Here is a 132,329-nt window from a genome sequence, read left to right on the forward strand (position 1 = left end):
TTATCCTTTCATCATTAATCATCATAATCTGATTCAGAGCTATTCTGCCATTCTTCCTTAAAAGACATTTAGCTGAAAGAATGAAAGACAGACAGAAAGAAAAGCACTGGTTTGGCATTACAGCTAATTTCCAATCTTGATTTTAACAGTTAGCATCTGTTAGCACCACGGTAAACCTTCCCATCAAAGCATCTCAAAGAAACTGAAAAAAAGGGTTAAAACTCTTCAAACATAATGTCAGATATAATACATTTTCTAATTTTAAAAAAGTTTACTAATATAAGAGATTTGATAATGCTAATGCTAACGCTAATGCTAATACAATACAAACATGAAAATTTCATTTTTTAAGAGAGTTTTTTTTTCATAGATGAGTTTTTTTAAGATGTTTCAAATATTATGCTTCAATCTCTCCTATGAACACCCAGCAGAGATATATATGTATTGAAGGTTACTGAACAGCCTACTAATAGGCTGTTAGGGCTAGAGGAAAAGGAAGAAGGAAGAAAAAAGTAGAAGTTATGGCAGTCTGGTCTGATGTTTGGATATATTTTGTGTTTAATAGAAACAGTATGGATGGGGGAAAAAAGAGGTCACTGAAATAACGTATGGGAGGAAAGCGGCTTTTACATTTTTTACAGCTTTATTGCTGATCTTAGATCAGCTTCCTCAAACAAATTATTAAAACTCGCCAATATTTCAAACAAATGCATTACTGATCTCAAACCTGGGTGGGAAACAACATGCTGCATACAGTCCTTTGGTCCTTCGGGGCTTTGTCATAAAAACTAATGGCGCCCCTCTACCTTTTTTAGAGCATCTGTATTCAGTTTCCAATCATCTCATTAACTCACAGAGACATGAGTCACGTCCAGTCAGAAATAATACGATCCCGAAGGCCTGTCGTTAGCAGGTCGCTTTCATTGGGCTGATGATATGATTAAGAATATGATGATGCACTGGCAGCATATGGGACTGGGAAGGGTGGAATGTATGTGTGTGTTCGTTTTTGTATCTTTTCAGGACTTAATACTAAAAGAGCAAAATAACTGTAATATCCCTGATGCCACATGCATAATATCTTCTCTAACAATTATTTAAGTGTCCCCTACTGGCCTCAGTGCCAGGTTTTTCAGGTAAGGGCCTTAACGAGGAAGGCTGTCCAGTGTGTGCCTGTTCTAATAAAAGAAGCAGTGTTTTCGGTGACTTCTTTGATGTCTTCACTACATTACTTATACTTTGAATTAGCACTCTTCATTAACATTGTGATTGATGTTTGAACAGAACTCAACTCTGATATTGTTGCCTGTAGGTGACTGCATTTCTTTTTTTTTTACCATTTGGAACCAATCAAGCACTCTACATCCAAACACGGTATAAAAACAAACATGTACATCTGTGTGTATGTGTGTGTGTGGGGGGAGGGGGGGGTTAGTGGGGGATATAAACTGTGGTAAACAGACAAGTACTTGTGATGAAGGCCATGGCTGTAGATGTAACAAAGAGGGCATGCAACATGCAACATGATTAATTTGTTGTGCCTGGCACCATCTCTCTCTCTCGCTCTCTCTCACTCTCTCTCTCACACACACACACACACACACTCAAACCTTTCACATATTATTATAAATATACTTACAATTTCGCAAATACACAGGCACATCTTCCTATCTTACAGGTGCATACACACACTACGTGTCCAAAAGTATCTAAACACTCCTTTTAATGAGTGACATGGTTGACACATTCATTCATTCATTGTCTGTAACCGCTTATCCAGTTCAGGGTCGCGGTGGGTCCGGAGTCTACCCGGAATCACTGGGCGCAGGGCAGGGACACACACTGGAGGGGGCGCCAGTCCTTCACAAGGTGACCCACACTCACTCACACCTATGGACACTTTTTTGAGTCACCAATCCACCTAGCAATGTGTGTTTTATGACCATGGGAGGGAACCCGGAGAACACACCAAACTCCTCACAGTCACCCGGAACAGGTCCCTGGAGCTGTGTGACAACGACACTACCTGCTGTGCCACCGTGCTGCATTGTTGACACAGCTTCACAGTATAATCTTCATACAAAATAACTTCCAATAGAATGGCACAACAGAGGACATTAATTCCATGCAGTAGAGCAGTGGAATTGTGTTCTTTTGAGTTATGACGCATCACCCAACACATCTGGGATGAGCTGGAGTGCTGTTTGTGGTCCAGAACTAATCACCCAACAAGTCAGTAATGCTCTTGGGGCTGTCATCAATCCCCAAAGCCATCTAAAAGAGTAGACATTGTTAATGTAGAAAAGCAGGTGTGGGTGTGTGTGTTATTGGTGGTGATGGGAGTAGTCACACTATTGGTTACTGACCTACATTTCAGATGATTTTTTCTTTTCGGACAAATTTTGGACGTGTCTTCTCCAGTTGATCAGCTGTAATAATTTGTGAAGCTGCTTCTGGTTCTTGTTCATCTCCATTAGTCACTGACTATTGTGTCCAATTACATGATTAGCTTATGAAAACCCTGAAAGCTGCTCAGCACGGACACCTATCACATCCCCAACAGATGGCCATAACACAAACAGGCCCATTCATCTCCGAGCCAGTGGTGGGGAACAAACAGAGGTATTTTTTTACTCAGTGTAGCAGCTTGCTGTTGACTCTTTGCTTTTTCTCTGCCTTTTTTCCCTGTGGAGAGGCAGCTGCTCACCGAGCCTTTCACAAAATCAACTCCAATGAAAGACATCTTGTTCTCATTAATTCTCCAGCAGTGAAAAGCTCTTGTTGGTAGAAGATTAAAATTAGATGCCGGCATGAGAGCTCAAAAAAAGGCCCCAGCGTGGGCTTTTTTATCCTTAAAACGGAGTTAAGAACTAAACAAAGTGCATTCTGCACACATACCTTTGTTCATATACGGCTTAAATGAAAATAAATAAAAATAAAAACAAACAAATAACCACTTTGTATACAGGAGTGAATATAGCAATACGGAAGTTGCGAGCTTGCAGAGCAGACCATAAATGTGAGAGAGTGATAAATAGCACACCTTGTAGTGCAATTCCTAAACATATATGTGAGTTACAAGCCAGTACCGTGAGCTGCAGTTCATTGAAAGGTTTGATAGGCAATGCTCCATAACTTCTGCCCAAGTTAGTGATAGTGATAGGAACCAGATGTTAGAGGAAGTGTTTGATACCTCTAAAGGCTACATCAGAGAAAGTTATTATATAAATTAGTATCATGGTTGTACATGCAAGATGTTGTAGGGCAAATATAGTGTCATAAAATGTTTTAGAGAACCCAGGGAGTTTCTTTAAAATAAGCCATTTTATATCAACCAATCTGACTGTGTTGAGTTTGTTTACATATCAGTGATTGGATTACACAGAGATTTTGACAAATGTATGGAACTCCCTTTATTCACGAGTGTCCCTCAAGAGTGTCAAGAGTGACCAGACGTCCTCTTTTACCCGGACATGTCCTCTTTTTTAGACTTAAAAAAATGTCCGGGCGGAATTTCACAAACGTCCGGGATTTTGTTTTTCTAGAGCTTACATAGAACTTCGAGAAGCGTTTCGTTCACAAAGTAGTCCCGCCCTCCCCTACTCCGATTGGTTCGCTTTAGTGAGAAGGGGGCGTGGTGAAGTAGCCTAAAATCTTCTGATTGGACGGTCTGACTGTAGAGCTACCGTTATTGGTCGATAACCTTCTCTGTAAGCATTTAATTGGTCAGCCCCCCCCCTCCTTTAATAAGGTGAATGTAAGCAATTTTACATTCATCTTATTAAAAATACCAAAAATGAAAACTTTAACAGTGATTTTAACATGTCCTGTTCTTCCCAATACATAAGAATGTCTGAAACTTTCTCCCATTATTTTCTGATAAATAAATGTGATGTTTATACATTACATGCCCAAACATGTATATTGACACAGATATCCTACATCTGAAAGTAAGTGTATTAATTGGTACTTTTTTGAGGCCTGTTGGTGTTGTAATGTTGATTCTGGATCATAAACATCTGCAACTCGTCCCAAACTTAAATCCAATTAAACACAAATACACTGTTCGACAGTTCAGTTCTTCTTAGCCCTCCTGTTGACACTTAGCATTTGACGTTGAGCATTCTGGGTCCTCAAGGGTTCCCTTTAAAGTAGGCCTTGCTGGATTCAGTCATTACAAACAGTGATATAACAACTTGGAAATGTTAAAATGAAGTAAGTATTTTTCTAACACAATATAACGTGAAATTGAGGTTAATAAATACTATGTCCTGGAACCATTACACTTTGGTCTTACTTTGTACACTGCTTGGTCATATTGATTAACAGAAAGTTTGGGTAATTAATGCGCAGTTGGCTCTAAGGTGTGTTTGTGCCATCTAGTGTTCAAACTGAAGAAGAGCAGCTTTCTCCTTGTTCACAAATGTTTTCTTACTTCTTCCTCTACACAGCAACGTTTAGACAGGGGAAAACAAGGTCAGGTGTGTTAGAGCAAAATACAGCACATTTTTGGTAATATACATGTCCTTTCTGGTCATTTGAATTTTAATTCATCTGTGCATTTTTAAAAAGTTGCATGAAGGATGTAAAAATGTTTAATTACTGATGAAAAATATGTGCAGATTCAGTCTCAAAATTCAGATTCAAACAATAAGATTTTAAAAGAAACCAATCCCGTCAACTTTAAGGGCAGGTTTTTTGAGTTGCAACCGAAAAGTAGAGTGGTAGAAGGAGTGGGTTAATTCCATATTCATAGATCTGTGCATACGTAATGAAGGTGAAGGTGTAGCTCTGCCGGCATCTTACGTTCGCGTGACGCTGGCACATGCCAGTGACATCGGCAACTTACGTACGGGTGACAGTGGCATCTATTTTTTTTTTTTTTTTTTTTTTAGTGACAGTGGCATATGCCTCTGTTTTGCGCAAATGCCGATGACATTGACATCCGTTTTATGACACTGACATATACTCCACTTCATTGTTGAACATCTGCCAGTAAGTTTAGCTAGCATTTGGATGTTTAAACTAGCTATATATTTAACTACTCAGTAAACAAGGAACGTCCCTGGACGTTCAAAATAGGTCTAAAAGTAGTCTGTCCGTCAAACACATATTTTAAACGTCAATGGACGTCCAAAATCCATCTTAATAAGTTAGTTAAGTGGTGACCAATCGATAACGTCAGTGGACGTCCAAAACGCGTTTTATACAAGTAATTTATTTCGGGACCAATTAATAACGTCAATGGACGTCCAAAATACGTCTAATACTTTCAATGTCTGTGCTTGGTCGTCTTTTCAACGTTCACTTTCAACCTTAAGAGAACGTTGATGGCAGTCATTACGTTTTTTCAACGTCGAATCAACGGCTAATTGTTTACTGGGTAGCACACGTATGCTACTAGCATGTAAACAGACCAAACAAGTGACATGCTACAAACATAGTCCTGTCACTGTGTTCATGGACAAGTGAACTACAAGTTCTTCCCAGTAAGGGGTATACGACACTCCTCAAACTCACCACTTTCAAGATGTCCACATACCACAATGCTGCCAAGCAACATTACTACTGGACTACTAGATTAATTAAAATGTCTTTATGGCACGTGAAGCTCTAATAGCCTTGTACAACACTGCATGTCAGATTCTTGAAAGCTGACGTTTCAACCAAGACAATGTATGACTTTCTGATGAAGGCTCATAATATGTGCTGACATCCAATTCTACTGACATATAATCCAGATTTTCCCTAAATTTCTCCTTTACTATAAAGCCCATGTGTTTATTTAATGACTTCTTTTTAAGTCTTTAACTTGTCCACAAAAACATGGCACTGTGAAAAGATCTGACAGAAAAAAGAATTCAACATTATGTAATTACTACTGAACAGTTAGTTTAGCTGTACAAGTCATCAAAAGTCTACAAAAACAACAGATCATAAACAGCACATCATTTTTTAAGTTTTTAATCTCAATAATAAGACAATCATACTGATCACAAAGGAACATTTTGGCCATTAGTATTTCCTCAGCATTTATCAAAATAAATATACCATTATTAACATAGAAATTCAGATTAGAAACAGACTGCTTACTATTGCTAGCATCTTTAAAAAAAACAGAATACTTGAGATGTTTTTTTAGAGATGTGGTCCTGGGTGCACTCATCACACTTTCTACAGAATGGACAAGTACTGTGAGCCTGGATGTCATGAAACAGACCATCGAGTGTTTCAAATGTGTGTCCTAAAAAGCAAAATAAATACAGGATAGCATTGAGGTATTAATGTTAACATGTCAGAGACTTGCAGCACCAGAACGCAGGCACACTAAACCTTATAGTATAGCCCTCTGCCACTTTTAATAGCATTCCTCTACAGCATTCTATTGTATATTAGCAGTATAAAATGTATTTCCCATATATTACTGATAACCAGTGAACATGATACTACACGGCATTTAACATTACCTGTATAAAATAAAATAAATAATAATGGTAGCTACACCACTATTTGTACTCATTTAATACGTAATAGTACAACACACCTACCGTGCAATGTCCCCATATTGTTTTCTCGTTCTTCTTGAGAAAGACCTTTGGCCCCTAGATGATGCCAGTGTTCAATTTTCTGATTAGGCCTAGCAGGGTTGCTACCTCAATTTAAATTCGAAAATTTTAAAAAGTAATGTTTCATTTAATACACTGTCATATTAGATTTTCACTCTATACACACACACATTTATATATATTTATATATTACTGCCTCTCATGTTATCGCACGGCAGCATTGTGGTATGTCGACGTCTTAAAAGTGGTGGTTTTGAGGAGCGTCGCATACCCCTAACTGTGAAGAACTTTTAGTTCAATTGTCCATGAACACAGTGACAGTGGACTGTGTGCGAATAAGGGATGCTATGTTTGTAGCATGTCACATGTTTGGTCCGTTTACATGCTAGTAGCATACGTGCGCTAGTTAAATATATAGCTAGTTTAAACATCCAAATGCTAGCTAAACTTAGTCTACTGGCAGATGTTCAACAATGAAGTGGAGTATATGTCAGTGTCATAAAACGGATGTCAATGTCATCGGCATTTGCGCAAAACAGAGGCATATGCCACTGTCAAAAAAAAAAAATCGATGCCATTGGCACATGCCACTGTCAAAAAAAAAAAAATCGATGCCATTGGCACATGCCACTGTCAAAAAAAAAATCGATGCCATTGGCACATGCCACTGTCACCAAAAAAAAAATCGATGCCATTGGCACATGCCACTGTCAAAAAAAAAATCGATGCCATTGGCACATGCCACTGTCACCAAAAAAAAAAAAAAATAGATGCCACTGTCACCCGTACGTAAGGTGCGGATGTTACTGGCATGTGCCAGTGTCACGCGAACGTAAGATGCCGATGCCTTTCCATGTTAATACCGCTACTGGAGGCATATAAACAATCTTTATATGAACACTAGGTAAGACTTGGGTTTTTGTTCCTGGGGCTCCCCCTAGTGTGGTTCGTTTTTTAGGAGTGAACTGAAAACAGTGTGGAGGGGGGAAGGAATTGTGTGGTTTTATACCCTCCTCCAAAGGTTTCACAGTGCAGTTTCTCCAGCGCTGAGCACAATTACAGAGGCTCTATTTTTCCTATTACAGCTCAGTGAAGCGTCATAATTACTTTGAAGCTGTAATTTAAATGGGGCGGCACGGTGGTGTCGTAGTCAATCAAGCTCCAGGGACCTGGAGGTTGTGGGTTCGATTCCCGCTCCGGGTGACTGTCTGTGAGGAGTGTGGTGTGTTCTCCCCGTGTCCGCGTGGGTTTCCTCCGGGTGTTCCGGTTTCATCCCACGATCCAAAAACACACGTTGCTAGGTAGATTGCTAACTCTAAAATGTCCATAGGTGTAATTCAATGTGTGTGTCGCCCTGCAAAGGACCTGCACCCACTCCAGGATGTGTTGCCGGGTAGGCTCCGGCCCCACCGTGACCCTAAATTGGGTTAACGGTTACAGACAATGATATGATGTAATTTTAAGATAGAAATATCGTATATATTGTAGTTTTTTTCGCCATTAACGTTCATTATTTCTACCTAAGTTTGCTTTCACTTAGAGAACCTTCGAAACAAGATCAATACACTTTCCTAGGAGGACTTTTGCTGAGTGTGCATCCATTTGGGACACTGCATCTGTAACTACTTCGAAATCGCGAAATATGGAACAGACATCGAGTTTGTCCCTTGTCAGCTGCCGTCCCCGACACCCTTTCCCCTCTCTCCTTTTTCCTCTCATTCGTTTTAACTTTTACTAAGTTTACGGATATGAAAATCGGTGTTTTCGCCTAGTTCTTGCGGTGCTTCTTTTTCGGCGGCACGTCCTGAAAGAGAGTCGGGAGAAATGTTCACCAGTACCGGCTCCAGAGGGCTGTGTGAGTCGCCTTGTGTCTGCCATTCATTCCTCAGCGTTATCCAGTCTGTCCTCAACAACGAGCAATTTACAGAGCTGACGTTCCTCAGAAATAACTCGGGGCCACATTTAACCCTCATTTTAGACATTTGCCAGATTATTATGGCCTCGTCTGTCCTTTCTGCTGCTCCAGGCTTGAACACACCTGTCTTATTTTCACCTGCCGTCTTGTTTTGTTGTGTCACCTTTATGCTTGTCTTTACCCAGCGTGGGGGCTTTATGCCATACCCGTGACACTGGGCACTGTAACCTTGGGCTCATGTACAGCTGCTCCACAGCATCCCATTTAATTTCGTTTTACACACTGGAGTTTAATATCTGTGGTCAGAGTGGGTGAATCAAAGCAGCTGAATTAACTCATTATAAGAATTCGCTATAGTATACGTATCTATAGGTTTTATTAATAAAAACAGTAATTTCTCTTATGCCTTGATGACATCATCAACCTTGTCCACTACTACACAGCCCCGTGCTGTGAGGTTTTATACCCCTCTAGCCAACTCTTAGCACTGGACATCCTAAGCAGGCTCATGTGTGGCTGCTTCAAAATGATGTACTTATAATGTTTTTTGTGGAGATTATTAAAGCTGTCTGATGGATGCCCACTAAAGAAGCTGAATTTAGTCTGATCACAGACAGTGAAGGAGATTACTGTGTAGCACCTCATCAGGAATTGCAGCCATCTTCTCTATCTCTGTCTTACAGATAAAGCTCCTCTGTCCAAAGGTCTGCTGCTACTTCCTGGTGCTCTCACCATGCTGCTGATCCTGGGCCTGCCTCAGTACCAAAAGTTGTTTGTTTACAGCCTTCAGGCTGTGAAGCAGCATAAACAGGTTAGAGTTCGGATTTCACATCAGAACCCATATTACAAAGGCTGTCCACTTGGTGGATGGTAACCCCGACAGGCAGTTAATCCCACAAGACCAAGGGGGTATTCCATAAAGGAGGGTTTCACAGTTAGCCACCAATGGGTATCACCCTCAGCCCTGTTCCTATTGGACAGGCTTGACTTTGGGCTTAAGTTCACTGGCTAACTGTGGAATCGCCCCCAAGCACCTATTAATTTGAATCCGGAAACAATCCTCAAATTTAAAAGCTATGTAGAATAAAAAAAAAAAGAAAGCGTAGCATTTGACTTAAAGGGGACATATTCTACCATTTTCAGTGAAAAAGTTGTGGAGTCTTTATTTGAACATCAGTGATAAACTTTGGTCAAAATACCACAAGAATCAAACATAACAGCAGCATTATCCCCCTTTTTAGAATACCCCCTGTTTTTGATATTTTTCATCAGTATTCTTACTACTCTCCTCTTGTCGTGTTTGTTTTGCTCTGTTTAACCTGATCTTTGCTCGTAAAAATGTGGCCATGCGCTGAAAATATTTTATTACAATGTCCCTTATAAGTAGCTCGTGTGCAGCTGCTCCGGAGCATCACATTAACCTAATGTTTATTCTGGTAAATGTGCAATGTGCAGTTTCAGGGTGCAAACACACACACAGCAGGTAAAACGAAAGTAAGATACTCTCAGACACCACAATGCACAATTTGTTTTGCTTTAATCCATTGTGAATATGCTTTAAGTACAAGAAGATAATAAATTATCGGTTATTATCGGTATCGGCTAGTCCATGGTGCTAATTATTGGTTATCGTATCGGCCCAAAAAATAAAAAATCGGTGCATCCCTCAGTGCATACATAATATTTTTCAAAATATTACACTGTCCCTGCTCACAAACCACCTTAAGACATTACAAACACTGAAAGCCTGATACAAGAACTTTTGGAATGTCTAGTGTGTCCTAATAACTGGGTTGAGTTACACCGGGGTCATGGTTTAGTTTTACCTGTTTTCTAACTTGGTTGATTGGTAGATGATAAAATGTTTGTAATTTCCCCCAGTTACCAAAGCTAATTCTTAACTGAAATGTCACAAAAGTCTGGATGTTCACATCACGATTGCACCACAGCATACATTCAGTTACAAAACTTCTCTCTAGCACTCGGGTTGCATCTGCCCACAGATCTGCTTATTCATTGAATTGGGGCACACTGCTACTGGCGATGTACATCTTGACTTGAGTTCTGAGCTTAGCAAGTTAAACTCATAAATAGGCTGTTCATGATTATTAGCCTTAAATGTAAAAAAGGAAATGAATTGCAGATTTTCACTGGAATAAAATTACTAGAATACATATGATACGTCAGTTAGAATACAAAATCTACGAACTCCAGATTTGTACTAGGTTCAAATAATTGCAGTTATTAGTGTAACACTGTGGAAGAAAACACAAAGTGCAGGTCCTTGTCTGATTAAAGTCACTCATCAGTTACCATAAGGCTGTAAAAATGATTAACATCGCAGATTCATACTAGATTCAAATCAATGCTGCTATTATTGTTACACCGTAAAAAGAAAATTGCCCATTCCATAGCTTCCAACTGAAGGAAAACCAAATATATCTCAAAGAGGTCTCAATTCTCTTTCCCTCTGTGATATCTGAGCAGTACACATGTTTACGAGAGTGGTTTTATTTGTTTATTTATTTATTTTTAAAGAAAATGATCACTATCAGAAGATTTAGGAGTGACAGTTTGTTTTTATATTACAATGGAAGTTTACAGTAATGCCATTTTCAAATTTTAAGAGCAGGAGTTTTTTTACAGGCTGAAATGTTGTAAGATTTTAAATTTAACCCGATAGCATAGAGTTTGTGAACTGACAGAAGTGTTAGACAGATCATTAGCACTCAAACGTCAACATTACAACACAAACAAACAAAAAAGCAGGCCTTGCTTTTAACTTACAGAAGTTAATTTTAGCTTATTTTTTAGTAGAAGTATTGGTGTGAAAATCTGCTGTTGGATATTTTCTCTACACCATTCAGCCCCTAAATGTATTCTACAGATTGCTGCTGTTTTTTTTTTTTAACCTCTGTAGTATTTGGTCAAAATTGGCAACAAATCACAACATCAGGGAGAAGATTGAACAGTGTGTATGTGTACATTGTAGGTGTGGAGGTTGGTGAGTGGGAGACTGACCTGTTTGGACGTGAAGGACACTTTCTGTAGCAGTTTGCTCATCTACAACTTTCGTATATTTGAGAGGAGGTTTGGAAGTCGTAAATTTGCAGTAAGTCATTCCACATTGTCTTTTTTGTTTTATTTTCACAATTAAATTAGATGTAAAATAACTATATGGTACTGTTCTTTTGGCAGCATTCTTTCATTCATGTTTGTAACCTATTAATACATTTATACATGTCAGTCCTTCCTGTTTGGAACCTGGGTTCTCTCTGGATTACTAGACTTCATTTTGGCAGAGGCCCTTCACTACTGCTTCGAACTTCCGGTGGATGTGCTGCCAGCTGGACTGTGAGTAACTTTGCAGATATTTGTCTGCTGCCTTGGGTGGATGACATTAACTTTAGCTAGGAGTGCTATTTTAACATTAATGTGAACATGTATATATAGTGGAACCTCTACCTACGAACCTGGTCCGTTCCATGACCCGGTTCGTAAGTAGAAACGTTTGTTTCTCGAGTCAGTTTTCCCCATTTAAAATAATGGAAAAGCAATTAATGTGTTCCAGCCCCCACCCCGAAAGTCACCCTTTTTGCACTGATATATGTTTACAAAACTCTCAAATTAGTAAAAAAAAAAAAAAATACATGTAGCGCTACTAAAAATAAAAAAGAAATACAGTGGTAACAGTAATAAAAAAGTTTTAAGTGGTTACACATCGCTGCCTTGAAGACGTGACGACTGGCTGGAGCAGTAACACAGGCACTGGCTGTATGACGGGGGGTGGAATAACGGAGAGTAGGCGGGTGAATGTGGGGAGACAAAGCATAGATACGGCTTAACTTAGCACGAATTTCGATGTCTGCTATTTACACTAATGCTTAATTGCTAAAGCTACAATTTGCTAATCTCAAAAGCTCACTCAAGTCTGGGCGCGCTGGGAGACTCGCCTGTTGGGGTCGGTGGCCATTTCCAGCCGCCGGCTCGGCGGAGGCTCGGGTTCGATTCTAGAGTCATGGTTCGTTGGTGGAGGCAAAAAATATTCAAATGCCCGGTTCGTACCTTGGAAAGTTCGTTAGTATAGGCGTTCGTTAGTAGAGGTTCCACTGTATATATATATTTTTAAAAGCACTTGTCTATTACAAGTGCACATTAATATTGGGATCTGGAGGTCCTACCAACCCACACCAGCTGTGAAACAACAACCCAGTAAGTTCTAAGTGTCCTGCCTAAATCTGAAGGCATGGACCTAAATGAGTGCTGTATTTTAGTAGAGTGCAGACACATTTAGAGTTGCTTCATCTTTACACGATCCAGTAGTAACGGATACTCAAATAGTTATTTTAGTATTCGAATACTGGCATCTAAATAGTTAACCATGTACTTGGGTGTCCATACACATTCCTAGAACAAAGCAGGTAGTATATCATTAAGACACCAGGGAACCACACCTACATAATTCTCACAGAGTTTCTCCAGATAAAATCATTACACTTTGAAGCCGAATGATGATCTCACTGAGAGTTTCTCAACTTCCTCTCTATCATATCCTTCTCATATTCAGAGTTTTGATGGTCTCAGTCTGTTCAAGACATTCTTGTGCAATATTTCACTTGGCCTTTGCCAGCCATATTATGTGCTAATATACATTGACAACAGCAACAGTTTTTGTTTATTTATATATTATTATTTTTACTTTTTATAGTAAAACTGTGAGTAGATTCAGGAGGATTAAATTCCCATGGGGGTGCAGGTGTAATTGTATTATATCAGAGGAGCTCCTCTGTGTTTTAATGTATGGATCGCCCATGTTGTGTTTCTCCCTCCTTCCCTGAGAAAATTAGAGACCAGTTATAATCGTATAATTTGTTTAATATACATTAACAATTATTTCCTAATCAGTGATGATAATAGATTTTTACATATTTATATATAAAAAAATGTATTTAGATTTATGAATCATATGAATCTGTGGCTATCTGTGGCTACCTGTGGCTAGAGTTAAGCAGGTCATCATAAGTTATATTTGACCATGCTGTTATTGCATCTTAGCTCCAGCAAACACAACAGACAAAGGGGACAGGAAGTCTCACCCAAAAATCGAGGCAAATGCAATTCTTTAAAAAAAAAAAAAACTTATTTATGGCTATAAACTAATAACTACGTTTTTTAATGTTTTGCAATGTGTAGTATATGTTTTCAAACAGATGGCCAACCTAAAGTGTGTCAATGACTTAGTATAGTCATAGCAATGGTAGTAATAGGGTGTATAAGTTATGACTGGGCACCCACATAGTTGTTGCCATTTCTACTATTGATCAGTTAAAATCTTAAAAAACAAAATCTGTATTTTTTGCATTAAATTATTCTTCATCTTGGTGATTGGACACATCCTATACATAACTTTCAGTAGACAAATATTCAGTATTTTACAAAAACTCTTTTTTGTTTATTAAGCCACAAGGCTAATGTTGGTAATGTTCTTTCTACCTGATATCTTTTTTTTTTAAGTAGCAAGCGAATGCTAACATCCACATAAAATTTAACCTCACAATGGCCTATGTGTTTGTCTATTATGTAGGACTGTCCCAAATACCATTTTTAGGCCTTCTGAGCTCTGGGATACTCTGTGAATATTTGAATATTCAGGGAGTGGAGTGGTGTATATTGTTGTTGTTAACAAAATCTGCTTTAATATCCGTCTTGCTCACTACCTATTCTTGCTAACCTGTTAACTAGCTTGCTAACTAAGGGCACAAAGCATACACAATTTAACCAGTTTGAGCAGAGGTGCTCTAATTTCAGGAACAAAGCTGACAATATAAACTATGGCTTCACCTCGCTTTGTTGTAAGTGTGTTGTTTCAGCATGTTGGGCTTTTTTATATGACTGAGTTTAGGCTTCATTTGCACAAAGACTTTTATGTTGATGAGCCCGAATACGGGTGAAGTTGGGAGAGCACAGTTTTTACTGCTGGAGCCTGAATGTGGGTTGCATTTATTGACAACCATTCATTCATTCAATCATTGTCTGTAAGCGCTTATCCAGTTCAGGGTCGAGGTGGGTCCTTCACAGAGCGACACACACACTCACACATTAACTCACACACACCTATGGACAGTTTTGAGTCGGCAATCCACCTACCAACGTGTGTTTTTGGACCGTGGGAGGAAACTCATTGAGAAACACATTTATCCGTAAAAGTGATTATCCGAATTTCAAAATTAGAATCTGAATACATACCCAATGGTAAAATATCTGAGTTCCTGAATACTTGGGGCCAGCCATATTGTTCAGAAAATCAGTGTTCAGTGCCTGCTTTTAACAGTGCTGGCTGTACTGCATCTCCCCCTAAAGGCTTCAGCATACTTCTCGCGGAGACAACGTTGCCTAGGTTAAGCGAAAAAATCTGATGTAATTTAGGAAAAAACGAACAACCACATAGATCATGGGGGGGCTTTGTCCATCATGCCGTATACACTGAAGGTGGGTGAACTCCATGGTATAAACACCACGCGACAAAGCTTTTCATTGGTCAGTACAAAAGAGTCGTGTCACAACACAATTATGGACGACTTTGAGGAGAATTTCTCAGAGCATCTGCAGTAGAGGAGAGTATGCGACAGGCAAAAACAAAACAGCAGAAAGTATGCGACCTTGCCAACATTGCGAAGGCACTCTCAGTTCGCCCAGCCCTCGTGAATTTCATTTGCAGACAATTATGCTAAGGCCTTAAGGCCACAGGGTGTACATGAATAAACCAGAGCTTTGTGGAAGTGTTCTACTTTGGGATGTAAAGCTGACAAAATGAACTGTATCTTTGTCATACTTCATTGAAAGTAGGTTTTAGACTTAATTCAAGACTTTTATATTGACAAGGCTGAACACACGTGAAGTGGTGGGTTGTCTTTATTGCCACATTTATCCAAAAATAAAAAAAAATATTTGAATCTCGGAATTATAAACTGAATTCCCACCGATTGAATATCTGAATAGCCGAATATTCGGGGCCAGCCCTACTATAAAGTCAGGTAAAATCCATTTTTTTATCCTGATTTTTCTCTGTTCTTGCTATTGTGTATAGTTCAATTTCAGTGTTGTAGCAGGCTAAGCGCTCTGGGTGTCAATCAGCTACATACATGGAGGTTATGTCATTGTTTTACTGGTTTGATATGTTAAGTGTAAGGTTGATGTCTTATAAAGGTTAAAGCTCTAGTTCAGTGGTTAGAGTCCTACTCAGTCCTTGTTTTCGTTTTTCATTTCTTGAGTTCAAAGTTGATGTTGCTGTTTTGTCTTGACATTGCATCATCACAATACTTTTTCAGGAAACACTTTTGTCACAGTTTACACACACACACACACACACACACACACACACACACACACACACATATATATATATATGTGGCATGACACTGTATCACTGTTTCAAACTGCCAAGTCTACGTTGGCAATTTGTATCTTGAAATGTAGAACACACGAAACAAGTGTTGACCACAAAGTCAAACAGTAGAGCTACTTTCCAAATTTTATTGTCATGTTTCTGTTTATAGTTCATTTACAGTTTGTGACCATTTTGAAAAAGGTAGAGCCTTTTTTGGAGTTAATCTAGCTATTTTAAAAAACATAACACTTAAAGCTAGTCTTGATTTTATCACTATTCACAGTCTGCTCCAAGATCTACCAAACTGCTAAACCACAGTGGGGTTTATATAGTATAGAGAATCAGTAGCTTGTGAGAGCTGTATTTGTATTAACTCTTTACACTCACGGCCACTGTAGTTTTTAAATGTTTCACATATATTCTAGCATTTTATGTTTTTCTGTCCTACAATAAACTTTTTTTCCACCCCTCTATCACACAATTTTAAATAGTTTTGGTAGACCATTGATTTAAAACAAAGCTCTAAAATTTCAGTTTGTGATAATGACCCGTTTAATCACATGTTTTTCAAAGACTAAAAGCTCAGCTATGTGTTTACTGATGTTTTCTCACACTTCAGATTAGAATACAATGTTTTGTCCATGCTAACCCACTCTACTACAGATCCTTAGTTCACTTTATCATTCTTTTCTTCTTGAGATGAATGTTTTGGAATTTTTTTATGAGAGACTGGGGTCTGTACAATGTTACCAATGTAAACTTTGACAAAACCATGTATCCCTAAGTTTGACCATGCTTCATGGTAATTCTTTTAGGTGTTAAATACTGATTTGTTGTGCCCCAATTCATAGCCCTACAACTTCTCACTCTTCTTGTCGTTCTGGGACTAATAATCTGCCAGTAACTCCTACTGTTTTCAACTCATGGCTTAATACCCTCACCCATTAGATTTTTTTTGCAATTCATCACCACTCCCAGTGGGGTTCAGGGGAATGTTGTTGCTGTGATGGCGAGTCTTTTTGCGGGAATGATGCAAATGATTATCGTGTATGCCAGAACTTTCCGGTGATGTCCGTCCAACACTTGAAAACGAAGTGCTGACCTGCCGCTTTAGGATCTTTAGCACCTTCTTCTTGTAGCCCTTGCAAGCGAAGAAGTAGACAAAGGGATCCAGGCAAGAGTTGAGATTCATCAAACACACAGTGATGTGCAGGGAAATCTGGAAAGCATGAAGCTCCTCACAGTCGGGAGTGTAGACAAGCTTCCGTATCATGTATTGCAACAAGTCCAGATGGTACGGACTAAAGCACACTACGAACACCAGCACCACTCCGGCAATCACTCCTCTGGCCTTGCGAGTCCTTCCAGAACGTTCTGTCAAGTGGTTAGACTTAGCAGCTGAATGCAGTGTGAGGGAAAGGAATGTGTAGCAAACAAGAATAGTTCCCAATGGAATACCATAGCCCAGAGCCACTGCACCAATAAGTATGTATGGCAGGCCTTTTACATTCTCAAAGTTTGGATACTCCATGCAGGTGATTAAACCATCACTTTCCTTATTGGTCATAGGCATGCCCAGTAGTGGTAGTGTCTGTGCCAACACCACCAGCCACACGATCATGCAAATGTACTTCACATTCTGCACTTTCCTCAATTTGCTCAGCCTCGCTTGGAGCACCACAGCCATAAAGCGGTCCACAGCCAGGCAAGTCATGAAATTAACCCCAGCATAGCAGTTCAGGTAGAAAAGAAGTGCTGTTAGCTTGCACATAGTTTCTCCCAGGAGCCAGTTGAAACCCAGGCTGTAGTAGATTGCCCTCAGTGGAAGCGCTAGACAGAAGAGCAGGTCGGACACTGCCAGGTTAGCGGAATATAGTGTGGTGGAGTTGAGTTTGGTCAAGTTACAACGGATCACATGCAGGGCCAGAGCATTTCCCAGAAGGCCTAGCAAGCAGATGAAAGAGTAGATCAGGGCCATCAGCACCTGGGCCACTGGACGGTGGTCGTACAAGTTGGTGCAATTCAGTCCTGTGATAGTTGTTGAGGTATTGTTAATATCCTGTTCAGACATTGTCACTCGATGAGTCTGGGGGAGGAAAAAGACATGGTAATTGTTGTTATAAGATTATTAATATAATTTTTTAAGCATAATAATACTAATATAATATTACTTTTAGTCAGATTCTTATATACTGGACAGTGTGTGTACCAGTGCAACACACACTAACAGAACAAAATCACATCACTTTCATTTCAGCAATGAGAATCATTCACCACTTAAATCATACCTGTTCGGTAGTGGTCCTTTGGGGGGCATATGCAGGTTCTGACCACTGAGGAACAGTTTGGAAGGGGGCAATGAAATTCAACAAACAGATGGACTACCTTCTTTGATTGTAAAACTACTGAGTGCACTTGTATGGTCAGTGGAACTGATAAAACTGGCAATGAGAGTTGATTCAGTAAGTAATTTTCTAATGTTTTGGCTGATTGATTGATGTACACGCTCATTAGGCATTGTGATGAAAAGAAATGAATTCAGGTTGACTAGCATAGAAACAGTGTTGTGCTGTTATGTTTTACAGCATATAACTCTAAGATCACTGAGACAAATCCTGCAGCTAGACATACAAACATAATGAAATAAAGAAAAAAAATGTAATTTTGGAATGACTGTAAACTAGGGCGGAATGATTTGGGTGGGCGAGTGGGTATATACCTAATATGTAAATTTCCGACCAATATTTCAACTGCTACTTACATAGAAATTATTCTATGAGGTAAGGTCCAATTCTGTTTTTAAAACTAAAACCACCGAGTGATTCCGGCTTTCGTTTTTAACACAGTGAAGTAATTCAATTAAGAAAATAGCTGATTTTACTGATTAATAGTTTTAAAAAGGAAATACTGAGCAGAATTAAAATTTGTTTATGCTATTTTAATTTCTACATTAGAAATAAAAACATGGTAATCTCTAGTGGGGTCATATTTCCCACCCATTTCACTTGTAAACTCAGAAAAAGATTCCCTACAGGTAGGATTATGATCTTACTATTGTGCTATTAATACACTTCAATAAGAAGAATGGAGCATACTTTTTGTAAACATATTTTTATTCAATTAAAAAAGACATTAATTCAGAAAGCCTAAGACGCGGAACATGTAATCAGTGTAATTTAAAATTATAATAGACAAAGTAACAGATCCCTTTCTTCTATAAAGATCCCGAACACAAAGCCTCAGTGAAGTCACTGGTCTTGTACACACACATAAAAAACCGCAATGTGGATGGCATTCAGTAGCAGATTGTTTTTACAAAGACTCTTTGATAAATACACAGGATAATAGCTGGCCAGCATTTAGACTATCATTTGAAATTTAAAAAATCACAAATGAATGGAAGTAAATGTTTACAAATAAAGACTATGGCTTGGTTTCTTTAATTTAATTATTCTGGTTGTTTTCCATTTACTTGCAGAAGTGCAGTGCAATAAATTCAAAAGTTTTCAGCTGATCATTATAGGTACAGTTTGATATAACGTCTTAATTATTTAAACTCCAAAGGTTAAAAATAATATATAAAAATTAGTTTCAAAATTTAACACAGTACCCTTTTGTAAATGTACAGTTTTAAAAAATGAAATGAGAACCAAATTCATCTAATCACACTCTAGATTTAGTCATTTACTCACCAGAAGGCTTAGATGCAATGAATTTAATGTCGTGAAACACTGGTCTCTCTTCAGCACACAACCCTCTCTCTTGTGTGTGCCCTCTTTCACTCGCACACTCTTGCGTCTGTTTTTTTTCTTCTCTCTTGCTTTCTCTGATTCTCTCTCTTATTGCGTGGCTGTAGCTCTCATCACAACTAATCTTTTTCTTTTTTCAAATGCAGAAGTGTGAAACTGTCACTGTCATCGCTGCAGCACTTCCTTTTCTCTTTTTCGCTTTTTTTTTTCTCATCCTCCTCCATTCTATTGTCATGAGACTTAATGGAGAAGTGAAACTCAGTCTTCAGACTCTGACATTATATTGAACTTTTTTTCTTCATTTATTCCTGTTGAATTGTTTTGGCTAAGGTGTAAGCGATCCAGATCAGCACTCGTAAATGTCAATTGAATCCGTAAATAGGGGAAATTTATAGTGATGTTTAAAATTTGTATGTTTAAAAGTGTTATTTATAAGTGCGTAAGTGGAAATTTGATTAATATCAGGATTAGTAATTCACCTCCCCCTTTTGGTTCCTCTTTGTGGTTATTTTTCTTCCCTGGAAAATAAATGCAACAATTTCAAAAAGGTTATAATATAAAGTTTTGGAAATTTTACAACTCTGAGTAGTATCTGATAATATCCATGTCTTACAAAAGTCAGTAGCCATCTTTTTTGGAAAGTACCATCACTAATCATCTTACTGCAACCTATCAGAATCAAGTGGGCAGGCAAGTAGAAGCTTATGGTGTTTATACCCCTACGCTCTCTTCCTTTTTATAAACTGCAGGTTTGTAACTATAGTGCTTATTGGACCCTGGTGTTTGATAGCTGAGGCATCACCAGGGATCAAACCAGAGGTCTCTTGTTGATCATCTCCTCTTCCTTCCTTAGCATTTCATGTATTGTACCAGTTCCTACACATTCAGTAACTCCCTCAAGTAAATATTCTCTCAGTTCTCAGAGATCTTCAGGTATTGTGACTTTTAGCTGTTTTTGCCATATCACCTACTCATATGTTAACACTTGATTTCCTCCCACTTCACCACATGAGATTTCCTACAAGGTTTTTTGTGGCACAAGAATAATTTCAGATTTGTTTGCACAATATAAACAACCATATTGCCATTCAGCTCATTTTCTCTGGGCCATTTGATGAGATACACAAGCCACACTTTAAACAGTCCTACATCAGATTAAAAATAAATACACTAAAATGTTAAATTTACCAAACCGGCAGATATTATTGACCACCTAAACCGCTGTCATCCAGACGTCGTCTTCTGGCATCGTTTCGCAAGTTAAATTTATATTAGCCGACAGACCTGGTCTGTACTCTATGACAAAAACAGCCAGCCAGGCTTCCTCTTCCATCCAGTTGCAGCATTTGTACAGGATCAGTCACACACTGTTATGTGTTTTATAGGTTGTGATAGTCATTTCTGAAAATATTAACCTTTTTTGTTTATCCCCTTTTCTTAAGTATCCATTCTATTACATTATTGAATGTAAATATGGCTGGGGTCAGTTGAGGCATCCCCCTGTCAATTTCAGTGTCATTTTGTGTCCGCTCCTTTCAGAATGAGTATTATTTTAAGAATTTTAATTACAGTTTAAGTTAAAGTATTTGAACAGTAATCATGATGTGCGTGTGGTTTAACACCACTGTCCAAGGCCAGTTTACCCAGTTTAGGCAGGATCACCATGCTGTACTTGTTAAAGTCACAGGGCAAGGCTTCAAAACTACATATGCTTACTTGTCTGTGGTGGATAATAGCATCAGCTGTATCGTACAAATTTTGAAGAAAATTATTCACAGTATTATTGACCTCTCTGCCCACAAATGAACTATTTTGCAAACCCCAAAAACATACAAACAAGGAAAAAATCTATACACACACACACAATAATACATTTAAGTCAGGGTTTATTGGCTAATTGGAACTTTAAAATGTTGCACTATTCACTTGTGCTGTAGGAAACTGAAAGTGTTCAAGCTTATGGTTCATGGGATACTTCAAAAACATTAAAATGTACATGATTTTCCACTTAACCCAAATAGTCACTCACACAAAACCTGTTTTGAGTGCCAATTTTGATTAATTCAATTCAGTTTTAGAGCTAGAATTGGTTAACAGCAAACACTGTAGGTCAGTATTCACCCAAGTGGCTTTAGGGGGTGCCTGTAATGTAGGGACATGTTGCTGACATGTTGCTGTTTGGCCCTGAATGATTCTAATCAGTGCTGAGGAAAAAGGTTATTCTGACTTATTACAAAACAGCTACAGAGTGAAGATTTGTTGACGTCATAGTTTCATAGTGCAGCTCACGTAAATGAGATTTTTCATTTCTTCAAGCTGTTCTTTAAAGTTGACTTAATCGGAAAAACAAAGTGGGATATATAATAGTTTACAACTATCCCTTCCATGTCTCTCAAATACAGTTGTATTTTTTTATTTATATATATATATTTTTTTTTTGATTGGAGGAAGTATTCTGCTTACAGTTATACTGACTTTCGGTGATTTTGTTCTCAGATTAAAATGAGCTTCTAGTCCTTGTTTCAGTCAGGCTGTGAAAGGAGGGGGGTTTTTTAACATGGAATTGAAAATAGGCTGCTGACTTAAATGGCTATTAACACAAATGGAAAAAAATAATCAGTGTAATGGGGATGGGGGCACCATGTGACGTGAAAAACCTGAATGACCCCAGCAGACGTTAGACCTGAGCCACTCACCCCAATCTACAACTGCTTTCAGGTTCCCTTTTCAGTGTCTATGTGTGTGTGTGAGTGCAAGACAGGTTGAGAGTGGTACACATCTGTGTTGCTGTCGCTTTGCTTGCCCTCTCTGAGGTGTGTGTGGGTGTGTGTGTGTGCGCGCACGCATGAGACAGAGAGAGAGATTGAGTGCCAGAGTGTGGACCAAAATCTCTTTACACACTCACATTTATGTCCCAGTAACATAAATCATTCTATTATATGGTCAAGTCATGTATAAGGGTGACGTTTAACTGTAAGGTTAGCATTAGGGTAATAGGTATAATTGTTTGTGTGTTTGTGTAGGGGAGTAGGCTCATGGCTTTCACACTTTGTAGACCAAGTGTGCGGAGGAAGGACAAATATGTTTCTGAAGGTTAAAAAAAGGCTGATTCCATTCTGAGCGGTATAGGTGTGGCTGCGCTTCTCATATTGAGGTTTTCTTCTTCTTTTTTGTTTTTTTTTTTGGGGGGGGGGGTGTAAGTTCTGACTGCCCAGTGTTTCTTATTAATAATTAATATCAAAAGAAAGTGGCCAAAATTGACACAAAATACCATAACATTGCAAATACATAAATACATTGGCCATACCCCCATCAACCGTAATATTAAAATTTGATCCTTGTTCCTACAGACAATTTTATCAGCTCCACAGACCTCACAGGTGCATTATGAACTTCAACAATTACAGAATGTAATCCATCTGTGCCACTGTATACATTCAGTGACGAAGACCTCAAAAAGACTACCGCAGAGCAGGAATGATTTAGATTGTGCTACAGTGACATGATAGTAGTGAGTTAGTGTGTGTTGAGCTGGTCAAGTGGATCAGACACAGTAGTGCTGCTGAAGTTTTTAAACAGTGTGTCCACTCACTGTCCACTCTGTTAGATACACATACCTTGTTGGTCCACATTATAGATGTGAATTCAGCGACAGCAGCTCATCTGTTCCTGCACAGGACACTGCCAGCTGGATGTTGTTGGTTAGCAGACTATTCTCAGTCCAGCAATGACTCTGAGGGGTTTAATAACTTCAGCAGCACTACTGTGTCTGATCTATTTGTTCAAGCACAACACACACGAACACACCACTACTACATCAGTGTCACTGCAAGTCTTAAAATGATTCATCATTGAATAACACCTGCTCTCTGGTGGTCCTGTGGGGCTCTAGACCATTGAGGAACAGGGTAAAAAAATAAAGCTTACAATGTCTGCAGAGCGACAGGTGGACTACAGTCTATTATTGTAGCTATAAATAGTGCATAATGGCCACACAGTACAGGTTATATGATTTCAGAACATATGTCTGAACTATTACATGAAGAGATTTGACAGACAGGAGAACATGAAGCTCCATTCTGGATCCAGTTCTATAAATAAATAAATAAAAAAGTTTGAATTTGGAGCATTTATTGATTTTATATATCCTTGAAAACATAAAAGAAGAAGAAAAAAACTAAATATCTGTCTTTTTCTCTTTCTTTCTCTCTTTTTTTTCAGGTTGGGTCCAGTCTTTGCCCTCTTTGTGCCTTTCTTTTATACTATTCCTCGTGTTCAGGTCACCCAGCTGCTGGGCTATATCTCCATCACCAACAAATCCCTTGTCTACATTGTAGGCCTGCAGGTGAGCTGAAGGTGGAATTTGAGGGGCAAATGTTACATGTAGCTTTGTTACATTGCTTTGTGTGTACATTTGTTTTAGCATTTCTACGTATTAAGGAACCAAAACACATTAATAATGGTGCTCTTAATTATTTATTATTATTATTATTATTATTTAAACTCGTTTGCATTTAACGTATATATGATATAAATTTAAGTATTGTACATTACTCTAAAGGTAGCTGCTGTTACATTTACCACACACCACCTTTCATTATCTCTCAGCATTTGTTTTATATTTCTTTATCCACCTTGAAGAAGTTTGCTGAATGTGATTAAACCTCATGGAGACCTTTATGCACAAGTGTTTATAGATTCTTAATGGTTCCTTTTTGTGACACTAACGAGAAGTACAAACTTCTAATTTGACACGGGTGTCTGCATTTGAAAACCAACAAACATCACACAATAGTCCTGCACTTGCTCAGTATAGAGATCTTATAGAGTTTTGGTTGATTTCACCTTTACACTTTGCTCAGACTTAACACATCCTGCATATGTGCATACCCTGATATGTGTCAAACATCAAAACAGTTGCAAATTTGCAGTGATATAATGTTTGTTATATTATACGTCAGTTATTTTGGCCTGAAGACTAATCCGTCATTATTCATTTGGAGTCTTACCAATTAATTACATTAAAGTTTATCAGTAATGAATCATTAAAGTGTTCTTGACTCTGTACAACATTTCACATTTAATTAGCTGCCTACATTCACACATTTTATTGATTTATTTATTTTTTTTATTATATCTACTTAACATCTAACAGAAAAATACAGGTTTAGACCTATTTGACGCGCCTCTTTTCTTGATACGTTATTTTCCAGCAACTGATCTTTTTTGTCATGTCTGTGCTGCGAATACACAAATCACTTTCTGGAAGAAAATACAATGTTAAAAAAAAAACCCACACTTATCTGTTTATCTCTCTCACAGTTGCTCACCTCTAGTGCGTACATGTGGGTCCTTGCTCTTGGCGGAGTGGTAAGTTTGAAAAAATAAAACTTCTGTGAAATATCTTTAGCTGCTCACAACAAAAATGTTTTACAAAAAAAAAACCCCTCTGAGTAAGCTGCTTTGCTCATCTGAAATCCCTGTTCAGATTTTAACTTCATCCTACATTTAATTATGAGGTATGTTGGGTTTTTGAACATCCGCCCTAAAACATACCAAGCTTTGATGTCTGCAATTATTTTTTTTGATCTGTTGATAGTTTGATTACCTTCTGTCAGAGCAACTCAACCCATCACCCCTTTGACAGCAGTTCTAACCATCAATTCTTTGATTACATTACCATGGTACCCTTTGTTGTTGTGTTGTAGATGTCTGGGCTGCTCTACTATAACAATGTGTTAGCGGTTCAGCGGTACCTTCAGGTTCCCCAGTGGTTAGCTTATTGTGGCTCTTTGGTCCTGGAGCCTTTGTTCTCAGGCACAGAGCCAAGGGCTGAGTCTCCTCTTGGCATGGGGGCCACGTTGGATATTCAGAGGCAACAGCGCATGGACATGATGGACCAGCAGCTCCTACTCTCTCAGTTGGCTCAGTTGAGGAGGAATGCACAGCATCAACAACAGGTGAGGCCTGATGAAGTGTGCACTGGGATATTTGTACTGAATGTTGTAACACCACAAATGAAAGCTAGTAGGATAATGGTACCGTGGCACTATTGGGATAATCCAACATAGTCTTTGCTATTTGTTTCTTTTAAAATACACCATTCAAAATCATAGCATTCACTCACCAGTCCGTATATGAAAAGAAAGCAGCATTGAATTAACTATAGGTGTGATGTTACAAACATGAATGCATGCACGTACTCCCACCAATTCAAACTACAGTCTGTAACAGAGGTAGCGTTTAGGATATGGGGGGGAAGGAAGCAAATGGATTTGACAGGATGCAGAGGTCTAAAAGGTGTCTGAAATTTTGTATGTTTCCACCCTCTACTTTTAGAATGAGGCACCATACAAGGCAGCTCATCAGAACAGTAGTAATGTACATATCATTCTAATAAGCACAAAACAAGCTTATCAAGTCCAGTGCATAAAATGGGGTTTTAAAATGTGAAATAATTGTATTAGCCATGTTTTTTGGATTTAAAGACACAAGCAGCTAGTGTTGCTATTAGACAAATTCTAGAGTAAACCACAAAAGGAAGTCAGCTCGCCCACTAATGTACATGTTCACTTTTCAAAATGGAAGGTAAAGTGACTCATTCAAGAACTATGCAGAACTATGATTCTGAACCTCATAGTTCATGGTTGGATTAACAGTTGAGTGTCATAGAGATTTGTATAATTTGAAACTAATCTCATATGTTTAAATTGGATCAGTCATCTTCGCTCTTCAACAATTTGCTTGTCACCAAACAGTATATTCTACTGTCAGAGGTTCCTAGATCCAATTTTTTCACTTGATTTAGACAATTATTTTGAATATAATGGTGTTGATTTAGAATATGGAAGACTTCTCAAACATGCCATATAACGGTTGGTTTTATGGAGTGAATTATATGTCAAAAAGTTTATAAAAGCAAAAGTAAATCTGCAAACAAAATACTTAAGATCAAAATTCTATATTTTAGGAATGCAAAACAAAAATATATCAAAAATATAGTTTTTAAAAGATACTTGTTTACTTTATTACACCTTGCAGTTATTTGTTGCTTATTATTGTTTGCATTTTTCCAGTCTTTGCTTTTGATTTTTTCTTCTTTTACTTCTGAATTTTGGGATGGGTTGGTGGGTCTAAGGATGCGGAGTTAATTTGGAATCTCTATTGATCACTGATTTTGGACTGACATGCATTTTGGAACCTCTTTTGGGACTCGGCCACGGCCACCCCTCCAGCTTTCGAAACATAATGGAACAATATGTTTCCACGGTGATTAAAGTTTTCCGTCACTTCAATGGATTTCCGTCACAGCTGGTAACCACTCAGCTGTGGCATGCTGTTGATGAGCTGCTGTGTATTATTTGTTTTCACACACGTGGTTTCAACAACACACACATAACTCTGTCTACAAACCAATCAATGTCATGTATGGGTATGCAGCCCACATAGGTGATGTTAGGTGTAGCATGCAAGGGTCTATGGAACGTTCACTAAATTGCAATGTGAAACCAAAGCTTACAGCATCAATACACCACTGAACATAGCACATCTTTTCATGTGTGACACCACTCTAGGTTGCTGAAGTTGTGTAAAGCAATGTACATTCAAAACCGACACAACAAAATATTGACTTTAAACTGCAAAGGAAACGGAGACAAAGTTGAGTAAACAATTTGTTTATTCCATCAATTGCTATATAAAATAAGTCTCAAACTGTGTTAAGGTTTAACTATTTGCTATCATCAGTGTTCAGGTAGCAACCGTATAAGCCTACCCCTTTTGAGTAGGTTGCATTCCAAAATAAAAAACATAATTTAAAAATTGTTTAAAAAAAAAAAAAAGGACTGAGATCTTCATTCGTAATATTAATGAACAAAGATGATTCACAAATCACAGGCCTTATGTGTAATAATAAATCTTTTCTTGATCTCCCCTTCACCTTTTTGCACCCCAACTTTAGCAGATCTAAAGTGACAGAAAACATGAAATGTATCTTTCTGTCTGTGGATTCTGTTCAATGATTTTGAAAATTACAATGAAAAACAAGCGCAAATGATTACATAAACAACGTGGGTAGATTTACAAGTTATGGATTGTCTAATTTTCTATGATGCTCAAATACAAAAATAATTTTTTCAAGTGTGAGATCAAGAATTACTGGTGTGATAAGGAAAATTAGCGTAGACATTGAAAAGAATTGCCTCTACATGTAAAATTTAATAGAATTAAATGGAATTAATTTAATTAATTAAAAAAAAAAATTTAATTAATTAATTATAAAAAAAAACCTAGAGAACAATTTCTAATATTTGTATAGTGCACAACACACTACAGAAGCCAGACATTAGCCTTCACGTATGTCATCTCCAGTCAAAACAACCTTTATCCATTGTTCAGTGCCTAGTATAAGAAGAAAAATTGTATATTTGAAAGAAATAAAAATCAGTTTTTTTCAATTTGTGATCAGTTTTTAAAAATCTGCAAGGATATTTAACCTGAAGTGTTGGATTGTTTTCTCACAGTTGAAGGATGGAGAGAAAAACACATTGTTCTGATCTTTATCTAAAGTGGCACAAGATGTTATCCAGCCCTTCAAAGATCAAAGCTGTCTGTGCTATTTATCTGATTATTTCCATCTCTGTGGTCTGCATGACTGTTAGGAGTCACAGTTTCATATCATCCTTTCATTTTTTAAGCTATAACTTCCAAAACTTACACTTTTTGCATACAAGGCATTTTGTGTAAGTCTTTATATCTGGCAGAAAGCTTTTGGTTTTAAAACACACTTGAATAAACCAGTACAAACAGTACTTTGCATGTAAGTGTTAGGGTAACTGTTTTACAAACAATGTGTCAGGGAAGTTTTATATTTACAGGTCAAGTAACTAGTTTATCTCATTGTTCATTCAATAAAATAAATTAGATGCTGCTTGTTAGTGGAAGGTTTTACATTTGGCTTTCAGCAGTTTGTTTTTCTTAGTGATTGTTTGGTGGTTTGTAGTATTTTTTTTCTTCTTTTTAACCACATAGATTTATTAAACCAAAGGAAGAGGTTAGTTTCCGCCCCACATGTACACAAACACATTTCTTGACTATAAACTCTGAATAAGTACGGATAAAATTTGATGTGCCTTATTTTTTGGAAACCTCTAGGTTTCAGAAACACAACGCATAAGGTGCTGAGCGATTGTTTGCTGCCTGCTGAAGACAGTGTATTACACTATGTCTTTGAATTACGTATACATACTTTAGACATAGTGTAATAGACTGCCTTTAGCAGGCAGCAATCAATCCCTCAACACCTATTTAACAACTTTGTCTAGGGCAGTCGTTCCCAGAGTGGCGGGCGGAGCTATTGCAGGGGGGCGCAGCAAGGCAAATGAGCTACACAGGTTTGAGCACTGCTAGCAAAAGATGGACAAGTTTGTGAGAGCTAAATGTGCAGCAAATGATGATTTTTTCTCAAGCCACAACTTCCAAAGGGAAAACAAGAAGATATGATGAAGCATATCTCAAAGCAAGCTCATACCAGTCACTGAAGATATGTGGATATTAAATATGTCAATTTTAATACCCACAGGGAATCAATTAGGAGCAAATATGTTTGACAATGACTGTTGGGCACAATCACATTTTTTTTCTGTAAGTAGTTGCAGTTTTTCTATGAATGTATAAATAAATTCCAGTGGAGATTTGAAGTAAAAGGTATGTTCGTGTGTCAATAGGTGTGGGGGTGAAAGCGGGGGCGTGGAAATATTCTCATCTACAAAAGCGGGGCATGGCAACAAACGCTTGGGAACCACTGGTCTATAGTATGAGATGTCAATATGATCATATATCATCAATGTCAGCAGTTCACTGAATGTGTCAAAGAATAAACAACATATAAACAAAGTATAAACAACATAATATGTAATATAGTACAATCAGAAGCAATGAACACACACGTGAGAAATTTTAGGGAGCATGAAGCTACTTAACATTGCTGTACAGCTGTGTTATTATCAAAATTATTATCAAATGTTCACAGTCACACTACATTACAAATCACATTTCTGTTAAGGAATCAGGGTCAGATTTAAATCCAAATTGAAGACAGCTCATACATCAAAACAATTTGATAGCAATTACTGTTTGTTAAGCTTTATGAGGACAAAAATTACTTTCATTAAACTTTGTAACATTTTGAGACATGTTGGTTCTTTCTTTAGATACTTCATCTTTCCTTTTACAAGGGAAGGAAGTGGAAATGTTTGCTACACACTTTTCATGCAACTGAAAAGTTCAAATGACTAGCGATTTCATTAAAGATAAGTCTGTTTTTTTTTTTTTTGGTCTTGTTCCCTATTTTGACAGGAGGTTGGACTGCTTAACTGGAACAGGTTTTTTCCTGGACTGAGACACAGAGGTCAGAATCGACCCCATGTTCAGCCACACCCTCCACAGCCCCCTCAACCACAACCAGCTGACACGCCGGTGGCTGAGGAACAGGTGAGGGACCAATTCCAACACAGTAGCATCATTTTAATGAAATATTAATCGGTTTTTCATTTTTATTTTTACTCACCCTTCCCTTAAATGTAGATGACCAGCCAAAATGTTTGCTTTTTTACTTTTTGACAAAGTGCAAAACCTGATTTTGATATTTGTTTTCAAAATTTTAGAATTATAAACATACAGAGTATAAGATGGAAAATATCCTATGCCAATCCATTAGAGCTTCACATAGGGCCCAACACACTCTCTTCCTACCTGTAGCCACAAATTTTCTGTTGTTTGAATCCTACACCTCAGCACTAAATTCACCGTGGCCGTTTATGAGCCGATCAGCAACCAGCTATCTTCAACAACTGTTTACTCACTGAGCTCATTACATGAATACCCAAATACTTCCTGTTTGTGGCACATTAGTATATGGGAGTGGGGAAACTTTTCAAGATGGGTGGCCATTTTGAAGTCGGCCATTTTGGATCCCACTTTTGTTTTTTCAATGGGAAGAGAGTCATGTGACACATCAAACTTATTGAGAATTTGACAAAAAAAAAAGCTTGGTTTTAACGTAACTTTATTCTTTCATGAGCTATTTACAAGTTTCTGACCACTTATAAAATGTGTTCAAAGTGCTGCCCATTGTGTTGGATTGTCAATGCAACCCTCTTCTCCCACTCTTCACACACTGATAGCAACATCGCAGGAGAAATGCTAGCACAGGCTTCCAGTATCCGTAATTTCAAGTGCTGCACATCTCGTATCTTCACAGCATAGACAATTGCCTTCAGGTAACCTCAAAATGGCCGCCATGGTCACCACCCATCTTGAAAAGTTTTCCCCCTCCCATATACTAATGTACCACAAACAGGAAGTTAATATCACCAACCATTCCCATTTTATTAAGGTGTATCCATATAAATGACCCACCCTGTATAACTAGCCCTTCACAGGGGTCATCAGGTACATACCTCATCTCATTGGTGTTTTACTGAATTAAGCCCACGATACCTCCAGAAGGCATCCCAGACCCACCCTACTCCAAGCCAGGCTTGCAGTCCTACCTTACCCTTTACCATCACACTGGCCTCCCTGGTGACTAAAGCTGTACCTAGCCCCACTGGCACCGTTAACGCATGCTCAATGCCACTAGTTCCATGTGAACTTTACATGCTACATCACCAACAACCACAATAGCATCTCTACAAGGCATTTCCCCAAGTGATCTTTGCTCTCCTTATCCACAACCACTGACTAGACCTTTCATCTGTTTCTGATCACTCCTTCACAGCTGCCCTTAGTTACCAGCCCCTGATGCTGAACTGCACAAGCAGGGATGTGGCACACTTGGCTACAAATCACCTAACACCTATATTCAACAGTCTTATATGTGCCGCCAAGTCTGTGTACTTCAGCTTCTTCCATTTGAATGCTTGATCTACTGCAGAACTAAACCCTAGTGACTGGAAGTTGCTACTTTTCTAATATTAAACACTGCTCCTAACATTACGTTTTTGACACTCTGATCAGACTTTACTTGTGCTGCACATATGTACTGGAATGCAGTCCTTATTAATGTTTGTCATGGAGAATCAATGCGCTGACAGTAAAAATGCGATTAATAATGCTGCACTATAGTTGTCTCTAAAAGTGAACTATAATGTATCATATAGTTAAACAGTTATGAACCTTTGTCCTTTTTTACCTGACTGTTATTGGCAGTTTTGATTCACAGTAATTAATTTCTGCACAGGTTGCTAGACTAATGGAGATGGGTTTCTCCAGAGTGGATGCCCAGGAGGCTCTAAGAGCATCCAACAATGACATCAACATGGCCACTTACTTCCTGCTTCAGCACTGAGGTGGAGCTTGAGGTAATAGACGGAGAAGGAAGGCGTGGAACTACATTGACTAGAAAATGCATACAGACGTGAAGTGCTGGTACCATGGCCACACCACAGGTTTGGTGGAATGAAGGGAAGAACAGAAAGACTGGCCAGGTTTGGAACTCTAAGGAGCCTATGATGTCGCTTCCTAATTGGGTGGTGAGACGCTGCTGAAGCTGCTAAGCCAAAAGCTACTGTTCCGGCGTGCTTCCATGCTTTTTTTTTTTTATTTGACTTCAGTGAAGAATGGAGCCAAGATGGCGGTGGAGGGTCACTCAGTTATCTCAGGGCTTTCTCTGGCCTCGTCTTCTCCCGGTTTCTGCCTGGACTTCGGTACATTTCTTCTCAGCAACTCCATATAGCCTCATGACAACTGCAAAGCAATTTGATTGAAGACTTAAAAGGGAGACCTAAGATTGTAAGATCCAGCCTTAGACCTGGGTTTACTTCTCAAAGCAGGATTTTACAGTCAACTTTACCACCAAAAGAGCAAAAAGTGTTAATGAAGATTATTGTTTATTATTTTTAATTATTTCAATTAAACACATAACACATGAGATACCGGATCAAAGTTTTTGAAGTCTACGAATGGATACATTTATTTAGTGTCCACCCCACATGGGATCATTTTTTTTTTAAATTACATACTCTAATATATCCAGGCCACAAAAACAATGTTTTCTCAAATTCAGCTCATAAATAAATCTCTTTTACATTCAAGAACAAATGTAGAACTAAGTTACTGTACAGAATTCACACTTCAATAGTTTAATCAGAACAATGGAAAAAAAAAGTCTTAAAGTCAGGAATAATTCATATAAAATGCTTTTGTTGTTGCTGGTGATAAACGAGGGGTTAACTAAAGTTCTGCATTGTGAAATAGCCTCTGGATTTGGACTTAAACAAATCATATCCACTGAAGAGCATGTTTAATGAAGAGTGTGGTACTGGGTTTGTGAAACAAGAAGAATGCATGTAGCGCAAGGCATAGGTTCTAAGATTCGAACCTCAGTGTTTTCAAGACTAAGGTTTTAAAGGGTAATTTCACTGAATTTTCTATATTTCTACATAGTTCATTGAGTACGCTGTAAATAAATGAGTGGTTTTATGTGAAGTGGTTGATTATGTAAAGGACTTTTTTTAATTATGCTTGTGGTGAGTTGATAGGAACTGATTTTGCCATTTGCCATCTACAGTTTCTCTTTTATATGTATTATTTTATATGTATTAATAAGTAATTGAAGCAAGTATTTAGGGAAGTGATATTTTTTCCCCATAACTGCTGCTCAAGAAAAAATCAAATTGCTTTACAGTCCCTAAATGAGCCAGTGTATGCTTCACAAAGCCAGTCCTCTGCATCAGGATGGTCAGGTTTAAAATGGATTTAGTACAGAATCTGATACATCCCTGTCACTAGGTGTCATAATGACTGTTGTATAAAGTGCAGAAGAATCATTATAGTATTTCTGATTTTTCATTTAAATAATGATAAAATAATTAAAAACCTAATTAATGTTTTACCTGATGTCTGCCATGTACCTCAGAGCATTTCACATCAAACCACTATAAAAAATTGTATTTACATATTAACCCTTTAAGAATGTACATATTTTGAAATATCAGTGAAAATACCCTTTAAAGGTGAAATTAGTAACATTCTCACACACAAAAAGACAGAAAGGCAATTGCCTGGTTCAACACCAGTCTTATTCCTTTAATACGCTGAAAATTAGGCTTTGTCTTTTAACCCTGACCTCAAACTGTCCCTGTTCTAACTGTGACTATGTTGGTTAATGACTGAAATGGAACCATATTTCCAATCAAAATGAATAACCAATGATGCAATGGTTTAATGAGTGTATTTCAGAGCAGTGTGTGTGTATATGAATCTTTGTGTAAATGCCTTGTGTTTGTTGTGTGTAAAAGAGGGAGAATGACTGTCGGCCCCTTTAGTTCATCAGTGTGACTTGAGTGCAAACAATTTTGGATTAAAAAAAAATATATATATATATATATAAGTATATGTGAAAAGTTTGGACACAACTGAATATGCATTTTTCACATAAACAGCTTGATGTAAAGCGTTAAATGCAAAAAATACAGACATTCTGTGTGCAAAATGTATTTAAAAAAAAAAATCCTTAAAAACTGAACAAGTCACTGGACTACATCTGTGCCAAATGGATAAGCAGCTTGAAAGGGCAGCTACTCTACAAATAATCTCAAAAATAAGGTTTATTTAAGACATTTTTATACTAATACATATCTTCTAATCCTGTGTTATTTCACTCTTCAGCTTTACTGAAAACAGTAAACTAAGAACCACCTATGACAATTGTGTCGAAATTTTTGACTTGTACCATTACATGAATTAATTTTAATAACTTAAGTTTTAAGAGTAAATATAACTGATTTATATAACAGATGTTAAAGCATTTAAATTTGTTTGGAACTAAAGTCCTTGTTTGAGTTTCTTTATTCTAATGGATACACTGAAGTGTTGATCTGGTTTATGTTTAATGTTAAAACTGAATGGGATGTTCCTGACTTTTAAATGGATGGGGCTTAGTTAGAAACATTAGAAACGTTTGAAACATTAGCATTAACCAAACCATTCTTTTTCATGCTAAAATTATCATCCAAAATAAAAGAGCAGTTCTTTGACTTTCTAAATTTTAAATTAATTTTTACCATAATTTCAACATGCATTATTGATTTAAACCACCACCCCCCTCAAAAAATAAAAGTTCATTAAAAAAATTCTCGATATAGAAAGAGTAATTACACCTTTCAACAAAACATAATATGTAACCAGTGTTGCCCAAAAGTTTACATACAGCTGTGTTTTGAAATTAAGGACGGGAAAGAACACAAGGCTAATGAAAGTTGGTCTAAACCGTTCACTATTTAAAAAAAAATAGTTTGTTTTTTCTTTTTCTAAAACTGCAAAAGACAGTTTGGAAAGGAAAGAAGGAAGGAAAGGGTTCGTGTTGAGAGCGTATTTGTCTAAACTGAGAACTGAGGAGCATATGCTCTAATAAAAAATAAATAAATAAACTATCGTCATCAGATGTGAGTGGGCGGGGCTAAAATGCTGTAGATTTATTAGAAAGAAACGAGAAACGGAGCCATGTACATAGCTCTAGGTAGATATATGCAAATGTGCTTGCGGGTGTGACTTCAAAAAAACAAAAAACAGTGACGACATTCTCTGTTAAATGACACATCTGCGAGGAACAAACTCAGACAGTGTTCTAATAAATTTAAGAAAACCGTTTGTATTCATGGTGTTTTCAACTTGTACGAAAATTGCAAAGGCTAGTTCCCAAGTGTAATCTTTTAAATGTAAATGATATTTGACCAGAGGTGTCCAGAATGCCTTTGAATTAAAATTTGAATAAAAACATTTATAATACGTAATAAGATGTAAGTTTAATACATATATCTGCACTCGTTAACGCAAATAGATGATGATTTTGTTTTGCTGCGGTTTATTGCAGCGCTGCTGTAATAACGTGGTGGACCCTTGTGGTCGTTGATGGAAGTGCATGAGCGCCGTAATTTACCGCCGCCGCAGCAGCAGAGGGCAGCAGCTTTAAATACACGTTTCTCCAGCGCATTGGAGGAGAAAGTCTTCCATTTTTACCGTAGGAGCGAGCCAAAATTCACCCCACCTTGAAGTGGTAGCTGGGTTGTGTCGAGAATCGCTGCGTCGTTTGTTTATTTCTTGTAAAGAACTTGTAGGTTTCATCATGAGTGACAACGAGAAGGGGTTTGTTGAACGGGTAGGTTGAACTGGTCGTATTTCGTGTTCCCGATATATCTGTATCTTAATTTATCAGACGTGTTTGGTGAATTCACAGTAAGTCTTTGGCTGTCACCCAAACACCACATATGGCACTTTCTAGCGAGTCAAATTAGTGCGCGACCCATGGTAACAGTGGGTGCTTAGTGCACTTTGTAGGGGTGTGAGCGTGTGGAATGGGACATGGCTTGTGTGCAGGATTAAACTCTATACGAGCTATAATTTTATTTCAGTATTTCTAGTTCACTTCACGTATTTCTCAACCTTATACTATTTTAAAGACTCATTTGTTGATTAATGTATTTTTGGAATTAGTTTATTTTTATTTTTTAATTTTAAAATGTCCGGCGGGTCTTTTAGCTTAGCCGTGTTAGCCCACGCTTCGCGGTTTTTAGACTCGTTCGTTGATTAACATTATTTTAATTTGAGTCTAATTCTTCAGCGGTGCCCTCAGTTTTATATAACGTATTTATTGTTGTATTAATGGCATCCGACCATGTCCAACTCAATGTTTTCATCATTTCATCATTTGTCGACGCTTAGGGATTTTTAAATCCATATTAAATTCATATAGGTTAAGGCCCCTCGCTTCTCGGTCGAGTTTTCCGTTCCGCCTTAAATACCTCGTCCGGCCGTTACTCTCTGGTAGCGTTTAAGGTGGAATGGAATATTCCAGAACTAAGCCTGCGGCGGCCTCGTGTTAACGCAGGTTAGTTGGTTATGGGTTTTAACGCTAAACGAAGGAATCCGGAGAGATTTATTATTTGTAGGGATTCCTTTACAGTGGGACTGATAGAAACCATTGGTTTGGTTTACCATTCACAGCTATCGGTGGACCTCCATGTGGAGGTGGTCGATGTTTAGCGGGATGATCTGTTATTGTGATAAACCAATTTCGTCGGGTGTGTCCTGTACATTTTATATATATATATATATATATATATATATATACGCACACTGTTTATTTAAAAATATTTAGTACTTTTTAGTTGAATTTAGTGCACATTAACCTTAAAATCCCACGCCGGCACTAAAACTAGTCTATCCCTATCAGATTTCCGCATTTGATAAATTGTTTCCAAGAGAGAAATTTCATAATGCCTGGAAAATTGTTTGGATGTAACTTCATACATCCACTTTCATTACGTATTCGTGTCCTCATCTCTTCGTCGTTCTTGATGGAAGTTTTTCAATATAGCAGTTACTGGTACAATTTTCCCAGAAAATCTTGATGTTTATTACATATCATGTGGGGATGATATCATCATTTTCAAACAGTCATCGTTATGAGTTAGATTTTTAATGTTGGGCTTAAAAGGGTTAATTTTGAAGTTAAAGAAAAATAACTTATTTCAGGTGCAATTAAAAGGTTTTTATGTATACATTGTACCAGGAACTGATAGTATTGTAATATCTTACATTTTTGTGTGTAATTCCCACTAAACTTTCTGTATGATGACCTCTATATTTAATGAAAGCATGTTTAGAAGAAAATACAAAAAAATTACTATGATATGTACAATATATGTAATTTAAGGTTCAGTCTTCATGCATTTGATACACCTAATGTAATTTGTTTAAGATTTTAAGTAGATATAAAATGCCGCAGAACTTGCTCTGATCTGTCTAAACATATATATATATATATATACACACACACACACACTTTATTTATTTATTTATTATTTTTTTGCTTTGCATCAAACTCTGACTACTTTACTAATTAGATTTTTACATTGGACATCACTAAAAAAAACACGCTGTAGTCCTGTGACCAAAGTATTTACTTTTTGGCTAATTGGTTTGACATTTTACATATAGACTCTAGGCATTTCATATGAACATCAAAATTAAAAAAAAACATATTTATAACTCTTTGTAGTAGGTAGTGGGCGTTATGGAAGGAATTTTAATTTATAAATAATCTTTATGGATCACAGTTTTGTCACACACAAACACAAAACAGTGCCATGTGTTTACAAAAAAATGCACGAATAGCTTTTATTATTATTATTATTATTGTTGTTGTTATATATAAATATCTAAAGTGTTTAACATGCTCTGTTGCATGAAGTCTAGGATTAAAGAGCCCTTTGTTTTGAGACATGCCTTTGGTCAATGAAAGAGGATATAAAATACTCACAATAGGTTAAATAAAAAAACAATTGTTTCTCACTTTGACTGTAGGTAATGTAATAATACAACGTCGTATGGCCCAGCTACTTATAGCTTTAGCAAATGTGCACTGTTCTGATTGCTTTGCTGAGATAGACATCATCTTAGAATTCATAAATCAACGTTCCTTTTCTAATGAGGTCTTTTTTTCTCAGAAATAAAAGCCTAAAGGTAATGTCAGTCAGGCATGTTTGATGTCTGGTCAGGGTTGAACAGTTAATGATTTTTTTACACAGGAATTTCAGGTGAATTTTACCCAATAACACACATCATCTGAGCTGCTCGTAGGTGGACTTTGCCAATTACACGCTACCAAATATTTAGATAGTTGTAAGCGGGGGTAATAAAATCATGACTGATTTGTCTAAAAAATCTACACTAATTTACTGCTTCTCAAATAAATCGCATCCACCAGTAGCTAGGTCTCTAGATTGAAGTTGGCCTGTTTAGTTTTGTAGTGGAGCCGATTAAAGTGCAAGTCTGCATACTTCAGATATACGTTAGTTGTTCAGAAGAATTAGCCACATAGCTCCAGGGCAAAATGTAAGAAGCAAGTCAAACCTTTAGTCTTAGCTAATCGACTAAAATCGGGAAATGTTTTTGTGGAGGGAACCATTCCAGTGAATTAATTATTAATTCGGTTACACTGTCATTATCAATTGTTTTCTTAGTCAGTGTTGTGATATTGGTGCATTCTTACACACTTTTTCCACTGGATAATTTTCTTTTATTTTTTCAACTTTATCAACATGAATAAAACGTCCTTACCCTTTTCTGTTTTTCTTATTAAGGTTAAGGTGTGAAGAATGAAAATGTGGACGAAGTCAAATATGAAGTTTTTTCTTTTTTATTGAGGCTGAATTTTGCGAGTGCATGCTAATTCTGTGTGGCAAAGAAGTTCTAAGAAGTTCCCCTCGTGTAGAGAGTTGTGACATTGGGAGCAATGAATGGGCAAGAGGCAAAGAAGTCAGAAATAAGAAACGGAAGAAAGAAGAACAGAATGTTGGTTGAAGTTGTGAAGTTAATCTCAGAAGTGTTCGGGTGGATAAGATGAAGCAGGGCTAAGTAATCTGAATTAGTCTGTTCTGTCTGAATATAAACCTCTTATTTTCATACACTTTGCATGCTATTGTTTTTACAATAATACCAGTACATAGTAAAGAAAGTGATTTTTGATGACAGGCATTGAAATAATGTTTACGTAATCCTTTATGGTCAACTGTAATGGAATCAGTCCAACTTTTTCTGTCAGCATGCTTAGCCAATTACAGGCCTGGACTCAAGTCAATCCATTGTATATGTCCTGATGCTTAGCCACCATGAAGCCTGGAGTCATGCCAGTCAGTTCTGTTTGTCAACATGTTTATCCAGTAAACAGGCCTGAGCCATGACTTAATGCATGGAAGGTTTACTGTATTTTTTTTGTTTGTTTTTTGTTTTGGGTTTTTTTTTCTTTTCTTTTCTTTTTTTTTTTTTTTTATTTTTTTTTAAATTTGGTTTTGTTTTTTTGTGTTTTTATTTGGTCTAATCTGGTCTCATTTGTGCAGGAGTCACGGTCCAGGAGTCGGAGTCCAAAGGGCTCTGTAAAATCCAACAGTGAATCACCTCAGCGGTCTCCAGCAAGGTCTAAAGATGGTTCCCATCGTTCTAGATCCAAGTCCCGTTCCCGGTCCAGGTCCAGGTCTAAGTCCAGGTAAGAACAGAATTCCATAGTTGATATAGTTGAAATTTTGTACAAGAGCTACTTGGCTTCTGCACTTAAGAGGTAATTTAAATGTAAACCCGTTTACCAAGGGCTTATTTGTGTAGTTCGATACTCTCTTATGAGTTCTTTTTTTAATACAACGTTAAAGTACATCATATTTAACCAGGGACTGACTAGTGGTCCAATTATTTACTAATATTATTACATGCTTCTGTCTTTCCTGCAGGTCTCATTCCCGGCGGAGCTCGCGGCGGCACTACTCTCATTCACGCTCACGTTCACGCTCACATTCTCGCCGCCGCCACTCTCGCAGTCGCTCTTATAGCCGCGAGTACCGCCGTCGTCGCAGCCACAGCCATTCTCCTATGTCCAACCGCCGACGCCATGTAGGCAATCGGGTATGCTCCCCCTCTCACCCACCACCACCTTAAATACTTAGCTGCTCACTCTAGATCTGGGTAAAATTGATAACATTTTAAGTTCTGATAGTTTTTCAAATATGTTTAATAATGTGTTAATTACATTCATGTAATTACTCCTTGAAAATTAATGTGCTGAGAAATGTTGCATTTTGATTTCCTGAGTATGTACTGCCTCATTATGCTTAGACTTACAAACTACAAATTATTATTATTTTTTATTTTTTGGGGCTCCTCTTAAAGTAAAGATATTTCCTGTACTTGGTTATAGAATGTCCAGGGTGTGTGATCATAGATTAGGGAAATGGGCAAAGTTGAATCAATGGCATATCTGATAGCAGTTCTCTTTGAGGAGTGCCCAGTTTGGAACATTGCTCTACTGGGTTTTCAGCCTGAGATTCTGCCCTCTGTCCAATCACGTTACAGTCCACACCCTCTGGGTTGCCAGATCCACAAATATAGAATCTTGCAGCTAGATTAAAGGAATCAAAGCTATAGTGTGTCTATTTTATGTAAAGTGCGGCAAAGTGACAATTGAAAGGTGTAAGCTCTGTGGGTTTTTGTTGTGTGTGCGAAGAAGGTAAATTAAAAAAATGATTGAAAGGTGTAAATATTAATGTTTCTCTGTGGAGTGAGGACTTGCATATTTGCCTTTTTAAGGTGGTAGTTGTTTAGTGACATGACATGGTTGTCTGTTTTATAAAATGGGAAATAAATCTTTAACAAGTTTTGTTTATAAAACGTAGCCCTGTCTTTAGCTTCACATATCTGTCTAAGGTGGAAAGGTGTAGTAAAGAAACTGGAATATTGCCAGTAAGACTCAAACTGAGCCATTTAATGTGGAACAAATTTATAGAATACCAAAATTGTGAATCAGTATAGATCTGCCTCCTAAAACGACATTTATGGTGGAAGGTAAAATCGATAATAACGTTGTCTAGTCTAAATATTTAAGGTGGATTTGGACAGTAAAGGCTTGTAAATGCTGGGGACATTGCTCACCCCTCTTTTGCCTTTCTTTAGCGTAGGTAGATGTTTTACTGAAATCATGAACACTTCTGTGTAAATAGGTTAATTTTGGAACATTATTTTTAGTTATTACAGTCAAGTTCTTAAACTCATCTCTTGCATGTTTGTGTATGTTCAGTTTTCTTCAAACTGGCAACCTGGTCGAGCTTCACATCAGGGGAGGAGAGGGAGGAGGCAGACATCTCACCACTGTTTTGAAAATGTATTGTAGTTCTCATTTTAAACGCTTGGTGTCAGTATTAATATTGCTCTTTTGAAATAATGCAATATTGCAAATATTAACCAGATATAAAACACAGAAAGAAATGTATTATTTATATGTTGTCTTTATTTTCAAAACTAAGAATTAAAAATAATCTCAAATACCTAGTAAATGATTCAGGCTGCAATTAAATGATTTAAAGAGGAGAATAAATAAATAAATACAAGCTCTTTGGCAACAGGAAAACTATTTATGTGAGTTGTACACTATGGATATAATACAGATTATCAAATAATGCCACTGATTATCAAATATATTACTCCAGATGTGTTTAGAACTATTAAGCATTGCCAAAAAGTGTCAGTATAATTGTGTACTCATAACTATAGTGTATTCATTCATATACTAAATTCTAAATACTTACGTAGTAATAGTAATAATAGTATTCTAAATACTATTCATTGTATTTAGAATAATAAAAATTGAGTTATGGAAAGTAAAAAAAACCCAATATGTTTGCCCTGGACAGGTGCTAATAGTGAAGAGTCTGAGCCATGAATATTTTTTGTTTACCTGATATTCTGGGAATTCATATGGTTTTGGGTTTAAACAAATGTTTCAACCTGAAATACAAATTTAACATTAATTCACACTGCTGAACATACTAAGGATGCTTTTGTCATATTATCACATGTTATGTAAAAATGTAAAAAATCACATGCCCTACTCTTCACATCACTTTCATCTTTCACTGAAAGAAAACAGTTCAGAGACCCTCCCTCAGACCTTGTTTCACTTAGATATTTGTGAAATTAAAATGCATTGATTTCCCATACGTGCCATTAGTAGTGTATTAAATAGAAGTGCTGTCATTAAAACGCATTAATTACTGAATAGGTATTTTCTGTTAATGATTTTATTGTTACTATTCTATATTAATATTATTAAATAATGGTTATTGCCCCTTATGTTGTGATTGACGTAACTCACACTGAGATTTTTTTAAGGTTCTTACTCAGTGTGCAGATTTGCGTAGCACATAAATCCCCAAACACTGCATTCACCACTTACTGACACTGGTGGTGAAATTTAGGGCCTTACATAACTACAGGTTCATGAGCAAGAACAATTTATTCAAGTTCAAATTCAGATACAGTAGACTCATGGGATATCGCAGTGTGCTCCAGTCACATCTCTCTAGATGAACGACGTAATCATATGTATTTGGACACACTTCTCATATACTGCTTTCATTTTTTTTGTGTGTGATATATTGAAGTATGCGGTTTTGAGCACAGTCTGTGTGTTACTCATCTAAACAGTTGTAGATGGTGTGTCATGTTGAGATTTTGATTATGGGCTGTCTGTTCAACTTATTTGTACTTGGACCTTTCTGTCTTAGACTTTCATGATCAAAGGTCGTAAGTTGACCCAAAACAATCATCAAAACCAATGGCTATTTTAAGAGCTGCTTGTAAATGTCAAAAGCATCTTTTAATTCTAAGCAGCAATTTTGTTTGGCTGGACACTCAAGTAAAAAAAAAAATCCCCACATCCCACAGCACAAGAAAACCACTTTGAACTTTATCATCTACAGTTTCACTCATACAAACTTCACATCACGTTATCAGAATAAAAACCAAATCCACCTTGCTCAGTAGATAAGGCTCAGCTTCTTCAGAAATGACCTATTGATGTAGATAGAGATTCAAATCAGGATACAGCACTTGGAAGAACAGCAATGAACAGAGGTGTGCAACAATTGTGATTTATTTTATTTATTATAATTTTTTAACTTTTACCAAAATCATAGACACATCCTGTATTAAAAATCAAAAAATGGAAGTGATGTTATGCTGAAGTAGAGCGAAGGTGGGTGCACTGAATACAAATTTATAGCAGGTTTTTATTTTTCACTCCACAGAAATTAAATAAATTGTGTGATATTTATAATGAAAGGATAATAACTTTTTTTTTTCTTCTCACAATTTTGCAGCGTCTCAAGAATACGTTAATCAGATTTCATAGATTATTGTCCTTGTCTATTGTGACGTTTTCAAAGAGCAATTTAGAGAGGACCTTTGAGCTTGCTAATACCAAATCTGTCTAAAATGGCACATGTTCCCAGATTTACAAATGAGTTTACATAAACAAACTGGTTCTGAACTGCTGGTATCTATTATATGTATATTTGTGTTAAGTATTACATTTGTCTGTCTAATAATTTACTTAAAATGTACCTGTTATAACCTGTTATGTTTTTTTTTGTTTTGTTTTTTTCGCAGGCAAATCCTGACCCCAACTGTTGCCTGGGAGTGTTTGGCCTGAGCCTGTATACCACAGAGAGGGACCTGAGAGAAGTGTTCTCCAAATACGGCCCCTTGAGCAGTGTCAGCATCGTCTACGATCAGCAGTCACGCCGATCACGAGGCTTTGCTTTTGTTTACTTTGAGAATAAGGAAGATTCCAAAGAGGTGAGTTTATTCCAAAGGATAAGTCACTAGGAGAGAGATTTTGTTCAAAGTGATATTCTTTAATTTTGAACTGTAGGAATACTATTTAAATTGTCATTTATATTGCCAAAAGTGTTCGCTCATCTGCTGTTGTGCACTTATGAACTTATGAGTTACATCTATAGGCTTTTTTATGATATCGGTCCGTCCTTTGCAGCTATAACGGCTTCAGCATTTCTAGGGACACTTTCCAAAAGGTTTAGGAATTCATGTGAATTTTTTGACTATTCTTCCAGAAGCACATTTTGTGAGTTCAGACACTGGTGTTGGACAGAAGGCCTTGCTCACAGTCATCAGGTTGAGGTCAAGACTGTGTGCAGACCAGTCAAGTTCTTCCACACCGAACTCGCTCATCTATGTCTTTGCGGCACTTGCTTTGTGCACTGGTGCACAGTACATTTGGAAGAGGAAGGAGCCTTCCCCAATCCGTTCCCACAAAGTTGGAAGCAAGAAATTGTTCAAAACCTCTTGGTATGCTAAAGCATTAAGAGTTGTTTCACTGGAACTAAGGGGCCATACCCAAAACCTGAGAAACAACCCCACACCATAGTCCCCCCCTTCACCGAATTTTTCACTTGTCACGGTGCAGTCAGACAAGTACCATTCTCCTGGCAACCTCCAAATCCAGACTTGTCCATTAGATTGCCAGACGGAGGAGCATGATTCGTCGCTCCAGAAAACACATCCTTACTGCTTTAGAGTCCAGACGGTGTGCTTTACACCACTTTGTGTTGCGCTTGGTGATGTAATGCTTGCATACTTCTGCTCGGCCATGGAAACCCATTCTATGAAGCTCTCTACGTTGCTGTTCTTGAGCTATTCTGAAGGCCACATGACGTTTGGAGGGCTGTAACGACTGACTCTGAAGAAAGGTGCAGACTCTGTGCACTATGCACCTCAGCATCTGATGACCCCACTTTGTAATTTTACGTGGCCTACCTTTTCATTAGTTGCTGTCGTTCACAATGGTCACTTTGTTATAATACCACTGACAGTTAACTGTAGAACACTTAGTAGCTAGGAAATTTCACGACTGGACTTGCACAGCTAGCAGCGTATCACGGTACCACACTGTGGTACCACTGAGGATTCACTGAGCTCCTGAGAGTGACCCTTTCTTTCACAAATGTGTGTTGAAGCAGTCTGCATGCCTACGTGCTTGGTTTTATACACCTGTGGCCATGGAAGTGATTGAAACACCTCAATGCAATGATTTGGATGGGTGAGTTAATACTTTTGGCAATATAGTGTATTGTATTGTACCACTTCTGAGTGTATATAACCTCTAAGATTCTCATCCAAAGCCAATACTCTGTATTAGAACAGTCTAGTTCTCTTTATTGCTGTGGCTATTACCATGGTTTTATAATAAGCAAATTTTATGTTTAGGCAAAAGAGAGAGCTAATGGCATGGAGCTGGATGGGCGGAGGATCAGAGTAGACTTTTCCATTACCCAAAGACCCCACACACCCACACCTGGTATCTACATGGGACGACCCACCTAGTGAGTATAATAAATAATGTCTTGGAGTCTGTCAGACGAGATTGATATCTGGGTTTAAGATGACTGCTGATGTTTTACTCTGCGTGCACACCGAAAGGGATAAAATTGCTCAGCTTCGCCCATGCAGCAGGGGATATGTCGCTGGTGGGCATGTCCAGCAGCATGTGAGCAGGCAGCGCTGGACTGAATTGCATCCCCAAGCAAACCATGTCTTTAAAGGAACAGCAACCAGTGTTGGAGCAGGTTTTATTTATTCACAAAAGAATCGCAACCCTGACATGACTTTTTATCTTTTGTCAGAACCTCTTTTTATCATTTAAAAATCCTTGAAGTTACAAACCTACACCTATAATTTCTTTTAATGTAACAATAACCGAACAATAATTTGGCTAACTTAAATATCAAGCGTAATTTGGGCATAATGTAATTTATCTAAAAATTAGCTCAAAAATACAAAGCAAATATTATTCACACATTCAGTTGTTTAAAGTTTTAGTGTACAGTATGCTTTGTCCTTGATTACAAGTCCATACGCAGTAATTATGGGGGTCTCTTCATTTTGAGAAAGGAACTAAACTTCAGTAGGAACCAAAGTGAGTGAAGCGGTTCTGAAGGAACATAAAGACCTTCTTGCTGATTGGTAGTTTCCACCATGCGTCACTGCTCATTTGTATTGAGCAGAGCTGAATCTTCATCTTGTCACTGAATTCACCCACTTCACGTCGCGCAGTTTCGCCGACTATCAGTGAAAATTAATGTCTTCCGGTTGCTTTTGTTGCTTTCGGTGTGCACGAACGGTTAGACATGAGATATTTGTTTCATTTAACTATTTTATTGCTTAACACTGATGAAAAAGTCATGTTAACTGCTATCAGATGTCGACATTCTTATTTGTTTCACAAAGCTACTGTTTTATTTAAAGAAACAAAGATGCCTAAAATTAATTTTTAATCCATTGTCTCTGCAAAATGTTGTTTTTTAAATTTTCGTTTTCGCTCTCTTCTCTCTCTCTAGTAGCGGAGGAGGAAGGCCTAGCATGTCCAGCAGTAGTCGTTCCAGGGATTATTACGATCGTGGCTATGATCGAGGATATGACCGCTATGAAGACAGAGAATGCTACAGATCATACAGGTCAGTGACTGGAACCACTTTTATTTATCTATTGTGTATTCAGAATATTGCGTTCATTCATTTGAATTGTTTTTGTCTCTGCTTTTTGCCGGGCTGCCTATCAGGCCGGCCTAGATGAGGCATTTTCACTAACTGACTGACTGCTAATGTTGGGACACGTATGCATGAGTAGGGCGTTATTTCACAATCTGCTGTATGTTCAGCCATATTTCACATATTGCTTTTCCACTAGAGAGGAAACGGAACGGTTACAGTTCCTGAACTAAATTTTGAATAATTTTTGTGCATTTCCACCAACATAAATTGGTTTGCAAACCAGAAATAATTTGTTCTCAGCTGGAACCGAAGAACAGTAAGTTCTTCAGCCCGAACCATGGCTTTGTCTGTGGGCACGTTGAAGTTCAGTAACTCAAGAAGTACACATAGCCTTATCATTTACAAAGGGTCATTTACAAAGTTTCTTATAAATAAATAATAGGAAATAAAACAGGAACACGCTCTGTTTCTGGTGCTGTTTGGCTCTGCGTTAGATACGTTACTCCACTGTTCGCAAGCTCAGCAGGATGGCTCGGAACTCAGCAACATTTACACATGTATTATGTCTGAGAGATGAGGACTGCTGAATTTCTTATTTCATATGAGTGTGTGTATTTGCCTGAAAACTGTAAAGAGAAGTGGTGGAGAGATATTTTGTGGCGTTAGTGTGTGTATATAAACCTCACTATAACTGCACACAGCCACATTAAACTTCACATGCTTTACTCTAACCAGTTCCATTGAATAAATAAGAAAATGTAGTAACAAATTGTCAACAAAGTCAACAAAATGTTTTGGTTGTTTTTGTTCTACTTGATAGAAACCCTGTTGTAGACTGAGTTTATGTAAAAGGCTGCCTTCTCCTAGCAAAAAAAGCTACAGGTTCCCATACATGACGTTCATAATTTGTTTAGCAAACATTACGTTATATTACCTTAAGTTGACCTGTTACATATTTTATTTTTCTCTTAGTGTTTAAGGTTTCATGCTGCAGTGGTCCAGATTAAACCTTTACATTTTTTATATATAAAAAAATATAACAAATGACTCCATACTCTGAAACAATATATATATTTTATTTTTTAAATCTGTCATTTTGTCAATGTAGGCGCAGGTCTCCTTCTCCCTACTACAGCCGTGGAGGATACAGATCACGCTCTCGGTCACGCTCTTACTCCCCACGTAAGTAAAGCACTCATTAGTGGTGAACTGTGAACAGACAGATTCCATAAAAATGTGGATGAGGTCACTTTTTTTTTTTTTTCTCTCCAGATTTTTAAACGAATGGAAGGTTTTTTTGTGTCTCTCAAACATGAAAGATAAATTTGCAATGTTTGACATGGACAGGGGGTCTACATGGATGGGAATAGTTGATAGGAGTTGTCCTAAGTCTTGTGTTTAAAAAAAAAAAAAAATATATATATATATATATATATATATATTTATTTTTTAAAGAAATTGAGAGCTCTCTCTTAAAATTAGACGTTGGTAATGAGCGAGATTTGTCACTTATCATATTGTCGTCATTTTTTTTATCATCATTGACCAGCACTCCTTCTAGTAATGTGGTATATTATAATAGTGATTCCAACCAACACAACCTCTGATATTGCATAGTATTGTAAATGTTACATGCCTCTTCAGTGCTGTTTTAACAAGTGCTGCATTCTAATTTGAATCTCTTTCTGCTTCAACAGGGCGTTACTGAAGAAGCTGAGCTTTGTCTACTGAGCAAGCCAGATTTGTTTTTTTATTCTTATAAATGGTGAATAATAGGAGAGGTGTGTGTTTCTTTAAATGTAAGATTTGAGTTCCTGTATTTTAAGTGACTTGGAATTTTTTTTTTTTTTGGGTCGTTCTGTCCACCAAGTTTTCTGTATGATAATCTGAACTTCCTTCTACTTCCATAGTATTGCTAGTAGCCATTTATTGTCCAAATATAAAAATACAAGCCCAGTTTTCATGATGTATTTATATTCAGGTCTGTGAGTTCTGATACCCCTCTTTTTAGTGTTTGGGGGTTGTTTGAAGACGCTGGATTTGTAAATTTCTCAGAAGTTTGACAGTGTCCTGTTTTCCTGTACGTTTGACTGTTTTCAGCACAAGCTTAAAGGCATATCCCTATACTCGGTAAAGCAACTGAAAATTAACAGAAAGCATTGAGCAGTTGCTGAATTTTAAACTTTAAACACTTAATGTGCCTAACAGGATTTCAGATATGTCCGTTAAAACCCATGAAACACTCGTCTACCCCACATTGGTAATAGGAATTTTTTTTTTTTCCTCTTTCATATTTCTAAAGCGCAATACATTTCTAGCTTTATACCCTTTAAGAGTCTTTTGTTAATGAGTTGTTTTAAGTGTTTCACAAACAAAATTGCCAAAATTCAGCAAATGCCCTTTTGCCTCTGTTATAAATATATTGAGTCATTGGCTTACACTTCTTATCCTATTTCAGGCAAACCTGTAAAGATTAATTTCAGCGATAATTGATCATGTTTAACAGATTCAGCTGATTTCAATAAGGTTAATAACTCCTATGAAGCACAGCAGTATCTGTTTTTGGATGATAAATATATTAGCCTTTGTCTCACATCACATGTAAATGTCTATTAAGTTTCTCTACAGAATGAATAAACATTACATTTTACTTTTTATATTATTTAATTTTTTTGGGGAGCGTTCTCCTGCTCTATCATCAAGGCTTGGTTAATGTCAGACCTCACTGTTGACTGTATAGGGAGTAGCTGTTTATTGGCAGCAGGTGATCTGAAATATAATTTTAGTGGGTCAAATAACTTGGTAACATAAAATTGAATAACACAACACTCCTTTTTACTCTGATTGGACATGACAAGCTAATTTTTCTTTCTCCGTCACTGAGGAGTTTTAAAGGCCCATGCAATTATTATGTAATCTTTTTAAACTTTGTTCTGCAATTTTGATACAGTTTGTAAATACTGCTACAATTTCAAAAACGTATTGTACATAGGCATGCCATTGTGAATTCTTTGTTTTTATAAGGTCGTGAAATCTGATGCACTCACAGACAGTCTTGTAACTTTTGAACGTGAAAGAATTTTAGCCCCACCCCCTTAAAACCATTAAACAAATTCAGCTCAAAATACTCTTGGATTTGGAGCAGGGATCATTTAAATGTTTAAAAGACACTGTAACAAACATCATTGTCAGCTCTAAGTGATAGAGGGTAGTGATGTAAAAAAAAAAAAAAATAGGCACAGCTTTTAAGTATATAGAGTACAATTTTATAAGTTTACCACAGCAATAAAAATTTAATACAGTGAAAATGTGGAGCATGAAGATGGTGATCCAGGTGGATTTTTACATGCAGAGATGTTACTTTCCACACATTTCTATTATTGATAAATACTACACCTCAAGCATGTGAAGTTTACGTATAAACATAATGCTCCTTGTTGGTTGTTCACTTTCATTCATAGTGGCATTTGTTTTTAGGGTTGAAATGTTACTGAATGCATTGGAACTTTTAGTAAATGATTGACCCAAACTCTGAGGGTGGGGGATGTATAGTAAACTTTGTATTAAATGTCCTGTCTTGCTGTAAATTGAGCTTGAGTCATAGCATTTAATAACCGAATCTGGGCTGTTTGTTGTTAGATGTGTACACTGGGTATTTCCTTGAAACCTGAGCGTTAAAATTGCTTCGTTTTCTTTTAGACTCAATGAGTGTTGAGTTGGAAACAGGAAATAAAAATTTGTAAAATTACAGAGAAGAATGTGAACACAACAAATATCAGCACTGGATTCAAGGAGAAGGTCAGGAAATATATGGAAGAATATAATATAACATTTTGCTAACTTGTACAAGTCAAGCTCCACCTTGCTGCCGTACACTTACAGATTGTGCTAATATACACTTTGTTAGAACCATGCTATAGTTCTTAATCAGTGGCAGGTTTCTTTGAAATAATGCTAAATAGCATCTGGTCAGTCGTAGTTCTGTGGTCAGCCAAGAACTACTGATGAATGGAAAAGGACAGGCTTGAGAAACAACAGCTCTGTAATTATACATCTATAAATGGTGGATCTGTAAGGTGTTTATAATAAAGTGGCCAATTTTTGGAAATACAAAAGACCTGTAAAGTGGAGGGCAAGTGCTCTCATTAAAACCTGTTTTGAGGCCATGATGTCTGTGTCAGACCGTGTACACTAATTTTGCTCGTTTATCACTGTAAACATCTTTAATTTAAAACACCATGCAAACTGCTACATTGTGTAATCTATAATGGAACCACAGCAGGAAAACCCAATATATAAACACTGCACAATTTAAAAAAAATAAATAAATGGTGCCATTTACTGCCCAAACTACACAAGAAAATTAAGCTGCAAAAATCTTTATTAATGTAAATTTTGGGCTGTGTTAAGGCAGACTATTATTATATTCAGTATATACATTTTTTTAATAGAGTATCTCATACTGAAGTTTGTACTAGCTATGTCCTCAGTCACTCATAATTGAAATATTGCACTGTACAGCTTACACTGTTTGAGATTAGTTTTTCTCTAGTAAATCTGGCTAAAAATATAGTGTGCCATAAAAAGCCCAAAATGTATTGTACAGACGACACAATTCAGTGCAGTTTGGGAATTAGCATTTTTTTGTTTGTTCGTTTTTCTTTTGGATAGAACATCCTGTGCATTTTTGTATCTTGTTGATGTATATATTATATAAACTATACTCGCTTAGAAAGTCAACAAAATATTTGACCAGAGTAGTTTAAATTATTATTAATTATACAAATTATATTTAATTATATTGATAAGTCTCCCTTATCAAAGAAACCCCTAAAAGCTCTTTCTGTTCATCAAAATGTCTGATTTCATTATTATTACCAACTATACACGTCTCTTTCATTGGACGTGGGTTTTCATGGGCATTCAGCATATATGAATATGGAAGTAGTTGTTGCCTAAATCTCCACCCACCTACCTCTGCTCACTTGAAGCTTGAAGGCCCTGCTCTACAAGTTCAAAGGATTGGTATCTTAAAGGTTTATGACGTTAAAAAAAAAAGAAAATGGCTGTCTGAATCTGCCACTTTCAGACTATCCTTGGGACACCGGATTCAAAAGGAAGACGTGGCATTGATTGTTTATTTCTCTCATATATATTCCAGCTTTTAAAAAAAATCACAAAAACACCAAGATTAAACCCTTGATAGTCACTGGAGGTGGTCTTAAGACACAGTAATAGCTTGTTAATTATGACAATTTATATTTTCGTGTAAGTGTTTTAAAATACACATTGGCAGGGAAATGAAGCACTAAAACAAAAAAAAAACAGTCTTCAGACACCAAATATTTATTAAGTATTATTTTTCTAATTTGATTATCTGGGGAACCTTTCCTTTAAAACTTCCAGGAGGCTAAGAAAGGGGTTTATTGCCACCCACGTGGATGTGATGGCAGCTACTACAACAACAACAGCAACAACCAGAAGAAGAGGAGCGTGTGATTACCCCCCTTCTCCAAAATTCTTATGGAAAACAAGGTGTGAAATAGGTGTGTCCCAAAAAAAAAAAAAATAGGCGTGTTATTATTGTCTTTCCTTTATTTGATCTCATTTGCTCAGATCTGGCTCGGGTTGCTCCAGTAAAGAAATAGAGAGAAAAGTGCGTGTGGAAACGGAATTCTATTTCTTTCTTATTGGGTTTTTTTTTTATTTTATTTTCCTCTCCAAACGAGGCGGCGCCTGTTGGTTTGGAGGCAGCTCTAGAGCAAGTGACGTGGGGGAAGAATTTTTTTTAAACCTTGGTCCTTTCGCGCATACACTCGCACACAAAGTGATTTACAAGTTGATGCCGGGGAGGGGGGGCCTTGAATGTTGCTTTTCTTTTTTTTCTTTCTTTTTTTTGTTTTTGTTCTTACATCCTTTATTTTGTTGTTGGAGCACGTTGTCATAGCGGCTAGTGGAAACTTCGTTCTTGCCTTCTACAACTGCAGATATTTAGTTTCTTTTTTCCATATTTGAAATCCTCATATTCGTTTTCGTGCATAATCATTTTGGTGCCTTCTGGTGGATCATGAACAAGCTTTATGTTGGGAACTTAAGTCCCTCGGTCACCGTGGAGGACCTGAAGCGTCTCTTCGGGGAAAGAGAGCTGCCCGTGACCGACCAAGTGTTACTCAAGTCCGGCTACGCCTTCGTTGATTTCCCCGACCAGAAGTGGGCCATAAAAGCCATTGAGACGCTGTCAGGTAGGAGGGTTGTTTTTGCCACTCGCTATTTATCACACTCTTTAGTTATAGGTAATATTGTCTCTGCTTTGGGACTGACCTGTGCTTCGGTGCGAAGTCTACAGCTCTGAGCATTAAACTCAACTGAAGCGGCAGCAGCCAGCGCAGTTCACATTAACGTTAGCGGCAGTAATAAGGTGGACCAGTTTTCTTTCCTATCACTGCTGATATCACTTAGGTAACGTTAAAAAACGATGGAACCACATCATGTCCAGCAAGTTCACTCTGTTTTCCTCCAGGTGTTTGTGTCTCAAAAGCCGAGGAAGCGCAAACCAAACGCAGTTTTATGATGACTGGGTGGTCCCCCCTCAGTGCCTCGGGATTGGCATAATTATATTTTTCGCTCATTTTTTGTCGCGAATTTTTTGGAGAGACCACGCACATGCCCACGCCAAGACAGTGGCACTAAAGCATAGTCCAAAGGCTAGGCTAGGTTACTACGAGGTGGTCTGTTCGTAGGTGATGTGCAGCTGGAGCAAAGCGAGGAGAAATGGACGGTGGGGTGCTCTTTTCAGGGCAAAGAGACGAGGAGAAGGAAGATGAGGGTCAGAGTGAAAACCGCGCTGGTTCTTTCTCTTTCTAGGCCCCGTGCTAGGAGCTCCAATAGTATTGAGGCTGAAAAGAAAACGAAAATGTCACAGTATAGACTTTACAGGCCACGACAACAACCCTCACGAACACTTCCAAAAGAAAGAGTGAGGAGAATCACCTGAGGTCAGTAGATAAAGTCACCCACAGCATTTATGGCTTGCTTTCACTCAATTGAGGGGACATCTCGTTCTGCGTATTATTATTGGAAAGAAAATGGATTCATTTGCCACTTTGATGACACTTTCCTTAATTCCTCCAATGTTAATCCCATTTCATTTTGACACCCCTTCTTCTGGAACCACCATCATCATCAGTCACCTTGGCTAAAGGCTACTCTGTTGTCACCTGTAGGCTTTTGTGTCTGAGCTTAACGCTACAAATTTGAAGTCCAGCTCGTTTAAAAAAGCTCATTTTAAATATGTTTTAAAGGTTAGGTCCTGCATGCCTTCAATTATTTTCCTCTAAATTAACAACAAGGCTTAACGTTTCCAAATAAAAGCCAAAAAACAACAGCCTTAGCCAGCATGTGTTTTGTCTATCTGCAGTAAAGTCTTCATTTCCTCAAATAAAATAAAAAAAAAAAAAGCTAACGTCACACCTTCCTGTGTTTTGTCTCCTTTCTTCTTAAAGAAGATAAATTTCCAAATAATGAAAGACATCTTTAAGACAGACATTCCTGTATTATGTCTCCCACCTCCTTAGAAGGGTTAATTTTCTGGAAACAATACAGCAGTGAATACATTCCTATCTTTTGTTTTGTCTCAACAACATTGGTTCAGGTTTTTTATTTTTTTATCTTTTAGGGAAAGCTGAATTGCATGGAAAGGTGATAGAGGTGGACTATTCTGTTCCCAAAAAGCTAAGGTAAATAAATAAATATTTCTTGCTCAGATTTTTGTCATGCTGAAGTGCAGTTATCATGTGTTTATATAGGCCATGTTGTTGCTTGATGTTGGAAGTTAGGGTCTACTCAATGTCAGGCATATATATATATATATATATATATATATTTTGTTTTGTTTTGTATTTCTTTTGCTGTTTGTGTGAGTGTGTGTGTGTGTGCACGTGTGTGTGTGTGTCCAAATGCTCTCCTTATGTAACGGAAAATGTTGTTTACGAACAACATTTTGTTTCATGTTTGAAAGTTGAATAGGTGTCAAGTGACTACCTTGAAAAGGTCTTATGACTAGGTAACTCCACTCGTTTGGTTTAAAAATCCACATGTTTTGATTCAATACGGGTAGTTTAAGTGGCTTTACACTTCCTGTACTTTATGTGGCTTGAAGACCCCAGACAACTAGTAGCTTAAGGCAGAGAGGTGTTGGATTCATGGTGTGTGGTGAGGGATTATATGTGTTTTGGTTGCAAAAGATGTTTATATGCTTGTATGAAAATGTGTGGATTTTTATGTTGTGTTTTCATGTGATTTGTGCACATGTCTGTATTGGTTTGAGCAAGAAAGTCATGGCTTTACCTCCTCGTAGCTTATGTTTTTGTATATGTGTAAGAGAGATGGGCAGTTAAAAAGAACAAATGTGAAATGTGAAAGCTAACAACAGTATAGAGCTAACCAAAGCAATAACTGCATAGCTCTGTACCTGTATGTGCAAAACAATAAGAGCAAAATCAAATATGAATAGCTTATACAAAAAGTTAATCTAAAAAGAATGTACATAGTGGCTTTATTTAACAAAGCCTAAAATTCACCTTAATATAGCTTATAATCATGTGTTTGTAGCCTGTGTGTGAGAGAGAATACAAAGAATAAATATATAAATAATATAATAAACTGTCCATAGACAGTTTTTAGGCATATTTGTCTTAGACATTTTAGGAAAAAGGGTTTATATTAAATAATATATATAAACATTTTAAGTAGGCAGGCTAGAATAGATATGTCCACGTTTGATTGCATATCTCTTCATTTTAAGGCTGTGTCCCAAATATTATTCCCTATATTTTTCACTGCGTTATTATTAAAAGTTTTTTACACCAAAAAGTACATTTACTGTTGGTTAAGATGTTAGTTGCGGCTTGTAGCGGAATATGAATGTTTTTCTGTTAGTCCTGTAATCAGTTTGGTGTGGAGGGCCTTATTTTTAATAGCCTACGTAGTGCCCTACGTAGGGAATAGGGAGCCGTTTGAGATTGAGCCCATAACTTAATTCTTCATTTTCACTTAGGTAATGTGTTTGTGTATGAGAAAGATTAATAAATAACATATATGTACATAAGTAAATGTAAAAAAAAAACCATGAAATTATTTGATAAGTAGACTTGAAAAGATATTGCCTTGTTTGATTGTGAACTAAGTATGGATTTATCTGCGCATATGTCTCTGTTTTGACCGTTTTTTTTTTTTGTTTAGTTTTGATATGCTAGCATTTAACAAAAAATGACCCTCTCTTGTGTCTAAAGTGGACAAATATGAGCGTTAACAGACACAGACAGGAGGACTGTCATTTTCATAGTTTGGTCAGAGGAAAATCATTAAGGCCCTAAAGCTTGGAGGCTCCGCTGAAGCTTTGCCAAATCAGCTCTGAGAGGATACCTAGCACTATAAGCTAATGTAAGAGACGGTTGATTAAGGGCCACCGTCGTCTTTTCCTGATGCATGTTTGGGGGATTGTACGAGACGAACAGTGACCACAACGTGCCACCGTTTCAAAACATGGCGTTTCCTGCTTAAGAGCACTTTGGAGGGGGTTAAAACATGGTAAACATTGGGCCCAACGGCTGCCTTTGGCAAACGACGACGTTTTTTACGTAGCTATAAGGCTCTCTATAGGGAGGCTACGCCAGTTATGTGGAAAGAATACGTACAAACGTAAGATTCTTTACGTTACTCTGCTTTTTTACTTGTCTTAAACGGTTAATAAACCGAATAATTATCCAACCTGAAATATTTACTCCAATCAGAAACCATACTTTATATCAGAGAAAGCATAAATACCAGTGTGCCATTTTAAAAACAGACGTGAAAGACTGCCCAGGTCTCTCAGATTTCCGTTTACTGTTTGTTTTATAACTTTTATAAGCCACATATATATTGTTATATATTCAGACATTACCAAATCGTTTTGAGTGATACACTGCTTCTATTCTGTTTGAAAAAAGAAGAAAAATAGACTATTTTAAATGCTATAATTGTGACAGTAAATACTATTTTATGTTTTCAGTTTTATTAAAAATTGAATATTTAAATATGTCATCAATATAATTTTTTAAATGTTTTAAAGTAATACTGAAATGTTAGCAGAAATTATTTGGTTAAAATCACTAACAGTGCAATGGATATTTTGTTGAAATCTCTTACAAATATTTTCTGTAACATTTCTCTGAACACATATTTTTCTCCCTGTTTGGTGGCTTTAGCAAAATTATTTATCTTCATAATATTAAACAAAACTAAATAATTGAAACATGAAAGGAAATATATATTTTTCTTTTCTGGGGATAGGTTTCTGAAAGTCTGTGTATTTTGAATTATTTTATCTCTTTTGATTGAACTATTTGTAGTAGATTCTACTCTTAAAGAATAATTAAACTAATACATTGACTTTTAAGCATCTGCCCAAGTTAACAAAAAATGTCCTAAAAATTCTCAAAACAGGATACACATTTTATTTGAGTAGTTTAGATGATATTAAAACTAGACAATGAGCTTCATTATGTTTTCAGCTTATTTTTAAGGCAGTGTATTAGTTGTTTATTTGCCAAAAGTTTATAATAATTTGTAATGTTTTGTTTATTGAAATCATAAATTGAATTAAACATATCTATCTCAAACATGTTATAAATAATAATTGAGCTTTGCATTCTTGTAGAAAAGGTTTAGTACATTTGTTTCCATCTTTTCTGTAGGTTATTTTAATTATTATTGCTTTAATTTTTAACATTGAATTATACTGTTACTTGATGTAAGTTAATCAGTCGGATTACAGAACAGATATCTTGCTTTAGTAATTAAAACATATTTCTGATTTTAATTGGTCCAGTGAAAGACACGCTAATTTTAAAACTATACAAGTGTTACAAACCAAATAGAATATTTCTACAGTGTTTGTGAGGTGATTCACCTACTTATATGTATTATTTCGTTTCCCTTTGTTTCTCTCCTGTTTAAACATGGAAGTTTGTGTTGCTCTATATTTTTCTTACAGTCAGTCAGGAAATTATTTCTCAGTAATACTATTTAGACATATAAACACATAACACTTTGGTTTTCAGGAGGATTTGTGTGCTTAGAACATGTGAAATAGGCAAGGACACATTCAGTTAATTTTGTAAGACAGAATAATGACAACAAGCAAGAGTGGAATTGATAAAAACAAGAGAGAAAAGTGAAAAAGCAGTGTATGAAATAATACAATCTGATTAATTGTATTATTCCTGTGAACTTCAGGCTTATTCATATACAGATTTAGATCAGGTACTATGAATTATTCAGTAACTACAATGAAACAAATATGTTAGTTACATAGGTATGAGAATGCTGGTCTAGGGCTTGGACAAAAGGAAAATGAAAATGTAGTTTTTGGATATCAGTGATTAGAATAATTACATTTGTATTATTGCCTTACTGTTTTATAATTAAAATTTGCTGCATGTGTTTAATAAGTACCAGTAAACACTGAAGTCATCTTATTTTCAAGGTTTACATTTAAGCCTTCATTATGTATTATTTCATAGTAGATAACTGTATGTTTTGTGACTTTTCTTGAACATCTTTAATTTTTTTTAGAACATTAATATGTCAACTTCAGTTCAGATCTTTTTAAAACCCTCTGTGTCAATGCAGTGTTCCAAACAGACGAGTGAAAAACAGGAATGTAACCAGCTGCATGGATCTTGGTTTTCATGAACTAGAATATTGCTCAACTGTTGTCAGTAGGTTTTATAATTGTTCAAACCGGTAGGAGTGCCATCGTATTTAAAGGGTTAATGGGACAGTAAGTTGGATGGAGAGAGACAGTGGATAATCTGGTTTGGTGCCTCTGCTGTGTTCAGTGGATTCAGTCCAGACGAGAATGCTCCGTCTGAATGTGTACTCCAGCAGCGGGTTGCCAGAACTGCACGTGGTGTGTTGTGCACCTAGAGCCTATCACTTGCTCTTTTGGCTGCGTGTGTGTCCGTGTGTCTATGTGTGTGTGTGTGTGTGTGCGTGTGTGTGTGTGTGTGTGTGTGTGAGAGAGAGAGAGAGAGAGAGCGCATGCATGTGATTGTTTTAGTTTATTTACAGAACAAGAATTGCCTCGACATTGACAGTGCTAAACTACTAAACTATAGTTCCACCAAAATTGTTCTGAAGTAATTTTTCTGAAACTTAAAGAGCCATTTATTGATGAGGTTAGAATTATAGTCAAGTGCAGGTCAGCATTTGGAAAGTAGTATAACATATATAGGTACACTGGGGGATGGAATTTGTGTCAGAAAATAGAAAACATATTAAGGCAACAGTCAACTCTTTGCTGATGTCATGGCAAGGTGTATATACATGTGTTTGTTTCAGAATCAGGTAGAAGCATAGCTGTATGTGCACATGAAACTGGTAACAAAATGTACATTACTATACCAAAGGCAGTAACATTTTATTTAGTTTATTTCCAGTTTATAGGCTCCAGTAATAAATGTTTAACAGAAATAGACACAGAACCATGTTCAGTATGTAGTGTCTCCACTTTATACCTTTTTTAAACCATAAGTTTATTCATGAGACTTGCTTTCAGTTTCTTAGAAATCTGCAGGGTCTTTTAACATTACTTGCTTTTTATTTTCCTTAGGATTCAAATCGTTCAAAACACATTTGTCGATGATAAAGTCCACATTCTGGTGCCTTTAGTCCATTGACTGGAGAACACCAGCAGCTTTTTTGTTTGATTTGTTTTCAGTTCTAATTTTCCTCTTTTTTTCTCTCTTTTTCCTTTTCTCTGTGATAGCTTCTTGAGGGCTCCACATTCTTTCTGACTCATAGTATTGTATGTTCACATCAGTAAGGATTAGAAGAAATATTTAATCAGATGTGGAGCTTGATTTTCTCTCTTTTTAAACTCATTTTGGGAACTGTGTGCTTTCTTGTGGATTATCCTAACTCTCCTGAAAACGGTAATACTGGTACTTAAAGCTGGACTTACTGGTGAACCAGTAAGTGTAAGCCAGTTTTGGAAACAATCAAACCTCCTACGTTCAGCCCTCATCCCAAAGCCGCTCCTCTCAAACAGTGGAATGCCATGGCTTGATAAGTCACACAGCTAGAGGTGTGTAAGGCTGAGCCTTCAAACATCAACAACCTACCACATGTCTCATTCACATGTAATGCCCATTTGTGCATATGAACTCCACAGAAACCCTGGAGTATCAGGTCTGGAGATGTACTGGAGTGGTCCTTTTCACACATCAGAAGCACACAGCAGAAGAATTTCTGTGTCGGATGCTTTCTTGCAGTGGAAAATTGTCCATGTGCTATAGGCTTGGTGTGGCTCGTGTGCAGGAAATACTCCGGAACATTAGCGGCTCCATTCACACGTGCATTGACTCAGACTTTATCCAGAGTCTCTACTAGGGCACTAAGAGAATAAAGTCTCTGTAAAGTCCGGGACAAATGCTGCAGGTGATTGCATTCCTCCAGGTAAACTCTGTGTTACTGAGTGTGGGTGAAATTGGCATAAGGAAACACACAAAAGCTGCAATGATGTTCACTCTAATTTTCCCTATGGCTTTGTACAGCCTCTTTTTGTTGGAAGTCTCCTCTCTTTCTGTCCATATTGTCTTCTTTTAGCTATGAAATGTACACACCTCTTTGCCTTTGGGCAAGAGTCTCTCATTATGTGGGGGCAGGGTGATGTAGTAGACAGGCAGGAAGTCCATCCAAACATTTCTTCGGTCCACAGTATTTCAAGAAATATAACAAAAGTTGTTTTAAGACAAATCACCTTCTTCAACTTTAATGGCTGCTGGTTTTGACAGTGGTTGATAACAAATAAAGGAAAGATTTTTTCCTGACAATTGCAGAGATCCTCTGTGGGTAGGGGACCTGAAATATAGGAAGAATGAAATGTCCATGGCACTGTTTGGGAAATTTAAAATGTCTTATGGCTGTAGACAAGATGTTGACCCTTTAGAATTTAATAATAATTAAGTCTATTTTAATATACTTTTCCCACTTTATTCATTAATATATAAACTACTTACTAAAATAATTATGTATCACTGCTGATTACAAAAGTATTTGTGTTACAAAACATATCAGTGGAAATATAATGAATGTAGCAAGAATAGTCAAAAGTAACTGGGGCGTTTGTGCTTTTATTTGTGTAAGGAAATTCTGTAAATACAAAAAGGAGATTTGGAAATGATGTAGGTGCAATTTAGTTAAATAGTAAGCTAAATAAACCAATAATACTTTCATTATTATCAAGTAATAACATGTTAATTTGATGTACACTGTGGATAGAGTAAATCTTTATTTCTGATTTTCTTCTGTTAGTGACAATAAACATAAAAAAACGTGACTACACGCAAAAAATAAAGATGAAATATATATTGTACTTCCCAACACAATGTAGAATGGATTAAACATTTAGTGCATAGGGCAGAATTTCAGGAGAATTTCTCAGCTTGTTTTAATGAGATTTAACTGAGAAATAATTAATAAGTATTACACATGCAACTGTTGTGCTGGTCATAATTGTGGATGTCAAATGTCAAAGAGTTGACAAGTGTGCTTTTTGTATTGTTTGAGTGTGTCAGGTAAAAACTGCAAAGTAGTGACAGGAAAGAGAGGTTTTGGTGTGTTTGTGTGTGTGTGTGTGTGTGAGAGAGAGAGAGAGATATCGGACGCGTGGTGTGAATGAGACTCTAGCTTCGTCATCTTGTGACACCTGATTCCTTGAAATCCTGTCACTAAGCACATGGTGTATGCAGCACTGGCAATGAGAACAGCAGATGTGTGTTTGTTACACACACAAACGAATATACATACAGTGATATAAGCTCTCACATTCTGAGGTAAGTTATGAGTTGTCTTTGTGCTGAGGCAGTAGACCCTGTCTTTACATTTGTTTAGTTATGGGTTCACAGTACTTCTTGTAACAGTATTTGAATACTTCAGTAAGGGATCATTGTAAATGGACAAGAGCAGAGTACATTGGACTATTGTAAACATGTTGTAAACTAGACTGTTGTAGGCAGCAGGGCTGAGCCATATCATATCATTCACAATAATATCGACATAATTTTTAAAACAATAAAAACATCTATATCCTGATATTAGTGATATTCAGACTTGTTTATGTAATGACATCATGCAGTTACCCAAAATACGGCATACATTCTTTACATGAGTCATTTGGCCACAGTGAAGTACGGTGGAAAGTGGCTCTGAGGTGGAGGGGTTTGCTCCGAAAAAGTGAAGTGGCTTGGGGAGGTGGTTTGGTTATAAAATATCAGATGTACAATAAAACATGAAAGAAGCCTTTAATGTTATTAATATAAATTTAATATAATTCATATTAATATATAATTTGTTTTGTTGCAGTAGTCTGTTCTTGAAATGAATTAAAGTATTTTTCAGTGTTTTGTTCGCATCGCCAAGTATAGCGTTATTGCCAAAATACCCTGAAATATCGTGATATTATTTTAGGGCCATATCGCCCACCCTTAGTAAGCAGACAAGTGAGAACTTTCTGGATCAGTGAAAATGGAACAAAAATGTGGAACTTGGAGCTGGGGAAATGATTCTAGAAGCGTGCAAATAAATGAGAAGATTCTATAACTGTGTAATGGCAGAGGGCTTTGTTGAACACTGTGAACAATGGGGAGACATTCTACAGCAGTGTAAATGTTGTAGAACATTCTAGAACACTGAATGAAAAGACATTATAAATTTGGTGGAACATTCTAGAACATTGTGAAAGAAGAGAGATTCTGTATATTTGGTAGTACATTCTAGAGGAGTGATAACGGAGCAGAACAAAGAGAAAATTGTTAGTTTTAAAACAATGTGAATTGTTTTAAACTAATGTCAATATATTGTGAGTTTTATGATCTACACTGCTGTGTATGAATATTGTAAACTGGTCTATTGTAAATAAATATTGTAAACACAATGCTTACAGAACATTGTAGTAAATTGTGGTTATTTAATATCGTAAACTAGATATTTGTATATAAGTACTTTAAAACTTGATTAGTGTGTGTGTACTGTAAGCAAAGTATTGTACATGTGAATGGCAATCTGGATTTTATTGTAAATGTGTATTATAAATTAGACTAACAACTAGTACTGTAAACTAGATGGTTACAGAACATTGTAGTAAATTGTTAACTAGCAAGTTTGTCATAAAACAAAAACTAATGGAAGTGAATGGAAATTGCGTGTTGTTTATTATAGACTAGACATTTATTCTGTAAATGAACAAGGTATTTTTGCTTGAGGTTTTCTTAAAAAGCAAAGTAAATATAGTGTGTTTGTGTGGGTGATATATAAAAGGACAGCTATTCTTGTTCATTAATGTTTTTTAGAATAAAATAAGTGTGTGTTTGACAGTGACAGTATGTTAAATAATAATAATAATAAAAATAAAGTTAACTAAAATTGTAAGTTTAAATTTCCTATAGTTTCCTTGTATTTTTTTACTACACGTTAATTGTTTTATATACCAAAGGCAGCTGTAAATAATTTTTAATTTTTTCCAATCTCCATTCAATAGCCCTTAATTATTAATTATGTAATCTGTGGTGCAACTGTCTACAAATAGGCCCTTTCATTAAGATGTAGCACATTTAATCCCTCATGATGGCACTGCTATCTGTGACCATGCCCCCTGTCTCTCTCTGTGGGAGGAAGGTTCTCCCTCTTCCAATCCCTAAGCACACGGCCATTCATTGTCTGTGTCTGGTAGCTAACATGATTGGCCTTTAGTGTTCTCCTCCAAGCATGCTGAGCTGTTCAGTGCAGTGTAAAATGTATTATTTTTCGACATGCCTCAAAGTTGGCATGTGCTAGACTTTAGGAGTAAGGGGAATCCTACAGTGGGTGGAATTGAGCTTGAATACAGAGAACATTTTTAAACTTTAAGAAATGCTTAGGTACTACACCATACAATTTTATTAAAAATATGTTTTTAAGGAATTATAAGATGGCTTGCTGAGCTTGCACGTGTGATATATTTATGTATATCTTTTTCACTAGTCTCCAGACCACTTGTGCCATAAGCACATGCCTGTTCGGAAGGAAATCTAAGTGACACCAGTAGAGGGGGTGTTAACACATGCTTGAACTTACCCTATCTGTCCCCTAAACAGGTGGTCTCGTTCTCTCTCTGTGCCATTTACAATTATGCTATATATATATATATAATGTGTGTGTGTGTTTTTCTGGTTAAGCCAATGAAGCAAGTTTCAGTAAAGTTGTGATTTATAATGAATTGCTTCAAGAATTAAAAAGGATATATATTTTTTAAAACAAGGGAATTTATCTCATTTATTGCAGTGTATGATTTTAAAGTTTTTTTTAAAATGATCAGTTAGGAATTGTGTTGAAAACCACAGGTCTATATTTAGTCATTTAGCAGCATGTGCACTTGTGTGTTCTGTATTTAAACTCCACATGTCTACTACACTTCCTCCACACACAATCTCACCATTCCATTTCACATTAATATTACTGTATCAGCCACCTGTCAGCCATTTAAAATAAACGCGCGCTCACACACACACACACACACACACACACTGAATTGTTCTCAACATTTTCTTTCACACATACACATTGGTGCTGTCCTACGAAAACCTTAAATCTCTGAAACTTTTAAAAAAATCCCTTTTTATTTCTGAAAGTGATTGTGGACTATTTGGGTTTGTCTTGAATACTTTTAGAGAAGCACAGACTTGGTTATTGTCTTCTCCATCCTCCTGTTATTGCATGGGTTTGTATAATTCCCTCAGCAGAACCGGATTTATTTTCATAAAGATTGATTAGGTGAGCTAGATATTTGAGGGAAAGTAAAGGCTTTCCCTGTGAGAAGTTTGGAAAGATAAATAATATAAACATACATAATTTAGCAGGGTGCTGTGAATATGTTATTTGTATTTATTTTAAAATTAGGCTGGTGCTTTTCTTACAAATATTTTGCTGCAAAAATAAATAGTATTTAAACCTAAATGGTAAATGTAGGTGAACTGTCTCTGATACATACACATATTGTAGACACCCCTTATAATTAGAGAATAGAACATAGACATTAATAGTGCACTCATTGTGGACACAAATATTCAGTTTGTGCACACACACACTATTAATAATATGAATTCCATAAAAAAACAAGTAAAATTAAATGAAATTGTATGGGGTAGCCTAAGATCATCAAGTGGTGGATAAGCCCCCCAACACTGACTTTGGAGCAACACTTCTCCCTCTTTCTGGAGTGATAGAGCCCCATCAACTCCATGTGGAATGAACGTGAGTGTGATCTGTGGTTAAAAACTGATCATTCATCATTAATATCTCACCACACTGATGTTGTCATGGATAAACTCCATTAAGTTCTCACAGAAATGTTCCAGAAATGACAGTTAAACCTTCCAAGACAGTTTGGATGAGGAGGTGGCCACTATCCTTTCATCATGTAGTTTATGTGTAGCACAATATACAAAAACTGCCTTTGTTGGTATAATAATGTATTTTTTTCCTTTGGCTCTCTTTCTCTCTCTCTAACATACACACACACACATTAATATTCCACACACATGTTTCTCCTATACACTGCGTAACGTACTCTGGCTTTATACCCCAGCGCCATCGACTTAGGGATGGCTCATGGTTGCTATGGTAACGCCATAGCGGGCACTGCACATATAGGTGTGTGAGTGGCAGGGTGTGTGTGTGTGTAGAGGGTGTGTTGGGGTGTCGGTCAGTGGAGCAACAGGTTTTACAGTACTCCCGTGATACAAAAGGAAAGAAGTGAGAAAAAAGAAGCAGAGGACTCTGCTGGAGCTGCAAGGTATCTATCTGTATGTGTGTGTATGTGTGTGCATGCGTGCGTGCGTATGTGAACGTGTGTGTGTGTGTAGATTTCTGATTCAGTGTACAATATCAGTATGCTTAGATGTGCCATGCAAACAGGTGTGTGTGTGTGTGTGTCTGAAATGGAGAGAGACACTAATCCTGGGTGTTGCTCCTCCTGCAGTCGTTGTAAACTGAGAATCAAGATTAAAGTGTTAGAGTGTTAGAGAGTGTGTGTGTGTGTGTGTGCGTGTGTGCATGTGTGTTCCATTCGAAAATATCAACTCTCTTTGGACAACTGGGGTAAAAGGCCATTGGAAATATGCCAAACTCTTAGCACTGCTTACACACACACACACACATAGACACACATGTATGTGTATGTACAGTACTGTGTTGTGTCATATTTGCAGAAAATTTCAGAATATATATATATTTAACAATTACCACTTGTTATTTTGTTTTTAGAGCGTTCTTCCTTTCCCTTTGTTACAACGTGTACTTTTCAGGAGATTTCCTTTAAGATTTTAGAATAAATATGTGTTTTTTTCTTTTCATTTCCAGATGTCTTAGATGTTGCATTTTCAGATCCAAGGATTTCCAAACAACTGTTCAGTCATGTTGATGTCTGGGCTATGGGTTGTACAATTTATTGTTCTGTGAATGCTAGCTTTTGTGTGTGTGTGTGTGTGTGTGTGTGATTTACAGATTGGGCAGCATGGTGGCTCATTATATGATGTCGTTGTCACATAGCTTCAGGGCTCTGGGGTTGTGTGATTAATTCCCACCTTTGCTGTGTAAGGAGTCTGGTGTGTTCTCCCTGTGTCTGTGTAGGTTTTCTCCAGGTGCTCTGGCATTTTCCTGCAGTCCAAAAACACATGTTGATAGGTGGATTGTTTATTAAAATGTGTCCTAATGTGTGAGGGCTTAATGCCTGTGATTGACTGGCACCCTGTACATGGTGTTAGAGGTCTGCGCAGGACCAGATATTTAATCCCGCTCCTGCCCACAGCTAAGACATTAACGTCTGCTCCCGTCCACGCAGTCCCGCATATTAAAATATATATTATAATATATAGTACAGCTCCCCTAAACAGACTGGGGGTTGTAAAAACATCATGGAATTATATTCCAAATGCACACACACGTACCCATCACACACACACACACACACACTTGAGAGGCTGACTAACCATCTACAGGCTCCGCCGTACTGCAGCACAGTAATGCACAATTCATGTGGTGTCCATGTGGTTGTTTAGTTCACAAATTTTTGGAATGACTTTAATTCCTTATTGATTATAAAGCTATTTTCTCTTATTTGGATTGTGCATGGTAATTATCTTTTTAGCCAACAATAGTGGTTTTATTACTTTGTGGGGTTCTTCTACCTGTTGATGTTAACCGCCCGGTCCTGCATCATATTGTGATGGGACACCAAATGCGGCTCTCTACATGGCGTATTTCTTCCATGTGCCCAATGATTCTGGGTTGGCGCCAGACCCACCACGAGACCAAACAGGATGAAGCAATTACAGAAAATGAGTGAATGAGTTACAAATGTATTCTCTTTACTATTTTAATCTAAGTACTGTTTTTATTAAGTTTTCATATTATTATTATTATTATAATTAGTATCATTTTTATGGTGTTGGTGGCCTACTAGGTCTAGCCGTGTTGATGGGTCCATTGTTTTGTATTTTTATATATTTTTTACATGCAGGTTTTTTTGTGATGAATGTGGATACTATAAGACAATAATCACATTCATAAAGATTAGAGAATTCTCCTCTCTCTCTCACTCTCACACACACACACACACACACACACACACACACTCACACTGGTCAGCTCTTTAGATGCTTGAGCCAGATGATGCGGATCAGGCTGGGATGGAGATAATGCTGCTTCAGCTTCTTCACAGTCACATGACAAACAGTGATCTAACAGAGGAGGAAAGGGAGGGGACAGAGTGAGGGTTCAGTCATATTGGAGTTACTGCTGTTATGTAAAAACAAGCATCTTCACAGCTTTCTAGTTCATTAATAGAGAACAAATAATTTGGAAACAGAAGTATGTTTTTACACCAGTCTTCAAGGATTAACCACAGGCACTTTACGGTGTGCTAGTCATATTGCAAGGTAATTCCATTATTTAAGAGTATATTTGCGGTATGGCAATTTGTCAATATTGTGCAGCCCTAAAGAACACAGAGTTATGGCAGAATTGTTGGTTAAGGGCATTTGTTGAGACATTTTTTTCATTTGAGTAATTTGGCAGGTACCTACTTGTTTGTGTGTGCTGAGGCTTTTCACAGTCTTGTGTTGTATACATGTGTTGTGTGATGGATTGAACTCATGAGATGAGGGTGGGGTTTCAAAGCTTGATTGGGCAGGGTTTATGTACACAAAGTATGTGCAAGAGTAACTCTGATTAACCCTGTTGGCATTAGGGTTTGGACTCGCTGAAGTATGAGGCATGTGTTTGAGAGTATATGTGTAGGTGCAGAAGGTGGTGGTGGTGGGGGGGGTTAGCGTAGTGCAAGCACCACTTAACAAAGGCCAGGTTTGCTCCTATAATAATCCAAATCCCGTTAGATTAGAGGGATGATGAGGCCACTGAAGCTTGGCGTAGTCTTCAGCTACCTGTAGTCTACTCACCAGCCAAAGCCTTTAGAAGTGGGTGAAACATTCGCTTGTAGCTGACAGCCTACCTGTGTGCAGCCATGGAATTTTCCTCTCTCAGGACTGGTTGTGCCGGTAATTTAGAAGGCGTGGCCATATCAGATTGCATTTAGGTTGCTGTTCCTTTAGCGACTGGAGTGAACTTGCCACTGACAACAGCAGCACTGACCCGGCGCAGAAGAACCAGTGGGATTTGTGGGTTTGTATCTATTCAGCGTTAACAAGGCCAGTTACCAGAGGTCATTTCTGATTCTAAATCTTCAGCCAGGGCTGTATGAACTCCAGATCTTCTACTCAGCCTAAACAAAGGTACATGAATTTTTTTTTTTTATTTATATATATATTTTTTGAGTCTTATGCTGTCTTGAGAAAATATTTGACTGGGCAATAAATGTTTTGCTTGTATAAATACTATATTAAACAGGGAACACTAAAGCAGACACTGCATGAGTATAATCACCAGCACACTCTATGAAGTAAAACTTACTGAATAAAAATAATACTTGCACAATATGTTCAAATTATTATAGTTATATGCTTGAAGGCATTTTCACAATACACAAGCAAATCACTTTGTTTAGTTCTTCTGAGGTCTGAGCTCAGTACACCACCAATCAATCAGAAAAATGTATATTGATTTGATTTCTCATAAAGAGATACAAATGCTCATTGGATTGGTGGCCAACAAAATGTTACCAGTGAGAGCTGGATGGTGCAACAATAGTGAAAATACTATAGTGGTCTGTCTGAATGTGCAGCCAAGCCAGCTAAGTAATTGAAAAGCGCCAATGCTAGCCAGCTTTGGTATCTGTTGTCTGATGTGTCAGATCTGGATAGTTTACTTTCCCTCCAAGTGCATTGGGTTGGCCAGTGGGTTTGTATTAGCCCCTTTTTGAAAAGAGGTAGTGGCTGGCTTGGCATGTCATATATGTCAGACATGGGCTTGCTTCCCAGTTTAGTACCACTGTGTGTTATAGTGCTAGCTATCGGGGTTTAATTGGTTACAAATACCGAAGGTGGTGGGAATCGGGGAAATAGGGATTAAATATAATATCATATTGTGCAGTAATAATTGTAATGTAGAGAAGTTTATCATAAGAATTACTTACTTTAGGAACTCATGAAATGCGTTGTGTATTCTGCATTTTCTTTTTTTTCTTTTTTTTTCCTGACACCACTTGTGCGTCATGATGAGCTTGCTGTTCAGTTGTGGTGGTGTCTGTTTACAATGATTGATTTGAATGTGTTTTGTTTTTCTGTACATTTTGCTTCAGGCCTTTTCTTTCCAGAAATGCCCCATAATAAGGGGGGTTTAACCTTTGGGGTTTGAGTCTTGAATATTAAATGAAGCTTACCAGGCTGCCAGTTATGATCATTCAAAACTATGTTCTCTTAAGAAACTCTATATTTGTTATGCCATTGTTGCCAGAGCTGCCACCTTGTGTGCCTGTAAAACTATCCAGCTTGACAGCTTTGCTCCTTACAACTGCAGCCATCTACTCTAGTGTGCGTCAAGGCATGGTGCAGTTAATTTTGAACAAACATTGTGTCTTTTATTTTAGAAAACCTAAAAGCTAAAATAATGGAGTTGTTTGCAAAATGTATTGCTTGTACAGCTTGAAAGTATATTTAAATACAGTTGCATTTTATATTTGGACAATAACAGTGTACATTCACAATTTGTTAGATTTAACAAAATCATAGGTACAGTTTAATTAAGCTAATTACATACAATACATTTTCATTATTTATTATGTATGTATATTATGTGGCTTTAACCCAGAGACAATATAAGATAGAAGTTGTTGGAGTGAGATACAGCTAATGCTACTATTGTAGCATGCGAGCTAACTGTCAGATGTGGAGTGGTCTTTCTGTGAGACTTGGAAATTCAGTTTTCCACAAAGTAGGAAAAGTATATTTAACAACTTTTAAATGAGGTGATGGGTTTGATATTAACCTACATCTATTATTAATACCATTAGCTCACTAAGATTTAGTGGGTGAGCTTACACATTGAGAGGAGGGAACACTGTTAAGCTTTCACTAGATGGGAAATAATGTGTATAAGCTTTGGCCTTTAGTGTCAGTTTTATTTCATAATTAATGTTTAGTTAAGTATTTTTCTAAGGTTTGTGACAGTTTGGTGTAGCATAAGTTATTAGCTTAAAGTTTGGTGTAGTTTCACTAATGATGTTTTTGGACCTCAACTTTTCTGTTCAAGCTAATTCAGAAGATAAAATGCAATTAAATAATAAATTCACATAGTTTCTTTAATTCAAATATGTTACCCATTTCCTTCTTAATATAACGCTTCAGTTCAGTTATTGCTGAAACTAATTAACAACATTGAGTCGACTTTTTCACATGGAAATGGTGGAAATTTCCCACAACCTGTTCTTCGTTGCAACAAAACCACATTTAGACAGGAGATGCGCAGATCAAATGTTTCTATTACTGCTTTCCTGTGAGCATAAGCCAAGTATGTAATCTCACTAAACCTAGGCAACATAACATTTCCCAGGGTTTGGGCAAAATGTCCACATAGAATTGAACAGGAGGAATTGTATTGGTTATTAAAGGAAGAACATGACTGGCTTATATTAGAAACAACCCCTCATCCAGATCCCAGGGTAATGCTATATGTCCAGGTGACATAGCCGCATGAAAATCAAGACGACTGTGCAGGTTATATGCACTAGGCTATGTTGAAACTTTATAGGCATTTACTCATTTAATGTTTCTTCTGAAATGATACGAAATAAAATGTGGGTTTTGCAGTAACAGCCTCTGTTCTTCTGAGAGGAGTGAAATCAGGAGGTCCATCACTCCAGAGAATGCAGTACCACTGCAGCACAGCCCAGTTGTGAGGCTTTTATATCCCTTTAGTGGACACTTGAATTTGGTGACCTTAGACACATATGAAGCTGCTTCACAGAGATTATACATTGTTTTTAATATAGGTTATTATAATTACTAATAAGCTATGTTTAAGTCAAAATACATTCTCACAGAGGACATGAGGGGGCAGAGTTGACTCCCTTTTTTCTCTACAAGCACTCAGTCCCTCTCCAGTTCCACAGTGAACATGAACAGAATTTACACATCATTGCAGAATTCATGGCAACTAGCAGTTTTGCTGTCATCATGCTTAGAAAAATAAAAAGAAGCAGACATAATTTCAGCCTTGGGGCTGCACATTTGAGTCTTGCCTAACTGTGAAGATTGTTAGGTTTAGGTTATGAGAACATTGCTATGTATAAACCAGTCATTTCTGCTTATGGAAGAAAAAAGAGTAACTTACAATGCTCTAGTTTTCTTGTCTTTTTTATGTCTCCCACTTTTTTCTCACTCCCCCTAAACCAGATCAATTCATGTTCCTTCCCTGGGATATATGGTATTTCACCTTTGTGTTACTGCATTTAAAGGGGTTTACCTTTCTACCCAAATTTATGGCTATTGTAGTAGTCTAAATAAAATGCAACTTCATTGTCTATAAGCACTTATCCAGTTCATGGTGGGTCCGGAGCCTATCCGGAATCACTGGGTGCAAGGCAGGAACACACCCTGGAGGGGGCGCCAGTCCTTCACAGGGCCACACACACACCTACGGACACTTTTGAGTCACCAAACCACCTACCAACGTGTGTATTTTGGACTGTGGGAGAAAACCCACGCAGACACTGGAAGAACACACCAACTCCATCACAGACAGTCACCCGGAGCGGGAATTGAACCCACAACCTCCAGGTCCCTGGAGCTGTGTGACTGCGACACTACCTGCTGCACCACCATGCTGTCCTTCAAATACAACTTGTTTTTTACAATATTTTGTAACCGATTTTTTGGTTACTGGGAAGCCTATAAACAATTTATGTTCCTAATCTGTATATCTCAGTGTATGTCTTGGAAAATGTATCTGCATAGTGGCACTACAGGAAGTTATGCTGCCACCCAGCTCCAGCGTCCTGGTTTTCTCTGGGTGATTTCCCATTTCCTTGTACAGTTCAAAAACACATGTTGGAAGGTGAATTTTTTGCTGTGCAAAAGTGTACTTAGGTGTGAGTTTGTGAGTGTCTGGGTGAGAATGTGATGCCCTACCATGGACCGGATGCCTGTCCGGGGTGTGTTCTGCAATGCTGAACAGAATGAAGCAGTTACAATAAATAAATAAATGTGTTTGCGTAAACCTATAGCAAGGGCACAAGCTTGATAGACACACCAGTTTTTGTTTTATATAACATAGTATTTGTATACATATTTAAAATGTCTTTTTTAGATTCTGCAAGCACAAAAGGTCTGTTTTTGTTCTTTAGGCTTCCTTTAAAAAGTCTTAATAGGTGATTAATCTTCAGAATAGCCGATAGGACACTCAATCAGTCCCTAAATAACATTATTGCTGTTTCTTTTGCCATGAATCATATAAGGGTTCAGCATACTGGCAAACTGATCTCCGATCACACTCATCGCGTTAAAGGTGATTTCTGCCCACAGCTCAGTGAAACACCTTCCCACTGTTTTATCAAGGCTTGACATGCTCCTCCCTAAGCACAGCATGCTACACAGCAGAAAAAAAAACACATGCATTATGGATGACAGACTCATGCAGTACAGATGAGTCATACCATTTTTACCAAGGCTCACACACGGCAGTAGTATTCATCCATATACAGAGAGGAACCGCTTATACCCACTTCCTAAATGGTCTGGAATTAAGCAAATATCTATTTTGTCCATTGTGGTTGTGAATTACACCAAATGATTTGCTTCACTCAAAAATACTAATAGCACGAGTAATTAGTGGAAGCTATAGTGGAGTAAATAAGGTGCATGTGATAAATGATGCACACCAATCTTCACCGCATTTCTCTTTATCCTTAAGCAGTAAAAATAAATAAGTAATCTTTTTGATTAAAGTGTTTTTGTAACTGACCTATGTCAATTACCTCTGTTCTGATTTATTGCCTTGTATCACATCATCTTAAAAAATAAAAGGTTCCTAAAACACACCTTACAATATCAACCAATGTCAGTGCAAATTGGCAAAGTTTATATAACTGCCGTGTGCTGAAAAGGTGGATATTTTTATTTTAAATTAGTCTTTTTGTACCATCACAGTAACAATGAATCTGTTTGCAGTTTCATTTCTGTTTGGATTTTATTTGGATTTACAAGATAGACTAACACTTTTTCACCTGCTCTGATTCTTCTTTAAACAAGAAAAGAAAAATAATTATTTGATGTCAAGTTGTTGTGAGCTCCGAGTCACTTCCTGTAGTTTATGTTGTTTTGCATGAGTAACTAATGCTAATGGACCTCTGTTTAGGGAATACTAATTCAGAGTGCTTTTTTTTTTTTTATTTTTTTTTTTTTTTTTTACTTGTGCACACTCATGTTCCTAGTACAGGTGCTTATCTATAATCAACCATTTCTGATTCTGAGGGACGCTTGATGATAATGGTAGAGTCATTTGGGTCAAACAGATTCTTGTACAAATGATAACATTTTCAATGAAGCTAATACACAAAAGACTGAGAGATGCAGAATGCTAATACTCTGAGTCCTGTGGGATGCTGTTCTATAAGCTACAAGATCTCAGCAGCATGTTAATGGGTTAACGTGCTTTCAGTGTGTGCCACCAGCAAATTACACATGGTTTTATTTTTTGGGGGGGGGGGGGGGGGGGTTCTGCCTAAATATTATTGGTTAGATTAAAGCAAAATGGTGACCAATGTTTTTATCAGTTGTAAGTTTTCCTGTAGCTTTCCACTTGTATATATCTATATATGACTTATTGACTGTGGGAAAGCTTGTTCTTATTCCATGAACACAAGTGAAAGGTGTTAAAATTCAGGCCTTGTCTATATCCTTTGTCACACCTCTCCACCTAACAGTGCATAGTAGATTAGGAGTGAAAACAGCCTTGTCAGTCATACATACAGAAACGCAGATCCTGTCTGCTTTCGCTTTGAATTCAGGGTCTTGGCCATGCTGAAATGACTTCATGTATTTTTAAAAATGTATGTATATTTAAAAAAACTTAGCTGCATTATTGTTGTGTTTCTTGGAATTTAATATTAGCAATTGAATTAGCACTGATAATTAGCACAGTATCATTATCAGAATACAATAAATTAAGGTTAACTTAAAATACACCTTTCTGATCATTTAAAATGTGTTTTAGTTGTTGTTATTTTTTGTCATACAGTGACTACACATTGTCTTGTAAAAAAGTAGTAAAGTGTCCACTTACCTAATGATATAGTATCTATAAAAATGTACATATGAAATTACACTGCAAAAAAACTGTGATTTCAGCAACTCCTGAAGCTTGATATTGGTCGTACTTTTGTAGATTTTTATAAATAGCAGTATGTCATACCATTTCAGAAACCACATAGGCAAGTCTGTTTTAGATTACTTAACGAATCAACATAGTTGGGACAAGTATGTGATGACTAACTGGTGAAGTATACATTTCCATGTCTTGTTATCTACAGAGGCAGCTCAAGTACAAAACTGAAGAATCAAACTAAAGACAGTAAACACTCCTTGGCTGATAAACTACATATTCATTTTGGGTTAAAAAAAATTAATAGATGTAGTTTTTCACTGAATGATTCCTTGCTGAGGGTCAAGAATATGAGCAGTCACTCGAAACGAATATGACTGCTCGCTATGGGGTCATCTATTTGTGGATCCTACAATGACTGTAGAGGCCGATCTGGGACCCACATATTTTGGTGCAGTGTGGACAGGGGAAGTTGATGGTGGTGATGGATGGTGGAGGAGCCTTTTTGAGTCGTTCTTTGTGGTACTGTTGCTTTGTCTCTGTGACATTTCAGTGTTATTTATTTATTTATTTTATTATTATATTAAAATGGCTACTGTCAGAGCGTCCCTGAGCTCTGAAGGGATTTCTTCCTTTTCCCAGATCTTGGGGAGTGGGCTATGGATGTGATGCAGGAGCACTGACCCACTTTCCTTTAGGACCTCTGCTGGTATTCCATTAGGGCCTGCAGTCTTGTTGTTCTTTAGGTTCCAGATGGCATCTTGCACTTCTGAAATGTTAGGAGATTTTGGGGGATATGGCTGATAATGTCGGTGTCTGTGGTACTATTGTGATTGAAGAGTTCTTAGAAGTACTCCTTCTATCTGGTGTTGATGGACCCATTGTCCTTCAATAGCATTTGTCCATCCTTTGAGCGCAGGGGGTTTAGACCTCGATAGTCTGGGCCATAGTTGGCCTTTGTGGCATTAAAGAAGCCTCTCGTGTTGCTAAAGTCTTCAAGTCTCTGGATTTCATTGCCTTTTTTCCAAGCCTTTTCTGTCCACCAAAATATTTTAACTTCCCTCACCTTGCACTGGACCGCTGCCTTTGCTCTGGAGGAAGCATGTCATTTTTCCACACGTGAAAGGCTTTTGTTTTTTTGGAGATCAGCAATTCTATCTTTGTATTGTTCTCATCAAACCAGTGCTGGTGTTTTCTGGACTTCTACCTCAAGGTGTTTATACAGACATTGAGGATGGTGGATTTTAGAAGGTTCCAGTGCTCTTTTATATCAGCAGGGTATTCCTGTTGAAGTCTTTTCACTGCTGGGTGGCAGGTTCATGCAGGTTGTGCAGCGTACAAGGCGATGATCTGTCCAGCAGTGTTCTGTTCTAGTCATGGCCGGTGTGATATTTACATCTTGCTAGTCCATGCCTCATACAACAGAATAATCGACAAGATGCCACTGTTTAGAGTGGGGTGTCTCCAAGATGCATTATATTTCTTTTTCTCGCAGAAAAGAGAATTGGTGATGGTAAGGTTGTATTGGGCACATTTGCTAAGAAGTATGAATCCATTGGAGTTGATCTTCCCAATGCCCTCTTTGCCAGTAGTGCCCTTCCAGAGGCGTTTGTCCTGGCTGACCCTTGCATTGAAATCACCAAGGAGTATGATCTTATCCTCTCTAGAGATCTTAGCCTGTGTTTCATCTAGGCAGGCATAGAAGGTCTCTTTTACTTCCTCTTCAGAGTCCAATGTAGGGGCATAGGCACTCAGGACTGTGGCCATCTGGTTGTTATCAAGTACCAGACGAGTGGTCATGAGGCACTCACTGATCCCTTTGGGAAGTTCAGAGAGGTGACTGATAAGCTCATTTTTTGATGGCACAACCGACCTCATGGTTCCTGGACTCCTCAGCAGAGTTTCCTTTTCAGAAGAAGGTGTAACCCCCTTTCTCCTCCTTCACTTGTTCTTCATCTGCCAGTCAGGTTTCGGAAATGCCGGATAAGTCTATTCGACATCTCCTTAGTTCTCTGGCAATAATAGCAGTTCTCCTCTGGTCTTTGGCTGGTTGCACTGTCTAACAACATGCGGATGTTAAATTTACTGTGTTTTTCACCGTAGGTGGTGATCCCACTGGACACGGTAATCCAGTCAGGAGGCAGGCTATTTTTAGGGCACCTTTTCTAGCCCTTTCCACATAAACGGGGTGAGCAGTGTGGATTCTAAAGAGGGCTGCTCAGTAATGGATGTAGCTAGCGAAGGGCTGCTGCCTCAGTTCGAAGAGCCCAGTGACTGATCTTTCACCCACTGCCCACTGTGCCAGTTCATGTCGAGGGGCTTCCAGATTTCAAGATCCTGCCCCCATGGCAACTTGCTGGTCACCACAGGACTTAATCCAGGATGTTAAGATGGACCCTCTATAGAGGGTGCCTGTGCGTGAATTTGTTTAACATGTAGAGGCACAGACAACCACTGCGTGATCTTGACAGATTTGGGTCAGGGCCCAGTGGCATGGAAACCAAGTTGACTGGAGACCCATTCTTGCTGCAGCGTTTAGCCGCCTTCCCAACTATTGGGATGGTACCTAAAGTAGAAAAATCATCATCCGCCTGTTCCACCGTTGAGGTCTTCTTCGAGTCACACTTTGTCTGCAACCTCCACATAGACCTTACCGCCATGAGTGACTCTACCAGGAAACTAACTTCCAGACGCCATCGCTCTCAGGTTCATTAGAACACACAAGGTTCCCCACCAACGGCAAGGTGATGACACATGGAGAGCCCATTTACATGGAATAAATGTGGTTTTTCACTGAATGATTCCTTCCAAAACTTCCCTGAATAAGTGTAGCAGGAGCATTAATTCTACAGAGTGGAGTTGACTTCCCCAAGTAAGGATCCTGTAAAGACAGTATTTATTTATTTATTTTCCTGAAAACAGTCTCACATTATGGGCTGGTAATATATATCTCTATATGTATCTATCTAGCTAGCCATTTTTGTTTGGTGGGGGTTGTCTCTTGCTTGCCTGCAACAACCTAAACTACATTCCCCATATGAGTCTGTTGTCAAAAATTTAAAAATATTTTACTGTGTCAAACAAAACAAACACCTAAAGACAGTGTATATTGGATAACTGGAAAAAATTAGTTCCCCTAAATAACTTTATGTAGGGCTGGTAGCATCACTGTAATAAGTGGTTTTTTATTAAAGGTGATACTGTGATCATGTGATTCAACAGTTATAATGTACATTTAAACAAAGTCAATTGAGTGCATCATTTTGTTCAGTTTGAGGTATTTTCAAACTAGAGCTGTACAGTTAGTTCAATATAAATATATTTTACAATATAAAATGTTTCAATTACAGTGAAACATTTCAAGCTCTGCTTCAAACATAATTCTGAACCACACCAAAAAATAAAACTGGTGAAATATGTAAATTTGTGATTTTGTAGAAATCAGACTATCATTGTGAGGTTAGTATTGCGCTTTGGATTAAGGTGTGAGCATTATTCTTTAGCCGTACCAGACAGGAGATGCCGAACGGCACCTTGGCCACGGTCCCTTTGGCAGTCTTATGTGATTGTTATTGGCTGTGGGACATCAGCACCTGTGCCCACTCCAGGGGGTCTACACTCACTTGAACTCATTTAGAGTGAGATTTCCGCTTGGCAGTTTTTTTTGTTTGTTTGTTTGTTTTTTTGTTTTGTTTTGTTTTGTTTTGTTTTATTTTTTTCAACATGGCCACCTCATTCAGGCGAGGGTGTCGGGTTGTGTGAGTAGAGACAGGCAAGATAGCCAGACATTTCCCTGTTTATTTTAACTAAGCTGATTGTTATTGCACTAAGCAAATCTAAAACTGCAAGTGCTTTGAGTTCACCTGCCATTTCTGTTAGATCTCTGATTGCCAAGTTGATTAAGCAGTGAGTTGTTACTTAGTAAAGCTGTTATTGTTTCTAATTTAAACAACCTGGAGTGAGGTCAGCAAAGATGGTGACGTGAACTCAAAGTACCTTCATTGTTTACCAACAGGATTCTTGAATTCACTTTAGTTTTATTAAATTGTAGGCAACCAAGAAAACATTTAAAGTGTTCGATTGATCAGAAAATGCTAATTTATCCAGTCTAAATATACTCGGTCAAAGTGTTGTTTGAAAATTCCTTAACAAATATCACACACATATTGAGTAAAGTAATCTGAAATAGATGTGATATTGTACTTCCTAATAAATGGCATTTGTTTATCTAAAAACACACGTGATTACACCAGGCCATTTGACGTATCTGCCTGAATAGAAAATCTATGTATAATTTATAATAATGGCTACTGTAAGCGTTTTTGTATTTTATAGAACACTTAAATATATTTCAATCCATTGTGTTTGTAGATAAGTCTAATTAATTCCCTAAGTGATTAGTTTTCCAGCAGTGGTAGCTTATTGTTAAGTAGCAAAAAGCGTATTGATCCTTAACATGCTTTCAATTCAGTGGATCCAGGGACATTTGGGGAAACAAATCTGAACATAAAAACATGTCTAGTTTTGCCACAAGCCATTTTGTTTACTGCAGTGAATCCCCCCCATGTAGGAATCCAACTGGGACTCCAACTGTTACAGAATGATAGCCTAAAATGAATATATAACTGTGTGTTCATAGGCATAATCTGAAAAGGTGTTAACTTGTTACAAGCATTCATTTGGTTGATCACAGTCACAAACTCCACCTGCTTGTCTTTAGTACCTGATAAGCTTAGGAATAGTCACCATGAATTATTTTTTACTGTTATTCTTCCATGTTTGAACTTTGGATAAAAGTTTGTAAGATCAGCTTTGGTAAGCCACTCCCTTAAGTTTGTCTCATTGTTGTAGTGTAAATTCATATGGAATAATCCAGTATATAAAACATTTATTCATGGAATTTAGCAACTGCATATTGATTTGAATCATAAGTGAATTGCATCCATTCTGTGACATTCTTCAGTCCCTTTGTGGCCAATGTTTGGATACTCTCTCTCCTTTTCTCTGCCACTCTTGGCTCTGCTCAGACTTCCAGGTCCCTTATGCGCTTATGGGCTTAAGAGACGAAGCAGGAATCCGGGTTAATTCAGCTTAGAGGTGTCTCTGGGAGCGCATGGTGGGGGTATGTGGGGGTGTGTCAGCTCCAGCTGAGTCTAGCCACAGCCTGGGGAACCTCAGGGGCCAAGAGTTGGCCCAGAAATAGATCTGTGTGATGAAAGCTGCCTTAGATACAGAGCCAGCCTTAACAATCACTCTGAGCAAACGGCCTGAAGTAATCAGTGCCATTACCTCAAACAGGCTGTAGCTGGTCAGATCTGATCTTCTGTTTAAGAAGTCTCTTCCACACAGCAAGCTTCCTTTCATGTTGAAGGAACCCTTTTAAAGAAATGAGATAATAGACATTGAAGTGACTACTATACTTTGATCGGTCCGTATCGTATGCTCGACATGGATGGAATTGTGAAACTGAAACAAAACAAGGATTTCAGATGTAAACATGTAGAAGTGTAACATTTGGTGATTTGTGAGGGATTTTTGCTAGACCGCTAAAAGCTTTGTTCGACTATCCTTTGTCTTTTTTAGCTCAGGCAAATCAGTAAATATAAGCGTGTGAGCTAGTTGATTGTTGAAATTAGCTGGTCACTAATAAAAAAAACACTACTGTTGTTATTTATATAATTACTGACGTTTTCTTTTGTGTCATTAAACCGTGGTTAATTTGTGACATCCGAATCAAATGGATTTTTTAATTGTGTACTTTCATAGAAGGGGTTTCAGTCCATACTCTGCCAAATTGTAACTGAATCTGAGTAAACATACACATTCTTGATTATCTCTTTGTGCATGTTTTGTCTTCTCTTTTAAAGTTTCACACAAAACTATTTGAGTGATTCTAGCACAGCTTAATGAAGAACGGTTAACTTTCTCAATTTGAGTATGTGAGATGTAAATGCATTACTTTTTTATTGTGCTTTTACTGAATGATATTTGGGTGGCAGGTATTGTTGTAGTCACAGAGCTCCAGGATCCTGGGGGTTGTGGGTTCAAGTCTGTGTGGAATTTGGTGTGTTCTCTCGTTTCTCAACTGTTGATTTATTATAGTTTTAACATTCCTATGGAACTTCATCCTTTACAAGACATTCATTTATTGTCTGTAAGCGCTTATCCAGTTCAGGGTCGCGGTGGGTCCAGAGCCTACCTGGAATCAGTGCAAGGCAGGAATACACCCTGGAGGGGGCACCAGTCCTTCACAGGGCAACACACACACACACATTCACTCACACACTCACACGTATGGACACTTTTGAGTTGCCAAGCCACCTACCAACTTGTTTTTTAGACCGTGGGAGGAAATGAGCACCCAGAGGAAAACCACAGGGACAAGGGGAGAACACACCAAACTCCTCACAGACAGTCATCCGGAGCAGGACTCAAACCCATAACCTCCAGGACCCTGAAGCGTTTATCATGACACCCCTCCAAGTAGCCAATTGTCAATTTCCATCTGCCCACACCCCCACACCAAGGAGTTTTGTTTATTTTTTGCTTTTGCTTTGAATTTTGAATCAAATATAATGATAAGGAATTATCATAAAAGAATTATATAAATTATTATTAATTTTGTCAGTAGCCTAAAATGAGTACTAACTATGTGTTATTAGGCAAAATGTGAAATTATGGAAATATATACAATCATATTGACCAGAAATTAATGATAGTAAAATGGGGAAATTAAAAATGTGTCACTGGACCATACATTGGGGCAGTAGAGTAATCTCTCAGGTAATCTACCCTATATCATCTATAAGCTGGCTGTCATTTGAAATCTAAGCAAATTTGCTTCTCAGTGTCCCAATTGGATTAGGATTGGAGAGGTCCTGTCAGCCTCAGCTCCCTTTTCAGACGAAGACGTGTGTGCTCCATGTGGATGATGGGATTTATTGTGTGAACAGACGTAGCTGCCATGTATACTTCAGTCTCTTTTGTTGCTAATGAATTACCTTCAGAAAGGAGATTGGTCCAAAAATAATAATAATAAATTACATAATTCACAGCCAGATGTCTCTCATCCAAGATGAGCTGTGAAGCTAATGTAACAAACAGGTACTAGATATGTATATCCACCAATGATAGGAATGCATGGGTTATCCCACGATAACCCTGCATTGGGTAAACTCGTATAAAATGAGTAGACTTGTTTCATACATTTGCAGGATTGTAGAAAGCTCTCTGGGTACTGTGCATGAGGGGGGAAAGTTCTAAAACTCCTGCACTGGTCAGAATGTGTGGTTCTGCCATGTGCTCATTGGATGTGTGTAAAACAGAAAGCAGTTTTGTGTGCAGCTTTGGAAGCAAGTTGCCCACGGTTTCTCTCTCTCTCTAGCTGTCTGTTAGAGCAGCAGTAGCTGGCACGCCTCTGATCTCATTAGTGAAGGTGATGTAGCCCTGTGATCTCATTACCAAATGATGTAATGTACTGCAGATGCAGCCTATTGTGACCCAGGGCCAGTGTTTTTGGTTTTCTGTTTTCAGTTCATGAAAATAGCATTTTAATTTGAACTCATTACTAACAAACACAAACCATTTAAAATGCTGGTGTTTATGTGATGTGCCGTGTACATAGAATTCTGCAGAGACACAGCGTACCCTGGAGTTTTTTTTATGTTTTTTCTTACTTTGTACAGAGGCAGTGTCTATCATTTATTAAAAAAGACACAGAAGCCTCAGCAAAAATATTTGTGTTTATTTTCAGCTTATTTTCAGGAGGCTTGCTTCTACTTTTTCACCTCCAAAGTTTAGTGTTAATTGTTGCTTGTATTTCTTGCTTCTCATGCTTCAAGTGCTCCAACACAGTGTTCTGAGAACATGAGTAACCTCGGAGTGATTTGGGATATGGAATGCATAATGAATTGATAAATAGAAATCAGAATGAATATGTTAACATCTGAAGTACTGTTTAAATAAGAGTTTATTTTCCCCCCACAGTCTCATTTAAATTTGAAGCAAGCAGAATTACACACTTTGACAAGCCAGCTGGCTTATATTTTAAAACTATTATTCTAACACTCTGAGACACATTCTGATTTCAAATAAATAAGGAGTCTTTCAGCATTTTTTGATAAATAAATCTTCCCAGATAGGTTGACAGAAAAATGAATTATAGTACAGTGAAACACAAAATGTAATCTCTCTCTCTCTCTCACTCTCCGCAGGAGTCGTAAGATTCAGATCCGGAACATTCCCCCTCACCTGCAGTGGGAGGTAAGCCCTGCTGCTTCTCATCAACATACAGCCCTGATTTTTAAACAAGCGAGGAATACAGCAAGGCTGATTACTCACTATTCATAGTCAACTAATCCTGATCAAAATTGCCCTGTTAATTTAGCTTCTCTTCTGGAAACAAAGCATGGCATGTAGTATAAGGACATTAACCCTTAGATGTTGCATTTACTGTTGGAACTAAATTGAATTATGTGATATTGTAAATTTATTTCTTGTGTTTGTGAGAAGCGGAGTTAATGTATTTGATGTAAATCTAGAGTGTCTGATTGTATGAATAGCTTAAATTCTATTTTTATCAGCTAATATTTATTTATTAGTTACTTATATCATATTGGTGATTTTCTTAGTCTTAATTTGTCTTAATGTATTTCTGGCTTTTATTTTGTTCTTAAACTTTGATTGTACTGTTTGTGTTTGTACATTAAAGGCTAAGCACCACTTAATGGACCTCCATGAATATTTCACATTATTTTAGTTACTGACATATATAAGTATGAATTAAAACCCGAGCTTGCTACGGAAATTCTTGAACGCTACCGTGACGTCACTGGTGGACAACAGCTGAACAACGCCGTGGTAAAACACCGTTATGACTGACTGTTATGACAGTATCTAGCTAAATAACCAACATTATTCATGACAATAGCCTAGCAATAAGCTAAACTCAAATTTAGAGGTACCGTTGTTCTTGTAAATGTGATCGAAGTCGAACTCGAATTCCTCCGACACTATAAACCTCCGTAATGCAGCTACGTAGCCGAGTATAATCTGAGCCACCGAGTTTAGCAAGTCAAGCTAACGTTAACTAACACCAGCTAAAACAGGCGAAGTAAGTGTCCTTACCCTGTTTACCTCCATGTTACAGAGGCTCTTGAACACCTTTCGTTGGTGTCCTTACAGGCCCATATTGTTGGAAAAGCGCCAGTGAAATGAGCTACAGATAACGGAGTGAGCGGAGGGTCCTTTCCAAAGTGCCCGTTTAAAGTTGACAAATGTAGTCCATTTTCTGGATATTTTGGGATCTTTGGGCCATTTGTGCACAGATGTCCCACTGTACATTGAATGATTGCAGCCAAAAACAACACACCTTTTCATCATTTTGCATTAAATTAAGTGCAACTTCTAGAGTTGTTGTCCACCATCTACGTCACAGGCAAGACGCCTATTAGAGTTTCCGAACACCGTTGGGAGGGGGACCAACGGTCTTTTAAAACTTATTCCTTGAATTAGTAAGAAATAACATGTTTTCTGACTATCAATAAACACAAGTTAGGAACTCAAATTCCACTGTATTTATTTGTTTGACACTTTCATATAGCTGGTGCTTAGCCTTTAATAGTGTTAGGTTTATATTGTATTGACAGCTTTTAGCTAATTTTGATCATCAAATTGTGTTCTTTGTTGAATTTTGTTAATGGCTTTTTGTTAATACTTTATATTGATGCTTTATCTTTTATCTTTATTAGTCCATTTGGTTTATCATGTTTTATTTTTAATCATGCAGCTGCATGCACTTAGCATTGGCAACAGTGTTTAGTCCCCTGGAGTATCAGCTGTGCACAATGGCAGCTTTAGTGCATGTGTTTCCTCAATGTGCTTCATAGTTATCTGTACATGGATGGATCTGAAGTCATTACAGATTAAGCACCAATGTCTAGAAGGATGGAAGAGATTGATTGTAAGGCTGGTGTGTGAGAGACTTTCATTTTTGTCCCTCTACACCTCACCACCCCCCACCTTTTTTTTCCTTCTTTCCTCTGACCCATTTCTGCACTCCTTATTCATTTATTCTCTCCTCTCTATCACTTCTCTTCTCTCTCTCAGTTTTACACTTCATAACTTTGGTGTGTATTTATTATGCTACATATCTTCCTCTGTATCTTTTTATTTGCTCCTCTTTATCCCACAATGTCTTTCTTTCTTTCTAGACGTATCTTGTCTTTTTTATTTATTTATTTTTTATTCACTGTGTCAATGCATAGACCTCAAGGTGCTGTTTCACCTGTAAACTTTATTGAATGTCAGAACCAATTATAGTAGACTAATTATAGGCATCGTTTGGACCAACTAAGCTTATTTTTGATGATAAAACCCTATTTCCTGAAGTCACATTTGTCTTTTTTTGTTTTCCTAAGATTGCAGAGAACCCTGCAGAGAACGTATTCCTGCATATTTTAATGTGTTTAACTACAGTTTATTTGCTGAATGTAACAAGCTGGAAGAAAAACATATCTTGGATTGTTTAAGGGGTTTATATCCCAATATGTTAAACAGAAATGTTTGTATTGAGCTATTGATGTTTGAGTATGTACGCTTTTCACTGAGAAAATTAGCATCATGTCATTTGACCTCACGTTGAAGGCTGCAGCGAAATTGCAAATATTAACACAAATGTTTTAAAAATAAGACATCATCCTGAATCCTGACACCAGCACACGAAATATGAAACATGAAATGAATTATGAATTTTGTAAATTGTTGAATCCTTAGGTGCACACGGGGCATTTCTGTCCCTTCCTTTTCATTTAAAACCTTCAATGAAAGGTGTGTGCTGTGAAACATCCTGAAAACATGCCACCTCAGGAAAGATTGAATTCAGGATCAAATGTTGACAAAATGTGATTCGTTAGCTGATGTGTCCAGATGTGATTAATATGTTACTTTAAGATGTAGATTTACACAAACAGAACAGAAATTTTCAATTTCTGTCAGACAAAATTGGGGCAACAGAAAATGGAATTGGTTTTGTGTGTGTTATTTGACTTTATTTTGGGTTTTTTCCCCCCAGGTATTAGACAGCCTGTTATCACAGTACGGTTCAGTTGAAAACGTGGAACAAGGTATGATCACCGTTTTAACGTGAGTGTGTCTTTGTGTAAGTGTGTGTGTGTGTGTGTGTGTGTATTTGTGTGTGTCTGTCTGTGTGTTTTTGCGGTCTGAATCACTGTGTGATGTGTATGTATCATGATAAATCACAGTGACTGTGTTGTCATCCTCGGTGTAAGAAGAGTGCGATCATACTGTAGTCTATAATTGCAGTTTTTAAATAAGATAATGATGGTGGAGTTTTTTAATGAGGCTGTTAAATCATTTCAGCATCACTGCTTCGACTGGTTGCTTTTACACACACACACACACACACACACACACACACACACACACACACACACACACAGCCAGAATCAATTTAAACAAGTCTTACTCATCTAATGGACTATTTACACAAGTCGTGTATGTATAATATATGTTTCCACATGTAATAAGAATGTTTCAAAACTACACCAAGCTTTATTTTGTTTCTGGTTTCATGCTAAGTCATGACACTTGCCTGCTCCCACACACACACACAGAGACATTGAGTGACCAGTTCACTGCTGAAATTAACACTGAATCAGTATCATCTCAGAGATATTTGCCTTGTTGTTTCCTTATGTTTAATACTGACTATATCTCTCCTCCTTACACTCTCTCTCTCTCTCTCTCTCTCTCTCTCTCTCTCTCTCTCTCTCTCACACTCACGCACACTCACTCACTCACACACACACACATACACACACACACACAGACTCTCATGCAGCCTCAATCCAAACACAACCTCTTACTCATCTAATGGACCATTTAGCTGCTCTAAAATTCACATACGTCTTCCATGTGCTCAAGTGGCTCTGTTTATGTGCCTTGTTTGTGTGGATCAGCACATATCCCCGAACGTGAAAATGATATTATTTCCACAGAACAAACAGTTTCCTGTTTTAATCTATTTGCAGAATATAAGGTATATACAATAAATCTGTAGACTGCTATCAAGTGTAAACTTCCAGTAACCCGTTTATAGGCTTATCAGATTTCAGAACATTTTCAAATAAAACCTTTTATCATCATCATCATCTTTTCCGCGTAATCCATCAGGGTATTTCAAGAAAATATGTTCTAGAATACAAAACAAACATGAAAGTGATATATTGTTTTCCTGACAAACCCTTTGCTAACAAGAATACAAATAAAAGTTATCCAATGATTTCACTGATCAACTTCATTATATTTTAAAAATATAAATACATTTTGTATCTAATGACTGCAGCACATTTCATAAAAGCTGGAATGGTGCAAAATAAGACTGTATGGACAATTCATGTCACACCCTTTTGAGACATTCCACTGTAAGCAGATGAACATGAAATGTGTAAAAAGATCATTCACAAAAGGCTCAGTTTTTGCAAGAAAAAATGGGGCATTGCTCATCACTTTATACCAAGCTCCATGAGAGGTTTATCAAATAGCTTAAACAGAACATTTGTCATTGTAATTTTGCAAAGAATGTAGGCCTTCTATCTTCTAACATACGTAAAATTGTGAAATGATTCTGGAGACCTGGAAAAATACCAGTCCATATAGGGTAAGGGTGGACACCATTGTTCAATCAGAAAGACCTTCGAGTAGAGGGGGATGATGTGGCCAAAATTTATATCACAATATATTCCTAAATAATTCTGATATCAATATGAGCCATAGAAAAGCTGCCAAGGACCGAAAGCAACATGACATTATCATCAAACAACAACCTCTTGGCTTTTATATTAACGTTTTTAAACTAACTTTAAAATTGAAGGCAATGAACTGATGGAAGCACCATGTAATTGACTGTCAGTCAGTGACAGATGCTGTAAATAACGTATATTGAAATATTAAAAATGTGTATAAAAATCATTGTTATTAAAGCATTTTATATTGAAATATATATTGATACTGAATTATTGTACAGCCCCAGGCAGAAGACACAGGAGTACACACAAGGTGGGAAACACCTGTGAGCACTGTCACATGACACACTAAGCTGACAGGTGTGGGGCGTGGCTAGGGGACAGAACAGGAAGAAACACACCTAACCAAAAGGACACAACTCATTTCAGATATATATGATAAACATGTATGTCCTGTAAATTCCAGTGTTTGCAGCTATTAGATGAAAATTGGAAACTCTGTTTGATTTGTGGAAAACAAGTTTCATATTTAGGTTTGTGTGCGTTGCCATGATGGCAGACATCTTATTGAATTATTGAAACTAAGAAAATACATTGCTTTTTTTTGTAGGGGTTACTTTATGTAAAATTAGAAAATGAATTGTTTGATATTACTAATATCGAATTTGAAGAGGGGGGCTTATTCAAAATTTAAATTGTAGTGACTGGTTCATTTGTTTCTGACTGAGGTGTGTGTGTATGCGTGTGTGTATGCGTATGTGTGTGTGTGTGTGTGCGTTTAGAGGAAACTGTGTTTAGAAAGCTCGGTTTCTAGTCTCAGGGGGTCGTACTGAATGGTCTGTGGTGCTTTGATCTCCTGGAGGTCCGTCCACATGTGTGTGTGTTTATGTGAGTGTGTGTGTGTTTGTGTTGAGTGCTCTGATTTAGGGCTTCCTGTCACTGGGCGACAGGCAGGCGCTTGGTAATAGATGCAAACGTCTGCATGTAGTAAAGCAGCCGTCACAACCACCCACAGTAGTTATTCCCTGTGTGTGTGTATTTTTGTACACTTTCAAGACACTGAAGGAACACCAGAGATAAAAAGTCTTCATTTGTTACATAAATGTTAAAGGCAGGCTTAGGGGAATGGGTTAAATTGATCGTTTCATTGTTTATATTTAATACTTATTAAACATTTACCAACTTATTAGACTTTTGCCAATCTTTATAATCAAAAGTTTGGAAAAGAAATCAAATTCAAATGTACCACAACTTTGCCATATTTTCTGTTTTATTGTCTTCCCCATTATGAATAATTCAGAAACGAATTTTGCATTGAAATATGCAGAATTGTGTTTTGTATAATACTGCGCATATCTACCTAAGGTTGGTGAGAACGTGGTAAACAGGATTGACTTATGTCACTGTGGGAAATGTCCTCTTCATGACTGATCAACACAGTTGTAATCTGGAAGCACCCAACCCACTATACAACCAGAGTCAGCGCAAGGGCCAGTCATATATGAGAGAGAGAGAGAGAGAGAGAGAGAGAGAGAGAATCACTAGCTTCAGCTTTTCTCATGGGATATTGTGGTTCTTGTGGCTGAGGCCATCAGCGTTTAACACGGTTAAGTTATAACATGTTCAGATATACATGTGAAAAGTTAATGCTGAGAATCTCACACCAGCTTTTGACAGTGTCATCTGTTCTCATAATACCCCTCCTGAAATGCAAATAGAAAGGTGTGGTGAGAGACCTCGTACCTGTTTAAACTATGTGAGTAACTCGATGTTCTCTTTCTACATTAATTCTGTAATTCTTGGGAAACTCTGGGAAAGATATAACAACTCACATATTGCATGGTTCCAGAACTGACTTAAGAGTTTCATGTGGTGCAGGAGAGAACGGGGCACCAAAGTGGCACCAGCATCCAGCATGCAGGACACTCCTATGCCCTTCAAAAAAGCCACAAGTCAGAGACACTCTACTGTCCAAATAGGTGTACTGACAAAACCAGTGGAACTTTGAAAGCAGCTGACAGCCAGTTATTGACCACAGACATGACATCAGGGCCATGCCGTCATCCTGGACAAAAACAACAGCCATATGAGCATAGGCTGTGAAGGTTAGGAGACTAGCCGTAAACTGTAAGGCAGAGAGAAGCCCATGCTGATATCTGCCAGGTCCTGTGATGGCTTTATGACATGTAGTCGATAAAACCTGTCAAACATGTGCGGCAAAGCCTAGCTATCCACAGCACAAATGTCACAAATAGAAACCGGTTTTATTAGAGACATCAGACTGACCATTCCTAAGCCTTGAGATGACACAAGCAATACCCTGTGAGGTGGAAGCCCATAAAACAAAGAGCTAACTGTTTTTCCTCAAAATCAGTATACAGTGTGCATCAAAGTGCATAGAATTTGAGAATCCACACAAGGCCAATAAGAGAAGCAAGGCCATTTAGACTAAGACTTTTCAATTCGTCTTTTCCACGGATTGAGAGGGAGCAGTGACAACATCTAGCACCATGTTGTCCCATGATGGCATCAGAGGCTTGGAGGTTGGATGCAGTCTGCATAAAGCTGTCATAAAATGACTTATTAAAAAGTGTTCAACGACAGTGTTCTTGTCAAAGCAATTGACAAAAATTGCAGGCAAGTACACCTTAATTGTGGAAAAGACTCTTCTATACAGCAGCCTTTGTAAAAAGCCCAGCACATCAGAAGGAATATTTTTTATTAGAACCATTGCACAGTGAGAAACAGTGATTTTATTGGAGAAAGGCAAGTGCTTCTCCTTCCATATTTTGAGTGTCACACTTTTGGCACATGGATTCAGTGGCTGGGCCAAACAGCTCCCTGGAGCCCACTGGAGCATCCAGCATCTCATTAAGGCCAGAGAGGTATAGGCTCAGCATTCTTGCCTGCAACTACCAGACAAATGCAAAGCCCTGAGGAGTGATCAGTACCATGTTTGGTGCAGATCATGTATATTATGCACTGCCGTATAACAACTATGCAGCAATGCACAGCTCAAATCATATCAAGTTCGCTGATGACACCACTGTGGTGGGTCTCATCAGCAAGAATGACGAGTCAGTGTTCTGAGAGGAGGTGCAGTTGCTAATGTAGGATCATCAACCTGTCTCTGAACATGGACAACACTAAAGAGATGATTGCTGACTTCAGAAGAACAAGGAGTGATTAGTTTTTTTCTGAACATTGACTCCTCCACTGTGGAGATTATCAGGAGAACCAAATTCCTCAGTGCTCATCTAGCTGTGAATCTCTACGTTCCACAGTAAAGGCTGAGGAAAGCACATCTCCCACCTTCCATTCTCATCAACAGAGGGACCATCGAGAGCTTCCTGAGCAGCTGCATTACTGTCTGGTTTGGGAACTGTGCCGATTTGGATCGCAAGTCCCTGCAAAAATAGCTGAGAAGATTGTTTCTTTCTTACTTCATCAGACGTTTACAACACACACCAATATAAAGCACATTTAGTTGTCTAAAAAAGTGCTGTAGAATTGTAAATGTTTGATGGTGATGAGGAAACCTGATGGTACTGAAATATACATGAAAGACAACATGAAAGTTACTGATGCAGTAACTGTCCCCAGTTATATTCATCAGATCACTGCTGAGATTGGCCTGTCAGCACCCTGCCAGACATGATGCCGTTGGTGCTTTCATGGTCAGTCAAGCAGAGGGAGTTTCCCATAATGTGATACAGAACAAATGTTGAAATAGAACACATAAGACGTATTATTACATTTAAATAGTTACACATATTTCATAAGGCTTATTTGAATTACGCTATGTCATGACAAAGTATAAAAACAGCCTGTGAGATTGCATACTGAATGAATGAATCAGATTCTGTGGTCATTTCTAGCTGTGAATGGCAAAACAAAAATATTGAAGTGTACAAAATATATGAACCCAACTCTCCCTTTTTCTTTCCCTCTGTAGTTAATGCTGACTCAGAAACAGCTGTGGTGAATGTCACGTATGCTTCAAAAGAGGAAGCTAAAGAGTAAGAGACTCTGCACTCATCCCTCTATCTTTCCTCAGTCTTCTCTTCGCAGTTCTCACCCCTCCATTTCCAATTCATGTTTTTCTGAGGACAGGAAATGTAATTCATGTCATTCTTCAAATTACTTATATTTCTGTGTTTTGGTAAAGTTTTAAAAACTGTTTGTCCCTGATGTTTTATCAATCAATCTGTCTTTTCCATATTCAACCTCATGTTTCTACAATTTTCAGTTTCAACTTTTCGTTTCATTTTGATCATGCAGATTTATTAATATAATGTTTTATATTCATTCATTTATTTTGTGTTTGTGACAGTTCATACTTTTAATGTTAGGTATAATATAGTTATGTGGTGTAACTGAGGTGTTTAAAGATAAACATACATATTATCGCTGTCCAAATAAAAAACATTTAAAGTGGATTTTAAGTTTACTGCATCATTTGAACACAGCAGCTGCTCACTGTGTGAAAATGTCATGATGAATCGACTAATAGAAATGCGCCAAAATTACTTGGAATAAATTATTTTTTACATGGACTTCCACTGAATGTTTAGAAGGTCTTTTTCCTTCTCCTGTAAAATTGCTATTTTGGCAGACACATCTTTATATAACTGTTTAAGTGATGGCTCTGTCCTTGTGAGTTTGGGAAACAAACTCACAATGATGCCTCAGTCATCTGAGGCAGAGAGAGCACAATTTCTAATCTCTTAATGAAACGCTGGCCATCCTGGGTGTCTGTTAGCTAATTTGCCAGACACAAAGAGTTAGCATTCTCCTCCAAGAGTGTGAGAGGTCCACTGGTGCTGTGACTAGTCTAACCACCAAGCTTGGTAGTACTGAGCTAAATGATTATAAGCTTATAAGTGGACTTGCCAGTGATTACAACTGAGCAAAAATGCACACACACACACACATATATATATCTATACTATTCACAATCATAAATGGACACATAAACATCACTTTGATCATGCAAAATAACCACATTTTTCTCTTCTTTCCCAATTTAGGGCCATTGAGAAGTTGACCGGTCACAATTTGGATAACCACTCCTTCAGCGTGTCCTACATTCTGGACGTGGAGGGGGGTGCAGGGTCTCAGGCCCAGCGGGTGACACCTCGAGGGGGACGAGGGTCGCGAGACTCAGACTCCACACATACCGGGGCCATGGGGGGCCTCCAGGGGCCCCGACACGGTCACCATGAACTCCCACTCAGACTGCTGGTGCCCACACAGTTTGTAGGAGCCATTATTGGTAAAGAAGGACTGACCATCAAAAATATCACCAAGCAAACTCAGTCAAAGTGAGCCATCCTGTTTCTCAAGTTATTAGATTGATAGCTCATTACCATATTTTCAGTCTCCCCTACAGTAAATGTAGTGTTTTCTGAAGTTTGCTTCTTGCTTTTTCACTGGAGATCTGATGCTAATATATAGTAGCAAGTCAATGACTAAAATGTATTTTAATTAAAAGTAGATTCCTTGACTAACATGCTTGATTAGAAATAGACAAGTTACTGCCCACCACTGACTACATCATATCAAACAGAATGTAAACTGAGTGAGAATTTTCTCATTTGTCTTTCTCTCTCTGTCTTTGTCAGAGTGGATATCCATCGCAAGGAAAATGCAGGAGCTGCAGAGAAACCCATCACCATCCACTCGTCTCCCGAGGGTTGCTCTCAAGCCTGCAGGATGATCCTGGAGGTCATGGAGAAAGAAGCCAATGACACAAAAACGTCTGTCAAAGTTTTAGTATTTAGTATTAATCTTTAGTATTAAAAATAGTGTGCTTGTAAAAGTACATTGGTAAAATTGATCTCTGTTCTGCTCTGAGACAGTGCTGAAGAGGTCCCTTTGAAGATTTTGGCTCATAACAGTCTGGTGGGTCGTCTGATTGGAAAAGAAGGCAGGAATCTGAAGAAAATTGAGCAGGACACCGGGACCAAGATTACCATTTCCCCGTAAGTACACACTAGCCGTGTCAATATGTGTTCTGTATTTTGTGTTCTCGTGTTCATGGGAAATTTCAGTATCAGTCCAAGTACTGTTGCATTTAAAAGTCCACATCTAGTCAAGTACAGTTCAAATGCCCGGATGTGTTCTTGCTCCACCCGTAAAATGGAGGATGCACTGGGACGTGACTTCTGTAGACTTGAGAGAGTCAGATATCCCAGAATGCATTTCGCACCAACCTCAGCGCTATTAATTTTTCGCGGCACGGAGACGGTGACTTATGAAGTAAGCCGGCGTTCCAATTACTGAATGACCACCGCGTCCTTGGGAGTTTGTACTCTCCAGTCGAGCTCGCCAAATTTGTACAACCAAGTATTGCAGTCCGAACGTTTAAAACGTTATATTAAACCTCTGATAATGAAGTGTGTTCTAGTGTTCACATCATAATGTGATTTCAACTACACCACTCTTGAACAGTTTGGAGTCATAATGTAAGTGAGTGAGGGGGGGGGGGTGCTCTCGCCCCTCGTATGCTTAGCTGAACCTATGTGTGCTTTTAGGTCCTTTATACCTTTGTCAGTAAACAAGGACTACTGACGTGCACAGTGATCAATTAAATGTTTACAGAGAAGGTTATTGACTAATAACGGTAGCTCTACAGTCAGACCGTCCAATCAGAAGATTTTAGGCTACTTCACCACTCCCCCTTCTCACTCAAGCGAACCAATCGGAGTAGGGGAGGGCGGGACTAGTTTGTGAACGAAACGCTTCTCGAAGTTCTATGTAAGCTCTAGAAAAACAAAATCCCGGACATTTTTTTAAGTCTAAAAAAGAGGACATGTCCGGGTAAAAGAGGACGTGTGGTCACCCTAGTCTACCTAAAGTAAAAACCCAGCCTCATTAGTCTGTGTCCATAAAGGTAAAGCTTTTCTGGGACATGCAGATGACTCCAAGAGATTTGAGCAGGAGCCCCCAGGTCTTGAGGCTTGTTTCAGAGGGTCTTTTATGATTCTGACTAGCATAATGCTCTCATTTAATATTTTGTTATTTTATTTTTTGTTACACCTGAAGGGATATGCCACTGATGCGTTTATTTTCAGTTTTCATGAAGCACACTGAATTGACCAAGTGTAGGAAATGTGCTGTAGACAGGAACATTCCTTGAGATATGGTCAATTTTAAAATTTGATTTCCATTTTAAATTAGTTACTGACTCTACAAATAGATTGTAGAATAGTCTGCAGCTTTATCGTTCTAAATATATCTTTCTAATCTTAATATTTTTCTCCTTGAAACTGGACTACCATATTAAAAGTTTGAATCATTTTGTGTATGAGGTCATTCAATTTGATATAATTGAACACTGATTCCAAATGAATTGTAACTTAAATCATTACATTGTCCTACTAAATACATATTTCTAGTGATTGTGTGACATATTTAATGGCCATTTCAAATAGCACAAGTCAGGAACGGTGCACTATTATCAGTTCATCATTACTACTGCTAGTACATCTACTGCCCCATTATCATTATTTTTGAATGACTGAAACCTCAACATCACTATTTTTTTCTCTCACTGCAGACTGCAAGACTTGACAATATATAACCTGGAGCGTACCATCACAGTGAGGGGAGGGGTGGAGGAGTGCTGTAATGCAGAGGTGGAGATCATGAAGAAACTCAGAGAAGGCTACGAGAACGATGTGTCCGCTTTAAACGTAAGCACTTCCCACACTCGCTGATGTCACTTGGTGCTCAAACATTTCGTGTAGTGTAACTCTCCAATGTCACAACTATTTCACAACAGGAAACAGTTAATATATTAATGAAATGATTATTTCTCATATATTTTACATTATCCATGCATTAAAATGTGCAGAAGCATCTTCACTTTTGAAAATATGTTGATGTTTTCCGTACAGAAATGCAGCAAAACATTTGATGCCCAAACCTTTGCTGTATAAATTTTGTTTAGTGGGGAATTTAATGTTTACAATTAAGTTCATACTTAAGACATTATTATAATGCATTGTAAATTATTCTAACATTTCAGCACATTAGAAAAAATTATAATATATTTTTATTGATGCATCACATGGCACTGGTGTGTTTCTGGTTTTTAACCCTTGTGATTTCTAAAACATGATGTTTCCACGTATGTTTAGTCCATACTTTAGACTACAGTTAACCTAGTTAATGTTCACTTAAACACTATAGGGGAAGGTCGATTTATTTTCTTCCCTCTGCAAATACAAAGCTATAAATATTTGAAAAAGCAGCTATTGACCTAAAGAGCAGCAACATAATACTGAAATGGAATTGTAATGTTCTATTGATTGTAGTAGTAGAAAGTGTTAGAGCTGTGGTTGACCAATGTGGCATCTAAAATGTGATATCTGTTTAAAAAAAAAAAACAACAACAGTGCTTGGCAAACTAGGAATAAACAGAATGGCCGATACACACACATCTTTGACTGTGGCTGGAGATTAGCTGGATTGGCTTAAAGTGAATAGAATTCAGGTGGTCCTCCCAGACAAAGGAGCGCTATGCCTTATAGAGCTGCTCGCCCTAGTGGCACAATATAGCTATTGCACATTTGTAAGAAGTGAAATGAATCTTTTTCTCTTTCTCTGTCATTCTCTGTAGCTGCAGACAAACCTGATCCCGGGTTTAAATCTGAATGCTCTGGGGATTTTCTCCTCCTCTCTGCCTGTCCTCTCTCCATCTGCAGGGCCTCGAGGAGTGGCTCCTCTCCCCACCTCATACAACCCATTCGTGGTGAGCCCCAACATAGAAAAAGATATCCATATTCATTTAGAGTGCTTTGATGAGAACTGTTGCACTGGAAAATGTACAGACTTCTATATACTGGATTTAATATGTGCCTCATGCGCATGAGTTAAACCTACTACATACAGTTATTGTGTTAGTGTTGTAATGTTGTCCTGCTGACACATTTAAATCAAGTCAATTGAGTGCATTGCATTAGCTATAAGTCCCATAACCCAAAAGTTTGTGGAGGGTCCATGAGTATGAAAATGCTGGGGTTTGAGAACACTGTTGTCTGAGTCATTGTAAATGCGCTAGTGAAGGAGACTGGGCAGAGGTTAGTCATGGCTGAATCATTTGTTATGGTTCAGCTTTACAGGAAGATCCACCGCATTAATAGAAGGGGGTGGGTGGGCTGGGGGGGGGAGTTACTGAGGGGCATGTAGGGTCGTGCCCTGTGTGTGCATTAGCAGGAAACCCAGCTGAAAATCCCCTGTCTCCTTCTTTAAGGCATGACTCATCTTGTTCTAATTTGTGCTGCTCTTAAACACACACACACACTTTGTTTTGATTTGTCTGTGGAGAGTTTGTTTGTCTGAGTGTACGCTGAGTGTGTATTCCTAGCGTGTGTTTATGTGTGTACTCCTGCTGATAGATGGACAGTGAAGCTGACAGTGACTTGAGTTTTGCTCGTGTGGTTGAGCCCCATTTGAGTTCTTCTGTATAGTCTGCATATTTGTGTGACACCACATCCTCTTTGTGTCAATCCACAGGGTCACACATCTTCATTGGGGGGTCTATATGGAGCTCCGCCCACTTTACCGCTTCAACAAACTGTAAGTCTTTCATGCATTGTCTTCAAAAGTAGTCTCCCATCAGTAATAACAGCTGCAGCCCTTTCATTCTGGGTGTTATTTAGGCTCAAAGTACTTGATATATGCACATCAAACAAATTCCATATTAATATGTCAGGTTATAAAAGCACACGTACAGACATTTTCACCAATTACTTGGTTACGAGGGGAGAAAATCCACTTAAATGTAGTGTCTGTGCACTTCTGCTAGTGACCCTGGAAATCCTAAAATATTCATTCAAAAATCAGAGCAAATTACTGAGAGCAAATTATACTTCTTTACAAATATAAACCTCACACTCAAACAGCCTCAGAAAGAACAACTACGTTTAAACTTTTTAGACAACAAATGCAAATGCATTCTCAAAGGTAAATACCCATCACACTGTACTGATGAGGATATGATGACTATAGTTCCCCTTGCATTCTGCTTCAGGGTAAAGTTTGCCCCTCAATTATTGGGGGATATTAGGGGATGTGACAGGCCTGACAACACCCCTTAACTGTATTGAATAATCTGAATCCATTGTAATCAGTTATTATATGTAATATTCAGATGTAGCTTAGTTTATTGAGGTTTTGTCTTTATTTCTGCACAGTGTAAGTCCAGTTAATTTTGTGTATGATCAAATACATTCATTCATTATCTGTAAGCGCTTATCCAGTTCAGGGTTGCGGTGGGTCCAGAGCCTACCTGGAATCATTGGGTGCAAGGCGGGGGAACACACCCTGGAGGGGGCGCCAGTCCTTCACAGGACAACACACACACACACACACACACATTCACTCACACCTACGGACACTTTTGAGTTGCCACTTTTGAGTTGAGTTGAGTTGAGAACACACCACACTCCACAGACAATCACCCGGAGGAAACCCACGCGGACACAGGGAGAACACACCACACTCGACAGACAGTCACCCGGAGGAAACCCACGCGGACACAGGGAAAACACACCACACTCCTCACAGACAGTCACCCGGAGAAAACCCACACGGACACAGGGAGAACACACCACACTCCTCACAGACAGTCACCCGGAGGAAACCCACGCAGACACAGGGAGAACACACCACACTCCTCACAGACAGTCACCCGGAGGAAACCCACACAGACACAGGGAGAACACACCACACTCCTCACAGACAGTCACCCCGAGCGGGAATCGAACCCACAACCTCCAGGTCCCTGGAGCTGTGTGACTGAGACACTACCTGATGCACCACCATGCTGCCCCCAAATTATTATTATTAATATTAATTTATAAGAAATCTTAATCAAATCCATTTAAGATCAGAGTGAAGTAAAGAAGACAGAGGAATTTTGGGGTCTGGTTTCTGAGAGGAGCTCATGCTGAAGGTGAAAGAGTAGCAGGACAGAACAAGTCCAACTGATTCCCTCTTATGTCAACACCTCTGCTGTCTTTTTCTTTTATTTGCCAAAACAAATTACAAAGAGCATACCAACATAGAACTGCAGTAATAAGAGGTGTGTGTGTGTCTGTCTGTTTGTTTGTCTTTTTAGGAGTTCAGTGTCCTTACCTTGCAGTTAAACTTGAGAAAACAATATAAAGAAGGGACAAAAACTTCATGATTAACTTTTTACAACTTAGATACAACTTACATTATCAGTAATTATATATATTTGCATTTTTAAATTCAGGAGAAAAATTACATTCTCATTCAGTTCTTTGACATAAATTTAGAAGTCTTTTCTCTACAGTGTACGAAAAGATGATGAAATGAACCAAATGAATAAAGAAAAAAAAAACATGGATGCATTTGAAATGTAAAAGTTGTTGCCGTTCTTCTTCTAAGTTTCCTTCTTGGAGATATGTGTTTTTGTCCCCAGTGATTTGCAAAATGTCCTGATAATGTATAAAAAGAGTGTGGTGTTTTTTTTTCTGAGCGCATGAGGCGGTTGGTTACTGGTTCTGCTCAATCATGGTTTGTTGACCGTCATGGCCTCACTTTGCTGAACAAGTGTCCACTGCTGACACAGGAACGTACTGACCTCAAGCAGTGGCAGTCAGTAATGGTGAGATCTAATCCCTTAGTTCACACTGAGGAGGGGATGCACACAGGTTTTAATGATGTGCACTGTATTTAAAAGATTTATGGACACCTGTGAAATGGAGGGCATTAATAGTTTGTCCGCTTCTCTGCTGTGTTTATTCTAGATAATGTTTGATATTTGACTTAGATGTGTGTGTGTGTGTTTGCGTGTGTGTGTGTGTCATTTCAGGCTCCAGAGCAGGAGGTGGTGTATCTGTTTATCCCTACTCAGGCAGTAGGAGCTCTAATAGGGAAGAAAGGACAGCACATAAAGGAACTGGCTCGCTTTGCTGGGGCTTCCATTAAAGTAAGTTATTGTATTTATGTAACGTAACCTGTCTGTTTTGTCTTTTTAAGTCAGATCTTGTTTTCTCGATTGATTTATAATAATAATGTTTAAAATAAAGCATGAAAACTGTATGTAATTATGATTATTATAACAAAATCTTATGGGAACATAGGCTTTCTGTGCGTAACTCCTTTTGTGTGTTTGCAGATTGCCCCCTCAGACAGCCCTGATGCCCCTGAGAGAATGGTGATCATCACAGGTCCCCCTGAAGCCCAGTTCAAGGTGAAATATACATATTCATTGTGATTAAACATCATATAAAGGCTAAAGCTTGAAACATTATTGCTAGCTGAGACATTTTGTAATGAACTGTAAAATATAGTTAGCACCAGGTAACATCATAAAAACTGCAGGTATTTGTCTGTGGCTGCAGGCCCAGGGTCGGATATTTGGGAAGCTGAAAGAGGAGAATTTTTTCACTGCTAAAGAGGAGGTGAAGCTAGAGACACACATCAAAGTCCCAGCAGCTGCAGCCGGTCGAGTCATAGGCAAAGGCGGCAAAACGGTACGTCTAACGATACACTTCACGCAACACAGAAATCTCCATCCACTTCCTTTACCAGGGCCTCACCACTTAAGGGTAATGTGTTTCTAAAACATAGGACACGAAGGAACGTGGAGTCATGGATTTAAAATTTACATTGAATTTAACTTGAATTATGTTCAAGTTCAATCTCTAAACTTGGTTCTAAAAAGTACAGTAAGTGTTTGAATTGAATGAGCATCTCTCTCTCTCTCTCTCTCACTCTCTCTCTAAAGGTAAATGAGTTGCAGAACCTTACTAGCGCAGAGGTTATAGTACCTCGGGACCAAACGCCAGACGAGAATGATGAGGTGTTTGTGAAAATTATCGGACATTTTTTTGCCAGTCAGGTACGTGCCTAACACTTACATTCAGATTTATGACCATTTCAGATTTATTTCCTGAATATTGGAATATGTAATTGCATACAGACCTTAAACACAAACATATAGTACAGATGTGGCTAACTGACGGCTTCTCCTGGAGAAAATTTTTGTGCTACAAACTTTCATATTAAAATTTACTATGTTTATAATACAAATGAAGGCGACACAGGTAGTGTCGCAGTCACACAGCTCCAGGGGCCTGGAGGTTGTGGGTTCGATTCTCGCTCCGGGTGACTGTCTGTGAGGAGTGTGGTGTGTTCTCCCTGTGTCTGCGTGGGTTTCCTCCGGGTGACTGTCTGTGAGGAGTGTGGTGTGTTCTCCCTGTGTACGTGTGGGTTTCCTCCGGGTGACTGTCTGTGAGGAGTGTGGTGTGTTCTCCCTGTGTCTGCATGGGTTTCCTCCACGTGACTGTCTGTGTCTGTGAGGAGTGTGGTGTGTTCTCCCTGTGTCTGCGTGGGTTTCCTCCGGGTGACTGTCTGTGAGGAGTGTGGTGTGTTCTCCCTGTGTTTGCGTGGGTTTCCTCCGGGTGACTGTCTGTGAGGAGTGTGGTGTGTTCTCCCTGTGTCTGCGTGGGTTTCCTCCGGGTGACTGTCTGTGAGGAGTTGGTGTGTTCTCTCTGTGTCTGTGTGGGTTTCCTCCGGGTGACTGTCTGTGAGGAGTGTGGTGTGTTCTCCCTGTGTCTGCGTGGGTTTCCTCCGGGTGACTGTCTGTGAGGAGTGTGGTGTGTTCTCCCTGTGTCTGCGTGGGTTTCCTCCGGGTGACTGTCTGTGAGGAGTTGGTGTGTTCTCTCTGTGTCTGTGTGGGTTTCCTCCGGGTGACTGTCTGTGAGGAGTGTGGTGTGTTCTCCCTGTGCCCACCACGACCCTAAACTGGATAAGTGCTTACAGATAATGAATGAATGAATAATACAAATGTCGCTCTGTGTACTTCTGTATAAAAGCTTGCATGTGGAATATTGGAATCAGTAGACATTTTAACAACATAGTTGTTATAGGATCATCTTACCAGACCAAACAGAGTTTAACACCATCAATCTTCTTCAATCTGTGTTGGCAGACCGCTCAGCGGAAAATTAGGGAGATCATTCAACAAGTAAAACAGCAAGAACAGAAGAACCAGCAGGGGGCAGCAACTCCATCGCAGCACACCAAGTGACCAGAAGGGGGTGCCAGCAAGCAGCAGCCTATGAATGTAGCTCCTCCGAGCGCAAACCAAAATGAGCAAAAAGCGCAAGAGAAAGAAAGAAAGAGCAGCAAGGAAACAGATGAGAAGGACAAGAAACACGATCAAAACCAAAGAACTTCAACAAAAAACAAACAAACAAAAAAACACATGACAGAGGCTCACCAGAAGAGCGCAGAGATGTGAGTGCTCCAAACTCGACATTGGAATGAACGTTAGCGGGAGAGGGACATTAAAAGTTTAACATGCGGAGAAGCTGTCAAATGGTACGCAATCGACCACTGATGGTAGGGGTTGTATTGTTAATTTTTTTTTTTTTTTTTTTTTTTTTTGAAAAGCACACATGCAGTAATCATCACTTAAAGCAGAAAACACGCTGCCTCTGTGAGTACGAGAATAATTTACCAGCAAATGTTGAACTTCTCGTGTTCTTGCAGGAGCCGGAGAGGTGGCAGTGTGTGGACACTGCATAAACGTAGGCCGGACTAGGATTTAAAGACTTTGAAGGCAAATGCGTTGATACGAACTACCTAAGGGAGTCTTGAGGAAGACGAGTAGGTCTAATTGTTTTAACAGTGTTAATTTATTAGAAGACCATAATGTGCTTTCTATCTAAAAAAAAAATCTGCTAAAGCCGTTTGTAGTTAAAAAAAAAAAAAAAAAAAGGACAACTAAAGACTGTCCAAAGCATTTAGCATGGGTTAAAATGGATAGTACGCCTAGTTTTGATGACACGACAAGTACTTGGATTATTATGGATTCCTTGCCCGAGCACAGTCTGCTTTTTTTTTTTTACTTTATTTTTTTTTGGCTGTGCACAAGCTACATCTTTTTGTAATTTTGCACTTAACTCGAGTTAGCAGACCAGGCCCTTAATGTGAACAGTCAGGCCTAGTTGTAGGTACTTACTTTTGTTAAGCTTAGCACAAGCACTTCTTACCAGAAAGAGGTAAAACTGTTAGTTAGCTCTTAGTAAAATCAGAAAATTAGCCTGTGTGCCAACGTTTTAACTTTTGAATTTCCAATTCTGCTTTTCCTAGCTGCTGTTTCTGGATGTTTCTCTTCAACTTGCTTCCTGTGTATCTATCCAGCCCCTCCCCAGATCGACTGAGCTCGTATGGCCAAGATTCGAAATTCTCGAGAATTGTGATGAAAAAAAGAGATCAGTACGATTACGGTTATTATGATTCTAAAATCTCAAGCCTCGGTCTGAATTGTTAATAATTCCGAATGTTTAATTTGGGTAAAGCCATGTTCTGAACAAATGTTTGCAGTACTCATGCAAATTATTTTATAACTAGATTCAACACAAGCACTTAAAAAAATCGGAAATCATTTGTGAAAAGTGAAAAACAGCGAAAGTCTTGTAAAGTGCGAGTGCAATAAACACAGGGCCCGTGGGCTGAGGGTTTGGGCTCGTAATCAAGTCCCAAACAAATGCCCTGTAGTCATGAATGTATACTGTATAACTGCCTTCTGCTAGCTGACAGGCTGTTCAAGGCAAGGCAGCTGACGTCAGTCGCTGGCGTCTCCCGCTCCCACTTTTTTAAGCATCTTTTACTCTCTTTCTGTCCAACCCTTCTTCGTGTCCTTGGTCCCTAGCATGCGGTTCTGCTTCAAAATCAGACCCTTGAGGATGTTTCACCACCACACGGTTTATGAGAGTGTTTACTTTTGCTCTTATGTAGCCTACATAGAGAGAATGTGTAGTTTTTTTTTCTTTTTTCTGTTCTTGTTCTTTTTAAATCCTATAAGCATACAAGGAGAAACAGGCAAATGTGGGGTTATTCCGGATCTTTTATATATAATATATATATATATATATACCCCTTTAGAACAAAAAAAAAATCAGACGACCCTTTTTTTAAAAGAAAAAAACTTTGAGAAAATACAAGAATATGGAGAAATGGTCAAATCTCAGCAGTTAAGAGTAACATATCACTACATTGGTCATTGACAGTGATCAGCGTGAGAGTAGTACACACTGCAGTATTTAAATGTTACCTGTTGAAACAAGAACACAAAGCAGAGCAGTGTATTTATCAGCCATTGCTCGGATACGACAAAAAAAGCGAGATAAGACGACACAATGCCAATATCTGTGCAGGTCAAAAAAGAAAAAAGAAAAAGAAAAAAAATGACCTTTTACACAAACGAGTACGATAATAACATTCTACCTCAAGAACAGGGTACCTCAGTCCAATGTTTTGATTTCTTTTTACGTATTTTGTATACCTTGTAAAGCTCAAGGTTTTGAGCGTTTTTTAATTAATTTTCTAAATAAAAAGGAAGAAGAGTGACAAAAAAGAATTAGTAAAAGAAAGTGTATAGCACCAACATGCTTTTTCTTGGGAAAAGGGGCTACTGTCCCTCGCATCGGAAACTGCTGTGCTTATTGGACCTTAAAGAGTTCCTTGTTAATATTACTGCCCCTACTGCAACTGACCACCTGGGTAGATCATGTTAGTGTAGGTAGCACTTGCATTAAGTTAGATTTCTTCCAGATTATTTTTTAGTTTGACATTTGAAAAGTGTAAGAGAAAATACACAACATGCTGAAAAGAAAACTGAAAAGATCGCTAGCTACAAAACATTAAGGAAAAAGTAAAAACTGCTTGCTAGGCACAACGTTTGTAAACTGTAATTCAGTAACAGATTTGTCTTTCCACTCCATTGTGTTTTAGAGAAAAGGAAACAGTATATCGAGATTAGCTTGGACATTAACACATCTGTTCTGATTAGCGCGCTAACACCGATCTGCGTGGTTTAGCACATTAGGGAGATTAGCTGAAAGATTTGAGTTTGATCCTGTCGTATGCCATTTGATCTCTGTCTATAGTAGAATTTTGCTCACTGTTACACTCGGTGGTTGTTGTTTTATTTTTTTTTTTCCACTTTCAGGCCCGTTTTCTTTTGCAGTTTCAAGGGCACGGACAGTTACAAAGTAATCAAACACATGACGTTTCAGCTCTAGGACCTTTGTGCTTCTAGAGATTTTTGTTTCTTTCTTCCTTTCTTTCTCAGTTTTCTCTGTGTCAGGTTGTTACCAGCTGTACTGTGAATGGTTTGTGCTTTTTAAGAAGTCAGACCAGGGAGAGCACTGGCTTATACAAGGTGCTTATTAGCAGAAATGGGTTTTAAGAGGAGACACAAGCTTATAGTTGCTACAGATTCACTTTTCAGTTTGGAGGGTTTTATTTTGTTTGTTTCTTTAGGTAAACCACACAGCCCACCAGCTTGGACATGAGCAATAAAGAGACACTTTAAAACAATCCTCTAAATATATCTTTGTTGTCCATTTATTTGTGGCGATCAGGAGAACGTTTCTGTGTTGAATTTACGTCTATGTTCTAATCTGTACATCAGTTCCTCTATAAATATGGTTAAATCAAGGTGATACAATGGCACTAATGTGTTCAGCTTTCTTGTCCTTCAAGCTAACACCTTAAGGGAACCTACATATTCCATAAAACACAGAATGTTCTGTACCTGTGCTTTCCCTTTCAAATGGAGCAGCAGAGAAATGCTCATTCGATTATTAGTTATTACATTACCAGGTCATATCCTAGAGGTCATTTAATATTTTTGAAAAGAAAAGACACACCCATAAATATCCAGCAGGTTTTATATTTGAATGATATTTTGGGATATTTTTTTAACATTTATTTTCCTTTGTTAACATACGTTTTCTTTCCTTTAGGAGACACAAGGGGAAAAAAACTGAAAGGGCTCTAGCAGTGCCACGCGTCATTACATAATTTGCAAGATAACAAATTACTTTTTTATTACATGTAAATGTTTAATTACATAAATCAAATACATAATATACTAAGAAAATTAAGTTTGGACATAGAAATGTTTACATATTTAACGCTCAAGTTAAAAAAAGACATGCATGTTATGAGGCAAAAATGAGATTTTATTTGTATAAAGGTGTTTTCCAGAAAGAACTGATGTAATGTTTTTATAAATAGAGTTGTAACAACAAGAAAATTCAAGTTTCAAATGGCAAGTTGGCCAAACTTTGGAAGAGCAGTGTGTAAAAAGTGCAAGTTTCCATCAATTTACAAGATGTCACAGCTCAGCTACTACAAGAGTGACCACTATTTTAAGGCTAATCTTAGAAAAATTCATTTTTACATAAAATTCATAGACCCAACCCCTTCAAAAAAGTCAAATTTAAAGAGTCCTTTATATAAATACATTAATTTGTACTTTACGAGTATCTGTTTTAAAAATAGTAATATATTGTGTACTATAAAATGTAACTTTCGTGTTAACAACACCTGAGAAATATACCCACTTTGTTCTTCAATGCATAGGCTTTCCTTAAGAGGCACATTAATAACACCCCCAAAAAACACAGCTTTGAAACACACACAAATATGTACTCTTAAAATCCTGCAGCTGCAAATTCCTCTCCTGAGAAGTAAGAACTTATTTAGAGACATTAAAGGTATTTAAGACAAAAAGGTCCTAAGGCAAAATTAAGAATTTGAAGCACTAATTAAGATTTCCAGTAAAAATGTAAAAATCCTTCACAAACAACTCATTTAACACCTTTACGACCCTGAACAGGAGAAAGTGCTGACTTATGCCATCTGCTGGTTGCCTTCAAAACATTTACAGTCACCGCTGATGGTTCTACACGTTGTAGTGTTTCATGCACCAGTATATAACTGTGTTGTGTTCTGCTACAGCAGGAGAATGTTTTGCTAAACATTATGACTGAAATATAAGACACAACTAATTTGAGACACTAATCCCATGGTTTGATAATGGTGCCACTTCATGGGCTGTGCAACACTGCAATAAAGTCCTTTCTGTGTTAACACTTTTCTGCCCGTTCCTCTCCATTACCTGTAATCATCTGGATCACTAACACACTATTTAACATAACTCGCTATAACTGTTTACGGGAGAGACACAGACATTCACTGCAGTTTTGAAAGTAAGTTTGAAAGTAAACAGCAGGGGCCATCTCCGCAATTTCTCTTACAGTAATCCACTTATAACACCAAGTGTTTATTGTATACAATGGCAGATACTCAAACTCAAGTCCTAGAGCCACTAGAGCAAGAAATAATGGAATAAAATGCCCCAAAGCATTGTTAATACTGCATGATCAGCCAAGATATTTAGTGTCTGAAGGTTGCTAATTTTGTAGCTACCAAGTTAATGTAGCTAACAACTACAGCTAAGTAGCCATCAGTTAGCATTTAAATCATTACACATTTGCCTCTAACAGTGTCAAGTAATCTCCAACAGATTATATTTTTTATCTGTAAATACTCACCAAAAAGAAAAATCAATTACTCCAGGTTTCTTAAAAGGCTACTGTTATTAGCCTTGCGGTGTACTTATGGCCATTAATCGTTAGCATTAGCCTTGAATTTCAGACACCAAACTTCTGACGATCAACTACACTCGGAGTGAGAGGAAAATAATGATTTATAGCATCATTTAAAAACAAAGCCCACACAGCATGGCTCATTAGGACTAGCGTTTGAAACCTTTGCTCTCTGAGGGCAATAAAGTCTGGGTCATCTGCGCTTGCGATCATTCAGGTCACCGCTGTGGCCGTTGACATCCAGGCCATCCAGTTTGAGGTGCTTCTGGCTGTAGCGGCGGATCAGTGTTCCAGGCAGTAACGCCACACACGCAATCAGCAACAACTGCAGCAGAGTCCTCCATGAGAAAATATCATCCAGAGATGTAATCTCAGACAGGATAGCCCCCGTCCTCACACAGATGAAGTTGTAGGGAATTAGACCTGAAAAAAGCATTTATTTTTAATAGCTGTTTTTGCCAAGTGATTACGTCACAATAGTTTACATTTCCCCTGCATTTGTGAGGCACTGTTCAAACTGAAATAACTGCTTTAACTTCTACACTGGAAGGGTTCTCACCAATGAGGACAGAGAAGAAGAAGATGGGGATGGGAATATTCAGGATGGGAGAGGTTATGTTCAGGAACCAGTTGGGTGTCATGGGGAAGAAGCGTAGAAAAAGCAGAAAGAAGAACAAACTGCTTCTGTTTTCTTCTGCCTGAGACATGTTTAAACCAACAGAGGGAAGAAAAGAAAGACTGAGGAAGCAAGAACTCGGCCCATTGGTGTAGTTTATACAGCCACATTATCTCTTCTCTGCATTGGTGGAAGTTTGGTGAAACCTACTGGACACACACGGTAATCGCACTCACGTTTGATTTCAGACTGGTGCAAAAACATGGTCAGAATCCGTGTTTTATTATTATTTTTTACGTTTTCTGCTGAATTTAATAAATGTTTTTCCAATTTACTAGATAAATGTATAAACATAACCAGGCCCATTTTGAACATACCTTTCTCTGTAAGATGGCCACTTTCTCAGGGAAAAGTCGCACTATGTGGCGTTTGCCGAAAGTGCGGGACAGGAGGTAGCAGTTTGTGGAGCCCACGGTGGTCAGAACACAGGCAATGAACAGACCGTACCATGGTCCAAACAGAGCCCCGGCTAACATGTTCTAACAACAACAACATCACACAGCCATGGGTTAAAAACAAAGTAAACAATAGTGATGAAAGAGGTTATTCATTATCATATGAGCTCAAAGAGTGGATACAAGAATTAAATTAATTTGTTGAGCCATAATGAACCAGGGGGCACAAGATGTCAGTATATTGAATGTGAAGGATTTTCTTATGGTCTTACTCACTCACTCATGCTTAGCAGGGTGAAAATCCTCCACAAGGTGGCACTAGTTACACTCAACTAGATTATGATTTGTATCAATGATACTTCATTTTAATTGTGTGTTAACGTGAGAATTCTTTTGAAACTGACCAGGAAGGAGGACCCGGGGATGGCAAAGGACTGCTTGTAGAGGTAGGCACTGCAGTACAACAACAACACGTAACCTGTGTGCTGCTGTTTATAGAACTTCAACAGCTCCGCCAGCTCCCGCAACTCGTCCAGATCAGACGGGAAACGCAACCTGCAACAAATATTTAGCATAGTATGACACTTTCAGTGGAAATCACTAGTACTGGGACATATCTTTATTATTGCATTACAAGTGTTACAGCTGGCTGTAGAATGTTTTTATTTTTATGTAAATAATCATAAAATGAACTATGAGCATTTCATGCTGAATGAAATAATATAAATTCTCAGTATTGACTGATTTTTTAAAAAATATACTAATATTAACTGTTAATTGTTTTTTAAATATTTACCTGAATAGTTCGTATTGTGGAGATACATGCTGTTAACTTTAAGAAAAAAAACTAGAACGTCGTTTAACATTGGAAAGATATGAGAACTGAAAAAAAATAAATCTTCAGCAAAAATATGACCAAACTTTACAAATATATTTCGTAAATATATTTGTAAATATATTTCTTAATTTCGGTCAATATTATACAATTCTGATACTGATATGAACAATAAAAAAAGCCACAGAAAAGACAGACAGAGAAAGAGAGAGGGTGAAGAAAAGAAAAAAAGAAAGGTGTTTTCAGCAAAACTGAAACTTGACACAGCTTTGAGACAGAAATAGTCCAGAGCCCTCAAATACACTCTCTCAGTGATACCCCCCCACCAACACTCACTGATGACACACCACACACACACACACACTAAGGCAGGACGGGACTGCACATTGCCCATGATGCAGTGTGTCTTGTCTTAAGACTGGTGTGCCAGGCTGCTATTGGTAAGTTGATCTGCATGGGGAAGTCCCATTGGTCAGACAAGTCAGAGTCCTAACAGTGTTCTTTACTGTGAGCTTAAAGTGAGGGGTTTAATTTCGCTTACACTATCCTGAGAGTGACAAACACAACACACAGCAAAGCAGCACATGAGCACGGACTGCTGCTGGTGGCTATTTGGAGATTCAACACTGAGTGTATTTAAATGCACACAGTCATCTGATAGCAAAAATCACAGGTTCCAATAATTAGATTTAAGTATTAATAACAATTCAGTGAGATTACAGTTTGCTGAGTGATAACACAGTTATAACTCAGATTCCTTAATTGGATTCCTTCAAACTCAAATAGTAGATTTAGTCCGGTCAAGGATATTGACATATGCAGATTACTTGACCTTTTAAATAATAATAATAATAATAATAATAATAATCTGTCAAAAGCAGATAATGACTCTCTGATTTAAAGCAGGACAATTAATGAATTTGATTAGTCATGCAGTCCAAAGGGCAGCAAAACCTTTTATCAGCACTAGAAATATGTCACAAAAAATAAATTATCTTCTGATTCTTTCTAGCAATTTTACTACACTACTGTCTACTCAGTATATTAGTGAGTAAAGGAAAATATTCCCTCTAAATACATATACAGGAGGTCCTCGGGTTACGTCAGCCCCGAGTTACGATGTTTCGTGGTTACGACACATCTCCCATTTACTGTATAAAGCCTTGTTTGACTTAAGTGGTTTTGCGTCGTAAACGTCATAAGGCGAACTTCGTGTGTGGTGCGGCGCGGCGGAAGAATACACGGTTACGCGGCTCGGGACCGAGGAGGATAGGAGTTAGGATAGGATAAGTGCTTACAGTATGTTATTTACGTACAGTATGTACATGTGTTCCGACATACACTGAAAATCGGTTTACGACGCGACGTAGGAACGGATCAACGTCGTAAGTCGAGGACCCCCTGTATATATATCATTCATATTTGTTTCATTATTTAATTTCAATCTGTTGTGTTGGCATCTTTCTTTTTGATTTTTGTCCCCACGCACTCACCCCAGTCTTCACTTTCTAATTTGAGGTTCCCGCTACAGAGAGCAGTGTGGACACAGAAACAGGACCTAAGCTCTGTAGACATCTTGAAACACCTCCACAAAGTCCAGAGATGAGGAAAGCCCCCAATCCTTTAAAACCGCAACAGGTGTTTCTTAGATCATAACCCTGGACTTTCCAAAACACTTTCTACCCTCACACTCTACAACATCTAGACATTTCGTAAGGGCCCAATCAAAGCGGACTTAAGAACTATAAATAAGAACTGGACTGGCAAACAACAACTGGACTAGACTTAAGAAAGTAGCGACTCAAACATGACAGAATCTCAACGGAACTTCACTTATCTGTATAAGAACTGGGGCTTGCTAAACGTTCGTTGGGTTGTTTTGGTCTAAAATAATAAGCTAAAGCTCCAGAATCGGTGGTGTGATTAATTAAAATAAGGATCTGGAGCATAGATTTAGTAAAATACATTCCTTCTTCCTGTTGGCTTCTATACGAGGTGAACTTGATGTGACTTAACTAAAGATAACCCAAGTCTTATTTGCCCAATGCTTTCGCTTATATATTTGTTACACAGAAGCTCTGAATTGCATAACTCAGATTACTTAGGCACACCTCCCTGTCGTTCCCCACCCCTTCTCTATCCCTCCATCTGTCTGGAAGTTGTGTCTCTCTTTACTTATTCATTACACACTTTATTTTAGTCACATCTGTCAAAGTAACTCTGCCTCTGACCTGCCAAGGGCATCTGCATGGTGCACTCAAGAACATTCACTTCTCAAGAAGATTCTCTCTCTCTCTCTCTCTCTCTCTCTGTGTGTCTCTCTCTCTCTTTCTCAGCACATTCAGACCCTAGGGGGGTCCACAGGGAATTGTGTGGTTTTTTACTGATCTCTGTCTGTCCTCTCACTGGCTCAGGGCCCAGCACCATCATCAAAGACAGGATAAAGATTCGTCTGCTCTAACTACACAACAGTAAACAATACACCTGCGATCCATCTTTTTCAAACAAAATAAAGCAATTAAACAAAGCATTACATTTGAGGACCTCAGGGAACTGACTTGGAACTCACTCAATCATAATGAACAGTCTGTTGTTTGTCCACCAGGGGGAGCTCTTTGAACTCTTGGGTGCCTCACTGACAGAGAGGGAACCCACAGCAGCAAGTTCTCACATATGAACGTATGTAAAATGTATAATTAAGAATGAACGATGTTAAACACTGAGATTCCAACATGTTTTTTTTTTTTTTGTCTTCATGTTGAGAGAGAACTTTCATATAATCTTGATTATTTAGACATACAGTATATATGTAGTAGCTGCTATAAAACTAATATCAAAGTTATGTTGTTATGAGAGGGAGGACTCTCCAGCCAGTCTTTAGAATGCGACTGTTAGTGCAGTCTCCTCCTAGAAGAAGTTCCCAGGGCTGTGGACAGGTGGTGGGTGTGGCCTGGGCCCCAGAGACCATCTAGTCTTTCTGCTGGCCAGAGGAAAATCTGAGGAGCTAGACACTTGCTGAAGGGGATTTATGGGTTGCGTTACACTGTAAAGTATGGCAGCGTGACCCGCGACTAAGGACTGACAGTCCAGAATTCAGGCAGAGTCATCCCGGATAAAGTAACAGAGATGACGTGTTCACTGGAGAGAAGACCTGAGCAGAATGTACCTTAGGATTTAAACTGAGGGTCAATCTATTCCTCTTCCTCTCTCCACAGCTGCCCTGACACTGTGGCTTTTAAAAGAGTTTAGACCACGACAAACTGGTTTTTGTTTATATAAGAGCTGGATGTAGTTACATAAAGTTACATAAAATATCTCTACAGTTGTGTTGCCACAAAAAAAAGCTAAGCATACAGCCCATTCATTAACACTGAAGTAATATGGAGTGTTGTTACTGCATGCAGTCTGCAGCAGAGTAACTGGAGCGAAAGGTAAAACAAAAAATGAAATGTTGTGCTGTTCCTGGCTGTACATTAAAGTCTTGATTACAACTTGCAATCAGTGATTCTGGGGAACTGCTGTTCTGTTTATTTACATTCAGAAGCTCAGCATCTTTTAATGTGGAACGAATAGCTAGCGAAAAAAGTGTTCAACACGAGTGAGTAAAGTTATAAGCCGGCTTTACGAATAGTGACCCTTTAAGGTCATCGGGTCCACTAGAGAGGATATGAGAGAAGGCCTACTCTCACTCTAAGGACCCTTGTTCTCATCCTGAGGAAATGCGTTGTTTTTTTTTTTTTGGTGCTGATCGAGGGATTCACAGGCAAACGTCCAACTGTGTCACTGCTCACTTAACCTTTGCTCTCATCTTACTTCGCCCTAAGCCTTAACCTTTATCCACCAGCTACATACACATGCCAGTCTGACTATGAGCTGGAGTAGGCTCCTCCATCAGTCTGCAGTAGTGTGCAAGAGACATAAAGCTATTGATCTAGGAATTAAACACTAATATAGGAATAAATTCAAACACAACTTCACAAACATCATCTGACTGACATTTTTTCAGATTTCCCATTACTTTAGCCTCACCAGTTTGTCCAGTTCAGGGTCACGGTGGGTGTCTGTAATCACTGGGCACAGGGCAGAAACACACCCTGAAAAGGGTGCCAGTCTTTTGCAGGGTTGACACACATTCACTCCTCACAGACAGTCACCCGGAGGAAACCCACGCGGACACAGGGAGAACAAACCACACTCCTCACAGACAGTCACCCGGAGGAAACCCACGCGGACACAGGGAGAACACACCAAACTCCTCACAGACAGTCACCCGGAGGAAACCGACGCAGACACAGGGAGAACACACCACACTCCTCACAGACAGTCACCCTTAGGAAACCCACACAGACACAGGGAGAACACACCACACTCCTCACAGACAGTCACCCTTAAGAAACCCACACAGACACAGGGAGAACACACCAAACTCCTCACAGACAGTCACCCAGAATGAGCCTTGAACTCATTGTCAATCCCTATGATCCAGGAGCTGTGTGACCCATGTAGGTTCATTGTTGGTTGTGGGGTGGGTGGTGGCTTGGTTGGCTTCTTTATTGGAATATTATAATCATACACAAGATAAGATGTAAAATATCCTATGCCAATCCATTAGAGCTTCACAAAGGACCCACCACACTCTTCCTACCTGCAGTCACCAAAATTCCTGTTGAATCGTACACCTCAACACTAAGATTGTTGTGGCTGTTTATGATCCAATCAGCAACCAGCTATTCCTTAATAACTACGGTTACTCATTGAGCCCAGCCTGTGAGTACTGTATCACTAGCTCTTCACAGGGGTCATCAGGCAGGCACCTCCTCTCATTACTCGTTAGTAAATAGAATGCTTACATTTGTGTTGTAGAAATTATGAAACTTGGTTCCTATATCTCCACCACTCTAAAAAAAATAAGTCTCAACCATTAAATTATTCATTTTTATACATTCCAAATCAAGACCAAACACTGAACCAATAACTGATTTAAACAGAGAAATCATGAATATCCTATGGTTAAAAGTGTAATTAGATTTTTTCTCAGTCGCTTTTGGAACATTTCTGAAATCATCATATATTTGCCCAACATTACGTGCATTTCTCAAAAGCTTATGTACAAACAGCACAACAGTAACCTTGTGTCACTGATTATGAACAAGACCGTCCAAATGTTTAGCCACATGGTCAGTACATCAGTAACTCTGTAAGTGTTATGTGAATGTTGTGATGACCGTGAAAATGCACAAGGCTGCACTGTGAAGTGCATATAAACAGTACAAAGTTAGACATGTGGGAGGTTGGTTTAAAGAGAATGGATGAGATTGATATTCATGCTTTTTACTGTTTGTACTGTAGGTCGATGACAGACCGTGTCGTTATGATACAGAAAAGAAAGACAAGACAAGCACAAAGAGATCAAATCTGACAAATCAGAAATATACACAGGAGAATCACGTCTTTAGACAGAGATGTACGTATAGGGCTGCCTGGGGAATTACACCGGAGTCTTTCTAGACCCCCCTGATGCTGCTGTCTGTCGGGCCACGGATTCTCATCTGCTTCACATCGGATATCTTCCCTTGCAACGCACCGTGGAAAGAATCTGCATCCATAGCAACCAGCAGGGTCATCTGATTATGTGGCTGACTTCTTACTAATTTCGGGCAGTTGACCCTGGTCAGTTCCTTGTTCTTCCACTGTTAGAAATTGCAACACTGGGTTGTGCTCTGTCTATATATTTTTAGCGATAGAAGGTTTATGAGATGCATCTATGGGCTATTTTAGAGAACTTGTTGATCACTGGTTGATCTAACACTCCCCTCACCTGAGAGCTAATCATCACTTCAGTAGACATTCATCTGAAATGTCTAACAGAAATGTATACAATATTCTTCACAGCTAATGAAACCTGGATCAACGTTTCTAAGTGTACTGACTTGTGCAATGGACTAGTGTTTGGATGTTCTGGGGTTGAACTGTTCAGCAGAACCAGTCTAATACATTCTCATCCACATAATGAAAGCAAAAGAATGAAGAAAACAACAGTAAAGGATAGAGATGAGAGACAGAGAGACAATGAGAGAGAGACAGAGAGAGGGAGGAAACAAAGAGTGTTAACAGAAAGAGCAGACAGCTGTACGTAAACACCTGGATGCTTAAACCAAAGCATGTGCTGTTTGTCCAAAATGAATGGAAAAAAAGGCTTTTATGTGGTGCACAGGTAAATAGATGAATTCTGAACAAGTAATTTTTATTCATTCCTTTACTGTCTGTAACTGCTTATTCAGTTCAAGGTCACGGTGGGTCCGGAGCCTACCCGGATTCACTGAGAGCAAGGCGGGAACACGCCCTGGAGGGGGCACCACTCTCACATTCACTCACACACTCACACCTAGGTCCACCTACCAACGTGTGTTTTTGGACCATGGGAGGAATCCGGAGCACCCGGAGGAAACCCACGCAGACACAGGGAGAACACACCAACTCCTCACAAGTAATATTGAGAAATTTAATTCTGAAACGCTCTGTAGCGACTGAGAAAATCCATAACTCAGTAGAGCACAGAAAAAGTACAGTTCTAAAGAGTGTAATAAATTGCCCACACAAGGCCCAGTCTAGAGGCTTATGACCTGACGTGTCCTAATGATGGACTCCTGCAGGTATATGGCACTAAAAGCCTCTTGGTCAATGGATAGAGGTCAGCTGGTAGATGTTGTTATTGATGCTTATATCTGATATGGTTACAGCTATATATTATCTTAGAGCAAGTGCACACTTGTTTGAGAGAGAGGGGGAGAGAGAGAGAGAGAGAGAGAGAGAGAGAGAGAGAGAGAAGGAGGAAAGGGAGCGATAATATCGTGCATGTGCACATGTGAGAGAGGAACTGATGAAGAGAAGGCATAGTATTTGAAAGAAGCATAGCCTCAAGGACAACACATTTATCTCCATTAGCACGAGCAGTTATGACCCTACACAAGGATAAACTTTTACCTCAGTCATGTGCACAGTTCAGGCTTAAACACACTGGCTGGGTCTCAGATGGATTCTCCCTGTAGTGCACTCCATAAGTCAGGATAGTAAGTGCTCTGAATGTGAGTCAGGAAGTTGAGCGGATTAGAAGTGAATAGAAATAGTTTTCTGCTGTAGATATATAACACACTGGGTGTGGAAGCCATTATTTCACGACCAACAGAGTATACAACATAAGGCCAAAAATGTGCTCAGTCCTGCTTCAGTGTTTTCACCATCTCTTAAACACTAGGTTGTGTTTGTACACAGTTAATCTCCAGTAATTCATTGGAGAGTTGACTGAAATGAGGCAGTGGCCTTAGAATTCACCAACTTGTGCTGCTGGCCATAGCGGTGTTTCATTTTCAGGAAACATGGACACACGTTCCGGTCAGGAAGCTGAAAGCCCACATCATTCTTCTTCAAGAAAAGCCAGACTTCCATTATAGACATTTTCACGTGTCCTGTACGCTGTCTAAATAACTCGCTGACACCATTATTCCACCATTCTTCCACTACACAAAACACTGTTTTTTTTTTTTGGTTTTTATTTTATAGTTAAATGGGTGTTTGTATGTGAATCCCCTCATCAGTCTTCGCTCACATAACCTCATGACTGATTAAGTTCAAAGTAGTTATTTAGTAAGTTTATGAACCACATAAAGTAGATATTAAACATTAGATACTGTAGATACTGTTTAACAGTGTAGTTGTTGGTTAATTAAAGTGTAAATTAGTCATTGGCCCTTTTTAATTGGAATATTTTACAGTAGTTGTCTGTTCATTTTAAAGTAAATTTTGAACAGATTATAGTAGTTATTGTGTAATTTAAAGTCAATAGTAGTTACAGTCTCACTTCATTTAAAAGTAGATGTTATTTACAGCTATTGGTTCATTTAAAGTGGATATTAAACTATGAGTATAAAGCTATAAGTATAAAGAAGGTCTTCCTTAGCACTGCAGTTTGAAGTACTCACAGAACTCTGTAAATACGACCTTAAAAATCTCCTGAGGCACAGAATGAGAGCTCACCTGCGCTCGTGCTCCTCCTCATGCTCTTCATGTGGCTCGTGCTGCAGGACTCGAGGGGGAGCTGGGGGTAGGAAGGCGGAGAGAAGGTACAGGTAGAAAGTAGCGGCGGAGACCACAACCACTAGACCCCAGATAGAGCGCATGATCCCCGGATACAGCACCAACACAAAGCCGCCAACTAATACACTGAAGAACACCTCTCTCTCTCTCTCTCTCTCTCTCTCTCTCTCTCAAACACACACAAACGTTTGTTTCCTAGCGGTGTGGGGACCTCACACAAACATTTATTTGGAGGAGACTTAATCTATCATTAACCACAACTATTAGCCTAATCTTAATGCTAAATTTAAAGAATTCTTCGCTATAAAATGTAACGTAGCCTATTGCAAGGAATAGAGGTCCCCACAATGTGAGTGTGTAAACAGGATTTGGTCCCCACAACCTGATATATTCCTGGTCCACAACCGCTCCTCCCACACACACACTCTCAGTGAGAGGAGGGTGGACTACAGGGTGCAGCCCCCAAACTGGATCATATTTAATAGTCCACACTCAAGCCTACACTCCGAGGAACCATGTCCTCTACAGAAAATATAAGGCACTGTCACTGTTTAGTTTTTGAGATTTGCTTCTTGAAAAAAGTCACAAAATGACTTTAGATGAAATTAATTAGTTCCCCAGTGTTTTAGAACTAAACTGTCGCTGTCAGCGCCTAAAAAAAGTGACTGACATTAGAAGTCTGGGATATAACGATTCTGTGGTAAATGATTGACACAGCCATATAACTGACGACCAATGAGAAGCAGAGTCTCCGTTCAGGAACCGTTGGGAATCTGCCCTCTCTCCGGCTGAGGGAGAGCAGCGTGTTTCTCAAACTAATCATGGGTCTTTACAGACTAGCCTCAAAAATAAACAAAACACTTCCGGTTTGGGTTAAAAAAAACACGTCTTGTGTCTAAATATAAGATGGCGACCCTACCCCCACTTCAGTTAAAGCTGGTAGACTTATGAGGCACTGAAAAGGCGGGAAAACGTGCATGCACACTTGTTTCTATCTTCACTTAGAAAAAAAGGCTATGTATTCAAAGCCCATTTTTAATTTGTAACTGTCCCGAAACTTTAAATATTTCAACTGTTATCAATGGCCTAGTTAAGTGTTTTTTTTTTTGTTTTTGTTTTTTTTGTAAATATAACTAAATGAAAAGGGCGGCACAGTGGTGCAGCAGGTAGTGTCACACAGCTCCAGGGGCCTGGAGGTTGTGGGTTTGATTCCTGCTCCTGGTGACTGTCTGTGAGGAGTTGGTGTGTTCTCCGTGTGTCCACGTGGGTTTCCTCCGGGTGCTCCGGTTTCCTCCCACAGTCCAAAAACACACGTTGGTAGGTGAATTGGTGACTCAAAAAGTGTCTGTAGGTGTGAGTGAATGTGTGTGTGTCTGTGTTGCCCGAAGGACTGGCGCCCCCTCCAGGGTGTATTCCCGCTTTGCGCCCAATGATTCAAACAATGTTTTTCACTGTGTCAAGTCACCTTTCATTTAATTATGTTTAATCATTTGGGAACTGAGGATACTAAATTGTTGCTAAATTGCTCAGCAGTCTGGATTCTCTCCTTCATGATGTGCCATAGGAGACTCCAGGCAGGAGGGTTGTAGTACATGCTGAATGAGGGCGGGCATCATACTGCTGAAATAACCATAGACTCCTCAGAAAAATGGGCAGAGAAAACACAGATGATCCGACCTCGGGACACATTCCACATTTAACGGTGGTTACCAGCCTTGCTGTATATGGCCTGAGATTTCTCCAGAGACTTTTGCCTGTCTTATGGGTAGTGGATGGAGAAAGACATATGTTTAATGCCGTCTTGTATTGAGAAATGTTCTGTTTGAACTGTTTGACATTGCCTTCAAACTTGACACAAACTGTTGGTTTGACATGTGCTACCTTTATTTGTGAGTTTTGCGGGTATCTTATTCGAAATTTGACTATATTTACAAAATTATATAAAGGTGGCAGTGAAGACAATATATTAGTTAAATAAAAGTTAACAATAATTACCAAATTATTTGTGTGTGTGTGTGTGTGTGTGTGTGTGTGTGTGTTTATTGCATTTTGTCATATGCCCCGACCTTTCTGAAAATACGATTAGTAAATATACATTTGTTCTTATTCTTGGAGAAGGTGGAGCAGAAATGTCGTTCAGAAATCACTGACGGTGGTTTTACAAAAAAAAAAAATCCCCCCACCACCCTGAAACTGATCCCTCGCTGATTGACTATGGGAGTGTATTGCCCTTTCTTTCCACTCGATGGCAGTGTTGCATTGATTCTACAATTACTGACTGTAGTCCTTATTTGGTTGCCCCCTTTCACCCTGTTCATCAATGGTCAGGACCACAACAGAGCAGTCGTGATTTGGGTGGTGGATAACTGTGGATGATATGATATTCAACCAGCAGCGTCTAATGGGTGGTGTCCTGTGTCACTGATGAAGGACTAGAGGACGACCAACACAAACTGTGCAGCGACGGATGAGCTACTGTCTCTGACTTTACATCTATAAGGTGGACCAATGAGGTAGGAGTGTCTGACAGAGTGGACAGGGAGTGGACATAGGGTTTAAAACTAATGCAGCACTGCTGTGTCTGATCCACCCCATCAGCACAACACACATCACTGCAGCGCTGAGAATGACCCACCACCCACATCATACCTGCTCTGTGATGTTCCCGAGGGGGTCCTGACCATTAAAGAACAGGGTGAAAAGGGGCAAATAAAGTATGTGGAGCAACAGGTGGACTACAATCTGTAACTGTAGAATTACAAAGTGCTCCTGTGGGCAGTGGAAGCTGAGAGAATGGACAGTAAGTGTGGAAACAAGTATGTGATCATAACGTTAATTTTGGACTGGTTCTCTGTAATGCTGTATAACCTCTACACCATAGAAAAGCATCGCCAATAGAACGGAATAGAGTGCTAAGCCTCAGCTAGACATTTGGATGCAGGGCAGTGGAGCTGCATTATCTGGAATGACATAGCACCACCTAATAGTGAGTTAGAGTGGCATTCATGATCCAGAACTAATCGTTCATCACTGAACTGCAGTTGACCTGACCTCACTAGGGCTCTCCTGGTTGAATCTCAACAAACACCCACAGCAGCGCTCTAGTATCTGCTGGAAAGCTGCAGCAACGGGGGCCACACACTCCCTAATAGTACCTTTCATTTCGGGAGGAATATTGGGCTAGGGCGAGTAAACAAGTGCTAGCTCTGCTGCACAGCTCCATTTACAGGCCATTGAAGACAGGCTAATATTGATTATGAACTTCTATTGAATGGCTTTGTTAGAAGGTCATGGTGGACATCTAGAAATGAAGCCCTTTATTTTTTTATTTTCTATTTTTTTTCTATCATAACACATCACCAAACATACGCCATCCTTCCTTTATCAACCGTTTTATAAGGCGGGGAAGCCCAGTGCTTCCTCTCCACTACCAGAGCGGAGAGTTTAAAGTTTAATTACGAGAGCTCTCCTGAGGAAGCAGGCTTCGTCATCACAGACAAAAATAGCCTGAGTCTTCACCGTGTGTCACGGAAGCGAACTCACAGCCAGAATCACTTCTGCATCTTTTAGACACCATGGAGCTCCCACATTACACGACTGGACGAGGATCCCATCGATCCCTGAGAAAGCCACTGTGCGGAACATTTCCGATTGGATGGCTGTTTATTGATCACTGGAGAGGATTTGAATGTGCCTGCTGATCACAGAGGTACTGGACGTGTGAAGGATTTCGATCATGCCCATAGGGGGTCACCAATCATGAATGTTTTCAGATGTATCACCTGCAGGAGATATTAGAACTGGACCCGGAGACAGCCCACTGTTTTTGGTCAGCTCAGCAGGTCTCGCTCACTTATTGAAAGGTATAACAATAGGGGTCAGAGCAGCACTTAAGGGTGGGCTCCACACTCAGGTGTGTGATTATATTATAGCTGTTCTCGTATAAACATCTTCAATTGCAAATATAACACATTTATCCATTCATTCATTAGTATATTTGTTTTTTGTTCATTCATATACCTTCTGTAAGTAACACATCTTTACTGCACAAGAACAGAGTTGAGGTTGTTGACCACTGCTAGAGCATCAGCTGTGGACAGTAGGTGAACCCTGTGGATATGAACTGAAGTGCACTCAGTGACTCCTTGCACATATTTGTGTTCCAATGAATGTGCTTGCTCCTCCCGTTCGTAGGAAAGGCAGACATAAACTCAGTGGCTTTCTTCAGCCTTTTTTTTTTGAAATAGCTTGTTGATGTAGTAAGAAAAGCATTCAAAGAGACTCCTGCATTACATCACACACCACTGGGCCCCGAGGGGACATGACATAAGGGTTTAACAAAGCAGGCAAATCTCCAAAGCACTCTCTGAGATTTTCTGGGTGTTTTTGAGAGAGCAAGAAAGAGAGAAAGGCGTGGAAGAGACAGAGGGAGAGAGAGAGAGAGAGAGAGACAGAGATAGTCTAAGGGATAAAGAGCTTATGTCTGATTAGATGGAGTGAGACGGACTCTAAACTCCTACTGACAGGCAGGAATTCGAACCATTTTGGGGACGTATGAGGATGGTGTGTGTTTGTGTGTAAGGCCCAGATATAAACTTGTAGACCCCTGAGAGATTGGAAGGTGAAAGGCAAAAAACCCATGGATATACAAAGATTTACTGATTAATATCTGAAATATTTAAGTCTGTTCCATAAGCTCACTGATCTTGTCTGGTAGCAAGCCAATAGTCAATAAGTGACTCAGATATTGGGACTCTGGAACAGTTGCACATGAGCAAAACATCAATATCTTCAATGTTTAGCATCATCTACAGGGGTATAAAGTCTCTGATTTGGGTGTTGAGCAGTGGAACTGCGTTCTCTGGAAGGATGGAATGCACTCCAAAACATCCAGGATCATCCAAAATCGGAACCTAACCTCATTAATGCTTTAAAAAAAGAACATATATAACAAAAGTTGGATCCAAATGGCCGACTTCAAAATGGCCGCCATGGTCACCACCCATCTTGAAAAGTTTTCCCCCTCCCATATACTAATGTGCCATATATTTTTAATAATTATAATTTATTTCATAGGAATAATCCAAAATTAGGTGTGACTTTTGATTTATTCATTCATTCATTGTCTGTAATCACTTACCTAGTTCAGGGTCGTGGTGGGTCCAGCGCCTACCCGGAATCATTGCAAAGCAGCCAATCACCCTGGAGGGGGCACCAGTCCTTCACAGAGCGACACGTACACTCACACATTCACTCACACACTCACTTACACCTACAGACACTTCTGTTTTTGGACCGTGGGGGGAAACCAGAGCACCAGGAGGAAACCCATGCAGACACAGGGAGAACACACCACACTCCTCACAGACAGTCACCCGGAGGAAACCCACGTGGACACAGGGAGAACACACCACACTCCTCACAGACAGTCACCCGGAGGAAACCCATGCGGACACAGGGAGAACACACCACACTCCTCACAGACAGTCACCCGGAGGAAACCCACGCGGACACAGGGAGAACACACCACACTCCTCACAGACAGTCACCAGGCAGAAACCCATGCGGACACAGGGAGAACACACCACTCTCCTCACAGACAGTCACCAGGAGGAAACCCACGCGGACACAGGGAGAACACACCACTCTCCTCACAGACAGTCACCAGGAGGAAACCCACGCGGACACAGGGAGAACACACCACTCTCCTCACAGACAGTCACCAGGAGGAAACCCACGCGGACACAGGGAGAACACACCACTCTCCTCACAGACAGTCACCAGGAGGAAACCCACGTGGACACAGGAAGAACACACCAAACTCCTCACAGACAGTCACCCGGAGGAAACCCACGCGGACACAGGAAGAACACACCAAACTCCTCACAGACAGTCACCCCGAGGAAACCCACGCGGACATAGGGAGAACACACCACACTCCTCACAGACAGTCACCCGGAGGAAACCCACGCGGACACAGGGAGAACACACCAAATTCCTCACAGACAGTCACTCAGAGCAGGACTTGAACTCAAAACCTCCAGGTCCCTGGAGCTGTGTGACTGTGACACTACCTGGTGATTTCAGTGTTAGCCATCGTGAACAAAGGGGTATTTATACTACATTTCAATGGGTTTTTAATAGTAAAATAACAATTGTCATGTTTAAATCTATGCAACAGTTGCAATTTAATGATAACATTTTGAATTTCAATATTATATTATACAAAAACCGTTTAATACTTATTTGTACACCCAATACATACATATATACACACACACACACACCCAATGATGTGTACCAATTCACTCGCTCAGTGACTGAAACATCTGGACGCTGCATCTGCTAGCCCCCTCCCCCATTTCCCTTCTCATACACGAACACACGCACATGCTTTAACCAGTCAGACGCTGGGTCTGTTTGCTTTATCAGATCCTCAGATGACTCTGTAGATACTGGTTATTTCAAGTAAACATACATCATAAAGCCTAAGATTACCCACACACCTCTTATAACCCATGAATTCAGCTAGTTTAAGGGCCATTTATACCTACATGTGTTTAGTTATGTATACAGAGCTAATGTCAGGCTGGAATAGGACACCATGTGTAATGTCAAGCATGAGTGTTGGCCGTATCATCCAGCCCTCACTGGATAAACAGGTTTCTACAACTATTACATATCTTATGCAGCAAAGCGGATTACCGCGGCCCAGTTTAATACCAGGGTGAATGGTACACATCGAAAAGTATGTAATATCAATAACCTATTACTAAGCAATAACTTCATAAGACATATCTTCTAGTTGTTCTCCCACTCCTGCAGCTGTGCTCACCTATGCATTATGCAGTAAGAATCTAAGGCAAGTCTACTCCTTTGCGAAGTGATACTGGCCCTTTAAGACAAATGGATCTGACCCAGTTTCCTGCTGAAGGCCTTTGCCCACTGATGGATCCTTACTCAGTATATCAGCTAAATGGCTTCTGGGCTTCTCCAGCCCCATCTCACTCTGGAAATATGGTATTTAAAATGTCATATAAATCTCCATAAACATCTGAATGATCTCACAGAGGTGTTTCCAGGTGCTTAATGAAAAACACCATATACAGGAGTGCATGTCTTTCCATCCATGCTAAAGGTACGAACCCCGAGTTATGAAACACCACAGTATGAGACATGTAATTCTGCTCATGTGTGCGTATGTGCATTGTACATTATTAGAATCAGCTCTAATCTTTGGCACTGGATCCTACATCTGAACACGCTCTGAAGCTGTGTGGCATTTTTTAGCGCAAATAAAGAGCTCCAGTTGTAAGCTGCTTTTCTCTATGGAAGAAGTGAATGGCAATTTCACAAATCAGAAAGACATAGGCATTACAGAGAAGAACAGTTGGTGAAATATAATTTACCACATTTATTAAGACACCGACACAAAGACCGAATGCTAATTTGAGTAGCAGATCAAAACGAAGAAAGAGCAAACTAATGAATGATGAAAAAGTGTCAGAGGATGCAGAATCTGTAAGCCAGGCATGACAGACAGCAGCACTGAGAAATATGAAGAACTAGAACTGGTACAAGGAAAGTGGAGCAGCCTTTAGGGACATATAGAAATGTGTCTTACAGCAGAATCAGAAAAAAACACAGAGTGAGAGAGAGTGTGTGTGTGAGAGAAAGGGAGAGGGAGAGAGAGAGAGATGGGATGAAAGTATACCATACCCTAGCTATGCTGGGCAGAAACATCATTTCACATTCTTAATTCCAGTTTAAAGCAGAAGGGAAGCAGAAAGTTGGATCTAAATGAGTGAAAAACCTTACACAAAAATAAATACAACATATAAAGAAAATGAGACTATAGTACTTTCAACAGAAGAGGAAATAGATGACGATCCAGTCAAATGGACTGACTGCCCCAGAGCCCAGACATCAACATCACTGACCGTGCTGAGGGAGTGGAAATGTGAAAGCTGTAATTAAGTGTGTGTGTGTGTGTATAGTGATGAAATAACTTGTATATGGTAGTTCTGAATAATAATAAAATAAACAGAAGGGTGGTCTGTGACTGTACTTTACTATAGAGGGGCATATGCTGTGTGTGTGTATGCATTTTAGCAAAGGTTATTTTGTAAGGTTGTATCTGATTCACTGTGGTGCAGTATATCTACAGGAATGTGCATGTGTGTGTGTGTGTGTGTGTGTGTGTGTGTGTGTGTGTGTGTCTGTGTGTGTGTGTCCTCTGTCAGAGAGCATCACTTTTCTAGTCAGCAGAAAAACATAGCAGCACACAGTAGGATATCACTGTCAATGAAGATGAGTGTGTGTGTGTTTCATAGTGTGTAGTGTGGGTGAGAGAGTGTGTGAGAGAGAGAGAGAGAGAGAGAGAGAGAGAGAGAGAGAGAGAGAAAGAAAGAAAATTAAAACTAGAAAGTGAGGGCGAATGAAAAATGGAGAGAATGGGAATGAGATAGGGGAGAGATAAAACTGGTTTCAATTATTTAAAGTAAGGGAGATACAAACAGGGAGAGAGCAAGAATGAGAGAGAACGAGAGTTTGTGTGTGTGTGTGTGTGAGAAAGAGTGAGAGCGCGAGAGAGAGAGAGAGAGAGAGAGAGAGAGAGAGAGAGAGAGAGAGAGAGAGAGAGAGAGAGAGAGAGAGAGAGAGAGAGAGAGAGAGAACAGTGGGTTTGACAGCAGTGGACCATGCTTGGAAAATGTGTGCGTGAGTGTGTGTTGGTGGGCAGATTGACTCTGGCAGGAGCATATGCAGGACAGCACAGTAAAAACAGCAGGCCACACACACACACACACACATACAAATTCATAATCTCTCTACTGCTCTCCACTTGCCTCTTTCTCTTCACCTATCTTCCTCTCTATATTACTCTCTGTGTTTGGATGCTGTAGTTCAGATTCTCTCGCTGAGAGCATTTAAAAGTCAGTATGTTTCTGACATCACACTGTGGGACGTGCTGAACTGACGGCTGGACTTATTGTAGGCCAACCTCAGATTGACTCTGGGCTGAGTCTTACATTTACATTTACACTTCCAGTCTGAAGGAGGCAACCGTAGAAGTCCTTACTCACTTTTACTGAATTTTAATCATGAAACTATACAGTGGACTGAAATAGCACAGGGCAATTCAAGCATCAGGGTATTGGTTTCTGCTTTGGGTATCACAGTAGGGACTTTAGAACGATGCAACAACACGGCGGTCATTAGCACAAATACATATTGGAATCCATATGGTATGTTGGAAATTTTCAAATAAGGCTGTCTGCACTGTTACAGATGAAAAATGAAGAATGTCCTAATAATGATAAGCCCATGATAAACAAAAATGTTCTAAATCTGACGCATTTTGTGATGATAGCAAGCTTTAAGCAAACTTAAATTATGCACAGGTATGTTGCCTTGTGAAGGACTGGCGCCCCCTCCAGGGTGTGTTCCGACCTTGCGCTGAATGACTCTGGGTATGCTCTGGACCCTGAACTGCATAAGCAATTACAGATAATGAATTAATGAATAAACCTTCATTCATTGTCTGTAACCACTTATCCATTTCAGGGTCACAGTGGGTCTGGAGCGCAAGGCGAGAACACACCCTGGAGGGGGTGCCAGTCCTTCACAAGGTGATATAAACTCACCAACACAAAACTAAAGGCATTTTTGAGTCACCAACCCACCTGGAGGAAACCCACGCAGACACAGGGAGAACACACCACACTCCTCGCAGACAGTCACCCGGAGGAAACCCACGCAGATACAGGGAGAACACACCACACTCCTTGCAGACAGTTGCCCAGAGGAAACCCACGCAGACACAGGGAGAACACACCACACTCCTTGCAAACAGTCACCCAGAGCGGGACTTGAACCCACAACCTTCAGGTCCCTGGAGCTGCATTTCTCTAACTGCATAGTGTGTTTTGAAGTTGCCAGTGTAATCATGTAAATTAATTAAATTCCACATTATTGCACCATTCATAAACACTATCTTTGTCTTTAGCTGTAGTAGACTTCACTCTTTAGCTTCAGTAGAGTCACCCTGTACACTCCCCTGAACCGACGTGAATAAAAGGAACCTGCTTCAAACGTCTCCTTGCCTGAAAGTGGCTCTTCTTTCACAGAACTAACCTCATCTCACGGAGAGAGGGAGGAATTTTAACTAGAAGTGCCACTTTGCTGGACTCTCTCCTGAACAAAGTTATAATAAAAGCTACACTTCCTGAGCCTGCCCCATATCTAACCTTGAATTTTATACAAGACGGTTTGTGCACATTCCCATGAATTTCTGATCGTGAGGTCCTGCTGGGCCACACTCACCACTGAGTGCATAAAGTGGGAGTGAGACGCTGAGGCCTGGAGCGCTGCCCTCATCCTGTGCTTTACCCTTCTCCCTGCGGGGGCGCCAGCTTTTAAGAGAGAGTTTGGTCAAAAATCAACTTTGCAGTTTTCCCAGAAGTGTGGGGTTTTGTGTCTGAAGTTTGCTTCTTTAGACTTGTACTGGAGCTACAAAGCTAATGTCGCTAATAAGTAATTAAAGTGTACAACCTTCAAAGAGTATCACATTTTTGAGCAGGATTTTTAAATAATTTATTCTAATTTTAATCAGTAGTGTTCACTAATTCCACCAGACAGCTTGGGCCTGGGAAGACAGTCATGTGCTCCTTACTAGACCTGACAATACAGCAATACAGTCTCGTTTTTTTTACCAACTGCTGCAAAAGCAGTGCCACTGGACAGCTCAATGTGATGGAGGAGAACACTAGCTGCCCAGATCTGCTACATATGGGAACAGAAGGCCAACACTGTGCTTGTGTGATTGGGGTGTATCATGCCCACCCAGAGACAGCAAGGTCAATTGACCTCATGACCTCATGACCTCAGAAAGCCCAATTTTGTCTGCCCTTTTCACCCATTAGCTCAGTTTCCCCCAGTCACACAAAGCTACTACGCTGAAAAAGTGACAACCAGCACATATTTCTTCAAAGACGTGAAGCTCCAGAACTTATTTTCAAACTGCTGCAAATGCACCAACACTGTAAGCTTCAGTACAAATGGAAGAGAGCACTAACCTCTGTAAACAGATGCCCTCGCTGGCTGCTATTGCACTTAATGATTGGGGGAGATGTGGTAGGGCCATTATACTCACACAGATAGATTGAGGCCTATTTTTGTAAATGTGATCTCCCAACAGTGCCTCTCAGGGACCCCAGACTTCGACAACGTGAAGTATTAACCAAAATCTGAAACAACATAAGCCACTGTAAGAGAAACAGCAAAAGCAGGATTTTTTCTGAAATAAAGCAGTAGCTGGATAGTGAAGGCTTTGCTGTGACCTTATGGAGGTTCTGCGCTGTCTCTTTCTATCTCTCAGGCTCAGGACTGGCTTCTAAAAGACTGTGTCCTACGGCCCAGCGCACTGTCCACACAGATCATGGACAATATCTCTTCTTACATCCTCCAGCTGAGGCTTTCTTTGGTAAAGAGCACATAACCCAGCCTAGAGACACACAGTGTGTGTGTGTGTGTGTGTGTGTGTGTGTGTGTGTGTGTGAGAGAGAGAGAGAGAGAGAGAGAGAGAGAGAGAGAATGTCATTTCAGAGAGACCAGACACACACCTGAACCCCAGTCATTCATCATATGCAGAATCTGTGCTGGTTTTAGTCTTGCCTAGATCCATATAGATCCATATGTCAAGGTCAACAGAAGCTTTGATTTATGTATTCCCCGCACATACACTTGGATACATGGAATTATATTTCAAACCTTGATATCAGATCACCTTTTATTAATGTAGTAGGGTGTTAAAAAGGAGGCATCAAATTTCCCCAGTTTTTCTTCATGTCCTATGTTTGTATTGCTAATTTGCTAATTCAGCCCTGAAGCTACGAGAGTAATGTAGCTAACAGTTAGCATTGTGCTGACTGCTAGCTTAAATCTACATACATTTTCTTTGAACAGCGTCAAGTTATTAATAAATCGCTAATAGACCTCTTTATGTTGTATCTGACACAGTATGTCACTTTTATCTATAAAGTGAGAGAGAGAGAGAGAGAGAGAGAGAGAATGGGTTCTTTCTCCAAAACCAGCAACGCTAACCCCCCAGATCATATCCCATATTTCTCCCTCTTCCCATCCACCCTCCAGTGAGACAGAGGGGGTCAATGAACACAAAACCCTCCAAAAATCACAACTGTCCCACGGGAACTCTACAGCCGTCTCTGAGCACCAAATGCTTTTATTAACTACACCCCCTCTGCGAGCCATGTGTGAGTCAAAGGAATACTCCAGCACTCATCTACCATATACACTACAGTCCTCCACATTTTCATCATCACATACACACACAATTTAAAACAAATCTATTAATATTAAAATGATCTGTTTTAAAAAAGAATTGTATTGATATTTTTTTAATGCAAAAGCCAATGACTGAGTCCAATTGTAGGATGGCCCTTTCCTCCTATCAAGTATACACAGAGCTATGCTAGCCAATGTCTACACTGCCTTTAAACGGTCGAACTGGCAGTGATTACTTGGGGAAAAACTGGGTTAAAATAATAATAATAAAGGAAATTTGAGTATCTGCGCATGTGTAAGTCTGTTATTTAGCTGCAGCTGCTGAGTTGGTAATAGATGGCAGTAGTTTAATGGAAGAGCGAGTACATGTGTATGTGCTTATAAACAAGAGCCAGACAAGGCAATAACTGCCAAGCAAGACACAGAAGCGAAGAGACGACATTCTCAATCTTTACTAATGTGTTGGAGGTCGCTTGCTGACAGGACAATAAAGCCAAATGAAACCAGCCACTGCACAACCTTCAGGTGACCAATCACTGCCTCGTTGACCGGGAGAGGCTATTGGCATTTGGCTTGGAAGGAGAGATTAAATAAAAAAAAAGTAATTAGACTATGAGCTTCTGCGAGAAAGGTCGTACGTAACGTTCCATGAACCCGAGTGAGGCATTGATTTTATTCCTGGGCTTCTGTCATTATGGCTATGCGTGTTACTCACAGTTAGCTGAAGTGCTTCACTCAAAGATGAAAGCTTTTCACTTTCTCTTTCACTCTCTCTCTCTTTCATCTCCATAGAGAGGCCTGCAGTTGCCCCATCACTAACATGACTGACACCTCAAGGTAATGTAAGGCTGCTCTTAAAGGATCCATATAGAGAACAGATTTTACCCAGCTGTTTTAAAATAAAAAGTCTATACTGTTAAAGTTTTTAAAACTACATACAAAAAGCTGCAAAATTAATCATGGATGTCATGCCACAATCAAAAGCTACTACTGTACTGGTCTTCAGGACTCTGTCTGTGGCCGTACACCGGTGTCAATCCACGTTATAGCACTCCTTATTACACATAAATAAACAGGGCGGCACAGTGGCACAGCAGGTAGTGTCGCAGTCACACAGCTCCAGGGACCTGGAGGTTGTGGGTTCGATTCCCGCTCCAGGTGACTGTCTGTGAGGAGTGTGGTGTGTTCTCCCAGTGTCTGCGTGGGTTTCCTCCGGGTGACTGTCTGTGAGGAATGTGGTGTGTTCTCCCCGTGTCTGCGTGGGTTTCCTCCGGGTGACTGTCTGTGTGGAGCGTTCTCCCTGTGTCTGCGTGGGTTTCCTCCGGGTGTTCCGGTTTCCTCCCACAGTCCAAAAACACACAATGGTAGGTGGATTGGTGACTCAAAAATGTCCGTGTGTGTAAGTGTGTGTTGCCCTGTGAAGGACTGGCGCCCCCTCCAGGGTGTATTCCCGCCTTGCGCCCAATGATTCCAGGTAGGCTCTGGACCCACTGCAACCCTGAATTGGATAAGAGGTTACAGATAATGAATGAATGAATATAAATAAAAAGAATGTGGGCCCCTAACTATCCAGTGATGGGCCTTTTATTTTATTTTTGGATCTAGGCTACCCTAGGCTATGTGAATTATATCTGTTACGACATCACAAAAACAGTACATTTTTATAGCCCTCACCCAAAATTTATGGGCTGGGGAATTGTGGCATTTTAAAATATTTCTGCTTCAACACATTTTTAGACAAAACTATATAAATAAATAAAAATCAACGTTTTATTTTTCTATAATAAGTGTTCTTTAACACTGATGTAGAATCGCTGACGTCTCCTCCCACACTGTGACCGTTTTGCGCGGTTTGACTGTAGGTGTAAAGCTCTTGTGCTGAATTACACCTACAGGGTTTATATAAGTTTGACTGGACAAAAAATAGACACTAAGAGTTTATTCAACTCTACAGGTGTTAAATCAATACGGAGTGTACATACTGTGCTAAAATAAGATGAGTGTTTATCTAGTTTTGATCACAAGCATGAGGCTAAAAAGCATTTCCCTGTTTTTTAGCTAATCACCGCCTACTGAAAGGAACTGGATGAAAAAAGGAAACCCCATGTTGATATAGAAACTAGTTTCAACTGTGTCCTGTGTTAACTACACGAATCATTAGGTGTTTTTGTGACCTTTTGTACGATGGTAGTGTGACTAAATGACACTGTGCTTAACTAAACCCTAATCTGAAAGCATCATTTCAACCTAAAACTAGATTCTAACTGCTATACTGAAGGAAATCTTACACATTTTCATATTGTTGATCATCAGTGTGCTTTCACAACAGTATCCAGCATCAAGAAGCCACTGGGAATCCCTGTGATGTCGACTAATCTTGACCGCATGCCTAGGTACTGATCTATAGGCCAATAACTACAGCCAAACTTAGGCTGTGTCTGAAAAGACTGGAACGCTCTGTACAAAGGCAGTGTTCTGATGGAACACGGAGTCATGTCTGAATTTAATGCCTGTACAAACGTCGCCTTGTTTCTGCTCCAGTATCTTCAAAATTGTCATTATTTTGGCTAGCAGTGTAGGTGCACCAGTGTGTGTCCTCGTAACGTGTTGAAATATTGCTGTTTTTGAAGTCTGTCTCAGTTTCAAACAGCTTCTAAGGCACTGACTTGTGAAACAGCAAGACAACAGTGCATCGACGTTCCTGCCTTCTTTTCCAGACACAGCCTTCATAAGGAAACCACAATTTCACAGGTTCTGATGTTAAAACACAATTGTGGGGTTTGATGGAAGCCACATGAGTGTTAATAAGGTCAGCTACTGACAGTGGATGACAAACAGCATAACAGCTCATCCTAAATGTATTGGATGGAGCTCCAACACTCCAGAGAACAGTCCCATTGATTCACAGCCCAGTAATGTGGTTTTATACCCCTCTAGCCAACACTAGGCATAGGCCACGGTGACTTCAGACTTATGTGCAGCTGCTCTAAAGCATCCCAATCCATGATCTTCATACAGAGATTGTAAAAGTGTGTGCTAAGTTGAACACCTGTGTGCTAAAGCATCTGAATTACCTGATTACAAACAATGAATCAAATTCCCTAATGATGCCCTTGATTTCAGGTCAGAGTAGATGCCTACAAAGGTTTGGACACGTACCCTTCAAGTTGTGAACAGCCAGACTAAAATCTTTGGAAGCTGTGAGTAAGAACACATCACTGCAGATTCTTTGATGATTAGTTCCGTGTTATTTGTGCCTTTCATGCATCTCACATTCTCAGGATGAGAAATTTCAGCCTTTCTCTCTGTAGCTCTTTGTCCTTCGTGAACAGATTGCCCCCTGGCTGCTCTGGAGTTCAAGCTTCATCTCCTTCATGGCCATTAGTGGGGTGGCTTTTTCCTTCTCTATAAACCAGAGGAAAAACTTAAACAGAGGAATAATACACACACA

At 38.7% G+C, this 132,329-nt stretch overlaps 5 protein-coding genes across 15 annotated transcripts; 3 read left to right on the top strand and 2 right to left on the bottom strand.

The window, feature by feature from the left end:
- Positions 1 to 8,208: 8,208 nt before the first annotated feature.
- Positions 8,209 to 34,265, top strand: ubac2 (UBA domain containing 2). 3 transcript variants are annotated; one of them, XM_066660252.1, is made up of 9 exons: positions 8,209 to 8,421; positions 9,165 to 9,292; positions 11,474 to 11,593; positions 11,729 to 11,835; positions 23,839 to 23,962; positions 24,940 to 24,987; positions 25,326 to 25,577; positions 29,977 to 30,108; positions 31,859 to 34,265. In XM_066660252.1, exons 1-9 carry the CDS (start codon positions 8,391 to 8,393, stop codon positions 31,964 to 31,966), a joined length of 1,050 nt encoding a protein of 349 aa, XP_066516349.1. In that variant the 5' UTR covers positions 8,209 to 8,390; the 3' UTR covers positions 31,967 to 34,265. The 3 variants fall into 3 exon arrangements, with proteins under 3 accessions (XP_066516349.1, XP_066516350.1, XP_066516348.1); XM_066660251.1 differs by having other exon boundaries at positions 8,213 to 8,421; positions 29,974 to 30,108; positions 31,859 to 34,262; XM_066660253.1 differs by lacking the exon at positions 24,940 to 24,987 and having other exon boundaries at positions 8,212 to 8,421; positions 29,974 to 30,108; positions 31,859 to 34,263.
- On the bottom strand, positions 15,886 to 19,695 carry gpr183b (G protein-coupled receptor 183b). The gene is made up of 2 exons (XM_066661481.1): positions 19,561 to 19,695; positions 15,886 to 17,954 (listed from the first exon to the last, which is right to left on the bottom strand). The coding sequence occupies exon 2, from the start codon at positions 17,937 to 17,939 to the stop codon at positions 16,806 to 16,808; it is 1,134 nt and encodes a 377-aa protein (XP_066517578.1). The 5' UTR covers positions 17,940 to 17,954; positions 19,561 to 19,695; the 3' UTR covers positions 15,886 to 16,805.
- A 1,345-nt stretch (positions 34,266 to 35,610) lies between the features above and the next one.
- Positions 35,611 to 50,522, top strand: tra2b (transformer 2 beta homolog). 5 transcript variants are annotated; one of them, XM_066660986.1, is made up of 9 exons: positions 35,611 to 35,776; positions 39,519 to 39,664; positions 39,903 to 40,074; positions 41,243 to 41,326; positions 43,612 to 43,800; positions 45,229 to 45,344; positions 46,362 to 46,475; positions 47,620 to 47,693; positions 48,209 to 50,522. In XM_066660986.1, exons 1-9 carry the CDS (start codon positions 35,744 to 35,746, stop codon positions 48,217 to 48,219), a joined length of 939 nt encoding a protein of 312 aa, XP_066517083.1. In that variant the 5' UTR covers positions 35,611 to 35,743; the 3' UTR covers positions 48,220 to 50,522. The 5 variants fall into 5 exon arrangements, with proteins under 5 accessions (XP_066517083.1, XP_066517087.1, XP_066517082.1 ...); XM_066660985.1 differs by having other exon boundaries at positions 35,617 to 35,776; positions 46,359 to 46,475; positions 48,209 to 50,497; XM_066660990.1 differs by lacking the exon at positions 41,243 to 41,326 and having other exon boundaries at positions 35,616 to 35,776; positions 48,209 to 50,506.
- Positions 50,523 to 52,449: 1,927 nt separating this feature from the next.
- igf2bp2b (insulin-like growth factor 2 mRNA binding protein 2b) lies at positions 52,450 to 104,498 on the top strand. 5 transcript variants are annotated; one of them, XR_010800391.1, is made up of 17 exons: positions 52,450 to 52,753; positions 54,187 to 54,247; positions 82,577 to 82,625; positions 85,435 to 85,486; positions 91,083 to 91,146; positions 92,158 to 92,451; positions 92,752 to 92,886; positions 92,989 to 93,111; positions 94,689 to 94,824; positions 95,754 to 95,885; positions 96,650 to 96,712; positions 98,976 to 99,092; positions 99,282 to 99,356; positions 99,508 to 99,639; positions 99,894 to 100,007; positions 101,100 to 101,779; positions 102,266 to 104,498. XR_010800391.1 is itself a non-coding variant. In XM_066660992.1 (16 exons), the coding sequence occupies exons 1-16, from the start codon at positions 52,579 to 52,581 to the stop codon at positions 101,196 to 101,198; spliced, it is 1,821 nt and encodes a 606-aa protein (XP_066517089.1). In that variant the 5' UTR covers positions 52,450 to 52,578; the 3' UTR covers positions 101,199 to 104,498. The 5 variants fall into 5 exon arrangements, 3 of the variants coding, with proteins under 3 accessions (XP_066517089.1, XP_066517091.1, XP_066517090.1); XR_010800390.1 differs by having other exon boundaries at positions 101,100 to 101,512; positions 101,663 to 104,498; XM_066660992.1 differs by having other exon boundaries at positions 101,100 to 104,498.
- Positions 104,499 to 105,166: 668 nt separating this feature from the next.
- tmem41ab (transmembrane protein 41ab) lies at positions 105,167 to 116,658 on the bottom strand. The gene is made up of 5 exons (XM_066661578.1): positions 116,516 to 116,658; positions 108,051 to 108,201; positions 107,569 to 107,730; positions 107,135 to 107,273; positions 105,167 to 106,998 (listed from the first exon to the last, which is right to left on the bottom strand). The coding sequence occupies exons 1-5, from the start codon at positions 116,656 to 116,658 to the stop codon at positions 106,769 to 106,771; spliced, it is 825 nt and encodes a 274-aa protein (XP_066517675.1). The 3' UTR covers positions 105,167 to 106,768.
- Positions 116,659 to 132,329: the final 15,671 nt, after the last annotated feature.

The sequence above is a fragment of the Hoplias malabaricus genome, chromosome 2 (genome assembly GCF_029633855.1).
Source record: "Hoplias malabaricus isolate fHopMal1 chromosome 2, fHopMal1.hap1, whole genome shotgun sequence".
Taxonomy (NCBI): Eukaryota; Metazoa; Chordata; class Actinopteri; order Characiformes; family Erythrinidae; genus Hoplias; species Hoplias malabaricus.

Coding starts and splice junctions, on each gene's coding strand:
- gpr183b (XM_066661481.1), bottom strand. CDS start 17,939: ATGTCTGAACAGGATATTAACAATACCTCAACAACTATCACAGGACTG.
- tmem41ab (XM_066661578.1), bottom strand. CDS start 116,658: ATGCGCTCTATCTGGGGTCTAGTGGTTGTGGTCTCCGCCGCTACTTTC. Junction 108,202..116,515: donor GAGGAGGAGCACGAGCGCAG/GTGAGCTCTCAT, acceptor TATTTGTTGCAG/GTTGCGTTTCCCGTCTGATC. Junction 107,274..107,568: donor TGGCCATCTTACAGAGAAAG/GTATGTTCAAAA, acceptor AACATGTCTCAG/GCAGAAGAAAACAGAAGCAG.
- tra2b (XM_066660985.1), top strand. CDS start 35,744: ATGAGTGACAACGAGAAGGGGTTTGTTGAACGG. Junction 40,075..41,242: donor GACGCCATGTAGGCAATCGG/GTATGCTCCCCC, acceptor GTGTATGTTCAG/TTTTCTTCAAACTGGCAACC. Junction 41,327..43,611: donor CTCACCACTGTTTTGAAAAT/GTATTGTAGTTC, acceptor TTTTTTTCGCAG/GCAAATCCTGACCCCAACTG.
- igf2bp2b (XM_066660992.1), top strand. CDS start 52,579: ATGAACAAGCTTTATGTTGGGAACTTAAGTCCCTCGGTCACCGTGGAG. Junction 92,452..92,751: donor ACCAAGCAAACTCAGTCAAA/GTGAGCCATCCT, acceptor TGTCTTTGTCAG/AGTGGATATCCATCGCAAGG. Junction 94,825..95,753: donor ACGATGTGTCCGCTTTAAAC/GTAAGCACTTCC, acceptor CATTCTCTGTAG/CTGCAGACAAACCTGATCCC.
- ubac2 (XM_066660251.1), top strand. CDS start 8,391: ATGTTCACCAGTACCGGCTCCAGAGGGCTGT. Junction 8,422..9,164: donor TACCGGCTCCAGAGGGCTGT/GTGAGTCGCCTT, acceptor TCTGTCTTACAG/ATAAAGCTCCTCTGTCCAAA. Junction 25,578..29,973: donor ATGCACAGCATCAACAACAG/GTGAGGCCTGAT, acceptor CTATTTTGACAG/GAGGTTGGACTGCTTAACTG.